Genomic DNA, 121,896 nt, shown 5'->3' with positions numbered 1-121,896 from the left:
GAGTGAATGTGCAGCAGCAGTGAAGTGAAATGATGTTTCCTGAGCTGTGGTTCAATCGACCTGTTTCCCGCAAGTAGCCAACGCGTCGCATTTCAGCAGGCCGAGAAGAGGAAGGGCTGGGGGCGCTGATAACCGCTTAAATGTTCCGATGCATCTGCAAGCTGCTTTTACAAGAAGTATATCAAAACAGGAGAGCGTCTTTTACCTGGAACTTGTTTTTTTCTGACCTACTCTAAAAACAACAACCTTAAAATGTGACTTTGAAAAGGTGGGGTTAGCTTTGGTTTTTTATTTCCGACAGACATTTATTCCGGACCTCTCACTCAGTTGCACAGACTGTCAGCAGTAGAGGACGCAGCTCTTTTAACCGTACAGTCTACGCTTTTAACCCATATACTATTTTAACCAGTGTTTCACTGAGGGACCTTCAACAAATTACCCACTGAATGTCAAAAAACATATAATAACTCTGTATAACATGACCATTTTTTATTGACAATTATGCCTAATAAAGTAGCCTACAATGTATTTTTATTTCGGGCGACACCTTTATTAATCACTGATTTATGAATTGATATTACAAAAATGTGCAATGGAAGATTATTTCAGTGATATTTAAATAGCTTTACGTAAGGCACTCTCAAACCATACCAGATATTATTTCTACAATGGACAGAAAAGACAAACCTCTTTTTTATGTCAGTAGGCTATACTTGTTTTAAATGAACGTTTCTTACGGAAATGTTGCTGTGGCACATTTATTTTCAATGTAATTTGGCCCAAGGACTTGAGATCAACGGGCCTAACAAAAATAAATAAAAAGGACACATCTCTTGTATTGGATATTGGTCCACCTTCTATTTTCAATTAATATTTTTTGAAGAAAAATCTGCAGTTTATCTTAGGTCTTAGGTATCTTAGGTTTTGATGCAACAAAACTTTTAACCCTTAAACCCTTAAACATAGATGTGTCCTACTTGGCCAATGTAGAAATACAATGCTGCATTGATTTGGAGACACTGGGACATGCAACAATTAACCCTCTTGTCTTCCGGTCAAATCTGGCCGATTTACTACTTTCATCAATTTGCATCGATTCGATTGCATTAAGGCTTTATGATATCCTTCACAGACATTTGAACATAATAGCTGATCACCACTTTCATTACATTTTGGATGATTTAGTCAACTTTGTAACACCCATGGTGTTCCCGGTCAAAAATGACCGCCATAAAGAAAAGGAATTAGTAACCATCCGGACCAGATAAAACACACACACAAACACCCACCCACCCACCCACCCACACACACACACACACACACACACACACACACACACACACACACACACACACACACACACACACACACACACACACACACACACACACACACACACACACACACACACACACACACACACACACACACACACACACACACACACACACACACACACACACACACACACACACACACACACACACACACACACACACACACACACACACACACACACATACTCTAGATGTTTCCCCCCCCCCCTTATGTGCCCAATCCCCCCTTATGTGAATCACACTTGACACACACACACACACACACACACACACACACACACACACACACACACACACACACACACACACACACACACACACACACACACACACACACACACACACACACACACACACACACACACACACACACACACACACACACACACTTGGACACATTTTCCGCTCTTATGTGCCCACATGGATCACACCTGGCACACGCAATACATGTTCAGTGTCTATTCTTTGTATATTTACTGCAGTTGTTCATGTATATCAGTCTGATACAATATTTACAGTTTGAAAGGGTGTTAAATGAAATGTGGTGATGATTAATGTAATAGCAGTTAAAACAGGACCTGTCAAATTTGACCACGAACACCAAAGTAAGGGGGGGGGGGGGGGGGGCGAAGACAATAGGAGGGTTAATAGATTCAAGACTTTTTTTCAAATGTTCCCAATAATATTCAAATAAGACAGAAGAAATACCAAACTCCAATTAAAGAGTTGTGTCTTACTGAATGTGTCCAGTTTAATAATATTTGGTATATGTTTTGAATCACTTGTCACATGACATGGAAGTGGTAGCATACTCTGTAGACACATTTTCCCTTCATGCAAGTTTGCACAGGTGTATTGAAAATAACATTGGTTTTGTGTGTTTTTAAGAGTAATTTATTGATGGTCCCTAAGTAAAACCCTGTGGCCAAGGGAGAGGACTTGGAAATACGCTACCCTTCTTCTGACTCACAGACTGAAACTGAGGAAGAAGACGGGAGAGAATGTCTGTTGATTATCCAACTCAAAACCTTCTTTACCATGGTGGTGCGGTCTCACGGAACTTCACTCTGAAAAAGCACATTATTTTGTTTATCAGAAAGTTGTACTTTTTGCTTTTCGTATTTGTGGCGGTATACAGAATAGACCAATTTGCAGCTACCTGGCATAAGGCAAACTCACATCCGTTTTCAAAATAATTTTCGTATTGAAGAATGACTTGACCCTACGAGTGGATAGATATATGGATGGATGGAAAGACAGAAAAAGATATAGATCGATAGAAAGATAGATAGATAGCTACTACTGCTGGATTAATATTTGGTGCACACAGTGATTACGCACTCCGACGCGCAGGCATGCGCATGCATCACCGTTTTCTCCTGTGGATTAAAATAACATATTTGGATATTTAAATAACGCCAATCAAAGAAAAACGATGCAAGACGTCACATCACAGGACAGAAGTGGATCTTCTGACGAGGTAAATCCTAAGGACATTGCACCACACATGTTATGTTAAAGGTCAGTAATTCCAGACCACAGAAAGTAGTCAGATTATCATACAGATCATCTGCAATAACCAAAGCTGAAGCTGATTTAGCAGTCTTTAAAGAACGCATGGCTGCATTGAAGAGGAAGCATGCATTGGAAGCCCAAGAGGAGGAGCTTAGAAAAGAAAAGACAAAACTTGCTTTTGACCTAAAACTGACTGCACTCAATGCCAAAATTGACATACTGAAAATCCACTCGAGGCGTGGATCGAAAGGATCTGTGGAAAATGGTAACAAACAGAAATCTGAAAAGATAAAGTTTCCTTCTGCCCCAAACTACAACTTTTTCTCTCCAACACAACCATCACTCACAGGATACACAAGCTTCAATATGAAAATAGAAAATGAGGAAACAAATTCCATAAAGATGGATGGATCTAGTTTTGTTTGCCCTGCTGGTCACATAAGCAAAGACTGTTGGAGATATTTGAAGTGCAGTGTGTGTCACCAGAAGCAACTGTCAGCCCTTCACATTGAAGATGAGGACACGGGCACATCCTTCAACAAAGCACATGTTTCATCTGGACAGTCAGAGACAAGTGTTCATACTGGGGCCGGTGGACAGGACAATGGATTCAGCTCTGGCTGCCCTGTTGTAGTAACCTCCCAGCTTGCAGTGGAACAACAAGAGAAGATGCTCATCAAACTTCACATTCATCATGATTCAAAAGAAAAAACGTCAGCAGTGCAATGGGAAAAGCACTGCTTTCCTGCTGAACAGAGTGAGGAGCAGGGAAGAAACCACAAAGAAGAGACCAGCTCCAAGACATCAGAGAGTCAACAAAGTCATAAACATCAGACCGAAACACAGGTTGAAGAAATGCTTTCCAACCTCAAGATAGATTGTGTGAACAGTGATGGAGACACAGAGGAGCCTCCTTATGAAGAGGATTTGGATGACAGAGTGAACAGAAAAGGCTCAGAAAATAATTTCCAACGGGAGATATGTTCTTCATTGCAAATACAAGTGGACCCTGGATGAAGAGAAGGACGGACGGAAAAGGATTGGTCAGCTCTGTGAGCCCCAAATGAAGACCAGTGTCATGGAGAGACCTGTTTAAGGATCCGCCTGCTCCTGGATGCAGCAGCGTAGCATCATGAACATTTATTCTTTCTGTTTCTTTAGACTATTTTTCTTTCTCTCCATTTCTTTTCCAGGAAGCTGTTGCCTGAAGACCATAGACGATTATTTGTATGGTTAGGATAAAGATAGAGTATAGCTCCATTTATTTATATATATATATATATATATATGTAAGTAATTGTGTGTTTACACTGGCCACAATTAGGGGCCGGAATGTTGGAGCTATGTATCTCTTTATATTATTTAATAGTTTAACATTTATTTTCTTGCTGTTTTATAGTGTTTATTGTAAATGTATTCTTAGTTAGTCTCATAAATTAAAGTAGTTTCTATGCTTTTATTTTGAAGGCATGTTTTGGGCACTGGGTGATTAGAGCACCTGGTGTAATTGTATATATTGGAGACAGGTGGAGGTGGGAGCCAAAGCACTAGTAGGCAAACTGTTTTTTTTACCAGGGTGTTTCAAGCCACACAAAGGAAAGCCATAGGAAAGGGATAAGGAAAGGGATAAGGAAAGGGATAAGGAAAGGGATATAGGAAACCTGTCCGTTGTACTTTGTTATCGGAATAAACTGCACAAATGGAGAATCTTGTCTGGACCTGGATCATTGCCCTGCGTAAGATCTGCTAACTAGTGCCTCAGCGGCTGTATTATCTTATGTTAATTATCTGTTTTATTTCTATATGATTTTGGCCGCTATACTTTATTTTCAAAGTAAAGAAAGACATTTCATGTGCACATGATAAAGCTCATCAATCTTCATTTTAGCTTCCTATCAACTTTAAGGAGGGCCTTGAAATAATGCTAGAATTAGCTAAACATATTTTGTTTGAATAAATAGTTATAAAAGTATTATTAAAATACATCAAGTAAATCTAAAACAAGGCATGCAGTTTAATGATTGTAGACGCAGTTGTTTAAAATCTATAGAAATCTAGTCTAATTGAGTGTTCAGTGTTACCAGCTTATACATGTTTAGACTATATAAGAATCAAAAGAATATTCAACAGGGATATCTCCAGTGTATTTTAATTTTCTCGTAGTGATATATTGCACACCCTTATTTTGGAGACCAGGATCCTATGTGTTCCGGTGCTGTTCTTAGCTTGACTATCAGCATGATAGGAGGGGACGATCCTGACCGAGCTCATTTCTGCCCTCGCGTTCCTTGCCGGAGAGAGTGACCGCTGGTTCCAATGAAAGAACTCAAACGTAACTCGGGGTGCATTTCTTAACCCGGACAAACCATCCCACCACATGCTCTGACACGTCTCCAGATATTACACACATCCCGTCGGAGGGAACGTTTACTGGGCTGGTTTGACACATTGTGAATACATTCAAGAGACGCGCGGAGGGGGAAGATGTTGCTGAAGGAGTACAGGATATGCATGCCCCTCACTGTGGAGGAGGTGAGTTTTTTTGTAGTCTTTTTTTAATGTCTATGTGAACTTGTTTGTGTCATTTTTTACCTCTGACTGCTTTTTTCAGACCACTCAGACAGCTAAACCGTTGTGTTTGCTGTCCCAGACATGTGGCAGGATGTCTGAGAATTGCATTGAAAAGGCTACAAGATAAACTTGAAGTACTTATTTGAGTATCAGTTCCTCACGTTCTGCCTTTCTTTTTCTCTGACAATATTCCGTCTAACATGTGTGTGTGGTGCCTTTTTAAAAGCCCGCGGCGCTAACCCCAGATTGACGTCTAGTGCTAATCACTACTTTTAGTTTGATTACGCGGAAAATAACTTAAATCATCCCTTTTTTAAAGCTTATTTAAAAAACTTAATAACAGCCAGGGCTGTACACTTCAAGCTCTCTATTAAATACTTTTATCTAAAACAAATATATTCTAAAGTGGACAGATCTAATACAATTGCAGATTATCATTATTATTAGAATACCTCGTTGATCAGCACCATAGAACTCCCTTGTAAATTATGCATTTATTTCATTTTACCCTATTGGTTGCAGATGATTAGACTAACGCAATGCAGAGCTATGGTTTCAGCATTTAGGGTTGTTTTATACCACTAGCAGTTGCACTTCTGCAGCATTGCTTGATGATACAAAGAAAGAGCCATTGTCTGTGTTAAGCATTTGTGTTTATTTGGTCTCAAAACTCTAGTCTAAAATTAGAAAGATGGAAATGGTGGGGGTGAAAGTGATTGCTTTCTTGTCCTTGCATGTATGCCATACAGGACAACAGCACTTGTCTTTTAAATTAACAACACCCATGTGTTGTTGTGATCCGTTGGGGGTTCTTGTCTGGTTCTATTCTAGCTGAGGGCTAGTAGTCAGGTGGAACAATGGTCTGGTTGCAGAGCACTGTGACCACTGGCATCTAGTCAATCCAGAGACTATGATGTAAACCCCAATTAGATTGGTTAACCTCGAGAGAAGAATCACATATAACAAGCAGCTCCTTGACCAAATAATTAGGGCATTTCAAAAATAAGTAATTTTTAGCAAGCAAAGCTAGAGATGAAAAAGACAAAATACTTTCTTGCTAATCTTTTCAGCTTCCGTCACTTCAATATCTTGCTATTCGGTCCACCAACTCAATGTAATATTTTTTGTAAGACTTTTCAAAAGTATTGTAGAATTAAGGAGATCACTGAAATGCATCTCTCTTTTGTGTTAAAGGCTAACAATATGATTGCACATACAGAGGTAACTCTTGTCAAATTAAAGAAAAAACGTCCTCTTGCTGCCACTAGTGCTCCAAGCTGTGATACAGGCGTTCCACCACTGACTCATGCAGAAAGCTGTGGTCAAAAAGGAAATGTCACCTTCTAATATAAGGGTGTAATTATAGAAATGCGCATGCAGATCTTCTTGCTTGGCGCCTTAAATACCTTTGCAATGTGTGTGTGTGACTCATGTATGTGCATCAGGTGTGTTTGCATTCACACATACGTTTTTCGTTCAGTAATTCAACCTTGAGCCTTCACCATGTGTGTATTTCAAGCCCTGGGGAGTAGTGAGAGCTTGTTTGTCATGTCCGTTGATCTTGTGAACAGATGGATGTCATGAGAAGCAAGAACTGTGTAATTAAAGGCTCAATCTGTGATCACACTTGAACAAATGTGTTATCTCACCACCAAAATTCAAAACACAGCATTGAATACCCTATTGATGTCTGTTAATGCAGGGATTAACTTCAGTTAATTCATGATTCATCTTTCTGTCTTTATTTTTTTCTTTCCACTTGCAGGATGTATGCAACTTCCTGTCACTTACAGTAGAATCGCTACAGAAAAGAAAATTCTTCCTTCACAATGCAGGCCGAACTTTAATACCTGATATACGTGTCTAGTTTATGGTTTAGAAAACCGTTAAATCTGCTTAAAATTAAATTAACTGTGTAGTCATTGTCACCTTTAAAAAGTAAAATGGATGCATAAGATCATATTCTAGCTGTTATCTGTTACCACATAATGCCCTATTTGGATAAATCCCAGGAAACAGGGCGTCATTGTTTGTTGACAGTCCTCACTTAGAAATAAGCCTCCTTATTGGTCAGGGGAAGACAAATAGAGGAGCTCGTTTTGTTTCTCTTTTTTTCTTATCATGGATGCACACATTGCGCTGAGTGTCATCCCTCGTCTCCTCAAAGTCAAAATGTCCTGTCCATCCTGTGGGAGAGACAAAAGAGAAATAAGAATAGAATGACAACTAAGATTAAACAACTTGGTAACTGCTGATAGATTCCGGAGATGGAGACAGAAGTATGGCAGAGAGGATGGATGGAGGACTGATAGTATAGCTGGAAGTTCTTGGAATTTTTTCGTCTTTGAAATTCCCCAGTGTCATGCTCTTATGCAATGTTTTGTGTGCTTAGATTTGGAGTCATGGGGATGTGCGAGGTCACGTCTCTCTGTGTATATTCTCTGGGAAGGGATTACTGTCAGCTGTGTTGACTCATCACAGCCGTACGACTGGAAATGTTAGACTGGCTATCCCTTGTTTCTACAAGTTTAAAAAAACTCCATACACGCAGAAGAAATCATAAAGCAATACCGGAGAGTATGAGCTGTTCTGTGAGCCTCCTTTCTCTGTCCTCTTAATCCCCCCTGCCTGTCTGGGTGTGTGCCTGTCATGTTACTGCTGCCTTTGCTCTCCATTAACTCGTTCGTCATTCATACTTCAAACAAAAACTTAAAAGTAATGACTCAACAGAGTAAAAATTCCACATACCAACATCTATAAAACACGTCATATCTTGTTTATTCCTCACAAACACAAAATGGTGAAAATCACAATTTCTGTTTCTACTGGGGGTTATTGTCATCTGGAGTATATCATGAGGTAACCTGGCAAACATTGGAGATATTTGGAAGTCACTGCTCAGGGCCAGAAAATCCTGGAAAGTACCAGGCTAGCTTTCTCCCTCTGTGCTATAATAAGATAACTGGCTGATGGCTGTAGCTTTGTATGTAATAGGGTTATTGATTTTGTCATCTATCATAGACTAGAAAGTGAATAGGAATGTTTACATAGTCTGAAACTATTTCTGTAAAGGAAACTCAGGCTTCCCTCAGACTACATTGCTGATTGTTGTGAGGTTGCCAAAGGGTTGCATGTATACATGTTTTACCAAGAACAATACTATTCTCCCTGCAATTATGGAAAATGGGCTATATATCTTCTAGGATTTTAAATTGAACTTGGAAACACTACTGAACAATGAAAACATTGGGTAATAAGATGGGCCACGATGTCTCACAATAACCAAATCAAAGAATTCAGGTGCATAAAGTCTGTGACTTTAAAGAAGTTCAATCAGTCTAGTTCAGTTAATTGGTTTAAAGATCTACCTCAGCCAAGATTAGTTTTAACACTGACCAGAACCATTTAGCAAAGAAATAATGTATTCCCTCTTTCAGTCCATTTGGGAAAAATCTGCTCCGTTCTTCTCGTGTAAGCAGCTCATTCAGCAACCACTACCCCTATGTTCTCCCTGGGAGGGATAGAGAGGTGATGCATTATGGGAGACACAGATGGATGCGTTTCTTCTCCCCATTCTCTGTGTCCTCTGACCATTATGTCTTTCTCTTCTGCAGTAGCTCTCACTTGCACCTCCCTTTCTTTGGCTGACATGCAGCTTTTCCAGCTCACAAAAATCAGCTGACATCGCCCAAGCTGCGGCTGACCTGAGTCACTGTCATTTACTATACAGCATGCCCGCTTTCAAAACCTGTATTCACCTTTAACATGGCCTTGGTTGATAAATCTGAAGTTTTTATTTCAACTTTGACTTCAGATTAACAGCTTGGTCAGTGCAGTGAAAAGAGCATAGGAGAACGCTTTGAATCGCGCTAGCACTCGGAGGTTATCAACTAAATGAGGTTTTCACAGGGAAAAAACTAAACTAAAGCAGGTCTTCTTGAAGAAGGTTACACTTATTCCATTAACCATATGACTCGGAGCATAATGACATTCAGTGAAAGCCAATAATAAGATTCTCATTGAAAGCTAAGTTAACATCCATGTGTTTTGAATCTTCGAAGTAGTTAATAGACTGTCCTACTTTTTGCCATACGGATGTTTGACTGGGTGTTAGCTCTGGCAGTAACCGCTCTGAGAAACGTGTTGGGGAACATTGGCTGTCAAATGTACAAAATAATTTACAATTGTTTACAAACCCTGATTAGTCATCACAGAATTACTTGATCCCATGTGGGTTTATTCAGCAGACCTTGACTAGTTGGTTCAATCTAAGAATTAAAGAAAGACATTTGTTTTGGCTTTGCCTGTTTAACCAAGGGAAGTTGCTTGTTCTGTTGGCAGGCTGAAGGGATGGATTGACTTTGGGATGGATGGCTGTATAAATGGCAGGATGTGGGGACAGGCGACTCAAATGAATGGCCGGATGAATGGCTGGAAGGACACCTGGGTTGCAGGCTCACACTGGCATTTTTAAAGGCCAAGGCATCTCAAGAGAATTCATATCTTACAATGTATTGTGCCCCACGCCAAACACTCTTAGAGTTTGTACACATTACCTAAGCCTCATTTGGAATCACACTGTATGCTGGAAGACAGGTGAAAACACATATACCACAGAGAATCATTTGTGCTGGTATTGCATTTTAGTGGACCTATAAAGTATTGTAAGGATTAGAACTGCTGTGTCATATTTGCGCTTTCTGCCAGGAGGGATTATATGTCATAGATGTAAAAGGAAGTGTTCATGTTGGACAGATATCGTTTCAGCTGTCAAGCATGACTTTGAGAATTTAAACCATTTCAAGCAACACTACTCTCCATGGCTTAAATGGATAAAACAGTTTTTCAGCGTTGGCAGAAGTGTCTATACTTCATTCATGTTATAGAAAAAATAGTATGTTAGTCCTTTTTATTAAGGGCTCTTCGACAAAATTGGTTGCCTTTGTCAAATCTCAGAGCATGTTTCCATGACGCCAGCAGTTCAATTCATATCCACAGGCTGGGAAAGCTGAAAAGCAGTGAGAACAAATGTGCTATAGTTCGATGAGGACTCTCTCTAGACAAATTAAACGGTTTCTTTAAGGCAAGGTAATTAAAGAGGTCACTCTCCTAGGAGGACTGGGTGTTCCTGCATGTATAATACATGATGTAATGAAATATGATCTAAAGTTGTGTAAAGTGAGACTTTACCTACCTAGTAGGGAAATTCTCTTGTACCCGTTTATAGTATTATTCATAAACCCTTCTACCCCATCCATTCACTACCAAGCTTTCTATTTTTATGTATAGACGCCTCCCATCTACTCCAGGGTTTGTTTACAAAATGGGTTCTGTAAAAGCCGTTTATTGCTTTGGTGTCATGTAAAAGTGCAAGGCCTTTTTTGCCATCTGGTATTCATGACAATGCTGTGATTCAATCAACATCCCGTTTACTTCCATTTACTCCATCATGGGTTGTGATGGACCATTATCCACGAATGAGGCCTATTCTCATTTCCTAGATGGATGTGTGTGTGTGTGTCTGCATGCATGTTTGTGTATGTGCATGTATGTGTGTTAGTGCATGTGCGTCCACTGACTCAAAGGCTGTTTTTATAAAGAGTTACATGAGACTGTCACGCCTTTCAGGAGAAGAGATTGATTTATCCATTTTAAATGTGTCTCTCTCTTGAACGCACTTTGAGCAGAAGCGTGCTTGCTTCTATTATTTGAAAGTAAAATGCATACATACACCATACAGAAAACATCTTCATTGTCTCTAATAGGGGTTAAAGTACGTATTTTGTAAATATGCTGTAGGATGTCCTTTTTTTCTGTTATGTTTATATTAGGGATGCACGATATTGGTTTTTTGATACCGATAACGTCCTGCTTCTCAAGACCGATACTGATAACCGATAATAATATATATATATATATATATATATATATATATATATTAGGGCTGTCAGTCGATTAAAATATTTAATCGCGATTAATCTCATGATTGTCCATAGTTAATCGCGATTAATCGCACATTTTTGATCTGTTCTAAATGTACCTTAGAGGAATATTTTTCAAGTTTTTAATACTCTTATCAACATATGAGTGGACAAATATGCTTTATGCTAATGTTTATTATCATTTGAACAATGACAAATATTCTCATGAATATTAAACACAACAACCTGGAACCTCTCTCATACAATACAAAGTGTGTGTGTGTTGGTTCGTTGGAGCTATGTGCAACTCAAGGCATATGCTCGAACGGGAGCTGCCTGGACGCTGCGATCATGTTGCGCGCATTAACACTAGCTGAGTGTGCTGACTTCTCCTACAATGTCCCACTGTCTGCTTCCTGCATAAAGTCAAGTCCTCGGCGCAGTTGTGGCGAAATGTCGCTCCTCTGTTTTCATTTAAACAGCTCTTATATCCGTTAGCGCAGCTAGCTAGCACCAGATGCTAACAACAGCAATGCACGTAAGGTCTCTCTCTCGCCTCACTCGGGCCACACAAACACACACCCTCCCGGTCCTCCCGATGGCCAGTCGGTGCCTGCCGGTGAGCGTGGAAGTGTGGTCTGCTGCAAGCGGGCAGCAGGAGCGGGGCTGTCAGCATCAGCTTGTAGATGGTATTTTAAACTCGATGCGCTCTGAAACTACGGGGCGGCCAAGGAAAAAAATACACATGCGTTAATCGCGTTCAAATAATTAGTGGCGTTAATTTTTTTTTGCGTTAACCTGTTATTAACGCGTTAACTTGACAGCCCTAATATATATATATATATATATATATATATATATATATATATATATAGTTTTTGCACACCTGGTGGTAAAAAAAAGACTAGTAGTGAGCAAATGACATGAGCATTACTACTATGAACAAAACAAAGCCAAGAACAGTTTTGACTCTTCAAAGTGACCATTGTGGTGCCACGTGATGGGACATAATTCACCTCTGGTTATTGTGTTGTAACACGGACCCGTTAGAGAGGGCACCGGAAGCTAGGTTCATTCATGCTAGCTTCACAACAAGTAATAAACTAATGTCTTAACCTGTCTGAATGTTCTTTGATAATAAAGTGTGGAGTTCCATACTGAACACACCGCCTCCGACTCCCATTCATCGGCTCTACACCATATTTATTTTCCCAAACAAATCTGGCAAACTTCTTGCCTTTTTCAAAAGCCTCGTCGTCGATAGGTAAAAGCCCCGGTGCCTTTACAGCTGGCTTTGGATTTGCCGCTAGTTTAGCAGCGCAGGCGTCTTCGTACGCTTTTAACACGCCATCGTAGCGATGGCGATGTTTCAGGTGACTAATCGGGTTGGAAGTATTGTAGCTCGTTGCCTTTTTCCCTCCTCGTGGAACTTCTGCATTGCATTTGTTACAAATAGCAAGCGAACTATATAACTCTGAAACTTTGAAATAGTCCATACTACTAGTTTGTTTACTGTCCTGGCTTCACGGCCGCACACCATTTACGTCACAGCCAGGCATGAGTTAGGGAGCGCTGGATTTGTGAAAAACTCCCCTCTTCCTAAACCACTAATACCACAGTACTGGCAAAACGGGAGGAGCCGAGTGAAAAACAAGCGCCCCTCATCCCAATACACCCACACCGCAGTATGTTTTTCTTTTTTTTGTACCCAAAAAAGATATTGTATATCATCGGGGCTATTAATACTTTTATCGGGTTTATCGGGATGACGTCATAATTCCTATTATCGGGCCGATAATTATCGTGCACCACTAGTTTATATGTATTCATGTGGAACCTACTTGCAGCAGGTCACCCTTGAAAAAGAGATCAAGAGCCGCGTTCACACTGCGGTACTTTTCCCACAAAGGTTCATGCGAACTTAGTTCATGCGAACTCTTTAGTTCGCATGAACTAAGTACAGATCGCGTTCACACCAGAAAAAGTCCCTGGGGGTGGATTAGGCAAATGAAGCCGCTGACGTCACTTCTTCTGCTTCTGCTTTGGGTTTACTGGCAGGCCGCAAACCACTTCACGGCGTATACTGCCGCCCAAAGTCCCCGGCCGGAAGACCCCGGAGTTGGGGACTGGCTTCCGTAGAAGCTGCTGGGAGTCCCAGCGGCTTCTACTGAAGCCTTCCGAGTAAATTGCCAGAACGCCGACACCTCCTCATCTCCACCGCTCCCATGTTTTATTTTGTGTTGCCATAAGTTAGTCTCTCTGCGTTTCTGCGCTATGCTAATGCTAATAATGCTAATGCGAGGATAATAAAATGGCGGCTTCACAAAACTTTTTGGGAGTTTTACGGGGCGTGGTTTCAATTCGCCCAGCCAATCAGGAATATAGCTCTTTTCTCAAAAAAGAGCCGCTCGAAAGTCCCTGCTCTCTAGCAGGGACTTTCGAGGGGGTAAAAACGTTCGCATGAACTACTTTTAGTACCGGCTCTTTTTGGTGTGAACGCGATCATGAACTAAGTTCGCATGAACCTTTGTGGGAAAAGTACCGCAGTGTGAACGCGGCTAATGATCTCAATGGGATTCACCTGCATAAATAAAGGTTTGAAATTAGGGATGCACGATAATTATCGGCCCGATAATTATCAGTCCGATATTAGGAATTATGACGTCATCCCGATAAACCCGATACCAGTATCAATAGCCCCGATAATATACAATATATTTTTTGGGTAAAAAAAAAGAAAAAATACTGCGGTGTGGGTGGATTGGGATGAGGGGCGCTTGTTTTTCACTCGGCTCCTCCCGTTTTGCCAGTAATGTGGTATTAGTGGTTTAGGAAGAGGGGAGTTCTTCACAAATCCAGCGCTCCCTAATACTTCGAACCTGATCAGTCATCTGAAACATCGCCGTCGCTACGATGGTGTGTTAAAAGCGTACGAAGACAATAATACAAAGTGTGTGTCTGCGCGCGCGTTGGAGCTATGTGCAAATCAAGGCATATGCTCGAATCAGAGCTGCCTGGACGCTGCAATCATGTTGCTGAGTGTGCTGACTTTTCGTACAATGTCCCACTGTCTGGCTTCCTGCATAAAGTCAAGTGCTCGGCGCAGTTGTGGCGAAATGTCGCTCCTCTGTTTTCATTTAAACAGCTCCTTATATCCGTTAGCGCAGCTAGCTAGCACCAGATGCTAACAACAACAATGCACGTAAGGTCTCTCTCACTCGCTCGGACCACACACACCCTCCCGGTCCTCCCGATGGCCAGTCGGTGCCTGCCGGTGAGCGTGGAAGTGTGGTCTGCCACAAGCGGGCGGCAGGAGCGGGGCTGTCAGCATCAGCTTGTAGATGGTATTTTAAACTTGATGCGCTCTGAATCTACGGGGCGGCCAAGGTAAAAAAAATACACATGCGTTAATCGCGTTAAAATAATTAGTGGCGTAATTTTTTTTGTATTATCGGTTTCGGTCTTGAGAAGCAGGAAGTTATCGGTATCGGTTTCAAAAAACCAATATCGTGCATCCCTATTTGAAATTAAATAAAAGTTCAACGTCCTCCATCTTAACAACAGCATCCACCGCTCCGGCCATGAGATGCTCAGGATGCTTGTGAAGAGTAAATCTGTTACATATTATACTAAAAGAGAGAAAAAGCTTGATTTTTACTTTTGGAAAATAACCATAAAGCTTTAGCTGGCAGTGTCTGACTTTGTAAGTGAGTTTCCTTAATAAAACACCAATCTGCTGTAACTGTCTTATCATAATAATTAATAACTTAATGACTACCCTGGTTTATCCACTATGGAAAATAGCAACATGTATTGCAGTTAATTATTCAAGGATGCAACTGCCTTGTGTCACTAGAACAAAAAGAGTATTTCTTCCACCATCTCTCCGCTCGCTGCAACAGCAAATCACAGGAGGAATAAAAGCAGTTTTATAGCTGCCACAGTCTGAAGGCGGCTGCTAAATACGTATGTGGCTGAAAATAGAGACAAAGCAGCTAATTCTTAAAGCTACTTCTTTTCGTGCTGTTTTCAATGTAGACATGATCTTCACTATAACGATTTACTGTTGCTACTGTGTGTTTGCATTCTTACACTGTTTCTTAGGAATGGCTGCATAAGATTCACAATGGAATGTTTTGCTTTCACTTGTTGTACAAGAACATCTAAAGGATTTTGTCTTATATTTAGTCTTTAGTTTAATTGAAAATTGACCTTTTGTATAAAATGGATGTCACCCAAATATGTACAAATATGGTAAAAGCCTGAGAGGCAGAACATGAGTGTGAGTTAATGGAATTATGTGAGAGATGAAGCTTCACAGCCTCTTTATAGCACTTGACATTCAGAAATTCATTTGCCGCACTGATCCAAGCACCTACTACAAGTGGACGAGCACACTTTTCTTTGTTGTTTATCAGAAGAGATTTTACAGGCTTTGGTTGAGCAGCTCTGACAGGAAACATGAAGCAGTTTATTCTTTGCCTGGAAGTGTGTTTTCACCTTTAGTTGTGACGCGTGGAAAGTCAGTGAATGGCATCAAGATGGTACTTGGGCTCCTATAAGTCATACTGCATACAAATATTAGTAGTGAAATGATTATCATGTTTGACATTTTTCATACACTGTGGAGCCCTGGGGGGAAAACAGTCATGGGTATTATATGTGGTATAATGGCGCTATAACAGCAGACCTGTTTGAGGGTAAACTTTAAAGCATGTTGATAATGGGTGTTATAAAGGCACATTTCTGCTCTGCTCAAAGTACTTTTTGTCAATGTCTGAGTCTGTGTCGGACAAGTTGGTAAGATTTTATTATGATTTCACTATTGAATTTAAGGTTATTTTCAAAAATCAATGAATGCTCATTACTTTCTTGGCTAATGTTAGAAAATAGAGAACATTTCCATTACAGTGTAACATAGGCATTGCCTGCATATGACGCAAATTCTGAAACAGTTCACCTTAGCAAAGCTAGAGATAAGCAATGTCTGGTATTATTTTTCTTTGAACAGACTAATGTATTGCTTGAACAATCACTTCCGCCCCGCAGCATTCTAGCTTAATCCAATTACATGTTAGCATGTCAATTATAGCGCAATTCTTGACTTGGATGTTAACATGCTAGTAGTAGCAAAGTTTAACCTATCTAGGCTACAGCTGAGCCTGAAAACATAATGTTTAGATTGATAGGTTGATCTAATTTTAACATGTATAGCTTTGCCCACAAAAGTACTATACAGTTGTGTGCCACCCTCAGGTCAAACTGGATATTTGACTGTACATTTGTCCCGCCACAACCATATTTACACAATCCCTGAATTATTGAACAGATTCCTGATAAAAGCAATTGTACTGTTAACCTCTGGTCAGCCCTGAATGCGAACCTCTTTGGTACAGACTCAGAAGAAACATTATCACAAGTTCGAAATAAACAAATCATTGTGCTAAAAGTAGCTAAAATGACTGTCTCCATTCATTCACCAAATGTATCTCTTGAGCCTGAAAATGACTTTAAAGTTGCCTTGTATTTGTTTTTTTACGCTATCAGAGGCCAGCCATGTTTGTGCCCTGACTCTCATTGTTCACTGTTGCCTTTATTTATAGACTCGATTTTACCACTGGGGGATATGAAGCGTGAGTTGTCATCTGATCAAATTTAATTTCATGTGCTGGTGGTCCCCTCATACTCTGTGGTTTCCGTTGTGTGGAGTGTGTTTTGTGTATGCGTACATGTTGGAAGGTACAGCGCTGTTGTTTTTTGACAACTGGTCCGTCTGGCGTAAATGCTAGTCACTCCTTTAACTCTACAGAGAATCTCAAAAAGGGTACAAGTGCAGCAGAAAAGGAGGGAGAGCTGGGACATTGGTGGCTTTTTCTCCCTTCTTTTCTGAATAAGTCTGTAGACATTCAAATGAAAGATTTACCAAGAAGGGATAAGTGCAGACAGATGGAGCTTGTGATGGAAGTTTGGCAGAAGTTACTTTCTGTAAAATACATGCAAGCAGGAAAGAAAATGTAAGATGTAGAAAGGCTGATATACTTTAGTGGTCACATGAAATATAAAAAAGGTGGGAAGTGTTGAAATGGAAGTCATCTATGATTTAATGCTGCCAGTGTTTTTTTAAGCAGCTTTTTAATATTAGCGTTAAGAAAGATGATACTGGGCTGCACTGTAATTCCAAAAGCTTTAAAATAGAGTTAATGTTTATATGCAGGTTTTGTGTGTTTGTTTTAAAAAGCTCTTTTAATAACTGAAAGGCTTAAGTTGTTAGGTTTGTCAATACTTGCACAAAATACATTGTACTATTTAACATAATGTATCATTTTACATACTTTTTACAGTCTTTTTTAGATTGTTTCGAACACTGTGCTTCCTCTGTGAGTTGCGGAAGATACTTTTACACTCGGGATAAGAATACACTCATGCACATTGGTCATCGTTCTGCTATGCCTTCCGCCCACACACAGGTGTAATGCATCTTTAGAAGGACTATCAGCTCAGCCCACACACCCATACACACAAATTAGACCGTCTATAGATAGCTATATGCTGACGCATTTCATTATCATCACTTGTTTCTATGGTAACCATTACCATCCATCCCTACCATTACCCACATAGATGGTGGATTATAGTGATTATAGTGTCGGACCATCCCTAGGATAACTGTCAAATAATGAGGCAGGTGATGGAATCTCACCATCCCCCAAACCCGGGATTTAGCACTGAGCATTTCCTTCCTAGCTATGTGTGTTTAGATACAATAACATAAAGGTAAATAAGCTGTGCTGATAATCCAGGTAAACACAATTCTGATTCTGTTGCTTAGAGAGACACATTTTGCTCAGAGTTGAATTTCAGGGGCCTATTTATTGACATTAGATTTAAAAACAAAGCAAATGCATTCTGACCAAATTCAACAAATCACAATCACTCAACACAACAATGCTAACGAGCTGATGTCGAGCAGGTACATTGTTTACCGCAGCTCAGATTAGCTTGTTAGCATGCTCAGGTTAATGGGAAACAGAATAGTTATCCTAATTTTGAGGGAACATAGATAACAATTTCAAATTTCACAACACTTCCACACATTTTTAACGACATATTTTACTCCTTAACACAAATATCCACCTCATGTTGGCGCTAGAGGAGAAATCGGATGCCACAAAAGTCATCAGGATTTGTCACGTGGGTCTACAAACCAGCTTGATAAATGGTCTAGGCTTTATAAATGTATCTGCTAAATTTCATGCCAATGAAGCCAATAGCTGTTTAAAATATGGACCAATGCGGTGGACAGACAGAGATCGACATTTCCACATACAGCCATGCCAGTCAAATTTAAAATGTAGACATAAAGTAACCTTTAACTCAACAACTTCAGCTACTCTAGCTATATTAAAACTTACATAAGGTAATATTTTTCACAAGATTCTTACTGAGACGCAAGGAAACATTATTTTTCTTAAATCCCTAAATGGCTTATCTTTTCAGTTTCTATTGTCATGTGTTTCTCAGCTTTCATATTGACTTGACATGATGACTTCATGGAATGCACGTTTAACATTTGGTGAGATTCATCCTGTGGCTGCTAAAGATAGATACCTTTTTTTGGGTAGATCTATCTATCAGAGAAAATAATTACTTAAAACCCCCATGACGGCCATTTGAGGCCAATTGCACGGATTCAGAACTGTGCTGGTGACACCCTGAAATTGAACCAATTTGTGTCAGTTCCCAGTATGTTGATCTTTTTTTAGGAACACAGTTTTGAAGGGACAGTGGTGCTATACAAGCCCGGAGAAAGATGTGGGATCAACATTTAGTCACTTTTACACAAGGGAATTGTGATAAAGGAACACAGAGATCATCAAATCACTGATTGCTGGCTGAAATGAAGCTATTAAACTCCACGTCTTATCTTAATGGCTTCTGTGTGTGTGTGTGTGTGTGTGTGTGTGTGTGTGTGTGGAATTATTGCCCCTCACATGACTGTAAAGTAAACGTAGGTCACGTTTTCAACTCTTTCCTGAAAACAAGAGTATGGATTGATGTTCCTACTCGCTGTACGTGTGTCTTAGCCTAGATGTGTGTGTATGTTTATTTTCCCCTATTTTAGTGTCCTCTTCAACTGAGTCAGCCCTGCTCATGGCTGATTTGTAGTGTGATTTAGAGGATTAGGGAGCGAAAATGCCTGCTAAGATGTATTGACTGGCAGAAGTGTGTGTATATGTGTGTACGTTCAGGGAAATATAAGAGACGAGGATAATAATGTCTGGTGGAACAAGAAGAAATATGTTATCTATTCATTCAGATACTAGGGGCAATAATTACAATGCAGGTTCTAGGCAGTACGTTAATCTAAAAGCATTAAATTCAAATCCATGTTTGTTTCATCAGACAAATCACACTACAAATCAGCCATGAGCAGGGCTGACTCAGTTGAAGAGGACACTAAAATAGGGGGAAATAAACACACACACACACACACACACACACACACACACACACACACACACACACACACACACACACACACACACACACACACACACACACACACACACACACACACACACACACACACACACACACACACACACACACACACACACACACACACACATCTAGGCTAAGACACACACATCTAGGCTAAGACACACGTACAGCGAGTAGGAACATCAATCCATACTCTTGTTTTCAGGAAAGGGTTGAGAACGTGACCTACGTTTACTTTACAGTCATGTGAGGGGCAATAATTCTGTCCTGACAGAATTCCCCTCACACACGCACACGCACACACAGTTTAACTCTTGACCTCTGGAAACCAGTGTCTGCTTGAGAAATATTGCAGGGCATTTGAGTTGCAATTATCAAAGCATGGAGTGTCTTCAGGATTTTTTGCCAACAAATTAAAGTTTGCAAGCAAAACAGCTTATCTTAGACTGACGCTGCTAGGCAACAATAATCGTCACTACAAAAATAAGTGCTCTGTTGACGAGAAACTACAGAGGAGTTAGTGATATAGCTGATGGGTTTATGTATTCATGTCTGTCCCTCATTTAAAGATCAGAAATGGAGAATATTTCACATGTTATGAAATAGATAAGTCATTGCAAAGAAGACTTGTATATATTTTGTGGAAATGTTAGGTTTTCTCTTTCTCTTCTTCAAAATAAAGCATCACCTTCGGTTGGTGAAGACGAGTGTGCTGCGTGGAAGTCGACCCATGTTGTGCTATAGAAGATTTCAGAAGAAGTATCAAAGTCCTCAGATTTCAAACGGATGCTATTTGGAGCGCCTGACATGTGAAAATTGCATAATCCAGTTTACTGTGCGTGCTTCAGTTTAATAGATTTTCCATAACAACAGTGTTATGTTTCTTGACAGCCATGTTAAGTGAACCGGCTAGTGAAAATAAACTCAAGAACGTTAATTTGTGTATATACTAGACCCATTCTGTTCATTCAAAGTCTGCGGAGCAAACAATCTAAGTGTGTATCTCATAAAGACTATCCCCCCTCCCTCATCACGGTTCACCATCCTTTCACTTTCCAGGTTTTACAGCCCTGGAAAGGCAAACAGGGGGCAGATGTGCCGGCTCTTTAAATAGACCTAAAGAGGTCTTAACAAGAAGCCTGCTCAGTTCTGAGTCCGACTGCCCCTCACAGCCCCTCAGAAAATTCCAGGAATCGCATATAATTACTGAGATGTATTCTCAGTTTATTTGATTTGACCTTTTCATGGGTAACATGTGTTATTCGTCAACTGTAGATATACTACTGCCAGTACTAAATACATGTTTTTTTCACAAGCGTGGTGCAGGATTTAAAATATTTAAAACTTTCAAAAACCAACATATTTATGTAATACTTGCACAATCACAGGGCATAAGCCGTAGCAGCTGTCTATTTTTGCACAGCCCCTATTTTTGTTGATCCAAGTCTCTTTGATTTGGAGCCTTTTCTCAGGCCACATGGACTAAGTGACATGATTTATCCCATATTGATCGCTGTGCGCTTATTTTTGTACTCCTATCTTTTGCTTTCTGACCAAAAACTGTACTGTTTGTTTGGTGTGCACACAGCAATGATCACATCCCACACATTTCTTATCTTGGCGTACATGCTTTCGGGTTTTTTTGTGCGTATGAAACACTTTCATCCCAGATCCTTTTTTTCTGTCCTGAGGGCGACCCTTTTTTAAAGCCTACTCTGGGTTTTGACTCTCCATTTGTTATTCAAAAAGGCTCATCAATAAGCAATACACAGTTAACTACATGTTGGACGACTGACAGATAGGTGGCCTCAGTGGCTGAATATAGATGAGAGCAAAACAGATAACATAAATATGTGGCTGAGCTTGGTTTTAGTGTGAGGACAAACAAATATAGTTCTTTTTAGGTACACGTAATTAACCTTAAAATAGGTTACTTACGTTCATCCATACTTAAATCAAAGGATACCACTACACAATGAAAAGGCTGTTTATTTCATTCTTAATCTGACCTCCTTGACCCCAATGTAGTTTGTAACATACCATTTATAAGCTGCTACTCTTCAATGTATTTGACTAGGATAGTGATGGTGGGAAATTCATGTGCTGAATGTAATCGGAAAACATGTAAGTGGTACTTCTATCTCTTTCACAGAGAAATGGAAAGAAGAAAAAGACAATAGTCAAACTGAGCCAAGCCAGAACTGAACCTCTGAGGAAGGAAGGTTTTGCTGGGTCATCAATTAGATATGGCTCTGTCTTATGTCTGTCTAACTCCAAACATATTTCCTTCCAACTTCCTTCCCTTCTGCAACCCTAGTGATGTCATCACAGAGACGCACACGCACACACACGCACTTACACACACGCACTTACACACACGCACTTACACACACGCACTTACACACACACACACACACACATCCTGGTCTACACGCTCACACAAGCTGGCCTGGAATCAACGGTGCAGATATTTTGGAAAAAGCTGGGTGATTTCCTTGAAATAAAGGTGGGAAGTGAGGCATTGCTGCTGCAGTAATTTGGCCTTAATAGGGCTTTGACGTCATTGGGAGGCTAAACTAGACTGTGGTGCATACTTCGGAAAGCTTTATTCGGGAGGCCCTAAGAGAGGACCTTTTGAATTATGTTACCGTGAAGTTGATCACACTTGGCAGTGCATCTGGGCTCCCATAGGGTTGTGAAACTTGTGCTTGACAAATATTCTTATCAATCCATAATGCAGTTAACCCAAGGAGTAAAAACGTTTAATCAAAACATTTGCAGTATTCATTTGCTGTTCTTTATCATATATATAATCACATAAATCATAAGAAAAACCTCACTTTTATGGTCTACTTTAATGTCAGTTGAAATGATTTATGTTGGACTCTTGTTGGGCAGTGTTTTCTGACCAATTTACATGCATACCTAACGTGTATGTTCGCTAGATCAATTAGTTTTAACCTTGTGGCTGTCATTGTGCATAAATTAAATATATCTGCCTCTGGGATTGATCCTAGTCATGGGTGTGTGTGTGTGAAAAGCACTTTTGCAGTATGTTTGCAGATGGATGACGTCAGGGAAGTGGGAACCAGGCCAGAGGGCTGAAATGTGTGCTGAGGCTGAACGTCAAGTTCCCCTCTGTTTGTTTACCTTCACTCTTCCTTCACTGGGAAGGAAAGAAAATAGGAGGAGGGGACGAAGGAAGGAATCTGAGAGAAGAAAGAAAGATGGAGTGGCGTAAAAATGGAGATGAAAAAAAAAAAGAAGAGTTACAGCTGTTCTGACAACGTTGACAGCTGGGAGGAAGTCATTTGTTGAAAGCAGAGGTGGTGCCAAAAAGAAATTTGGCCTCAAATACATAATATGTGGAGAGCATTTCTACCCTTGAATGTTGGTCTGTATCGCTGAAAAGGGACTTGTGTTGTGGGTTTTGATTAAGTGCTGCTTGGAAGTTTAGAGCGATAAATCCAACTGTATTAAAAAAGTTTGGTTAAAGGTCTTCTAAAAGGAGGTTTTTATGTACATCAGTATCTTGCCCTAAAAAGATCTGAAGAATATAACTCGTCCCTTTTAGCAATGATAATTTGTGTAAATCCAAAACAAAGACTAAGAGGCTTTGATGCCCTGTTTAATTTGATGAAGCCACAAATTGGTTCAGCGTCATGGAACATTAGTTATGGAACACATGGGGTTGTGTGACAGAGGGAGGTTGTTACGAACTCAGACACTTAGGAGGTAGGACCATACTTGCAAACCCTGAGACCTCAGAAATCGGGAGCATTTCCAAAACCACCGCGGGGGGGGGTGCGCTAGTGGATCGCCGGAGCTGTATTAGATTAACATTAACATGCTTATTGTAGCTGTAAGCGCACTGCCTTGCGGCCTGTAGCACCATCCTTGATGGAGCATATGTGTGGGCTGGACCTGTATTCAGGAAAGGAGAGAGCCGAGGGTGGAGTTGTCGATTTTTGTTCTGTTTTCTATAACTATCTTCCTCACCCTCGCTGACTTTCAGTTGCGCGCGCTACTAAAGAGACGCGCAACCATGGAAACCAAACAATGGTGTAGCTGTATTAAAGTCCGAGTGGAAACAGTCCTGAGTAAATCTGATTTTGTCAGAAATGCGGGAGAAATATGACCCCGGGAGGAAACCGGGAGAGGGCAATGAAATCGGGAGTCTCCCGCGAAAATCGGGAGGGTTGGCAAGTATGGGTAGGACCCAATTGCACGACCCGGGAGACAGAGGTAAAGTATTTGTAAGATACTTTATTTTTTCAAGAACAGCAAAAATGAGCAATACAAAATGGTCTCTACAAAAATGGAGAACAACATGAAAACACTCACGTAGTGAGGATCAAAACTTTCACAAGAGCACTTAGAGAGCATAGACCTGACTGTGGCAAAAGACAAGAGCAAAGATCTGACCATGGCAAGAGACAAGACGCATAGACCTGAACATGACAAAAACGAACTGACACTGAACACTGGGAGACAGGGGAATTTAAACACATGACAATAAGACACAGGTGGGAACAATCAGGGGCGGGACTGACGCTGATGAGCACAGGCGACACATAAGGGATGACTGGTGAAAACATTCAGGAAATTAGACACACCAGGGAAACTAACGACAGACAGGAAAACACGGGGAGAAAGACCAGACAATACACAGGGAGGAACACATGACAAGGAGAACAGAAAAACACCCACTACCAGACACACAGAACTAAAAACGTGACTCAACACAAGAATCGTGACAGAGGTAGCACCATTCGGTTTTAATGAATTCACTACAAACATTTGGACACATACTAATTGGATTAATGTGACAGACTTTCAATTCAAATGTGGAGCAACGGTTTAATCTTATTAAGAGCTGGGCTATAACTCAATATGATTATTTATTGTCCTTCAATGGAATCTTTAAATCATTTAAATATATACAAGCACATACTAACTCAAGTTTCTCTGAACATTGGATGTGAAATATTTTAAAGGAGTGTCCTTTGAAGATGTGTTTCTTTGCTCTTGTTATTATTTATTGAGTTGGCAAAATGGTATTTGATTGTAGACCTAACCCCACAAAATACTCCATTGTGGCACGCATTGCTATATTTAGGCTTATTCAAAACCTTATAACAAAATGCTTGCATATCCTGAAACAAACCCATTGCCCCATCCCCAGGAAATCTAACTCTAAAAAATTAGGGATGCACGATATTGGTTTTTTGAAACCTATACCGATAACTTCCTGCTTCTCAAAACCGATACCGATACCCGATAATAATATAATATATATATTAAATGTACCTGTAGTTTTTGCACACCTGGTGGACTAGTAGTGAGCAAATGACATGAGCATTACTACTATGAACAAAACAAAGCCAAGAACAGTTTTGACTCTTCAAAGTGACCATATTTATTTTCCCAAATAAAGTTCTTGCCTTTTTCAAAAGCCTCGTCGATGGGTAAAAGCCCCGGTGCCTTTGCAGCTGGCTTTGGATTCGCCGCTAGTTTAGCAGCGCAGGCGTCTTCGTGCGCTTTTAACACGCCATCGTAGCGATGGCGATGTTTCAGGTGACTGATCAGGTTGGAAGTATTATAGCTCGTTGTCTTTTTTCCCTCCTCGTGGAACTTCTGCATTGCATTTGTTAATACAAATAGCAAGCGAACTATATAACTCTGAAACTTTGAAATAGTCCCATACTACTGACGACATGTTTGTTTACTGTCCTGGCTTCACGGCCGCACACCATTTATGTCACAGACAGGCACGAGTTAGGGAGCGCTGGATTTGTGAAAAACTCCCCTCTTCCTAAACCACTAATACCACAGTACTGGCAAAACGGGAGGAGCCGAGTGAAAACAAGCGCCCCTCATCCCAATCCACCCACACCGCAGTATGTTTTTGTTTTTTACCCAAAAAATATATTGTATATTATCGGGGCTATTAATACTTTTATCGGGTTTATCGGGATGACGTCATAATTCCTAATATCGGACCGATAATTACCGGGCCGATAATTATCGTGCACCACTATAAAAAATGCATGTATACACAGTAGAGTCTTGTTGTCTGTCATTGTGTTTACTGTCTGAAAAAGTCTGGGCAAAATGAGGGAAAATGCATTTGGTGTTTGTGATATAAATTATTTCCTTTTACATCACTGCCTGTTGTTTTAGCTGAAACAGAGGCGGCAAGCCAAGCCCATATTTTGCAGGGCTTTAGAGGACAAATATTGGTTTGCGTGTGAGTAGCCTTCATCATCTCCAGGTGTTTTGACAACAGAATATTCAGTCTGTCCCATCTTGTTTTAATGTTGTTTGGTCTACTTAACTGTCGGTTCCTCATGCACCCTCTTCCTGCTGTGTGTTTGGCCTCGGATCAATGGTCCCTGTTAGCAACATTGTTATGGAAACACGGTAAAGTTTCCTTTAGCTACAAAACACAATCAGACAGAAAGACAAGGACATCCAAGCAGAAGCCTTTCTAGACAATTAGCATATTGTACCAGCGGCTGTTGATTTGACATTTTGGCTGCTGTAGATAGTCAGCTGCTTAATGCTTGTTGCCCAAACAAAGGAGAGACACCTGCCTCAAGTATGTGATGCAGGTTTGAAGGTACTTTATTTATTTATTGTTTCCACCAATGTCATTGCTTATGAAGGACAAATATATCCAAAAAGCAGTCAGTAGCTGAGGTGTTTTCAGATCTGAAAATCCTACAAGCCTGGACACCACAAATCAATTGATCTGCCTTTCTCCCTTTCTTTCAGGTATAGTCGAGTTATAAACAATGTTGTATGATGTAGTGTTGAAACTACCCTGACTTTGAATGTCCTCCCTGTCCATTCTCATCTCTTGCCACTTAACTAACTTCCGGCTGTCACACTTGTGACGTTAAAAGTAAACCCAGGGTAGTCTTTGCCCTATGGGAAATGGTGTTGGGTAAAGGCTTCTAAATATAGAAATGTCAAATGAACAATATTTATTTTTGAATATATCCGCAAATGCACACTGTTGAACAAGGTTGCGTTTTATGCCTGTACTTTTTTATTTTACTAATGCTTGTGGGTTTTTAAAGGATTTATTAGTTCTGATACTTAAACCGGACTGTTACGCTTTGACATTGGCTTTCTATTACAACATATCTTTTCAAAACTTGCTATTTTGTGTGAGTTGTGTCACATTGTTGACAGCAATGCAGCATGAATAGTATTGTATTGGATAGTATTTGTATGGATGAATGGCTCTCACTGGGTTCATAATATGCACTTATTTTGTTTGGTCATAAAAAGATCCCCACATCTTCTGGAATATATATTTATTTTTGATGAAATAAAAGCTTTTTTTCAACCTGAGCCAAACCACTGTTTCCTTTTGTAGAAGTGATCCCAGGCTACCACTGAGCCAGCCATTAAGTAATAGATGTCTCTTCAGTGATTTACAAGGACTGAAGTGTCTTGTCTTGGCTGCCTTTTTGGCCACACCACCTTGAGCCTCCACCTCTCTCCGCTGCCTCCTCTGTAACTCTCTCTCTTTCTGACGCACACAAACGGTTCACATGCACAATCTTCCCCTCACTTAGAATAAAAAAAAGACATTTGTAATGCATTTCTCTTTTGCTGCATACGTCTGTTGCAGTCCATTTGAATCCCTTTATTGCTGTATCTGTCTGCTCTGTGGCAGTGCCCCTTTTCTTTCTCTCTTCCTCTGTTCGTCAGCCTATATGTAAAGTTCATCACAAAGCAGGGCTGTCAGTTCTTCATACTAATGGATGATATGCCTCACTTTGTAGTGATTTACATTACAGCCGAACTATGCCCTCAGGGTGAGAGTTCAAAGAGGTTTATATTAGCAAAACATCAGCACAAGCCGACAGATACACTGCCATAATCTTACTACCCAGTTATTATGGCTCATACAAATAGCAAACGTTGCCTATTTTTAGACAAAATTAACATATTTGTATTTCAGGCCACTTTAAGAATGACAGTCCAATATGTACTGTCCCTTTTTAACTCTGTTTAACACCTCTTAAAGGCATCATTTGGTCTTCTTCTTCTTCTTCTTCTTCTTCTTCTTCTTCTTCTGCGTCTGCGTCTGCGTCTGCGTCTCTTTGTTTTGATTTATCTTTGTTTGGCAGTCGCTTAACTCTGTCTTTGTTTGATGTTATCTTCATTTTGTCTGCATGCTGTTTGGTGCTGGAAGGTATAGCTTACAGTTGGTGTATTTTTGTGCCTTCTTTGCCTATAAGGATTTATGAAGCCAAAGCAAAAAAATCATTAAAACAAAGTTTAAAAGATGCAAAAAGTTCTGACAAACTGAGCAGTTTGATGGTTATTCACAAGGACATATTTCATATTACACAGCAGAGATCTGATTGTAGTATTTATTAATATAGTTCTTAAGGATGCTTTTTAAAGGTGTTTTCTCCAATCTGAAAGCTGCCTTATGTTTGGAGATGTTTGGAAAGTCTTAATGTAATGTTCAGTGGATGAAAGCAGACTGAGGATGCTTTTTGTTACTCAGCAGTATGTCTGAGGGTTTCTACACGCAGCTATGTCCTGCTGAGCCTTGACAGAAATATCTGAGATTCAGTTTTCACTCCCAAGACAGCTGAGAGAAATGTGTACAAAACATCTAAATCACACACACACACACACACACACACACACACACACACACACACACACACACACACACACACACACACACACACACACACACACACACACACACACACACACACACACACACACACACACACACACACACACACACACACACACACACACACACACACACACACACACACACACACACACACACACACACACACACACACTCAAATGCACACAAAGACTCTCTGTCCTATTCTCCCTCACACATGTTTGCAGTCAACCCCCCTCAGGGAGTCTCTGCAATGGACACTCATTAAAGAGAGCTCTATTGATCTACCTGCAGGTGGCGAGGTAAAGAAGAGCCGATTACTGCTTTAATAACACACTTCCCTCTGTCTGCCCGTCCTGACATTGAAACTGCTGTCTAACTCAACTCACAGACTAGTACCCATCTGCCGGTACTGTAGTAACATGTTAGCCTAAAAAAAGTTGTAGTTATGTCATTCGAACTTCTTTTTATTTTCTTTCCTCAATTTTCGGATACATTTGCCTGCTTAAAGGTTTCAATTGGTTCAATTGTCTTGGCTGCTAAAGACTACGTTTGACAACATTCTGCATTATGTCAATGTAACCCATGTTTTGAAAGATTACTTTGAATGAAAGTCCTTTGTGTTATTGTCTAGCCGTGAAATGTTAAAATGCAAATAGCTGCCACAATAAAGATCAAAATGCCAAACCTTTCAAATGCTAAAAGCTTTTTGTGTGCTTGTTGCGTTTGACATTCACAAAACCCTATTGCCAATGACATACACATATCACACATATCACATTTCTGTTGGGTAATTAAAATACTTGTTATTACTGTGAATGGAAACAACAACAACAACAAGCAACCATGCTCCACTAAAGGCTTCTCTAATGCTAACGGCTGACCAGAAAGAAAAAGGAAATAAACTGGCATGTTCAATCATTTTCTATTTTCTATGAGCTTATCTGATTTGTGATTTTACGCATTATCTTTAACTCTTGGAGTGAACTAATACTCTCGGAGCCATGGTCTCTGCTGTGTTCAAAATATCCTGAGTCTGTAACATTTGATGGATATGGCAAATCCCAGATTAGAACACTGCACGATTTGTGCATAATAGGGATCATGGGATGTATGTTGTTTAACCCAAAACATACAGACAAACACTCATGCATAAGAGGCTTCTAACAATGAGCTCAGTCAGAAACCTGAAAGAGAGTGGAGTGTGCAAACATGAGACAATGATGGTATTGCTCCATATTCCTGACATACTGTAGCCCTGCTGACTTTGTGAAAGGCCTTTGTGTGTCCTTGATATATTGTGCATACATTTATTCCCAGTTATTTTTCTTTCAGATTATTAAGGTAATGATCTGAGAAAATGTTAAACGTCGGTTTCACATTTTTCTGCATCCTCACTTTGCTGTATAAACAATGCTTTGCAATATATCTCCTTACTTCTGACATTTACCCAGAATTACCATGGTAATCGCCATCAGCCCTACAATTAGCCAGTTCCTGGTAAATCAAGTCCATTCTTTGCTTCCCGGAAAGATCTGAGGCGTTCCAAAAGAAAGAATGAGGGGCGATTTGTAAAACCTTTGGTTCCCATTTTGATACAGAGCCAGCTGAGCTCATTTCTATGTATGTGTGGCCCTGTTGCCCAGGCAGTGGTTCACGGGGTATGAAGATGCTCAAAACCCTGTAATGGGTCCATTTGGCCGCCTGTTAAAGGGTAGGCATTGGAAACTAAACTTGACTTGGATCATTCTCTGCTCCTTTGTTTCTCTGCTTCTTTCAGAGTGGTCTGATTCTACAGAAAGATAGGCAATAATTGAAGAATAGAAATAAGCAGGAGAGTCAATGGAGGCATCAGTTTTGAGAATGTTTCCTTTCCAGATGAAAACACCTTGTAGTAATTTGAATAGGCTGTTTCTCTTGGTAAATATAATATCGTTGGCGTAAGTATTTTAAGAATGCAGTGCAGGGATGAGATTGCATGTAAAGTAAAGTTTTTTTCTTCCATCCAATCCATTCAAAACTCATCACAGTTAAGAGATGATTAGGAAAACCTCGGTCTTGAATAGAAAACACCTGCAGTACCCTTTAAATAATGTATGTATGTCGAGCATCTGTTTATACTGCGCTGCTGTGTGTTCTTCAGTGTGTTACTGTTCGTTTGAACTTTACCTCTATTTGACCCGCAGCCTGCCTGAGAGTCCACCTGTCCCATTTTTTTTTTTCAAAGACCCTATTAGTCCTCTCAAAGCAAACGACTTCTGACAGTTTGCTGTTAAATTCCATAACGGACCTCAAAGCGTTCAAGCTTGTAAAAAATGAAGAATGAGGGTCTGTGTTATGGTACATACAGACCTACATTAAAAAAACCTCCTGTTCTTTACACTCAAAGCAGACTCATTGCCCACAACAGAGATGCAGGCATGGAAGTCTGTTTTTGTTTATTGGATCACAGAGAAAATATATTGTGATATCACTGAGAAGCCCTATCACTTTAAGATATCACCAATCTGTACTGTTCAGGGTATTCAGGGACTTGGTTTGATGATAAAGGTTTGAATGTTCTCCATGTTTATTTGCATAGATTACATCTCATATATATTTGTGTACTTTCTTAGTAATGCAATGCTTAGTCAAACAAATATTTTCATCACCCTCTTATTGTTCACAGGAAGGTCTTTTTACAAGTTAGGTGAGAACAGCATTACTCTTCTGGCTACAGTGCATTCTGCTCTCAACAGGATAGTGAAAATCGATACATTTAATGGGTAATATAAAATATCCATTTATGCATTCTCATTTTCTAGTTTACAATCCATTTACACATGTAATCTGTTATTCTAACTGCACTTCCCCCGGCATATGTGCAACCAGTTTGCTTCCAGAGGATTTACGTTTTCCTTTTTTTTCTGGCGGCAGCTGTTTCACTGCACTCTGTGCCCATCAGGAGGCTGTCAGGCTTGAGTCCAATTTAAACGGGATTACATTCACAGTGACTGGCTCTGTAATTCTAATTATTATCAATCCATCCACGACTGTAATCCACGATGTAGCTGCCATGTCAACTCGAGAGCAAATTACCTCCTGGTTTACAGTGAACTCTGAGGTCATGTGATAATAGCGGTGCAATCAAACTGACATTTCTCTAATGCAGAAATGTGTCTGTATTTCGAGTGGGGAGCTTATTTGCTCCACAAGCAAGTGTGTATACATGAAAGTGTAGTGTGTAATGTTTTGGGATATCAAATCAAATCAAATCAAATTTTATTTCTATAGCACATTTAAAAACGATTTTCGGTCGAGCCAAAGTGCTGCACATGCAGATAATAAATAACACATTACTACCGATGTAAACGGAAGACAATAAATTACAACAGCAAATATAAAAATCAAACACAGGGAAGTACATTACATACAGTACATTGTATACATTGAGATACAGAAGATGTACCTCATGTAAGTAACGTTTGTTAAGGTCCAGGTTTGAACTGTTAATCTTAAACACACATAGCATTAAAGATAAAAACAAATGGGTTTAAAGAATGCGGACTAATCGGACATCATAGGTTATTAATGACTGCACCCACTTTCCCGCTATGATGACACTGTAGCTGTCCAAGGTACTGAAGTGTGTTTACAGCCCAAGTGGTTGGACCTGACACACGCACACGCACCCACACACTTTCATGTAGGAAATGCTGACATCAACATTCCAATGTGCCTGCAGTTAACCAATGACCGGTGTCATGTGAAGTACGTCATTCCCCCTTTTCTTCCAGATTTGTTTTCAGTAAAGCTGTGTGTGTGTGTGTGTGTGTGACGTGCCAAGTCCGACCACTTGGGCTGTAAACACACGTCAGTTCCTTGGACAGCTACAGTGTCATCAGAGAGGTGTGTGTGTGTGTGTGTGTGTGTGTATGCTCACATTATTTTAAACAAGCAAAATAAGTCATGTTCCTTTCAAATCATGATGGTTAACCTTTATGATCTGTTTTGGCAACATGTAGACTGTTAATCTTTGTGTGTCAGTGATGCAACGTTGACACGGTGTTTTAGTGATGTTGGAGATGAGAATCTCACTTTGGCAGCGTCACCTTTTCTGCTTCTTCATTGTCTCCAGTGGATTTATAGTTGGACATTTCCTCAGCTTCAGATTAGTGATTTCTAATTAGACAATTTATGAGGTTGAGTGAAAAGTATTCCTGACCACAATGTACGTCCTGCCGCAAAACAGTTATGTATATTATGTGTATATTATGTTTGTCTTTTTAAAGGCCAAGTCACTGTACCGAGGCAGAAGGCAGGGATTTGCAATTAATAAAACATGAAGGATCACTTGGATTCTTTGCAACAGCGCTATTATATATGTAATCATTGCTTGCAGCTTCTTTGCTATCCTTTTCTCCCTGGATAGCTTCACACTACAAACCACTGAGCAGTATGATTGTTAGCCCTGCAGCACCCAAGAGAATGCGTGTGTGAATTCAGCAACAGACGCGCCATTATTGAACATTTTATTAAGAGTACTGTTTGTTCCGTCAGTTAGAAGGTTTCATCTGCATTGTACTGTTTATCCTCCAGCACATTTTGAAACTGTCTTCCTTACACACTGAAATCTGCACGATGTACATGTTTTTGAAAGCAATGCCCTCATAGTTATTTTCTAGTGGTTTTGTGAGAAAGAGGGTTACACACTCTAATTTCACTATACTTAAATACACTTAAAATGTCAAATAAATAGCATTTAACTGAAGTGGGATAGCATTTGCTTTTGGCCTCGAGCAAGTGCCACTCGACCATTCTAATGAATATTTGATAGTCCTGTAAACTGTCTTCAAATACATTAAAAGCACAAAGAAAGAAAAATACATATCAAGTTGTATGACACCTCTGTTGTTAAAATCCTAAACATTAAGACACATTTTCCCAGAGAAAACCCGCATCAAATGTTTATAATAGGTCCATGTCTTTGTACAAGTTTGATTATTGTATTATTAAGGACGAACATCTCTTAACATATATCACCACATAATCCTGTCATTGACTGCATTGTGATGGTTGATGCCACCACTGTGAGTTGCTCCTTGTGTTAAAAGTAAATTCTGTCACTATTCAAAAATGATTAATTGCAAGTCCTCATATTTTATCTTTCTATCTATAACGTGCTTCATAGAGCAAAAGCAATCTTTGGATGTCTGTGTGTTATCTTGTTCCCCAAAGCGTGGTGCTCTGGGAGGAACTGGTGTCCTGGTTGAGTGCAAATAATATATATAACACTTGTCCCTGTTGTGCCCTTGTCATGATGGAAACAGATGTCGGTAAATCAAGCTTGTTAAGAGAAAAAAGACCTACAGCGAGGCATGCTTTTAGTCCTTTCCATTCATTAAAATCTCCCTCAATACACACACACACACACACACACACACACACACACACACACACACACACACACACACACACACACACACACACACACACACACACACACACACACACACACACACACACACACACACACACACACACACACACACACACACACACACACACACACACACACACACACACACACACACACACACACACACACACACACACACACACGGACTTGGATTCATTGGCAGTTCATTGGAGATTAATTATCCGGCTGCTCTGTGTGTTTGTCCATGCCAGTGTGCCTGAGTATGCGTTTGCACCAGAGTCTATAGCTATAACTATTATTAGCTCTTGTGTTTTTGTTGCCTTGGTAGCGTCACAAAGTCCTTATGATTGTGCCTGTTAGTGTGAATGGGATTTTGTGAGTGCATTTTCCAAGTGCGCAATGGCATTTTCTTCCTGATCGGCCAACTGCATAGCAGCATAGATTGGGCATCAGGGACACATTTAGACAAAGTTACACAAGCACAAAGGGGCTGCTTTCAGATCAGCGCACATTGCTCATTCAAACAACAGCAGAAGCATAACATTAGGTTGAATAGATCTAAAGAGAATTGTCCCCAGCAGTTGTTTCCAAGAGCTAAATTAGCAATGTGTTCACACCAGTAATCTTTGTAGCCAGCTCAGGTGCAGTTAGAGCTTTAGTTCAGTGGGAACAGTGCCATCTAGACGCAGGTGGCCTTTCATTGCAAAATGGCACATCAAATGTTTTAACTCCTAGTCCTAATCCAAGAAAACCGCAATGCGTTCATCAAAGCCAATCCAAAATGCAGGGTTTAAGGAGTCATAAGACTCATGTTGAAGCAGGAGCAACAGCCAGCAGTTCCTAAGCATAATAAGTACCTTAGTGGCATCATGTGCACCTTTGCTGGGGCTGCAAACAAGATCAAAACAACAGGAAATGTGCATTTCAAAGTCAGGAACATATAAACATCAGTTTCGTGTTGCTCTAGTCTTTACTGCTATGAAAATAGAGCCGATAGTTCTATTCATCGCCCAATAGCCTGACTGGAACATTTGGGAATTAGATGACTATCCCAAGACAAATGAGTTACTGAGGTTTCGTCTCAATCATCTTACCATTTGTGACGCAGCTTTGGTACACCTGCGCCCATCAAACGCTGTCCTGTTTATAGAGCTCTGAAGAAAACGACTGATGGGGGACAGCTGAATTCATTTAGGCGAAGCTGCAACTGCTGCTTGCTGTGATAAGGATGCATTATCTGCCGAGTGATGTTTATGACCATAGAGATTAGTGGTTGTGACTCCTACATGTTATTGTCTGTAGATTTATATTCATCCTCTGCTTTGAGCTTTGGTGGGAAAAAAACCCACAATGTTTCCACAAAGACTCGCATGCTTCATGGTCACCTAGCCATGGGTTTACGTTCTTTTTTGTTTCTGTTTTGCCTTTAAGGGTTTTAGTCAAAGTATATATTTTTACTTTTACAACGACCTTCTGGTCATTTCAAGATATCTGAATGATAGGATAGATAATGAGTGTAATTATTAATCTGTGAATCAATCTGTGAATCAATATTAAACCGAGGCCACACACTTATCTTTCCCTTCTCCCCCACTGCCAGAGCTGTTATTTAGTGATCCCTTTGGAGGTTTAGGCAAAAATGTGAATAGTTAAAGGTCACATGTCATGGCCATTTCCACTGATCATAATTCCATTGTTGAGGTCTACTAGAATAGATTTATACTGTGCAATTTTCCAAACTCACATTGGTTTCGCATACAGCATCTCTGTAAAGTACGTGTATTTACTCTCTCCACTAAACGGCTCGTTGCAGCTCTTGCCCCTCCTCCCTGTGAGCCCAGTGTGCTCCGATTGGTCGGGACCAGTCGGGACGTTGTGAATCGCGCTAAGCTCCGTGGAGGTGTGATTTCCTTGTTTAGCGAAACACAGCCAAACTCACCCTGAGCACACACAAAGTCACAGCCGAAGTAAAAACAATAAGTGTGGCTTGATATCGAGTAAGAAAAAGGTTGATAAACGCAGTGAGAATGGGTCTGCAGAGAGAATTTCGCCGCGATCCCAACTGTCTGTTATCAGCCTGCAGCCAGGGAGGAGAAATCAGCAGAGCTGCATGCACTGAGTGTGTGAGGAAGTCGTGGATTGGTCAATTTGGACCAATCAGCGGGGGCTTAACCTAACGGCTCCGCGGACGTAACTCAACGGCTCCACGGATTGGTCCAGAATCAAATGGAAAGTGACGTATCTCCAACGAGGCGTTTTGGGGAGGTATTTTCTGTTTTAGAATTTTACTCCCAACATGGTGTACTTTGAGGGTTTTGACTCTGCAGACCGTTTACATGCATAAAAACCTTCATAACACACAAGGGGACGGGCAATAACCGGAAAAGCATGACATGTCACCTTTAACATTTATTATGTTTCCCAAGCTTAGTATCCATTAAGCCCTTGCAGTCCCAATAATAAACTATTGATTTTTCTCAGTTTGATAAACCTTTTGTTGTAAACAAGCCTGTTTCTCATCAGGGTTCATAAAGTTCACCACCTCAAATTAAGCTCTTATGCATTATTGGATATCAATACAGCATTACGTCAGTGCTCTTACAATGTTTTGAGGTGTTCTTAAGAACTTCATCACCATTGCTAAAATAATGTGCCTAATTCCTGAGGAGCAATTGTGAACACGGCAGATTAGTGATCGACCTCAGACCTACATTGAGAATCATTAGTGCATATAGAATTACACGGCTGGGGACACTAACACTATTGGATCTGTCATTATGCAAAAGTATGCCTATCAAAACTACATTGCATCAGTATTGCACAGGTCATCAGAAAGTGGCATGGATATCAATGGGTGATAAAAGTAAGAGTGAGATGGAGGGAGTAAAATGGTAACGGATAACATTTGTGTTTATTATATTTCACAAGGGTCAGAGGCAAGTTGAAATAGGATTAAGCAGATGGAGGACGAGCTTTCTTTCTATACTTCTGTGAAATCCCAAAGATGATGCTGTGTTCACATATGGAATTTGCGTGACCTTTAAATACCGTTCATCCAAGTCATCAAATATTTTAGTGGGAAGCTATACATGATCTGTCCTTCCTTGCGCTAGATACTAAAAGATAAGACGCTAGATTTGTATTTATGCCAGTTTGTTATATTCAAATTAGTTTTTACCTCACACTGACAAACCTCCCTGCTATCCAACTGAAGCTGAACAGCTTACTCTAGATTCAATTAGTAAAATACACATTATGAGTAAAACTAAAAATGTGAACAAAGGCAGTGGGAAACTTTCTCATCACCACCTTCTATCCAACAGGACACAAATGCAATAGTTTTGAAAGAGTTTCATGGTCTGTTTTGCACTTCACTGGGCCTGAAAGAGAGACAGTGATGTCCAACTGAATCTCAAAATAACCCTGTTCTGCAGCTGTTTTCACAGCTGGTCCAATTACAAACTGCCCAGGGTGTGTCACAAACTGGACCCGGTTGGGCAGAAAGCACCTAACTGCTATACCTTTATTTGGATTTTGGCTGATAACATTTTGGAAGCTGATTAGCCCTGTTGTGCATTTCAAAGGTGGGATTTATCATAAAAACCTCATTACATATTGATGATGGTTATGTAGTAATTTAAAAAAAGAGAAGCCTTTCTCAGAGGTTTCATAGCAAAAACAACCAGATTCAGAGACGGCTTCATCCCGCAGGCAATAAGACTGTTAAACAACTGAACTGCTGAAACAATTTCATAACATTTGCTACTTAGTAATTATTTATCTATTATCTAATATATCATTCCAATAACTTGTATATAGACTCGTATTGCACTATTCCACTTTTTTAAAACTATTTTTCTTTTTGTATTACTTTTAATATAGTATATTTTAATATTGTCTGCTTATCTGTATTATTGTGTTGCATTGTTGGAGAAGCCTGTGACCTAAGATCTTCAACGACATAATTACTCTTTAGCTATGTTAGTTTGACAATAAAGAACCTTGAACCTTGAATGAACAGACAGCTGTTGTTAATTAAATGAATTATTGGCAAAAATGGTGCCCGTTAAAAATGCAATCAATTTTACAATTTTCACCCTGCCATAACAATTGAGATTCAATTGAGAAAACATGGGAAAATACACGGTATTTGCAAAAGGCGCATCCCTGCTATGGTATTGTGTGCTGCCTCATTGACATTGCTCACTGGCACACCTAAATGGAAAGATCCTTGCCTCTTCCTCTGCGACACAACTCATCTGCTCTATGTAAATAAAGCCATTGATTCGCATTATTTCATTCTTAAATATGAACTAGAGTAGTTTCATCAGGTTTAGTTGGTAATGACTACATACACAAAAATAGTAAAATCCTTGAGCCTCTTATGATGTGGTTTCCTGACCGTCAACAGCAACTGGCAGCGGAGAGGAAATGGAAAGAGATTGTTCAAAGAGCACAAGGACATGAGGACACACAGGGAGCAGAGGAAGACAAAGAGGAAGGAAAGAGGAGGAGACAGGGAAATTGACTGTCCTTAGTCCGCGATGATGAAGTCAAACTTGAACCAGCGCTGCTAGAAATAGTATAGTAGTGGCCCTGCTGCTCGCACACACGCACGCACACACGCACACACACAATCCTAGTTTGATGGATTCCCATCAAAGCTGCCATCACCCAAACTGACCTTTTCATTTAAAGGGGACCTATCATGCAAAATGCACTTTTGTACGTCTTTTATACATGAATATGTGTCCCCGGTGTGTCAGGGAACTCACCAAGTGTCAGAAAACACAACCCTCTCTCTTTTCCTCCACACCCAAATCTCTAAAACCGGGGCTACAACGGAGCTGATTATTATATGAATTTTTCTGACGTCAGAAAAGGGGTGCTCCGCCTATATGGGCAACTCTCCACCTATCAGGGGAATGAGAGACCACTCGAAAGCACATATGCCAGGCCTGTAAGTGGCGCTGTAGTCTGCCACAAAAGCAATCAGCCCTTGCAAAAACAGGGCTGGAAAAGAGCAAATAGAGCAAAATGAGGCGTGGCTAAAATGCATGATCTGTTTGGTATTTTGAAAAAAAAAACACAGACATGCTCTATATAGGAATGGCCCTACAATATATGTTTCAAATATAGCATGATAGGTCCACTTTAAGTTATGTTCCCTCACTCTGTCCTTCCAACATTCACAACCTCCCTTTGCGGTTTCACCATTTCACCTGCACTCCTACACTTAACCATTACACACACACACACACACACACACACACACACACACACACACACACACACACACACACACACACACACACACACACACACACACACACACACACACACACACACACACACACACACACACACACACACACACACACACACACACACACACACACACACACACACACACACACACACACACACACACACACACACACACACACACACACACACACAATTATCACTCAGACATTGCTGTTCTTTGTCGATAATATGTGAATCATGCAAATGATATCTTTATCCTAATGACAAGATCCATGTCATTGATCTCAAATGGTACCACGTAGACAATAGATACATAGTAAGCTTTAACGTTTTTGACAAACTTGAGGTGTATGACAGCATTTTCAAATGAGATGTTATGATATTTTGTTTATAGGCCTTATAAATATTCCAGTCATGTTAGAAAATCAGTCACATATTGATGCATTGGAATTGGTGTATATGTCACCCTTTACACAACCAGAACTTCCAGTAAGATATATTTGCTTAAAATTGATCACAACAATAATTATGTCGGTCAAAAAATACATTACTAGTATTTAACATGATTACTCATTGATTTTGGAATTATAAGTTAATTCATTAATCTGGTGCACTTTAACAATTAGATCATAAACAGTGTAACCTTTTAGCTTTCAAACTGTAAATACATTTTCAGACCTTGTCTATTAAGGTTAATCATAGAAAATGGAAAAATCCCAAGTAGTAAATAACTAGGGGACTCAATTGGAAAGATTTTAGGAGAGTCAAGCAGGGAAACTATGTGCTCAGTGTGTGTGCTGCAGATTGACGGGCATACCCTGTGTTCAGAGCCGGTGGCCCAGCGTGTTCCAGAACAAATTGTGAGTCCATTACTCGAGAAGTGGATGGACACGAGAGGGTTTTATAATATGTCTCTGTCCCATTTACAAAAAGGGCATAGTAGCAGTGAGGGGGAGGTGAATGTATTCAGAGCGCTGTCCTTGGTGTGTGTGTGTGTGTGTGTGTGTGTGTGTGTGTGTGGGGGGGGGGGGGGGGTGTGTATGTGTGTGTGTGTGTGTGTGGGTGGGTGTGTGGTGGTTTTCCCTCTGGTAGTACTGGCTAATGCTTTGTTTACATCCTCTCAAGTTTCGTGGGGATTTACAGTCCCTGTGTCACCCAGGAAGGACAAGGAGGCAGGATCTTCTTAGTCAGGATCATCTTACTCCTTCTTGGTTTTGTTCATTTTTGGCACATTGTGTTTCATGCTTAATTTAGTCTCCCTCTCACTCTTTCTCACTCCTTGTCTTAACTACATCTTTTGCTGCCTCCCCTCTTTGTCACTCTTTTACTCTCTCTACAAAATACTTCCTTTGCCACCTTACTGTGGAGTACTTCTCGCCATATTCAACCTGTCTCCTCTTTATCTCGTATCCATTTCTATTTTAAATGTTCTCTAGGCTTAACTCCCGCTTCAGTTTTCCTTGACGTGTCTTTATGATATAAAAATAAATGCCGGTCACAAGTTGGTTTAATCAAAGCTCTACTTAAAAATGTCCTTGAGTCATAATTCAAACTCATCTGAGCCTAAATCTAGCAGGTATTATCATCGTTACCCCATGAATCTTTTTTTATAAAATTATTGTATTTTGTAGAGCTTTTCTTATGATATGTTATCCAATAACAAGCTCTGAGTATGCGCCATCCCACAGCCAAGAAAATTATGTAAAAAATTAAAGTGATAGTATAGAACTGTTATTCAAGCGATATTACATAGAAGACACTAGGGGTTGTGTTCTCTTGTGTAAACCGATGTCTTCACTCCTTCACATTGTATCAATGTTTTGTAGTCATAATACAAACAATGTATTAATATTCATTCAATGTCCAGGTCTGTGAATTAATGACATTTCACTAGACAGCTGACATTTTGCTTTGTACTTCAGATCCAATATATGAACAGTAAAAATGTTGCATTCATGTGTATACTTTTTGTTTTTTAATGTAGCTCAGATAAGCAATTTTCAGAATTAGAAAAATTGAAACTATTAGGAAGCGTATTTTACCTCTCAATATTCTGTAATAATCCTTTTTCATTTTGGCAATGAAATCCAAACCCACATGCAATTGGATAGCAGCGGGATAATAATAAGGCTGCTTATACCGACCGCTTACCTCCATTGATGTTTCTCCCAAAGGTTTTTTCACGGCTTTTTTTTTTTTATAAATGTGGGTTGGCATTAATTGTTCTGGATTCACACTCTGTGATCAGTAAATTAATGCAGTCAATTAGATACTCACTCAAACTGTGAAAAGGGCCAGAAATGTGCTATATTAAATCATTAAAGACTGTTAAGACAAAAAAAGGGAAAAGGAAGATTTCTAGGATACGAAATTGTGGAGGTGTGTGAGGAAAAATGTGTTATATATGTGTAATATATGATTTGACTAATGATAGAACCAACACAGGTGGTATAGTAACAGTGCTGTCCACTTTGAAAAGACAAAGCCAATGACACACACACACACACACACACACACACACACACACACACACACACACACACACACACACACACACACACACACACACACACACACACACACACACACACACACACACACACACACACACACACACACACACACACACACACACACACACACACACACACACACACACACACACACACACACACACACACACACACACACACACACACACGCAGGCAGGCATGTTGCAGAGTGCTCTTCACACCACTCTCTTGTGACACACACAGGCTGGGGCAGCTGTGGGCGCCGATCTGCAATTCATAGCACACTACCATGACCTTCACCTCAATGCCAACAGCTAACTGGGTTTCAGCCCAGCTCCGTACAGGCCGGGGGAATTCACACGTTTTTTTGCCGCTGCCACGAGCGTTGTTCCGTCCTGACAAGTGTATCATTATTTTGACAAGCTCGACATTTGAATTTGCTGTAGAGCGAATTTTTTTATGTGGAAATATCAGCCAAAAAGTCTGGCACGTCATCCTATGCTCCTGGATGGGCAGGTTGTGAGTAATTGAGTACCTTTTGTTCCAAGTAAGCTAGATCTGCCAACCTGCATCCACATGCCTGTGCATACCAATTTAGGGTCATTATGTGGATGCTGAGTCAGAGCAGCGCAGTTCTATGAAAATAACCCAATTATTGGCCAATCATAATCAAGTTTTCCATGACAATCTTTTAGTCTTCTTATTCACACAGTTGAATATATATCAATTGATATGTACAGTGGGGCAACAAAGTATTTAGTCAGCCACCAATTGTGCAAGTTCTCCCGCTTAAAAAGATGAGAGGCCTGTAATTTTCATCCTAGGTATACCTCAACTATGAGAGACAAAATGAGAGAAAAAAATCCAAAGAATCACATTGTCTGATTTTTAAAGAATTTATTTGCAAATGATGGTGGAAAATAAGTATTTGGTCAATAACAAAAGTTCATCTTAATACTTTGTTATATACCCTTTGTTGGCAATGACAGAGGTCAAACGTCTTCACAAGGTTTGCACACACTGTTGCTGGTATTTTGGCTCATTCCTCCATGCAGATCTCCTCTAGAGCAGTGATGTTTTGGGGCTGTCGCTGGGCAACACGGACTTTCAACTCCCTCCAAAGATTTTCTATGGGTTGAGATCTCGAGACTGGCTAGGCCACTCCAGGACCTTGAAATGCTTCTTACGAAGCCACTCCTTCGTTGCCCGGTCGGTGTGTTTGGGATCATTGTCATGCTGAAAGACCCAGCCACGTTTCATCTTCAATGCCCTTGCTGATGGAAGGAGGTTGTCACTCAAAATCTCACGATACATGGCCCCATTCATTATTTCCTTTACACAGATCAGTCGTCCTGGTCCCTTTGCAGAAAAACAGCCCCAAAGCATGATGTTTCCACCCCCATGTTTCACAGTAGGTATGGTGTTCTTTGGATGCAACTCAGCATTATTTCTCCTTCAAACACGTCTAGTTGAGTTTTTACCAAAAAGTTCTATTTTGGTTTCATCTGACCATATGACATTCTCCCAATCCTCTTCTGGATCATCTAAATGCTCTCTAGCAAACTTCAGACGGGCCTGGACATGTACTGGTTTAAGCAGGGGGACACGTCTGGCACTGCAGGATTTGAGTCCCTGGCGGCGTAGTGTGTTACTGATGGTAGCCTTTGTTACTTTGGTCCCAGCTCTCTGCAGGTCATTGACTAGGTCCCCCCGTGTGGTTCTGGGATTTTTGCTCACCGTTCTTGTGATCATTTTGACCCCACGGGGTGAGATCTTGCGTGGAGCCCCAGATTGAGGGAGATTATCAGTGGTCTTGTATGTCTTCCATTTTCTAATAATTGCTCCCACAGTTGATTTCTTCACACCAAGCTGCTTACCTATTGCAGATTCAGTCTTCCCAGCCTGGTGCAGGTCTACAATTTTGTTTCTGGTGTCGTTTGACAGCTCTTTGGTCTTGGCCATAGTGGAGTTTGGAGTGTGACTGTTTGAGGTTGTGGACAGGTGTCTTTTATACTGATAACGAGTTCAAACAAGTGCCATTAATACAGTTAACGAGTGGAGGACAGAGGAGGCTCTTAAAGAAGAAGTTACAGGTCTGTGAGAGCCATAAATCTTGTTTGTTTGTAGGTGACCAAATACTTATTTTACCGAGGAATTTACCAATTAATTAATTAAAAATCCTACAATGTGATTTCCTGGATTCTTTCCCCCCATTCTGTCTCTCATAGTTGAAGTGTACCTAGGATGAAAATGACAGGCCTCTCATCTTTTTAAGTGGGAGAACTTGCACAATTGGTGGCTGACTAAATACTTTTTTGCCCCATTGTATATACATGTTAAGTTTGTTCACTTGATTTTGTATTTACACTTGTAATGTACCCGGTAAAATCATTGATGAAATACAAACTTATCTAAATCAAGGTTCTTCTTATTGAAGTGTTTTTCTTTTACACATGTTGTCATGACCGACATCTTAGTCCCAGGAAAGCATCCATATAACTGTCTCTTGCATTGGATTTGTATGCATAAATGTGATATGTGCATCATCTGTGTGTGCGCAGGCCTGTCTGCATGAGTGACGATATGATGAATATTAATAGTTATTCCGGGTGTTTGCCTCAGCTGGTCGGCACTTTATCCCACATTAGCAGGAACATGAAGCTGACAGGTATCAGGTTGAGACCCAGGTGGGCACTTCAACACAGTTTGTTTCACTTAAAGGGAAAGGGATCAACCAATATATAACAATGGAAATCAGGTTGCGATATATATTTATATATATATCACTATATAGATATTAATAATATATATATGCCTGAAACGCCTCCATTAAAGAAATGTTTTTCTTCTGAGACATAGGGACATCACTACGTAATACTCACATTTCTATTGGCAGGACATCTCTAAGTGGTTGACCAATCACAACATAGCCGATCAGCTAACCAATCTCTTGCTCTGGTTAAAGACTGAGGGTGAGAAGAGGTTCTGAAGCACAGGCAGTATGAGGAAAATAAAGCACTTATTGAACATAAAAGCATGTAAACATGTGACAGTAGAGGCACAAAATACAAATATGAGCCTGAAAAGGAGCATAATAAGGACTCTTTAAGGTTCTTGTTGAGGATGGGAAAGCAAATTAATTGCAGTTGTGTCCCTGTCCTCCTGCATGCTGCTTTCGTGTTAGTGGAATGCTCAGATTGTATGGACTGGGCATTACAAATTACCTTTTTTTGTTTTGTTCTCTTACTCCCTCAATTACTATCTTTACTATCTTCTATCTTTACCCTCTCGGTCTACTCTCTCTTGCCTTCATCCTCACATCCACTAATTAAACACCTGGTCTATTACTGTCAGGCCTACTGCTGAAGAATAATCTTATCTGGAGAGTGCAGCACAGCGCACTGAACCCTCCCCAACAGTTGATTAAATGTGCACAGAATAAGGGATGAAGAGTGTGTGTGTGCGCGAGTGTGTGCATGTCTTTGCCATCATAGCTAATGAAACTGCAAAGTGATGGGCCCTTTGCTGTGCCAGCAGTATGGGATTGTGCATGTATGCAATTATTGTGTGTGTGATATTGAATTTTTCAGTTAAACTTAATGATGCTTGACCAGTTGGGAGAATTCTACAGAAACTTAAAAATAATGTATTTAACATCACATTCAATTATCTTAAATGTGTACAGCATTAGTGCTGAATTGTATAGGAATCATTGTTTCCTGATATTGGTCTGCATTGTCTAATATTGCATTCCTGTCCACTTTCCAAACACTGTCCTTTGATGCTCTATCGGCCTGCTAATGTGGCCATCCATCGGTTTGAAGGGCTGGGTGGTTCGGGGGTGAGAGGGTGGAGGGGGTTGATTAGTTGAGAGAAGTAATAAAGCACTAGGTTTTTTTCCTATTGTGTGATGATCACTGATGTTCAAGATATCTCCAGAATTTGACTGATTATTTTTTCTTAATGGGTTCCTCAACCTGCCAATGAATCAATGCTGTGCTCCTGATATCTTTAGGAGACAGATCGGATCTTACTAATTTGATGTGGCAATATTGGATCTTCAGGTGGAAAAGGGAAGAGATGCACTATAAATAAAACATTACATTAGATTGACGGTCCTTCTTACATACAGATAAAGAATTAAGGCAGGCATTGTTACAATTTTACTCAAATCAGTACTGCTTGGTACTTATGGAAAATATATACAGTATTATAGCTAGTAATTCATGGAGGTATTTTAGCTATATTGCTATTGCAGTAAACAAAATATCACCTTTTACATTGATCTAGACTGGCCTTTTTATTTATTTATTTTATTTTTACTAAGGGTCCAACATTCTTCTGGTGTGGGCTATCTTCTAAAACAATAAATCCTTTCAGGTGATGTTTATTTAAATTGCTCTGAATAAAAGAAGGCCCATCTTTCTGCTTGCAATACCGCAGGTCCTCAGTGTGTGATCATTATAGCACTATGTACATACCTTCCCACACTGACTCATTCACTGGGTAATCAGGGAAAGCACAGTGTGCTCATTTACTGTATACAGGCTGTGAGCAGAGGATTGTTGTTATGCTTTCACAGTCTATTACACTTTTTGAGGTGTAATATGAGCAAGTAAAATCACATGAGCTTTAGGGCAAAAACATTTTCTCTTCCCCTGCAAACGTTGGTCTTATAAGTTGTCAGTCTTTAATTTCCAAGCACAAAATGGTCTCCGTTTGGTTTCCCGGGTCTCCTAGAAGGCATGTGGCCCTTTTACAAGGCAAACACAGTGATTGAAAGAGCCATTATTGTAGCTTTGACTTCACAGTGGCATTCAGATAGAGAGGTGACCTTGCTAATGTAGTGCTTTTTGATTGTAGGTACATTCTCATCACTTACCTTTGTTGTTGTCTGTGAGTGTGTCAGTGATGTCAAAAAACTCGATGCCTCCGTATCTTTAGCGATGGATTTTGTTGGACAGAATAATAAGAGTCATCATCTCAATGGACATCAAATTATTATAGTCTGTCCTCTATCCATCCTCACTTGTATTGGTTTATTGCTCCCCTTCTTATGACTCCCACTTCCCATCCTTTGTACACTGAGGCCTGGAATTGTAGTGATATACTGTACAGCAATGTGTGTTCTGCTAATCATAACTCCCCCTTTTCGTCTTCCTCCTCTTGTCTCCATCTGCTGATTCAGCATTTCTATATATTACTCTATTTTATCCACTTACTATTAAGTGGTATGATATTTTCTCTTTTTCTCAATTTTCTCCATTCTCATCCCCCTCCGCTGACCATCAAATGATGCCACATTTTTTTCTTTGCCCCCTATTCCACTTTCTTGATGATGGTGCTGTGGCATTATCGACTGCACAGAAATGCTGAGGCAGTCTGGATACACCACATATTGATTGATGCAGCTTAATTCTGCCATGTTGTTTATTCACATATGTCTGGTTATCTGATAACTAGTCTAGACCTTTTTAAGCTGTAAGAAGTGTGAGCAGTTCAATTTCCTGTTCTTTTCCTTTTTACCCTTTAATGACCGTTTGTGCTTGAGGGCGTGTTGAGTTTGCAGTGAATTCATCACAATCTCCTGGTTGGCTAAGGTCTTTGCTGTTACAAAGAAACACTTCAGGTCGACAGAAATAAATGACTTCAGAATTAACTGAATCGAACAACTGAAGTGTGAATAATTCAATAATGTCAAACGAAACTGAGTGAGAGCATTGTTATATTTTTCTAAAGGTGAGTCTCAGATATGCTGGCTTTCAAAAGAACAGTTTTCAATCAAATACAAATGAATGTCACTGAGATAATGATATGATATTGGGAGGGTAAAGAGTTACTGCACATTTGTTTTAACCCAGACATTTTTGTCATTGTGTTTATCTGTGGGTTGTGTATTTGGAATTTGGAGCAATGCTTTATTCAATGACTTGTGCACAAACTGAATTGTTCTTAACCTGTTAAACCCCGAGCCTGTTTTTAAGGTCTCAGGCTCGAAAATGACATTCCCAGAACAAATGACAATATCTTCACTTCTAAAAGAGGTAAATTAATCATCTTTTTTCTCAAAGCAATGATAAACCTATGAGTTGTGTGTAGAAAAGTCCGGGGCGCATTCAACGATTTAGGAGAATTACCTGCATTAACAATGTCTCTAGTCCATTGCATTAAAAAGTCCTATAGCCAAATAATTTTTTTCAAAATGTCTCAGTGAAATAAACTCAATACATAGTTAGACAGGGGAGAAAGGGGGTATGACATGCAATACAGATTTAGGCTTCTGTAGAAAGAGGAAAACACCCATCTGAAAAAACTGTACGGGGAAAAGTACTCCGGTGTGAACGCGCCTATTGATTAATGAGCAACAACAAACCATGGGCCATGTCATCAGTTAAATCAAATAAAGACGAGGCAAGTACCGGCCTCTTTGTGCCGGCTGCGTCATGTAGCTTATTGATCGATCACGCTGTGAAGATTTCAGAAAATAGACATAAGCCGCGTTCACACCGAGTACTTAGTGCCGCGGCACTTAATACCCCAGGGGACTAAGTACAGATTGCGTTCACACCGGAATAAGTTCTCTGAGGGAAGATTATGCAAATGAGCCGCTGATGTCACTTCTTCTTCTTCTGCTTTGGGTTTACTGGCAGGCCGCAAACCACTTCACGGCGTATACTGCCACCCGAAGTCCCCGGCCGGAAGTCCCCGGAGTTGGGGACTGGCTTCAGTTGAAGCTGCTGGGAGTCCCAGCAGCTTCTACTGAAGCCTTCCGAGTAAATCACCAGAACGCCGACACCTCCTCATCTCCACCGCTCCCATGTTTTCTTTTGTGTTGCCATAAGTTAGTCTCTCTGCGTTTCTGCGCTGGGCTAATGCTAATGCTAATAATGCTAATGCGAGGATAATAAAATGGCGGCTCTACAAAACATGTCAGAGTTTTACGGGGCGTGGTTTGCAATCGCCCAGCCAATCAGAACTGTGGTACTTTTTCCCCCTAAAAATGGGGTGAAAAGTTCCTGGCACTTAGTTATTTTTTTGGTGTGAACGCGACATCAGGGGTACTAACGGAACTAAATGCGAAAAGTGCGGGTGAAAAGTACTCGGTGTGAACGCGGCTATAGTGTACTTCAAGAATACTTCAGCTCTGCAGTGTTCTCTGAAGTGATTGCCTGTTTTGCTTCAATGGGAGGGAAATAACAACGTTATTCAACTAGTTTGTATAAGCTCTCCTAATATGCCACGGTCTACTTTGGCCTGATGACAATCAGGCACATTCATTATGGTGTCCTCGAACTTTCTTTAAATGATTGCACCGACACTCATAGAAGGCTGTGATTATTTATGCACGCCCCTTGATATTTTTAATAGATGATGTCCGCTACAGCTCATATATGACTCAGCAAAAGGAAAAGGACATCTCTGGTCTTAGCTGACATTAAATCAGACGGATGTCCCACTTTGCTGACTCTGTAACTCTCTATGCTTTTATATCTGTCCGTCTCGACCGCCCTCAACTTTGTCCTCACGCATTAGCAAAGGATTCACAAAAACATCCCTCTGCTGTCTTTCTTTTTAGCTCCATTTGTAGCTTGTCCTCCGAGTCTTTTTAATTAGGGCTCTACCAAACATTTGGAAGCTTCAAAGAACTTAATTTAAACGTTGACATTAAAATCATAGAAGTAAACATTTGAATGCAGTTTTTGTTTTTAATGTCATTGTGGAAAAGTCAACATTTTAGACAGTTGTGGTGAAAGATTGGGCTTTACTATTACAAGTTTTGTAATATTTGTAGTATTCGATTCCAGTGGGGGCTGTGAATATTTTTTTTCTGATTTGTGTGGAACATAACTTGAGGTTGTTTATAGTCCATAAGTCCAGCTTTATGGAAAAAAAAGATGAGCATTAGCAAATTCACAACATTTTGAGAAACGTTCACTGCACTCTGCTGCTTGCTAGGAGCAAAAAGGGATGCATGCAGCAAAGGGGTAACTTCATAACAGTTTATTTAGTAAAGGGGGCATTTAATTAGAGGACTTTTCAAAACATCTTTGGGGGGTGATGTCATATAATTAAATGAAAGTCACCTTAATGCAAAAGCATCAATATGAGCTTTAAATGTAAAAGCACACAGCCCTACTTTAAATGTACTCCACTCGCCCCTCATTCTGTATGTGGCATGGAGAAGAGGGATGGAGAGCCATCTGCATTATTTACAATAGCTCTTAACCTGGCAGGCTTGGGTTCACCACAGCGCAGAGCTGTTTTCAGAAACGCTGCATTTGCTTTCGAGCCTTCAATGAGAAAGGTGAACTTTTCTCAATGGAGCTGATGTGGCTGCAATTGAGTAGAGAAGAGACTAAAAGAAGATGTTATGCAATTTGTTCTGGCTGTTGCACTATACTCGGTAAGGGATAAGAGTGGTAATGTAATAACTGTGGCTCATATGTGCGGCTGCATTAATAAATGAACACACAAATGGGCAGAAAGCTTTTTTTATTTTTTAAACACTGAATTACATAAGCTTTTCTAATAAAGCTCTACCATGTTTGGATTCGTACATATTTGAAGCGTGTACATATTCAGAGCTAATCTTCTTGATATTCTCTGTAATTTATCTATTCAGAATGACTCTGAGCTGTATGAGGGAACACTTTACAGGCAGACTGTATTAAACTTGTATTAGAGTAAACCAAGTCTCATTAAACACTAGCAGGCTATCCCTGTATGAGTATAAGTTAACACAAAGATTGGTCAATAAATGCAGAACTTTGGTAGTCCTGCAGGGTGTCCGCGGGGGGCTTACAAAGTATTAAAAGTTGATAAATCAATTTAGTGACAATTAAGGCTATTGAAAAGTATTAAACGGCATTTTCCAAGGTATTACATTTTGTAGCTTGTTTTCAATAAGTATATCAATTGTCCAAAGAGGCCGTATTCTACAGTCTGCCTAAATGTAATCATTGCGTAGGTGTGTAGTGTGATTCTGTGTAGTTTATTTATGGCATTCCGTTGGGTTTGACGTCATCTGAACAGGACATCGCACGCTCACTGCTTGATAGCACGCGAAGGTCCGTTTACGCCGGTTGTTAAACAACATCGTTATGGGGAAATGCAAGTTTGCGTCCAAATAGTTGGAAGATAAGGAGGAAGGACAATCAATACTGCATATAGTCAATGTGAGGTAAAGTGTGTCGCCAATGTAACCGGTTAGAACTCAAAGTGGCTATGAGGTCTTAAAATGTATGGAAAGGGTCTTAAAAAAGGTCTTAAAAGGTATTGCATTTGACTTCAGGATTCCTGCATATACCCTGTCCTGGGTATCAGAGCCCTACACTGTTTGCAGGGCTGATCCTGCCAACATTCAAATTGTCCTTTTGGTGCACTGTGAGTGTTGAACATGTCCCTTTTCTTGCAACATGACAGCCCTGAACTTCACTGCCCCTACTAACTATTGCACTTTTGAGCAGCTGCTTGGTTCTGCTTCACTGCTGCTCAAGTTGATTTGGGATATTTCAAGCACAAGTTATAAAATATATACAACTGTAAATAATATAAGTGTTAAGTGTTGTAATTAAATTGAATGACACAAATACTTGTATGGCTTGTACTCAGCACACCGCCTACTAAACTAATGCCATCTTTCCACAAAAAAAATCATCTAAAACCTCATGTGCGCTTTCTGGCGGCGAACACACGACAAAGTTTAGCAACTGAATGTATTACAATAGTGGAACATTTAGCAGCTGAAGACTAAGAGACAGATATTTATCTCAAGAGTTGGTTGAGACCAACAACTCAGCTAAAAGAACAAAGAGTGAATATTGGACTTACATTTATCAGGTTCACCCTACTTTCTGGTTTTCTAGAGAATGCAAGCACAAGAGTGGTATCGGAGAATTTCTAAACTATTGTTCAAGAAATAATTTTTTGCTCTGGGTGAAAGCTGAAAAAACCGTTCAGGTTTGTTCTTGTACTGTGTCTCTTTATAGCTGTGACTGTGTAAACAATGTACAGCCTGAAACACAAGCAAACAAGTTTTTCTCAGATATTAACCTGCTGCTGTATCTCGCTTTCGAGTCAGGTTCTTTTTCTCAGGCAATCTTCTTTAGTCCAAGTATTCTGTTTGTGTGTTTGTATATGTGTGTGTATTTGTGTGTGTCCTTTTCTGACACCACAATCATACATGTATATCAGAGCTATACCAGAGCTGAAGCAAACAGATACACAGGAAGTGAGTCATTGCGCTTCTGCCCTTTCAAAGTGTTGCAGTGAAACTAATCTACAAAACCTCAAAGGATACAGGGCCGAGGTATTGCCGCTGTGTTTGTGACCTTTTAATGCAAAGATTGTGTAGATAATAAGGCAGGCATTTTGTGATGTATTGCTGCAGAATGTTTGTGTAGGAAACCCAAAGAAAACCAAAGTTTGTGGTTGACACAAACACAAACTTTAATGAAATAATAATGCTTGTTGATCACAGCACTAAATTGCATTGATGCAAGGTTAGTTTTTGTGTGGACACCTGTGTCTATGTATTGTTGGTTTGACTCCCTGTGATCTGAATCAGGTTTGAATTTACACTCTGTTTTAAAGATGTTTGCAAGCTGTTTAATGGAATTTAATGGTAGTTAATAAATGGCCAAATTTAAACCATAAAAAGCAACTATATAAAATACAAAATAAATGGGGATTGTAATTATCTGCACCTACAATTAATCCAAAATAATCTAAAGCTATTTTAGTTGATCACTTTTGGCGTTCTGTTGCTTCTTTGCGCCGGTGGTTGGAGTCTCCATTGTTCAGATGATTACACTCAGTTGGCCACTGTAAGCTCTATTAACTATGATCATCACTGCATCAGAAAAACACTAAGGCTCATTTTAAGCAGGGAATATATTTCGGTGGTACATTTAGGAAAGATGATTGAGAAAACATTTTAAACAAGAGCTATCAGTTATTTTGGAAAATGCGTTTTTGGCAAACATTTGCATTCCATTAAAAGCACAATTGATCCTCATGCATCCACTTTGAGATGGACAGTATTTACAATCTGAATTAATTGTCATATTTTAGATCAAATATGTTGATGGTGCAGCAATTCCTTTTTAATGTGGACACATGTTTTTTATCAGATACATTCGACTGTAATAAAAATAAAAATAGCTATAAAGAGCTTATTTTCAAACGTTTAGTTTCTTTATGTTGAATTGGTTTTAAATTATTCCAATAGGCTCCACTCTTGTACTGGCTTGCAGGGCTTTACATAATTGTACATTTATTTTAGAAAATATCTGTCAAATCTGTGTATTCATCAGATATTTGTACCAGCTATATGCTGACACTATTCTAGTCCCTCCCATGTGAGCTATTTTAGCTGAGCACCTTACTTTTTCCCCTTGACATCGTTTTATAGCTCAGCCAACAGCCGTGACAGGTAAAGGTCAAGGAAAGACGAAATGTATAATCGAAGGGAATAGGGTTGATTTCTCTTTCCTTCATTACCTGTGCCCTTTACTCTCACTTCTGAGATTTCTCTCTCAACTCAAGAACATGTGCAGAGAAGAGGACCATATGAAATAGCCGGTAACAGATAAAAGCATCACCTGCCTTCATCAAACTATCTTTTTCTTGACTCTTTGATTCTTACTCTCTTTCTTACAAAGATGTGCTGTACTGTCTCTTTTCTGTGTCTTTTATTTCATTTCAGCCCCTCCTCATTACAACTCTCCAACTCCATATCAGTCAGCTCCTATTTATCCCTCTTTGAAATCCTTCATTTGCTTCTATATCTTTCCTACCTCTTTCTGCGTCTTTTGTCACCTACAGAAGCTTCTGATTTAGAATAAGAAGATAATAAACACACAAAAAGGGCTGCCTTTTATTGTTTGAACATAAACTGAACATGCCACAGGGCAACTCAAACTCTAAGCTGTTATTGCAGAGTATTTAATGAACTGAACAAGGTTCAATGTGTACAAATGCCACTGAGACATGGTTATTAAAACAGAAGCAGCTCAGCTGGAAAGCCAATGCTAGTCTGGCTTTTCATTGAAGAAGCATTACTGCGGCAGTAGCTGACATGACTTTGTTTTCAGCTAAGTCTGGAAAATAAGACAAATAAACAATGAGTGTTGACTCAGGGCCAAACAGTACATGGACAAACATTTACTCTATATCCTGTTGAATGGTTGCTCCGTTTTTCAAGGTATGTTTGTTCAATGTTTTAGTTTGTATCATTATTTGTTAAATATAAACTGATATTCTACACTTCGTAGAGGAAAGAAACATGCTGAAAAGGAAATTCTAACATGTTGTGATGGTGTTCACATCAGCTTTGGGTTTATTTTGATGGTGTGTTATTTACAGAAGAGGCCCTTAAACATTTTCTGATTATAAGTCCTTGATCATTATAGGTATTTATTTTGATATTCATGCACTGTTCTCATGTTCTTGTTATAATTGTTGATTGATCAAAAGTGAATTGTAAAAAGAAAATAGTAACTTTTGATCTAACTACAGAAAGAAGACTGTTGCATTGCTTTTCCTGTGTGTATTATTCTTGTATTTCAGTCTTTCTTTGTAGCATTGCATGTGATTTGGATGTGTGTGTGCACTGTTTTTAGACGGCTCTAATATACTGTAGAATGTGCATTCTGTTACTGTTAGACTAAAGCAGTTGCCTTTATTCAAAATATACCTCTATTTAGATGCCATAGTTACATGGCACCTTTTTAGATGTATTATGGGCTGTGGTTATTCAATACTTTGAGTAATAATCAATGCCTCACATTCAAAATGTAGGTTGAATAGTTCATTCTTGACTTTGGCAACATCAGTTAAGAAAACACTTTCTGCAGTATGTCCCAAGCCTGTTACACTATTTACTCATGTTTTATGGGTAAGCTGCAAGTTTCTTGAAGGGATTGTTTTCAGGCAATAGTATGTCATTTTTCTCTCTGTGTTTTCTCTTCCAGTACCGGATTGGGCAGCTGTACATGATCAGTAAACACAGTCACGAGCAGAGTGACAGAGGGGAGGGAGTGGAGGTCGTCCAGAACGAACCGTATGAAGACCCGGAGCACGGCCAAGGACAGTTCACAGAGAAACGAGTCTACCTCAACAGGTCAGTGAGGTAGACCTGTATATTGTCAAACCTGCAATCATTTAAAGTGTATTCAATTTTTCGTACCTTTTACTTTTAGTCTATTTTTATAGATTAAATCATTAAGCCGTAGCTTGTTCATTATTTGTTTTCTATATTTTACATATTATTTGGGCAGAATCCTTTGGTTCAAAGAACATATTTAGTTCCTTTCTGAAAAAAAGAAGGTGGGCAGAACAACTTGGGCCACCTGCTGAAACTTTGTCAACAGTAAATTCAAGTAATAGGGTACCACAAAACCACAGTATAGCATTATATATATATATATATATACACACGTAGATAACACTATAGCAATGAGCTTGGTAACAACTTGTGCTTTAAATGATACGTTTTTTTAAAGTTTTTTTAGCGCATTGTCTTAAAGGCTTGCTCGCCTTCTAGATCTCATGTCTCTGAACTCTATCACTCAAACAATTTAATCTTTTTCCCTGCCTTGACCCAACGCTAGAAACACCTGAATTCAATGTGTAATAAACAGTATGTTTGCATATGAACTGTCTGAGATTACATTGAGCCATTGCATAAGGCTGCAAAGGTTGCAAAAACGTCACTGCTGCTCACTACATGTTGTTAGTAGCAGGTTTTCCTGAGTCACGTATGCATCACACTTACATCACCACATACTGATGCATCTCATTGTGTCCCATGCAGCTGCACGTGTAACTCTTCCACACGCAGTTTTGACCCACGTGAACTAAACAAAGATGACAGTGAAAAGGGTGGAGGAATATGTGTGGAAAATATAAAGATAAAATACAACAAAAGTCTGAGAGAAAGGAAAAAATAAGAACAAGAGAGGGAGAAAAGAGAGGGGGGAGGGGGACAGAGATGCTGGCCATTTGTTTAAGCATAAATACCTGTGTCAGCGTACGCTATGCCAGGGAACTCATTATGCTGAGTCAGCACAGCTCTGCTCTTCAGAGGAGAGAAGAGGGAGAAAGAAGGGGGGAGAAAACACATTTAAGTTGGGCAACTATTTAGGTATATGCAAGTGCTATGTATGCAAGTGCAAGTGCTATGTATGTAATCAAATATTTAAGAATCCAAATTAAAAACAAGTTCCACAATTTCACATTTAACCTTTTGGGTAGTTAAATATATGATGGTTGGAACAACAGAGGAACTATAGGTTACTTACGTAACATGAAGTGAGATGTCTCACTATGGGATGCGCCTCAACGCGTATGCAAACAGAAGCATCAATCTCCTTACGCCAATCCTGATTGGCTGGTGATCTTGACGTCAAAGTCAGTGAATCCACCCACCCTTTAAGTAGCTTGCGCTACGACGCAGCGTCATTCAAAAATAAGCACCTCTTCTCGCTTCACCATAGCAAGGAGGGCCGTCTGGTGAGACATCTAACTTCATGTTACTCTGATAACTGGGGTTACGTAAGTAACCTATAGTTCTCATTCATAAGACTCCGTTCGATGTCTCACTATGGGATATTGTAGCTCCCGTATTGCTAGACATGCTTATCTCGAAAATCACCAAAACAACCAGAACTTAACAGGCAGAACTTTGTCTCAACACGGGACCCAGCACTGCGCGGGCCACACTTGGAGCAGAGACATCTAGCCTGTAAAAGCGGACAAAAGTGAGTGGTGAGGACCAGCTCGCTGCTGCACAAATGTCTTGGATGGAAACACCCTTGAACAAAGCCCAGGATGTAGCCAGTCCACCAGTAGAATGAGCATGCAGGCCCGTTGGTGCCTGCAAACCCTGACTCGTATAAGCCAGAGCAATCGCTTCCACAATCCAGTGGGAGAGCCGTTGCCTGGTAACGGGCTTGCCCTTCTGAGGGTTAGCCCAGGATACAAAGAGTTGGTCATTACAACGAAACTCTTTTGACCTGTCCATATAGATGCGTAAAGCACAAACTGGACACAGCAAATTCGGCCGCTGTTCCTCAGAGGAACACAGCGGCGGAGGAAATGCCACAATGTCAATGGGGGTACATGAGCCAACCACCTTAGGTATAAAGGCAGGGTTGGGCTTCAGCAACACTCTCGTTTGCCCCGGGGCGAACTGAGTGCATGAAGGATGTACAGAGAGCGCATGAATGTCACTGACTCGCTTGGCAGATGCCAGAGCCAGTAACAGCACGGTCTTCAGTGACAGGTGTTTCATGTCAGCTTCTTCCAGGGGTTCAAATGGAGGTCTAGTGAGCCCATCTAAAACCACTGCCAAGTCCCATAAGGGCACCAGTGACCTGGAAACCGGGAGGAGCCTGCGAGCCCCTTTCATAAAACGGCAGACCAAAGGATGTTGGCTAGCCGTCTTTCCCTCAAAGCCCACATGGCATGCAGCAATAGCAGCCAGGTACACTTTGATCGTAGAGAAAGCTCTGTGTTTAACAATTAAGTCCTGTAGAAATGATAAAATCACCCGACAGGACATTGAAAAGAGATGTGTCCTTTTTGAAGGCACCACTCCTCAAACACCCTCCACTTACAGTCATAGAGAGACCTGGTGGAGGAAGCTCTTGCACTCTGAATAGTGGTTATCACCTTCTGAGGGAGTCCCACTGTATTCAGATTGTACCACTCACGGGCCAGGCCCATAGTGCCAAGCGCTCTGGGTATGGTTGAAAGATCGCCCCCCCCGCCTGAGACAGTATGTCCCTGCGTAGCGGGAGCTGACACGGCTGCCCGCACAGCAGCTGATATATCTCCGCCAGCCAGTACATTGCAGGCCAGTGCGGAGCTATCAGGATAAGTGTGTGGCGTTGTTCTCTCACTCTGGCCAGAGTTGGGGGTATCAGAGCCAGGGGTGGGAACGCGTACAGAAGGACCGGAGGCCAAACGTGCGCGAGTGCGTCCACGCCTAACGGTGCGTTTAAATCGCGCATTGAAAAGAACAGCTGACATTGAACATTTTCTTTTGATGTGAACAGATCTACCGCGGCTCAGGTCGAGCAGGTGTTTTACGAGGACATTCGTCTGCGTAATAGCCTCTTGCTCCGACTGTGCGAGAAGGAGCCAATCGTCCAGATAAGTTGCCAGGTGAATACCCTGTTGTCTCAACGGGGCTATCGCGGCTTCCGTACACCGTACAAACACTCGCGGGCTGAGAGACAGACCGAAGGGAAGTACTCTGTACTCGTAACAGACACCCTGAAAGGCGAACCTCAGATATTTCCTGTGTGGGTAATATACTGGGATGTGGAAATACGCATCTTTCAGGTCGACTGATGTGAACCAGTCGTTTTGGCGCACGAGACGCAACAGAGATGTGTGAGTGAGCATTCTGAATTTGTATCTTTTGAGATATTTGTTCAGAGCTCTCAAATCTAGTATAGGCCGAATTCCGTTCCCTCCCCGTTTGGGAACGAGGAAATACTTGGAATAAAAGCCGCTCTGACTCTGTTCGGCGGGTATTATCGATATAGCCCTCTTTTCTAGCAGCGAGAAAATCTCTTGCTCTAGAATATGGGCCGACTCTCCCCGGGCCTGTGAATACAGAATGCCCGAGAAGTGAGGGGGGGTGACAGCGAATTGGAGCCTGTAGCCCCGTGTTACTGTCTTGAAAACCCAAGCAGAATCCGTGAGCATCCTCCACTTGTTGCTTCTCAAAGCGAGCGGAGATGTCACAGCTCTGTCGTCTGCCCTCAGTGTCTCTATTTGTTGTGTTACGGAGTCCTCTAGTGTCTGAACACGGTGGTACCCCAGGTTGACAACCCCGGCCGACACTGCGCATGCGCGTGGCGGTGGTGCCTTCACAATCCCGTCTATTGTCCGCCTTTTGAGAGAGGCCGTAACCGCTCTCAAAAGAGGGGCAGACGACAGACGACTGTTTATTGTTTTTATTGTTTTTCTTTTCATTTTTATTGACTGCGCCCTTGGCTTCAAGCCTGGAAACGACAGTGGAAAATGATTTATTTTGAAACAACAATGATGACATGTGTTTGTGTGACTTAAACAGGCAGCTGAACTTGCTGTCTTTGATGTTAAGTCCATTTCCCTGATGGCGCGAACTTGAGGATGACGTTTTGGCATCACTCGAGGCGGCAGGAAGATGGGGGCATGGCGGCACCCCGAAAACACATGAGCATCCAACACTGGAACGTGCTCTGGAGCTGGGGAACAGGGAACTTCCAGCTCCTTCATCGAGGAGAGGAGAGGAGGCTGTCAGGCCGCCCGCTTCTTCTTCCTCGCCTGGTGGCTGAAAACCTGGGTCGGCTGCGCCTGAGCGGCCGCTGCCGGGACCGGAGATTTTCTTGGCCAGCTCCCTCTTACCTCGTGCCTGGGGACCCGGGACGGGCTGCGGTCTCTGCTGCTTCGGTATTTTGAACCGAGCAGGACGTGAGACAGCTTGGGTGAAGGCCTGCCGCGGGACCATTGGAGGTGGCGGCTGGACCCTTCGGGGGAGACAGAGCTGGAGAGCCTCGTCTCCCTTCCTTTTTGACTCGCACCTCAGCTGCATTGAAGCTAGAGCGGAGCCAAATATGCCCTCGGGAACAATAGGCATGTCCAGAACATCCTCTTTTTCCCGGTCTGGAAGGTTGGTCAGGTTGAGCCACCTGGCTCTCTCCTGTACCACCATCATTCCCAGTGCTTTGCCCGTGGCTTGGACTGCACAGCGCTGCACACGGAGGCAAATGTCCATGATTGCTGCGATCTCGTCCCACACGGCAGGCTCAGGTCTGCTCGACATGTCCTCGCAAAGCTCCGCCTGGTAGGCGGTCAGCAGCGAGGAGATGTTGAGTGCCCTGGCGGACAAAGCTGCGGCTTTATAGGCCCGTTCGGTCATCGCTGACTGGAACCGGTCTGCCTTTGTCGGTAGCATGGGGTTCCTGCTCGGTGTCGAAGCCAGCCTCGGTTGGAGGTGGGCTGCCACTAGCGGTTCCATGGGCGGCATGCAGAGCAGGCCGAGCCTCTCCATACCGTCACAGTCCAGGGAGGAGGCACCCTGGATTGGGGCCTTGTTGCTGAAGGGACGGTCTCTCCACGAGACCGACACCTCGTCCAGCATCTCCGGAAAGACTGGAAGGAGCTGCCTCTTCGTCCTCGCTGCTTGGGGCAAGTTCTTCCCCTCGTAGCGAGATCTGGAGGTCTCCTTGGCCGCTTCAGGCCATGGGATGTCCAGCCTGGACGCAGCGCGGTGACACGCGGCCTGCAAGTCCATGCTTAGGACGGACGAAGCTGGTGTGCTCTCGCCCGGGGGAGCGGACATCACTCCCGGCTTAGCAACCTGAGCCGATGAAACGAAGATGTCATCCCCATCTGAGTCAGACAGGAGGAACTCAGAGGTATCCTCTTCGTCCTCCATGTAGTCCAACTCCAGGACATCCTCCTCGGGTGGAACCATGGTGAGGTCCAATTGGGAGCCCCAGCTTGACACAGCACGGGGCTCCGCTCTCGCGGCTCTTGCCGTTACCGGGTCCCAGCCTGAAACGGCTTGGGGCTCCGGTTCAGCGGCTGTCGCTGTTGTTGAGCCCCAGTCTGACACAGCGCGGGGCTCAATCTCTGCGGCGGACGCCACCATGTCTTCATTGCCGGACGGCGAATCAGCGGACATGAGGGGGTCCTGTCCCGACAAGCTAGCTTGGCGTGCTAACCGTCGGCGGAGGCTCTTCATGGTGAAGCGGGTACAATGCCCGCATGAGCCGGGGTTATCGATAGCCTCCCGGGTGTGTTCCAGCCCGAGGCAGGACGAGCAGACCTGGTGTGAGTCTGTGCCTGACATTTTAAACCCGCAGCCGCATAGCCGAGTCTCCGAGTCCCTGACTCCTCTGGTGTGAGGGAGAGAAGGGTCCATCTTCGATCGCCGGGGTGTCGGCGTGGAGTGGACACGCTAGTAACAGGTACGTTACTGAGAAAAAATCTAACCTTGCCGTTAGTCCGAAAGGAAAAAAGGCGACGGTGTAGATTTTATTCTTTAAAGAATATTAACTGGTGTGTTAATACCTTTTTTATCTCTGTCTCCTCTGGTGTGAGAGAGAAAAGAGAACGTCCTCTTTACCGTGGTGTCGGTGTGGAGGGAAGAACAAACTAGCAACAGGTATGTTACTAGCTTGAAGAAAAAAATCAAACCTTACCGTTATTTCGATAGAAAGAACGGCGAGGCAGATTCCAATATTAACTGGTGTGTTAATATTGCTAAATCTTCTTGCAAAGCAAAAAAGTAACCGGCAAGCGCCCGTCGACCGAATGTTAGCTTTGGGTTCAGTCTGTGGACTGTTAAGCTAGCCCGGTTACTGATAAAACGAGATGTGCTCTGAAGCGAGAAGAGGTGTTTGAATGACGCTGCGACGTAGCGCAAGCTACTTAAAGGGTGGGTGGATTCCCTGACGTTGACGTCAAGATCACCAGCCAATCAGGATTGGCGTAATGAGATTGATGCTTCTGTTTGCATACGCGTTGAGGCGCATCCCATAGTGAGACATCGAACGGAGTGTTATGAATGAGAACGGAAGTTGTTATATGGACGTTTTCGATGTCAACATGCAAGAAACACTACATCAATGTCACCTTCTGTTCTATGTTTAACTCATGGCCTGTTCTATATTTTACAAAACATCTTTGTTTTTACATTTCTTCTCATAATGAGAACTCAAAAGTTTACTTACAGCTCCCTTTACCAATAGAAGACATTTTAATAGAAATATCATGAAGAAATAATCCAATCATACTGCAGTTTAAATGTAAAAAGACAAAACACTGATCTTTTCAGAGTAGCTGACATTTTGTTAAAGTCAATTTTTCATTTCTCTGGTTACACTCGAGATGAGCCTAACACAGCCTGGTTCCTCTCACACACCCTTTTAAAGAAAATGAAGTTGGATCTTGTTAATTGGACATTATTTATCTAAACCATGTACATTCAACTAGCCATCTGGTTCTGCAAATAACTGAACATTTAGCTCTGATTCACCAGCACACAAGTCAATCTGGACTTGTTCTGTCTCACAGACCCCATATTGGCCCTCACAATCTGCCTTGAGCTGTACCTCATTATTTGGATTCAACCCGTCCGACCTTAGCATGAATTCCATGTCGGTTTTGTTCATTACCTCCATTCATAAGAGCGGTGAGGGGATAGTTGATTCATTGAACATAATAAGGTGTTACCTTTCCTTGGTATGTGTTTAACTAAAAGGGTGTTTTTTCTATTCATTTAAATAAAAACAAATGCCAGCTTTGGCATGATAAACTCAGAGCAGCCACCCACCACTCGCACGCCTGGCAAGTTCAACGTGGGCCCCGTCACAGCAGCTATTGGCAAAGATCTTTTGAAGAACAGGGAAGGAGTGGGAGAAATCAACAGATGGAGGTGTAGGAGGAGTGCCAGTTTCTTTTGTTGGGAGGGAGAAAGATGGAGAGAGCGTGTGAGTGAGCCTGCCAACACACACACACACACAATGTGATGGTCGATGGCTGTTTTTATTCACAGCCGTCATGTGCAGTGGGCGCCATTTGTATCCTCCTCAAGGAATTGTTTTCCATGTCAATCAAAGGGAGTGGAGATGGAGGCATGGTACAGGAAAGCTTGTGCACTTCTGTGTTCGACATGTCTCATAAATAAGTTCTCAAAGCAGCCTCAGTTAGAGTTCAATAGTGCAGGGTGCACACATTGGCAGTATATTGAACCTCTATGAACACTTGGAAATAATTGTAATGGTAAATGTGCTTATTTGTGTTTTTGCCGAGAGTCTAATAACATTAATACGACTCTCATTTCTTTATGGTACATTTGAAACTGCTGCCTGCACCCGGTGAATTTAGCATAAAGACAAAGGACAAGGAGAAAAGGCTACCCTGGCTCCGACCGAAGGTGATAAAACGTGCCTCTAAAACTCTCTAATGAACACATTATATCTTGTTTTGCTTGGTGCAGCCTGTAGTCTTATCCAGCATAAAAGTGACTGCACTAAACACGAAATAGCACATAAGATCCCCACCCAACCACCCTTATAATAATAATAATAATAATAACTGAGATTTCTATAGCGCCTTTCAAGGGACCCAAGGTCGCTTTACAGGAATAGGGCAAGCACAAACAAAACAAAACAAAACAAAGGTCAGACAGACAAAACAACAGATCGATTTAAGGGCCGAAAGCCTTGATGAACAGATGGGACTTGAGGGCCCTTTTGAAGGCGTCCAGTGTGGGGATGTTGCGAATCTCCGCAGGGAGAGCGTTCCAGAGGGTGGGGGCTGCCACACTGAAGGCTCTGTCCCCGAAGGTTCTCAGTTTGGTGCGGGGGGTGGTAAGCAGGCCAGAGTCTGAAGACCGCAGGTTCCGGGGTGGGGCATGTGGGTGAAGGATGTCCGATAGGTACTGGGGGGCAAGGGCATGGAGGGACTTGTAGGTCAGGAGGAGGACTTTATAAGTTATGCAGAACTTGACCGGCAACCAGTGGAGGTGGATGAGGGTGGGAATGATGTGCTGCCACGGCTTTGTGTGTGTGAGGACCCGAGCTGCACAGTTTTGGACATACTGGAGCCTGTCCAGGGTTTTGTTGGGAACCCCGAACAGGACACCATTGCAGTAGTCCAAGCGGGTGGTGACAAATGCATGCACCAGGGTCTCGGCAACCGACTCCGAGAGTGACGGTCGGAGTCTGGAAATGTTCCGCAGGTGGTAGAAAGCCGATTTGGTCACAGACTTGACGTGGGAATGGTAGGAAAGGGTGGAGTCGAGGATCACACCCAGGTTGCGGGCTTCAGGAGATGGGGAGATGGAGCAGCCGTCGACCTCAAGGACGAAGTCACCAACCTTCTGGAGCAGTGCCTTGGGTGCCACAACCATGAGCTCTGTTTTACCGCTGTTCAGCTTCAGATAGTTTGAGGACATCCATGTCTTGATGTCATGCAGGCAGTTGATGAGAGACTGAGGGGGGAGCTGGGAGGATGGAGTGGTGCTGAGATAACCCTTGGTCCCTTACATTGTGTTTTGATCTTCAGTTAAGTAGGTTAGCCCTTAAAAGTGTTAAGGTACCATGGAGATAACCTGCTGTGCAGAGAAATGGCCTATGCGTTTGATCTCCTGAGCAAATCCCCTGAACCTGAAAGTTACTTACTTAAGTCCGGCAGTGGCTCAGTCAGTAGGCGCTTGGACTGTGAGCCGCTAGTGTCGCGGAGTGTATGTGAGGAGGAAGAGCGGAGGAATGTTTGGTGCGTGGTGCCGTGTATTTTGGATTTGGAGGCTTTGTTTGGATTACATTTTTGATACTTTGAGTGGTTGATATTCTCCCACTGGATGAAAAGGCAATAAGGCACGGAATGAAAGACGTGCTTTCAGGAATGCAGACAGCTGACACGAAGAATGCGGAAGTGGAGGAGGAGGAAAGATTAACGGCGGAGAAAGAGGAGAAAACCGTACGAATGGAGGTGGGAAACGATAAGAGGAAGGAGAAGGTGATAAAGAAAACAGTGGAGGAGGGAGAGGACGAAAGAGAAGGATTGGGAGTTTTTAAAACCGGAAAGAAGTTGACGGCCCCCGCTGTAGCTGCGACAGCAGCATTAGCTGGCAGCGTCAAAGCGGGTGAGGGGAAGGAGAAAGCGATCGAGAAGGGAGAACAAATTGTGTTTTCTCTGAAGAAAAGACTGGAAGAGAGACAACAAAAGAGAGAAGAGGAGGACAAGCAGAGTCCTGGGGAAGGGACGTCTGGGTGGAAGGAGAAAGCTGACGGAGCGAACCCGGAAATGGGCAGCGGCGGTGAGGAGGCAGACGGGAAAAGACGAGAGAATGCGGGGAAGAGAAGGGAAAACGAAAAAATTGAAGGGGGAATCAATGCAGGATCGAGCAAGGAGAAGGAAAGGAATGAAAGAGAGGAGAAAACGGGTGAAAAAGGAAAGGAGAAAGATGCGGAGGATGTGGACTATCTGGCGGAGCTCACCCTGAAAGTTTCCGTGAAAGGTGGAGTAAACAAATTAACAGTGGGGGAATTATTAGTGGGGATACAGGAGATGTGTGGGAGAGTTCTCATTCATAACACTCCGATGTCTCACTATGGATGTGCCTCATCGCGGAGCAAACGGAAGCATCAATCTCATTACGCCAATCCTGATTGGCTGGTGATCTTGACGTCAACGTCAGGGAATCACCCCCTATAATAGCCTGCGCCACGAAGCATGCGTCATTCAAAATAAGCACCTCTTCTCGCTTCACCATAGCAAGGAGGGCCGTCTGGTGAGACATCTCACTTCATGTTACTCTGAGGCCTGGGGTTACGTAAGTAACCTATAGTTCTCATTCATAACACTCCGTTCGATGTCTCACTATGGGATATTGTAGCTCCCGTATTGCCAGATGAGCTTATCTCGAAGATCACCGATCAACCAGAATTTAACAGGTGGAGTCCCGACTCAACAAGGTGCCCAGCACTGCTCGGGCCACGCTTGGAGCGGAGACGTCTAGCCTGTAAAAGCGGACAAAAGTGAGCGGCGAAGACCAGCTTGCCGCTGCACAGATGTCTTGGATGGAAACACCCTTGAACAAAGCCCAGGATGTAGCCAGGCCCCGAGTCGAGTGAGCCCGCAGACCCGAAGGTGCTTGCAGATTCTGACTCGTATAGGCCAAAGCTCTCGTGGGAGAGCCGTTGCGTCAACGTCAGGGGAAATCACCCCCTATAAGTAGCCTGCGCCACGAAGCATGCGTCATTCAAACACCTCTTCTCGCTTCAGAGCACATCTCTAATGGTAGCCGGGCTAGCTTAACAGTCCACAGACTGAACCAAAAGCTAATTTTCGGTCGACGGCGTTAGCCGGCTACCCTATTCTGCCTCGCAGAAGAGTATAGTACTAACACACCAGTTAGTATTATAATCAACCTCGCCGTTCTTCCTCTGGAATTAAGGTAAGGTTTTGATTCTCAAGCTAGCAACACACCCGTTGCCAGCTTGTGTTTTTTCCCACACTGCCGACACCACGGTAGCGAGGACGTTTTTTCTTTTCTCTTCTCACGGAGGAGAAAAGGATTAAAAGAATATTACCACACCAGGTAATATTCTTTGAGAAAAAAGACCCACACTGTCCTTTTTTCTCCGGATTAAAGACAGATTGGTAACACCTTTTTTTCTCGACGTACCTGTTAAGAGCGGGTCCTCTACACGCCTCGTGGCGAACGAGATGGACGCCTCTCTCCCTCACACCAGAGGAGTCAGGAACTCGGAGGCTCGGCTCTGCGGCTGCGGGTTGAAAGTGTCAGGCACAGACTCACACCAGATCTGTTCGTCCTGCCTCAGGCTGGAACACGCCCAGGAGGCCATTGACAACCCCGGCTCGTGCGGGCATTGTGCCCGCTTCACTATGAAGAGCCTCCGCCGAAGGTTAGCACAACAAGCTAGCCTGTCGGGACAGGACCCCCTCATGTCCAATGGTTCGCCGCAGAGATGGAGCCCCTCACTGGGTCGGTCTGGGGCTCATCGACAGCGGCAGCCGCAGAACCGGAATCCCACGCCATATCAGGCCGAGACCCGGTGGCGGCAAGAGACGCGGGAACGGGGCCCCAAGCTATACCAAGCTGGGGCTCCCGGCTGGACCTCACCATGGTTTCACCCGCGGAGGATGTCCTAGAGTTAGACTACATGGAGGACGAAGAGGATACCTCTGAGTTCCTCCTGTCTGACTCGGATGAACAGTCCTCTGCTCAAGCTGCCTCGAACTCTGCTCGGTTTAAAACACCGAAGACGCAGAGGTCGCAGCCCACCCCGAGTCCCCAGCCCAGGCTGGAGACAAGGGCAAGTTGGCCGAGAAAATCTCCGGTTCCGGCTGCAGCTCAGGCTCAGCCAACCCAGAATTTCGGCCAGCAGTCGAGGAAGAAGAAGCGAGCGGCGTGACAACCCCTCCTTCTCCCCTCCGTGAATGTGTTCCCGCCGCCTCGAGAGATGCCTAAACACCATCCTCAAGTCCGCACAAACACATTTCACAAGTTGATAGATTCCTCTGTCATAAAACATTTTCCGCTGACGCATCCAGGCTTCAGGCCGAGGGCGCAGCTCAAAAAAAAAGAAAAAAAAATCAATAAAACCAATACGCAGCCCGCCAATGTTCTCCCCTTTTGAGAGCAGCTACGGCATCTCTCAAAAGGCGGATTATTGACGGGTCTGTGAAGGCACCACCGCTATGCGCAGTGCCGGCTGGAGCTGTAAAGGCACCACCGTCACACGCATGCGCAGTGCCGGCTGGAGCCGTAAGCGTGACATCTCAGCTGGCTCTAAGGAGCATGCAGCAGGAGATAATCACGACACCCAAGCTGCCTCGAACTCTGCTCGGTTTAAAACACCGAAGACGCAGAGGTCGCAGCCCACCCCGAGTCCCCAGCCCAGGCTGGAGACAAGGGAAAGTTGGCCGAGAAAATCTCCGGTTCCGGCTGCAGCTCAGGCTCAGCCAACCCAGAATTTCGGCCAGCAGTCGAGGAAGAAGAAGCGAGCGGCCTGACAGCCCCTCCTTCTCCCCTCTGTGACAGAGCTGGAAGTTCTTTCCCCGGTTCTAAACGTGTCCCCGCTGCCTCGAGAGATGCCTCAACGTCATCCTCAAGTCCGCATAAAACACATGTCACATCTTTGTTGTTTAAATAAACCATTTTCCGCTGACGCATCCAGGCTTCGGCCAAGGGCGCAGCTCAAAAAAATGAAAAGAAAAACAATAAACAGTCCGTTAACTATAAATCCCCTTCTGAGAGCAGCTACGGCCTCTCTCAAAAGGTGGATAATAAACGGGTCTGTGAAGGCACCACCGCCACGCGCATGCGCAGTGCCGGTTGGGGCTTTAAGGACACTACCGTCATGCGCAGTGCCGGCTGGGGTCATGAAGGCTCCACCGTCACGCGCATGCACAGTGCCGGCTAGAGCTGTAAAGGACAGCACGCCAATTCTTCCCCTTTTGAGAGCAGCTACGGCATCTGTCAAGAGGCGGATTATTGACGGGTCCGTGAAGCCACCGCCACGCGCAGCGCAGTGCTGGCTGGGGCTTTAAGGGCACCACCGCCACGCATATGCGCAGTGCCGGCTGGGGTCGTGAAGGCTCCACCGTCTCGCGCATGCGCAGTGCCGGCCGGAGCCGTAAGTGTGACCTCTCAGCTGGCTCGAAGGAGCATACAGCAGGAGATACTCACGACATCTGCCTGGGCTTCTCAAAACAGTTATACTTTATCTGTTTTCACAAACCCAGAGAGAGTCAACCCATATTCTGGAGAGAGAGGTTCTCTCTCTCCTAGAAAGAAGGGTTTTATCTATAATGCCCACCGAGCGGAGTCAGATTACGGGGGGAAATGTCCTCGTAAAGCACCCGCTCAACATGGGCCTCATAATAAAACTAAACCCCCGCCACGGCGTGCGGAGAGTTTTGGTTATTATGTAATGCGTAGTGGCACTACACCCGACTTTTCTAGTGCGGGACGCGCCTACGGGTGCTGTCCTTTCACAGAAGGTGGTCACCACGGACGCAGGTCAGACAGGCTGATAGGGAATTTACGAAGGTCACCCGGTGAGAGGTCCCTAGAGCAGAGACCTCCAGCGGGCACACGTAAACTACCCGGAGCTTTTAGCGGTGTTCCCCACCCTAAAACACTTCCTGCCTTCTCTCAGAGGACACCATGTCCTCGTGAGGACAGACAACACGATATTGTGTATGAACCGCCAGGGGAGGTTGCGTTGTCTCCAGTCACACACACTGGCACACAAACCGATCCCTTGGAGCGGCAGACGTCTCCTCTCTCTGAGAGCGACACAGGTACCGGGAGTTATGCACCTCGGGACAGAACTACTGTCCAGAGGTGCACCACTCTATGCAGACTGGACTCCACATCCAAGGATCGGGAGTCCGCTGTGGGTGCATTACGGCGGAGCCGCGTTAAGTCTGTTCGCAAAAGGAGAAAATGCTCAATGACAGCTGTTCTCTTTAATGCACGATTTAAACGCACTGTTAGGCGGGGACACACTCGTAGACGATTGACCTCCGGGTCCTCTGTACACGTTCCCACCCCTGGTTCTGTTACCCCCAACTCTGGCCAGAGTGAAGGAGCAACGCCACACACTTACTCTGATGTTTCCGCCCTAGCCCGTAATGTACGGGCTGGCGGAGATATATCAGCTGTTGTGCGGGCAGCCATGGCAGCCCCCACCACGCAGGGACAGATTGTCTCAGGCAGGGGGGGGGCGATCCTTCACCCACGCCCAGAGTGCGGGGCACTATGGGCCTGACCCGTGAGTGGTACAATCTGAATACAGTGGGACTCCCTCAGAAGGTGATAAATACTATTCAGAGTGCGAGAGCTTCCTCCACCAGGTCTCTTTACGACTGTAAGTGGAGGGTGTTTGAGGAGTGGTGCCTTCAAGAAGGGCACATCTCTTTTCAATGTCCTGTCGGGGTGATTTTATCATTCCTACAGGACTTGATCGAAAAACACAGAGCTTTCTCCACGATCAAGGTGTACCTGGCTGCTATTGCTGCATGCCATGTGGGCTTTGAGGGTAAGACGGCTAGCCAACATCCTTTGGTTTGCCGTTTTATGAAGGGAACTCGCAGGCTCCTCCCTGTCTCCAGGTCGCTGGTGCCCTTATGGGACCTGGCAGTGGTTTTAAATGGGCTCAAAATGACCCCATTTGAACCCCTGGAAGGAGCTGACATGAAACATCTGTCACTCAAGACAGTGCTGTTACTGGCCCTGGCATCCGCCAAGCGGGTCAGCGATATCCATGCACTGTCTGTACATCCCTCATGCACTCAGTTCGCCCCAGGGCAAACGAGAGTGTTGTTGAAGCCCAACCCTGCCTTTACACCAAAGGTGGTTGGTTCGTGTACCCCGATTGACATTGAGGCATTTCCTCCGCAGCTGGTTTCCTCCGGGGAGCAGCAGCAGGATCTATTGTGTCCAGTCCGGGCTTTGCACACATATATGGACAGATCAAAAGAGCTTCGTCTTAATGACCAACTCTTCGTGTCCTGGGCTAAACCTCACAAGGGTAAGCCTGTTACTAAGCAACGGCTCTCCCACTGGATCGTGGAGGCGATTGCTTTGGCCTATACGAGTCAGAATCTGCAAGCACCTTCGGTTCTGCGGGCTCACTCGACTCGGGGCCTGGCTACATCCTGGGCTTTGTTCAAGGGTGTTTCCATCCAAGACATCTGTGCAGCGGCAAGCTGGTCTTCGCCGCTCACTTTTGTCCGCTTTTACAGGCTAGACGTCTCCGCTCCAAGCGTGGCCCGAGCAATGCTGGGCACCTTGTTGAGTCGGGACTCCACCTGTTAAATTCTGGTTGATCGGTGATCTTCGAGATAAGCTCGTCTGGCAATACGGGAGCTACAATATCCCATAGTGAGACATCGAACGGAGTGTTATGAATGAGAACTATAGGTTACTTACGTAACCCCAGGCCTCAGAGTAACATGAAGTGAGATGTCTCACCAGACGGCCCTCCTTGCTATGGTGAAGCGAGAAGAGGTGCTTATTTTGAATGACGCATGCGTCGTGGCGCAGGCTACTTATAGGGGGTGATTTCCCCTGACGTTGACGTCAAGATCACCAGCCAATCAGGATTGGCGTAATGAGATTGATGCTTCTGTTTGCTCCGCGATGAGGCGCATCCATAGTGAGACATCTCACTTCATGTTACTCTTAGGCCTGGGGTTACGTAAGTAACCTATAGTTTTGGAGTGCAGGGCGAAAGGGGAAAGGGAGTATGAAGTGACAATGAACACAAGAGAGGGGAAGGAAATGCTGTTGGAGGGGCTGAGGGTGAAGGGGGTGATGGTGGAAGCACGGGAACTGGTGAAAAAGGACACAATTGTGTCTTTCATGTATTTACCGATATATTTAAGGGATGAAGCGATATTGATGAAACTGTTAGAGTGGGGGGTGAAACCTGTGTCAAAGGTGATAAGGAGGTTTATGCCGGGGACAAAGATAGCAGATGGCATCAGATATCTAAGGGTGGAGTTTGGGAGTGAGATAAGATCCCTCCCCTATTCAACCAAGTTTGAAGGGGTGGGGGGAGCAGAGTATTATAATGTTAGGCATGATGGGCAGAGCCAGGTCTGCAGGAACTGCCTCAGACCTGGGCATATTTTTAGAGAGTGCCCAGCCTTAACATGCTATAGAATGCAAAGGGGAGGGGCATTTAGCTAGGAACTGTGGGAAGGGGAAAGAGAGGAGGGAAGAGGGAGGGCAAGGTCCCCACAAGAGAGCGGAGGGTGAGGGAGAGGAGGGGTCTTTCCCCCCCCCCAGAGGGCCCTGCTTCTCAACCCCCCCGAGACGAATGAGAGGAGGATGGATGGCGAGGAGAATGTGGGCGGGGAAGGGGAAGCAGGGGGAAACAGACCACGAGAGGGTGGGAGTGAGGATGATGAGGGAAAGGAGGTGGCGACAAATGGGGGGGGGGGGAAGGAGTGGAGAGTGTGGAGTGTGCTGTTGAGAGGAAGGATAAAAAGAGGATGGAGGGGAGTGAGAAGGAGGGAGAGGAAGCGATAACTGAGACGCGGAAAGATGTAGAAAGTGGAACATGGGATGAAAAGTAATTGATGGGTATGACAGTATGACAAAAGTGTGTGAAGGTGGAGGTGGAAAGCATTAATTAATGTGTGTACTAGAGAGATGGTGATGTGTATGCAGGAATAATATCTATGAAAACTGAGATTGAGATGCAACTAAATTGGAAGGAAGCCTTGCGGTCCTTTTTTTTTTGGGGATCGGTAAAGTGGATTATAATGTGTGCAAAATGTAACTATGTTTTGATATAATAAAAGATAAAGAAAAAAAAAAAAAAGTAGGGGCTTAGACTGTGAGCCGTGGGGTCGCCGGTTCAAGTCCCCGAACAGATCTCAAAATGCAGTGTGGACTTCTACTTGGAGAGGTCCCAGTTCACCTCCTGCCCTGCCGTGGTGCCCTTGAGCAAGGCACCGGACAACCCCCTTCCCCCCTCACTCCCATTGCTCCCTACTCCTGGTACTAGGATGGGTTAAAAGCAGAGAACACATTTCACTGTGTATGCTGTGTGCTCTGCATGTATGACCATTAAAGAGGGTTTCATCCCTCCCAATATTATTATTATTATTATTATTATTATTATTATTATTATTATTATGTCGAATGATCCTTTACTGTGAGCAGATTTATTTTCTAGTAGAACAAGTTTCTCATGATTGCTGCGATAGCGGAAGCAATTTCACTCCCATCTTCGCTGCTACATTAGATAGAGTTTTATTGTCTCCCTTAGGAGAAATTTGTCTTGGGCATCGAGATAATACACATAAAAAACATTCAGGTCAATCAGTCATAGATACAGAACAGAGATCACATATATCACATGGCAAAGAAACAACGAGAAACATACAGGTACCGAAATTTCCCTATTGCACATACATAATCAAATTGCACTTTCCCTATTGCATTCATACTGTACATAATCAAATATTGCACTTTTCCCTATTGTATTTATACATAAATCAAATATTGCACTTTCCCCTATTGTATTCATACACAAATCAATATTGCACTTTCCCTATTTCACCTATGCATAGTGTCCGTCAAATTGCACATATCCCTATTGTGTCCATATTTACACACAATGCTCACAGTCTCTCTCCTCCCCTGTTGCTGTCTGTCTCAATGTCTCTCTGCAGTAAATTACCCAGCTGGGCTCGAGCAGTCGTTCCTAAAATCTTCTATGTGACGGAGAAAGCATGGAACTACTACCCTTACACCATAACAGGTGAGCATACCGAGTAAATGTGTTAGTTGGAGCTATCAATCTTTTCTAGCTTTTGTTCAAGGGTCAATACCAAACATATTCCTTGCACACTCAAAACTCACAGTTAGCCAGGTTAGGTGCTGTAACAATAAGAGATACTGACATGTCTACCTCTTATGTAGAAATATCGTCTATAATAGCTCTGGTTGAAAGTTTAGTACTGCAATCGCATGCTGCATAACACTCCTTCAGTTTACCATCTTCTTTCAGTTGGCCAGAAGTTGTTTTTCAGTCGAATCACAGTCAACAGTCAGCACTCCGCTTGGTACAAACACCACTGGATTTGTTTAGGGAGTTGGAGAAGCTTGTGAAAAGACTTTTCTGTACTCGGGGAGAAGAGCCATTTGTACCACATGGTCCAAGATCGCGAATCACCACTGCATTTTTTAACACATTTTTAAAAGGAAGGAAAGAGCTTTTCAACCAAAGTCCCTGAGCAGCTTCAGACATCTGCTATTTAATTCAGGAAGCTCAGAAGCTCTCTTAGCAGCTACTCAATATGTAAATTATCCAGGATATGTGAGGGTTTAACATGGAGCTTTATCAGGATGCAGCGAAACTGGAAATATGCAGTTTTATAGCAGTCTATGCAAAATGTAAATTAAATGTGACCCCGCCTGAAGACAAAGGATCAGAAGGATTTTGTAGCATGGATCAATAAAGTGTATTCTTTTTATCTTAAAGGTTATAATATTGTCATCGAGAACAGCTCTTGATAAAAAACAACACAGTGTAGATTTCACAAAGGCCTTTTATGCTTACACACTCAACTGACTGTCAATAGCTTCAGATAATTATAGAAGTGTGAAAAGGATAAACATGTTATTGACATGAAAACATGTTAAAGCTGACATCAATGAACGTGTTTACAGCGTCGATGTGAAGCAAATGGTTTCTATTCCTGGGATTTCTGTGATGCTCAAATGATCCTGATCTGAAGGAGAAGTGTAAGGACCACAGATAAAAGGGAATGTTCTTTTTGATGAGAGCAAATTACAGAAAAGTAGATGAGAAATTCACAAAGGAGGGGATGATGTGAAGTATCAGTTCATGTTTGTCCTATATATTGTTTAAATATTGCAGCCTTCTCATTTCCTTTTTCATGTGTTCTGTCTCTGCTCTGACCTGATGTCCTACGCCTTGGTCTGCAGAATATACAGTAAGTATCCTTTATGTAAGGCACCAGAGTAACACTGATTATTTTTCACAAGTGTATTATAGTGTAACATAACATGTTGAATTTACTGTAATAATGTTTAGCCACTTAATCAGAATATTGGCAATTATAACCTTTAAAATGTGTAATGGTGCTTTCACCGCATCACCAATCTGCTGAACCTGAAGACACAGAGCAACATTAGCATTCATAAGTAAATGTAAGTCATTTTAGCTCTTTTCTGGTCTACCAACAACGCCTGAGAAGAATATCTGGTGCTTTATCTGTCAAATCCTCCACTAAATGTATCTAGATGCTAACTTTCTATTAGGGCATGACCAAATAGTATACAATGTCTTTTATGAGTGCTATTTGCTGAAAACACACACACACACACACACACACACACACACACACACACACACACACACACACACACACACACACACACACACACACACACACACACACACACACACACACACACACACACACACACACACACACACACACACACACACACACACACACACACACACACACACACACGATACGATATACTTTATTGTCCCCGTAAGGACATTTGTTCTGGACTCCGTCCTGCAGTTCCGCATACATGTACATATACAAACATAGACATTAAGAGACACACACACACACACGCACGCGCACGCGCACGCACACGCACACGCACACACACACACACACACACACACACACACACACACACACACACACACACACACACACACACACACACACACACACACACACACACACACACACACACACACACACACACACACACACCAGAGGGCATGTCTTAGATAATAGGTCTGATCTGTGATTGACCCTGAAAACAAATGAAGGTTTAGCAGATCAAGCGGACACATTTTTAAGAAACATGTGCATATGATTTAGCTTGGCTACAGGGCTTCTGTAGTTCATTGTGAGGAATGTCAACAGCATTAGTCACGCCACTTTAGGCTGCAGGGAGAAAAGGGGAAGACAATAATGCTGTATGAATCAGTGAAGACTCATTCGAAGATTAGTTTTGAAGCAAAATACTCAAAAGACTTGTCTTGGCCTTTGTCAATTTTGACAGGGAGACAGCAAATAACCAGCAATTGACATATCACGGCCTGAAGTTGAGTTTTGCACAAGACAATGAGGAATAACATAGAAAGAGAGAGAACGTTCCTACAGTAACTCTGAGTGTTTAACACTTATTTATTTACTATTTAAATGTTTTGTAATGCAGTCAATCACACAGCCACTGCCATGTCATAGGATATGTTTTTGTGGTTAAACATCTTTGTCTCTCTTGACCCACAGTGCTCATTCCTGCCCAAGTTCTCCATCCACATAGAGACAAAATACGAGGACAACAAAGGATGCAATGACAATGTGAGTACATGTGTGTATTTTCTGAAAGAAGCTTTGAGTAGTTGTTTGGGGGGATTCGGGTCTGTTTCATAATGGTTCACTCTGAAAGGGAGTGTGATAGGAGTCATTTGTACATACAAGTGCATATTGTGTGCGTCCAGACAATGGATACTAATAGTTCTGCATTAAACTTTTATCAGCCCATAGCCCAGTCAATAAACCAGTCTGGCTCTAACTCCCATATCAATCTCTCAGCTTAATATGCATCTGCATTATGTCTGCTGTCCCACTTATACAGAAATATGTACATCAAAATAGGCCAATTTGAAACATTAAATGTCTCATAGCAGACATTGAAAACAAGACCTCTGCGGAGGCTAGATGAGTAAAACCGTTTCAGCAGATTCGGCGAATCGCAGACCCTCATTTATAATCCCTTCGCGTCATAATGCCAACGATACCATGTGCCTTGAGAGTCTGCCAGAAACTGCTCCACTTGTTGGACAGCTAATTAATTTAAGCTGTTAGCCTCCTCACTTTCTTTCCCTCTGTATTTTACTCCACTCTCCAGTTTATAGGAGCATTAGTCATCAAATGAAAGGCTGCCATTGCCTGGACAGTGAGGAAGAGAAATGGAAGGGGAGTGTGCAACAGACAAATTGCTTGAAATATATCATGGTGGTCTGCCAGCAGGTTAATGTGACCAAGTCTTTATATTTGGCTTCCAAATGTCAGGGATTTTAGTGATTGTATAGGGGAAGAATGTCTTCCAACTTCACTCAAATGTCCCCGAGTAGTTTACGCATGTAGGGACAGAAATGGACGAATGTCAGGGTGTCCATGTAGCGATGCTTGGATTCACACGACAGAGCGGCACATTAAAACAATTTGATTAAATCTAAAACACATTGCTTACAGTAAATACACTGAATAAGTGAAAACTGAGACAAAAATCACAGCTCTGATTCATAAACATCTGTTTTTGTGTGTGTATGTTTTAGATACCAGACAATTTAAAGACATGTGCGTCATCCAAGCTGATATAACAGGGTCACATTGATGTTATTGTACAACACGCACTCACTAAAATCATTGATTTAATCATACAGCTGCATGACTTCTTGTAACATCTCCAGAACAAGGCGCCTTGCATGTGTTATGACATTGTATAACCATGAGCGTGTGAGAACACTTCCTACAAATGATGCTGTGAAATAATATGTGTGCAGCTGTGTTTTACATAACACTGTTTCTGTGGATTTTGATGGCATACCATACATCTGTCCACTCCGGGTGGCGTGACTCTGACAAGCCTCAAGTAAAAACAACTGAAAAACAAGCACTCACTAAGTGCAAAGGATTCAGAGATGGAGGAATGAAAAGGAAGGAATGGTGCAAGTCAGGGAGGAAGATTGGGGATTTGTGAACAGGAAATGAGTGGGCGTGTGAGAGTGGACATCATGCAACGTTTGAAGGGGTCCGGACTAAAAGTACATGACATGCAAAATTCCACAGTACTATCCAGTGTCAGACACACATGTGTATGTGCCCACCCTCATACCCCAGTCACACTCACACATTAAGCTTCAACATGTGTCCTCAGGCCTCTCTCCGAGGACTCCTGACCTACACAGCAGGCAGGATAAAAAAAAACATGTATTTGTTCTCCCTTTTCTTTCGCCTATTCTACTTGTTCAACCTTCGACACACTTTATGTTTGCACTATAAGTCATGCAGACTCAACGCCAAGCCCAAAATAGAGACAGTAATGAGATATTATTACAAAAGGGACTCATGTAAAAGCCTTAAACATTCATGTGTGCCTCTGCAGTGAAACACACTGAGATCCAATATATTCCTCAGATCGCCTCGAGAGGAGTCATGTGTTTGGAATTTTCATGAAGCCACTCAAAAAAATCACAACCTCCAAAATGAAAATAGCTTACTCAACAGAACACGTCATTCACCGCTTTCCTTCTGTTGGGCAGAACATCCATTTCGCAGTAAACTTATGATTCTGGAAAAATATTATTATATAAATCTTTCTTATTTCATTCTCTTACAGATAAGAGACAAATGTAGATGTCCCCTCTGTGGGATGAATAAAGGTATTCTGACAAGATTGGCCTGTTTTGTGTATTTTCCCTTTAGAGGATAATGGAATGCAGTTAGATCCATGTTTTTATGAGACAGTGATTACTATCAGACTTCAGTAGATTCCCTGCTTTGGAATGAAAGGACCATCTATTTTTTTATTGATATACTTTATTAATCCCCGTGGGGAAATTGTTTCTCTGCATTTGACCCATCCTAGTGTTAGGAGCAGTGGGCAGCCATTTTTGAACAGCGCCCGGGGAGCAGTGTAGGGAACGGTGCCTTGCTCAGGGACACCTCGGTAGCACTTGGTCTTGCCGGGACTTGAACTGGTGACCTTCCAACAGGCAATCTACTGCCTGTTTTTTGTCTTTGCTGCGTATTTTCACTGGAAAACTGATGAAGTTAAGTTTGTTAAGAAATGCTGGCCTTCTTACTGCATAGTTTCAGCATTGAGTTGCAGCTCAGAACATCTATACTTGGATTGATCTTTAGGAGTGATATTTGTAAGATTTGTTTTATGAAGTAGGAGCAGAAATGTAGTTGGTGACGGGCACATGGGAGTGTTTTGTTTAGTTTATTTTGTTCTGGCATATTCAAAATGATCCTGAATGGCCTTAAGGATCTACATCCACAGGTCAAACCAAGGTTATGTGTTACTGATCGGCACTGGGGAACTGTTATCGTTCGTGTGTTGTCTTTTTATTCCTTGTCTTTTTATTCCTTATCTGCCAACAACTTTCTCTCAATATGGCCTCACATATGGGTGGTTAAGAAAATATAAACCATTTCTAAAAAGAGAATGTAGGCTAAAGATTTGCAGGTAAAGCCTTTTATGTATACCTCTAAAGGTTTACATAAAAACTAAAGTGATGCGAACATGATAATTGTATCTTTTTAACTTTATTTTCAATCCCCCATGTTTCTTATTTCATTTTATAACCTTTCCTCCTTCCTTTTTCTTGCCAGTATTCATTTCATTTTATTCACTGTGTTCCCCTATTTTCATCTTCTCCATTTTCCCATCATGTCCTTTCCTCTTATTACACACCATTTTTGGTCATGCCTTCCTTTCCCACCACCACATCTATTTTTTCATTGTTTACCTTCTCCCTCTCTCCTCTCTTCCACCTCTCCCTCTCTCCCTATCCCTCTCTTCCTCCCGGGCTCCATTCATGTCACTTGGCTGCACTCATGCATGCTGACATATCAACCTTATTGTGCCAGCAGTGCGCCTATACACTGTAAATGACAGAATGCACCCTTGGTGGGGAGGAAATAAAGAAAGGAGTGATAGAGAAATAGAGAAACACAGGGGGAAACTGGGAAGGTAAAGGTCTGAGGTGTATCTACGGAGAGAGTGTACATTCAGACAATGGCAAAACTCAAACAGAATGGAAAGTTATGGAAAGACAAAGTAACATGAGCTGCATTAGCTTTGATACAAAGTTAAATACATAGATTCCTTGAATTCTTGTACATAAGATATAATGAGGATGATTTTTGGGTACCTTTATCTGTTTCTCATATATGTCATTATGAGCGGGTGTATTAGTATATACATGGTCTGCGTGACAAGGGCTGCATTGATGAATGAACACATTTAAATAAATGCATTGACGTTAAAGTATGTACATTCATTCTTGATTCACAGTAGTAAAAGGTCCATATAATCAACAGCACGATAACGAATAATAAAGAATCTTAAAAGCAAATAAGAGTGTGGCACACTTGTTTTATCAACATATGACACACTAATTGGAACCAGTACTGTGTCATCTGGCACAATAACAACAATGATATTGGCTCAAAGCACCACCTAATGGTTCTTTAAGCAAGTACAACACATGTTCCGACTGTTTGGCTGATGTGAAAGAGTGATAAGATGCATGATCAGTGCAGGTTAGTAACATTTCAAATCATTTCCATCTTTTGGGTCAAGCAGAGAGGCAGTTTTTCCAGCCACATAATGTAGGACGTAACCTTGAAAAGCCACATTTCTGCAATGTATATTTATTCGTAAGAAGTCTACTCTCAGGCAGAGACTTCAATAAGCTGAATGATCTGTTTTCTGCTTTCAGATCTTTGACACCGAGTTGAAGGACCAGGAGAGGGAGGTGTGTTTTGTCGACATTGCCTACGATGAAATTCCCGAGCGCTACTATAAAGATTCTGAGGTGAGAGTGTGGAGGTGTGAGTGGGTACATCTCATTGTAGTTGAGAGATAACACTACTGGAGAGGTGTAAGTGTAGTGTTGATTCTGGTAATGCTCTAAGAAAATGTGATCTCGATACAACAGTATAAACTCTGTCATATTGTGATCTTACCCAGATCTAAATATTTTTATATCCAATCATTTGGAGTGAGAAAGCTCCTATTAAGGAAGATTTTCACAGAAAAGATTATAGTAAACTTGATATTATTATTTACTGTTAAATGTGATATTCAGGCCCAAACTTTGGAGACCTCAATCCGTCTGAAGGCTGCATTTGATGCTTTATACTGTATGCCTATCCCATTTCACAAAGCATTCATCTGAAATCAAAGCCTTTCATACTTCAGATTCTGTGAAGTGTGAGAGCTGGTAATTGTCTTCGGAGCTGTTTGATAACAGACTGCCTCAGCTCTAATGAGTAGAGATTCTCAAAGGACCAGAGGGGTAAATGCAAATTGTATTTAATACTGGCATTCAGTCGTGCATGTAATATCAGGTTCTCCCTTACGCCTCTTAACTGGGATGCAGAAACAAAATGCCTTAAGGTTTAGGTTAATTATTGTAATAACCAATCTCTTAATTTTCCCATAAATGACAGGACTTGCGATATTTCAAGTCCGATAAGACATCCCGGGGGATTCTGCAGGAAGGCTGGAGGGACACCCAGGAACCCGTCATGTGCTCGTACAAGCTGGTCACCGTCAAGTTTGAGGTGTGGGGACTGCAGACTCGTGTGGAGCAGTACGTACACAAGGTGAGAGTTCGCCTACAAGTTAAATGCTAGATCTTGCATTGTTTTCAACCTTGGCTGTAAGTTGCAGAAATATACCTTTACATCTGTACTTCTTTGCTTGGCTAAATTAATTTAATTTGGTCCGATCCCCCAACCCAGGTTTTTCTAATCTTAAAACCCCAAGACTACATGGTTTTTAAGAACACTATGAAGCATTTGTCACTATTGGCTGAGCGTCACTGTGTTGTGTTGCAGGTGGTTCGGGATGTGCTGCTGCTGGGACACAGGCAGGCTTTTGCCTGGGTGGATGAGTGGATCGGTAGGTCTATCAGCCTTCATCCAGCTAATTTACTGCAACATCACATATTTCACTCTTATAGTCATTAACTATTTGTTATACCAAGTTACCAAGAGACATTGCAAACACAATGTCATTAACGTTTCCCATATAAACAACATATTTTTACATATTTGTTACTTATTTGGACCTTAAAGAAATACATACATGATTCATAAGACCAATACACTTTCCATGCCTTTATACTTTAAAACATTTCTTTATTGTTGTTATTACTTTTCTTTGAAATGTAAGCGCTGTTAGCTAATTAGATTTTATAAATCACCATTAATACATTTTTATTTACAAGTATGCATGGAAAATCACTCCACCTGCATCTAATTTATCCCTGCTGGCCGTGCTCATTCTTCTACAGCATCTTCCTCTTGGTACCGCGACTAATCCCAGAATGAAAAACTCTTTTCAGGGTTTGTTTTACATGAAACATGCATCATAAAGTATCACTCTTAACCACACTATTTCATGTTTGAGAAATTAGTATCATTTGATGAAAATTATTTTACGTCAGTTTAGTACAAGTCAAGAGAGTCTCAGTGATATATGTTTAATATTGGTTTTTTTTGTAATCATTTTAGCTATATTTAATTTTAAAGCTGAATATAAATTATAAAAAAAACTTCAGGGTGTAAACTTTAAACAAAATTGTGGCAATTTATTCAGAAATAATTTGAAGAATGATGCACTTTGAAAACATGAAAGCTTACTGTGTATGGGTCCCTGAGAGTCTGGTTACACAAGAGGTAGCCATAAGTGGCTGCAACACATTAACCCACTTAGCTGTTGAGCTTTTTCCATAGCTCTAGGGCAAAAGGATAACAAGCCCTTTACCTTTGCAATACCCTGCCCAGAATTTTGAAGTTGTTGAGGAGGGGGGAGCATAAAGCAGACTCTTCACGCTAATGAAGGATTACTTCTTCTTCAGGGCAGCGAAGGCTAAGCAGTACGTAGGCTACTGTCCCACAGCTGCTGCCTCTCTGTTAGACTCCGGTACTGCACATTACTCACGAGACGTGAAAAATTGCTTCAAGTGAAACATTCGGGGCTTTTCAGAAAACATCCGGGGCTTGAGCCCAAGTAGCCACCCCCTAGCACTGCCACTGCTCCTCGCCTCTCCTGCCTTCAGTCACTAACCTTTACCACAACTCCCAACAACCAGGATGCTTGAAATACTCTCTTCTTCTCTTCTTGCCCAGATACAATAAAAGTCTTACTTTTATGTTTTTTGGGCATTTTATACTTTCCTTAACCTTGAAACATCCTTGACCTTCCTTTCTCCCTCCTTCCTGGCTTGGATGTAGCTATCTCATCTACACTCTCTGGTTCATGGGAAACTAACGCTTTGACCTCTAAAGCTTAAACTTCAAAAAGCTTTAATCACCTACTTAACTCCTTTACTGATGCATGCACACGGAATGCACCTTTGCCACCTACACCCTCCTTACCCACGTGTACGTAAACTGGATTGCCATTATTGAGGAGTAAGCAACATTTCGATCCTTGTTCCATCCCTCCTACCTTTTTCAGATATGTCTTTGGATGACGTGCGGAATTATGAGAGAAAAATGCATGAGAAAACCAACATTAAAGTTTGGCTTGAGCAGCAAGAGCATTCCACAACAAACCCATCTTCCCTGGATGACATAGAGATCCATGACAAAGCAAGCGTATGTGTATTTTTTCAATATTTTTCACTCCATTGCCCCTACTTTATCTGATACTTTACCCGTTGGTGAATGAAGATGTTACAATTGCAAAAACGTTTCATCCTTTCTTACAATCGAGCGACCTATTCATTAATTGACTGCTGAATATGTAAAGAATACAATATTAAGTCTGCGTGGTTCTCTAAAGGTTTTAAAAGGTATCAAGGAAAATAAATTCAACACCAATAGACACTACCAACATTTTGGTAGTTAAAATAACTATATGGAAGCTTTTAAAAAATATTGCTTTTTTTATTATGTTTTTTTTTCAGCATTGTCAGACTGTGATGTGTATTTTTCTGGGTGTGCCTCTGGCTCTAATAATGAAAGAGTTATGAAACAAATCCTTCCTCTTATTGGCCTCTTGTTGATCTTATTTTACATTCCAGACATGACAATGGATGAGGTGAGAGAGTTTGAGCGCACCATCCAGGAGGCTACCAACCAGAAGATCGGGATTTTTCCACCATCCATCTCCATCAGCGAAACGCCCCTGTCCTCCTGTTCCCTTACCGGCGCCGCCAGTGCCCCAACCACCCCCATGTGCACCGATGCGCCTGAGTCCCTCTCTGTCACCAAGGACAGACCCCGCAAAAAGTCTGCTCCGGAAACCCTGACCCTTACCGACCCTGCCCCAAGTGGCGCACCCCAGGGCTCTAACTTGAGCCCACTAGCCGATTCAAACCACCTGGAACCATCCACGCCACCCTCCTCCAGCTCTGATGTTGCTGAGACAGACGAGCAGTAGAGGGACCTTGGGATGTCTTCCCCTACACCCAGCTTCATATACCCCCAACCCCATTGTGTTAGTAAACCAATGGGACTCTCCTAACCTACAAACACCAGTGGCCAGATATTCAAGTTCTCTAGCCTTATCCAATTATTTGATCTTGGACACACAAAAGTCATTATCACAATTGTCCACAACAGTGTCACTGGCAGCTGTAGCCGTCCTCATGTGACTGATTTCCTCTTCCTGTGAGTCAAGCCAGCCACATGTCTCATCTATTGTAACCAATCTAATCAAAAAAAAATGCATCACTAATTTGTTTTGTTAAGATAATTAATACATAATTGTTAGTGTTTCCTGAATATAGCTTTCTTCAATCAGTCGCGGTCTGATTTTAAGCTGTTAAACTAAGAAGTAGTTGCCTTAGCACCACAGAGGCAGTGGCATTCATTATTTTTGGTGATGCCTGACAAACTGTCCTTTTTCATTCTATAAAATTACCATATGTATTAAGTTCGAAATAAAATCACAAACCAGAGAAGGAGAGTAGACCTAATATGTCAGAGTAACACATGCAAGTAACCTCATAACAGAAAGCAACTGTTTCCTGAGCCATCCAAACTGGCCTGCGGATAAGATTGCACCCATCCATCCCATCCCAAACTTCAATTATACAACAGATGCAAGATCAGTACAATCATGGAGAGCTTACACCTCAGGTATCCCTTACTACCTGGCTCAAACTCAAAAAGCAGGGATATTACTTGACCTTTCTCTCCCTGCTTATTGCCAAACGTTTTATACCTCCACAGATATTAAAATACAACTATTGTATGTACTCTACCAGTCTACTTAACCCTTGGAATGTTTACACATCAGAAACCTTGGAGCATTTGAATATTAGCGGTAACGTTGTTCCTTAAGCTGTTATATCTGCACTTGCGGTTCTAGCATGACAGTACAATGATTCTAAGATTTAATTTGTTGACGTTTATTACTGCATATATGTTAGTCAAGTTGACTGAGAGGTCAGCAAATATATATATATATATACATATATATATTAAAAGAAAACAAGTTAAGTAAAAAAAAAAGTTTAATGCTGCCTGAAATGAATGCTGGATATCTCATGTGACATAAACGTGATCCAATTTTATCAAATCACTTTATCGTCATGTGAAGGAACAAGGCCATTTTGGGGAGTTTTTAAGCATCGACAGATCTTTGTGCACAGTAGATGTAAGGAGAACTCAAAACTGGATTTGAGGAGAATGGCATATGCAACAAGCTGACATGAGTATGTCCTTAGTTAGCCGCATAGCATTTGTGGAAGTTCTGATCCTTTTAACTTTGCCAGTGCTGGTTGGTCATACTCAGCTGGTGATTTAGTGGGCGCTTTGAAATGGGAACACCCTATGCAGAGCCCTTGTATTTCTGCTGGGCTTATACTGCTAGTTACTATCTGAAAAAGGAAAAAAGGACAACAAGTTATCTTTTAAACCCTATTTTTTTTCCGCACAATGAAATCACTCAAAGGAAGGGTCTTTACATGCTGCATGGAATGCTCACAACAACATATATACATATTATGTGAAGTATATGTATATGCTGTAAAATAATGGGTTGGTACAGTGTATTTGGTCATGCAACCGTATGGGGAAAAAAGTGAATGCCAACTCTGGAAGCTCTGTATTAATTTTGTATAATAGAACAAGCTGATATGAGTGAGATGTAAGCATGACCAGAGAATATAGGCAGACAAACTCTTTCAATTTAGTGCCTCTGCATGCAACTATTGAATCATCACCAACATGTGAATAAACCAAAACCTCATATATTTCATCTATAGAAACACAACATTTTAATGCATTTCTTTGCCTGTTTTCTATCTCAAATTAGTTAGATTTGAGCAAGAAAATAAATCAGCTGCAGCCCTATAATACAGTAGCTGACCTATAATCAGATCCAACCACTCATATCAGACTACATCACCAGACTCACAAGTATCAGGGCTAACTTCTTAGTATATTTTAAGAAATACCTTTTTCCCCCAATATTCTTACACATTTCTTTAAGCTCTACAGCGCAAATGCATTTTGCACTTTCCAGTCTTTTGACACCTTATTTGACAATGAAGAAATGTGTTGCATATTAGTCTAGTTGAGTTTGTTGGACCAAAGTCCTTTAATACAGCATAGTGACTTCGAAGAGAGCAGTACAAGGAGAGAGTCCTCAGTGGTCTTGCCATAAAATATTGTTAATATTATGTACAGTTTCTCACTTGCTTTTGTTAAAAACTAAACAACCGTAGCTATTTATCTGTCTCTGTAGCTTTTGTCTTTGCCTTTTGAGGAAACAAATGTCATACACATTGTTGGCCCTATTGTTCTATAATGTATAGAGTATACTTACTTGCAACTCTGGTATTGATCATCACTCTTGTCAGGAACACAGAGATCCAGGGATATGTTTGATCTACCATGGGCTATTAAAAATAATGCACGCTAATATCCAACTGTTAAACTGTGCTCTGTTTAAAAGAGCTACATATTAGGTATTGTAAATACTGTTGTTGATTACTGATATAGTAGGTTTCTTACATTGAATCTGTTCCAAGTTGCATTACTGATGTGACATGAATGTGCTCATAGATTAGACAGAGAAGGATATTCTTTAGTGTTTGTGTTTTAAGGCTGTGTTTTTAATCTAGGAGTAATATGTTTCTTTAACTATGAAGTATTGTAATCTATTGAGAATACTGACCTCTGTCAAGTCTCGTTTTCTCAACAGAGTATCACAATTCCTCATTGTAGTGGTGCACTTTTGACTCTCCAGATGCAGTGCAAAAATGTTTTGTCCAAGTTTAAATCAAAATGAAGCTTTTATTTTTATTTTTTTTATTGTGTGGCTGCTTTGACGTTTACTTGCCATGGTAATTGCGAGGTGAATTTGTGGTTGCTGTATTGTTTGAAGGAAAATCTAAAATAGTTTCTAATTTTGCCTTTGGACCAAGCTTTTTGCTACTTGTCCCCTCCCTTTGATACCCATTGCATTTGACCAGGCTGTTTTGCTGTTACCTGATAACTGGGACCTGTCTCATCAACCAGGATCACTGAGTTAGCTGTACTGCTCTGAGGGAAACCAGGAACAGCTCAGTGTACTTCTCGTGGTGTTTGAGATGAGCTGTGATTCTGGTTAATGCAGCTTTCTTCATTAATCCTGCTTTGTTAAATATGCCCCAGGTGTGCCATTCATGTTGAGCTGCTGGAAGTCGCTCTTAATTCTTCCATTTTAACTATTTTCTGATTTGATATATTATTTCTCCTTTTGAGGTTCAGTTGGTTCTTTGTTGTAATTATTGTTTAACTTTTTCTGGAATAGACCAATAAACTTTACTAGCTATTGCAAATTGTTACTTTTTCTTTATATTCAGCATGCATGTTTCACACAACCCCTTGTGTACATTTATTTGCACCTTGCAAGTTAACAGTATCTTAAAACTGCATGGAGGCTGGTGACGCCTTATATTTGCTTTCTTTACCAACAGTGATATTTAATCAACATGATCAAACCATTTAAAGGAACACTTTTTACACTCACACTATTTAAACAAGAAATCCACCAGTGATGTCTTTTTTTTTGTCCTATATTTGTTTCCAGGTGTATTTTTATTATTTCTGTGGATTTGTGATTTTAATTAAATGCTAGCCAAAGTAGAGTTTATTTTAAGTGTTTTAAATCATTGTATGGATTGTTTATAAAATCTAAATCTGCAACGTAACTAGTAACTAGATAATGTATTAAAGTAAAAAGTGTTTTTGTTTCATATATGTTTAGAAGTACCATAACATAGCAATTCCAAAATAAAGTCTAATGACATCAAAATGAATGCGTAGACTTGGACACATGCAGGGCAGCTAAATTACATTTGTTATATTTGTTTTAATCAAGAAATAAATACAACTTCAATAAACACAAAGGCAATATGATTTATTTCTAAATGGAAGAAAACTTCCTTTTTACCCAAGCAATAGTAATTCAAACACACCTGATGGAAATAAATCCAAGCAATACTTTGAGGGGACGCTTAAATCATGTGATTCCCTTCATAATCCATTGGACATCATTGATCTATAATTACAGTGTACTGTTGTATTCATCTCTTTTACTTCCATAGGAGAGAAACCACAACACTGATCCAGAGACAGTGTGATATGCTCGAGGTGTGCCCTCCAGTGGATGTTGTGTTCACTGCAGCTGTGATAGCTGTAAGTGTAGTGGCAACCGTCGTTTGTCTAGCCTGTCCTGCACATTTCCCCACATTTCCTACTTTGTCCACGGCAGCCAGCTCTACATTCTGTGAACAGCAGGAGGCGCTGTATGTAGCAACTGTAACGTTGGCCCCTCCAGCCCCAGCCACTGTGCTGGTATTGAGGGTACCGTTCCCTTTGCGGATGGTGATGCTCTCAATACCGGTTCCATTGATGCCATCCGTGAGATTTGCAATGAATGTCCACTGTGAGGAAGCACACAGTGATGAAGAGGATGGACAATTGGAGGAAGAACTGACTGTCTGGCACACTGGACGGGTAATATCTGTCACCTGGGAAACAAATAGTGGGAGAGATGGAAAAATAATGCAACAAAACTGGCATTTTATAAACCATTAAGAAAATCAAAACACAATTTTAACATCAGAAATTGTTATGGCAATCCTAACAAATTAACTTTTCTTTTTTAACCAAAACTAACACCATCAAATCTATGAATCAAAGAAAATGAATGAACAATGGAGTAAAGTCAACACATACATGTACAATGGCTACCAGGCATCATGCCTTTTATAATATTTTGGCACACAGCAAACTTAATGTAGTTGACCATCAACAATTATTGAGCATATATATATATATTCAGGATGGAAAATGTAACATAGTCTGGTCAGTACTGCTTGCCACCAAACCACCACCTTATCCTGCTTTCTTTTTCCTCCTACCTTGGCCACCACAGAAAACCTGAGGACAGCGTAGTTGATGTCAGTGGCAGCTGCATTTTCGGCCTCAATGGTAAGGGTCACGTCTGTTCCGGATGCAGCACTGGCCGGTGCCGTTAAGGTCACGGTGCCGTTGGCTGTGCCTCCATCACCTGACGCTATGGTGATGGAGCTTGGTGAGGTTGAAGTATAGCTGCGGTCATTGTTGGCTCGCACTGTGAACATCCCTGTTGCAGAGTCGTTGACAACTCCGTTGGTGGTTGTGGAGACTGTGAAAGGAACGGAGATGGTAGAGCCTGGTTCTATGTTGGTGATGCTGGCTTGGGCCTGAAAACGTGAGGAGGCAGTAGAAAGGAGGGAAGAGGGGAATGCAGTCACACATTATTTGTATTGTTACTATAGCATTATCTGTTGAGGGGTGTTTGTCTGTATGTTTGGTAGCCATACATGGATAGAATAACAGAAAACATGACAGAAACAATAATATTTAACATAATCTCCCCTTGTGACCCCCTGAAAACTGAGCTTACAGTAACAGAGATGCTGGAGGTCTTGATCTGAGTGGAGGCCTGCCTCTGGAAGCTGGTTGCTGTGGACCTGGAGGTGGAGCTGCCATCCTCTCCCTTCATGCGAACCACAAACTCGCCTGCTGGGACTCCACTGAATGTCACCAGGAAGTTGCCACTCCCTACAGACTGTGGAGGACAGAACGGTAAAGTAAGAGTATGAGACGCTACTGTTTACTTCCAGCTGCAAATTCTGAATCTGTTTGCTTGTGATATGGTTTATTTGTATCAAATATTGTTATAGTATACAAAGCATGCCTAGTGGAACTTGTATCTGCTGCAGCTTTGCTCTATAGATCAAAACGATCTAACAAGTTTTTGTACACAATTAAGGATATTATGGTATTCAAGATGTCAGCTTTTGGAGAGCGTTGTGACCTCTACTACAACCTTAAAAGGCAAAGTAATTTTTTGGTAGAAAAATGGTAAGTCAAAAAGTTAAGTATATAGCTACTGAGTATGGTCATCAAGTGTAATGCATGACCTGCCTGCAATGATCCGTTGACCTCTGTTGGCCCGGAGCTGTCAAACAGAGTGACCTCTGTGACCTTTACTTTGTCACTTCCTGTCACAGATATCATGAGGCTAGCATTACCACCTGAAAGTCATGACAAGAGAGAAAGGGAAAATGGGTGAGTAATTATGTGACAGCTCCTTAGGTATGCACTGTACTGTATGCACATTATAACAGAATATGTTAAGGTGCTGGAAGAGGCAGAATAGTTGTGAGGGTTGAACTCTTTACATTTTTGGGGAGTGTAATCAAATATTTTCAAGTCAGATAATCAGTCACCAGTCAAGGATATTTACGGAAAAGGAGAAGGAATTGTTCAAACTGTAAAAAAAACAAAATGTACAATTATTATGAAAGCGGTCTGACCTGAAAGAGGACGTCCATCCTTTAGGCTGAAATCCCCATGGGCTCCCTCATGAGCTTCCAGAAGGTTATAAATGAAGTTCACTGAGCTTTGACCTGATGAATAAACGCACAAAACAGATCAGATTGACAAAAGAGATGGATGATTAAAACACATTTTCAAATTTCCTTTCATTGAATTCCCACTGTCTTTGGTGATACTGACTTGTGACCTTAACAGAGTAAGGATTTTTAGAGTTAACACTGATTTCCCATGATCCTGTTTGATTGTCAGTGTTAAGGCTTAAACGACGTAGGTTTCCGGCTGTGGTTATGGTTGCCAAAGGACCGCTGGACTGACTGGAACTCTGAGATACACCTAGGGGAGAAAGAAATATGTTAAAAAAATGCTTTCTATAAGGCGATCAAAAAAAGGCTTTATTTGAAGGGAATTTAACTAAACCTGTGGGGCTTGTGAGATCAAAAGTGAGAGATGAGGCTCCTGTGATGTAGGCAGTCAGGTTCCTAAGTGATCCATCAACAATAAACGTAAAGTTATCAGACCTTCCAGGATTCCTCACTACCTGAAAAACTGTCACCTGAAAGAAGAGGGAACAAAACATGACATTATAATACAGACTGTACAGTACCGTCTTCTTTGAGTTAGGTAGGATTTTTCTTGTTCAATGTCTTACCACAGCATTGGCTAATGAATCCTCTATTACAGTTGTAGCCAGAGTGAGGTCTGACTTGGTCACCTCAATGGCCTGACCTCCAGAGGCACGGGCAAGGTCACGGTACAGCTGGGCATCTAATTGGGTCATTTTACGAGGAGACACCCGCTGAGTGTTTCTGCGGCGCCGTCGACTCGCCAGGACATCGGTTAACATAAAAGTTACCTATAAGGATAAAATAAAAATGCTTATCTTAGACCTGGAAACATGTCCTTGAATGTTAATGCTTTTGTGTACATCGGTATGTAATGAATAGGCATTACAAATGAATGGAAAGGAAAAAGTCAATACTTACCACTGACTTGGTGCTCTCTATAATAGCAGTGATGGTGCTTTTCAGATGAGCATCCTTAGCTGGAGCGTCAGTGAAGACAAAGATCTCAGATGAGGGTGGAGCAGCAGTCAGGGCAAGCTGCCAATTGTACATGGAATAGGAAAAATACTTTGATTTAAATTAGAAGTTAATTTTACATCTGTTTATTTAACACTAAGAATGACTGGAAAATGATTTTATTTTATCATTTAGCGACTGACATGATATCGCTTTGTTGCTTTACAAAATTGTGTTTTCTAAATGAAGAAATATGGAATGATTGCATAACAGTGGGAAACACTTCACCTGCAGTCCAGACAAGCATAACTCTGGGATGTCTCCTCCTCCACTTGCAGACAGTTTGTTGATGCTGTCTTTGAAGAAATCTGCATTGGCTGTCATTGTCACAGGTCCAAACCCTAGGTATGGAAAATGAACATTACCACTTAATCATAAATTCAACACAGTTTTCAGTTTTACAGGACATCTTGTTGACGCTTTTAGTAAGACACTAAGAGGCAGATTATTCTGCCTCTATATATTTTTATAATCGTCTCTCATAAAAATAAAAACATGTTTGCACCTGGGTCATTGAAAGGCACCAGTATGTAAGCGGAGGGCTCCTGCTGGGTTCCCCTCTTACTGTCAATGATGGCGAAGGAAACCCTCTTAGCTTCAGCTATGTCATCGCTCATACTGCCTGTGGTGTCAATGACAAAACACAGCACTGAGGACTGGGAGAGGCCCATTAATCTGCAGGAACAGAAGGGAAAGAAAAAAAGTACAGTTGATCACTGGTAATTTATCTGTTAGTCATTAATGATTACCATTTGAGAATATAAGTATTTAGGGACAGCCCAGTAAGTGTCAATGTAATGCTTTGCAGGACAAAAGACATCTATCAGTTCTGGTAAAAGCTGAGCTATATTTGTTTTAAATATGCAAGCTTTCCAGGTGTCTAAGGTACATAAATCTGCTGTGTCAACACTTTATCAGTGACTTTATTTCATTGAAAACATTATTATAATATAACTTCCAAGTGATTAAGGTGTTGGTGGCCCATACCGCAGGAAGTTCTTGTCTCCCACTGCTACTCTGACGTCCTCTAGTAGCTCCATAGTGGCATTCACAGCCAAATCAGCTGCTTTTGGGTGAAGTGAGCCATGACTGGACCCAAGGTCGTCCTTACTGATGCCCCCCACTGGGTCTTTTCTGCTTGTCCGGTCAAATGATCCACCGTGGCTGCATTTGCCTTGATCAGATAAATTATGTTTGGGATGATACTTATGTTCCTAAAATACTTGACTACAAAAGTTAAATTGTTTCTTAAATTCACCTGCAGGTTTTGCTGCAGAGAAGATGTTGAAGTAGCCTGAGGTGAGAAGCCCTTGCTGCAGCAGGTCAGGAAGAAGGTTGTTCTCACATTTTCCTCCAGTACAGTTTCTACAGGTGGGAACACTTAGGCCTGCAGAAAATGTAACAAAAATAAATAATACAAACTGGTCAGGTTCTTTTTCTAATTTATTTGTTTTACACATAAATTATTTGACACATTGCACTACCTTAAATCGGAGAGAAATGTATATTTGTGTGTTGATAATGTAGAAGTTCCCCTTAAATGATTACTAATGTTCTTGGTTTGAGAAGTTAAAAATGAATGTAATGTAACAAGGTGTGATTTCTCAGTGAAGTATAAAACCAAATATATGAAAGTAGGTTACCTGCCAGGTTTTCAAGAGGTTGGTCTGGGCTGATCAGAGTGCTGTAAGGACTTGTGTTCCCCAGCTCCACCCAGTTACTGTGGCTGTAAAAGTCCTACAATATGACATGAATCATATTAAACACCACTATTGCTTTGTGTTTAAGATCATATCTTTCACCAAAAGACAACAACTACCCCCACAACAATCTGAACAATGATCATCATTGTAACCTGTAGGGTGTGACAGACTTGTCCAAGATTCCTCCTCCCTGCGACGAAGCTCTCCAGCTTCACACTGGCCTTCACAGCAGCCACACCTTGGCAACATAATAGAAAGATAGTTACTCAGTCAAAGAAACACATCTCCCTTCACTCAACATTCGCTTTTCATGGAACTCAGTCGAGGATGTAAATTCCTATTGATGATTCAAAAGTGTTGAAACCTCATTGTTCAAACCTTTCATCACCTCTCCGACCAAACAGTTTGGTGCAGATGTTTCGCTGTTTATATGGTGTATACTTTCCTAGTCCCCTGCACTGAACTTGATTTTCCATTCGTAGAAAAGTACTCAGAAGTCATGGAACTGTGAAGGGCATGGCTGCCTATTTATGTTAACCAACAGTAAAAGTTAATTGATTTAAGATTAGTGTGCCTTAATGTGAAAAATGGTTTTCTTTCAAAAATAATTTCTTTAACTAACAAGCTGGTATATCTACATTAATGAGACCACTGCATTTAAAGCTCCATAAATACAGTATAGCATCTTTGGAAAACAATGTTCCTCACAAATAATATTGAATGCTTTTTTGTTTCATGAATGTTCTGAGTAGGAAAGCATTGTTGATGTGTACCTGCTGTGATGACATCCCGTCCACCTTGAAAAGTCTCATCATCAAAATGATGCTTCTCACTCAGCGCAAAAGCCACGTCCACTTTTGCATTGCTGAAGTACATATTGGCGATGGATGTTTCGAAAAGGACAGTTGAGAGGAGAGAGGTGGAGGTACCTGTCGTAGAACAGGCCCTTTGCACCTTATCAGTTGACAGGCTGTCATCAATCTGGAGACAAACACATAACAAAAGACTGACTGCATGTTTTAAAATCTACGGTTAAAAATAATACTCATACGTGCCTTCCTCATGCAGTTTTGCACTGAATAACTCTTAAGTTCATCAGTGGTAGAAATGTGTACCTTCATCTTCCTTTAGCAGCAGTACATATTTGAAAAGCATTCCGAAAACAATAAATAGAATACCAAATACCTCCAGGAATGTCTGTCATACTATTGTCAGTTTCTCCAAGTGCTAAAACTGATACAATGTCACACTTAGTTATGAATGAATCTACTTATTTACAATTTTCCATTGTAATGTCCAAAGGGCTAACCCTAACCACAAAAGTATAAGAGGACAAATTGTCTTAATGTCACACTATAATAATAATAATTTTTAAAAATCATATAATACGATTTTAATATGATAAATATATTTAATATGATGATATAATATGATTTTTGAACCACAGTTGTCACATTTTCTCTTTTAGCGCAGCTTTTCAACTCACAGTCAGGCGGAAGTCCCGTCCCTCCGAAGCAGCCATGTCTCGGCAGACCTCAGCTGTCTTTCTGAGGACCGCCCTCAGTGTGATGTCACGGTGAGTGGTTGAATTACCATCAGGTGAGAAGAGGGGTTGGAAGCTATGAATGAAGTCTGACAGGGAGATCACCACTGCCACGAGGAACACGACTGTTTGTCTGCTGGCCATGTTGGAGGACAAGGATGATGAAGTCTGATGATGAAGAAATCTGGATGGTTACGTCCTCTTCACCTTTTCACCTCTCCAAACTCTCCTATTTTCCTGTTTTATTTTTTTTCCACTTCTTTCCCCACACCAAAACACAACTGAACACAATAAGGTGATGTCTCTCCCACTGTGTTTAGTTTTTGATCTATGGGTTGTCACAACAATTAAAATAATGTGGCCAACCACAGAGAGGTGACTGGCAGTGAATCAGGTGTATTTAGGCAATAAATGGCAAGCGAAAAAACCTGAGGAAGAAAGAGGAAGTGAAATCAGTACAAAAAGAAAAGGATAAAATGTTAAGAATATACCAATCTTTACTTGTATTGAAGCAAACATTTTTATTGTATGCTTTCTAAATCGTTGTACAATGCTTGTTAAGTTTTCGGGTGGCATGGAGAATGCTATTTAGTAAAATAGGATAACTTGTTTCTCCTACATTTCAAAAAGGATCCTCACCAATAAAAGGATAGCATAATCTCATATGCCTCCCTTTACATTTGAAATCAATAATTCACATAATCTGAAAATATGTAACCTCTTAGTTTGAATAGAGAAATCTAATAAGAAAACAAAAACAGCAATTATACATTTAAAAAAATGAAAACAATTCAATATATATGGATCAATATTAATTAACACAGTGTAAATAATACAAAAGATGAATATACAATTTAAGGTCTTACCTGTGTGCTTTTTAGCACTCGTCGTATTCAGTCCCACTATGTCAGCATCTCAGATTTATGTGTTTCCTATGTTATCTTGAAACTGTAAGTATGTCGATGTGTGTGTGGGTGTGTGCTGAGAGGCGTGCGAGAATGATGAGTGTGTGTCCTCATTCCCTCCCCTTAATGATAAATCACCCCAAAGTTGGCCAGTATGGAAAGTGTAGTTAGAGCAAGTCAAGAGAAAAAATATTGTCTTGTGTTGCCTCTCCCTTGATACAAATGTATCAAAGGAATAATCTCACACACACATACAAAACCTACGTCTGTGTTGCATTGTGGATCGTTGCAACAGGCATGATCATTTTATTGATGTGATATTTTGTTGATGATGCATCCAGTTTCTAATGTTTTTATCTTCAGTTCTGGGTTTATCTGATTGGGATGGTATGTAATTCAAATCAGATAAACTAGAGACATTTTAGAAATGTACATGCACAATGGCCCATTGAGTTGATTGCAGGTAAGACTCCTGTCACACATTCAGTAACCCTGCTTAACCTGTTAAACCCCGAGCCTGTTTTTCAGGTTTCAGGCTCGAAAATGACATTCCCAGAACAAATGACTGTAACTTCACTTCTAAAAGGTTTATATGAATACATTTTGTTATCAAAGCAAGGTTACATCTGTGAGTTGGATGTAGAAGTGTCAGAATCAATATAGATGTTTCTGTGTCAGAGTAAATTCAGATGGAACATAGCAAAAAAATGTAAATTCCTGTCTCCGCCTAAAGAAAACCCATTACTTATAGTGAAGACCAACCTTGAATGATGGGTTAGTAGCCTAAAAGCTTTAGGAATCCAAATTATAACATATAATAAGTACCCTGTATCAAGATTGAGGCAAAACAAGTGACATTTGACCTTTTTAGAGAGGTTTATGAAAATAAAGTCCAGGCGGAATAAGCTTTGGGCACATTTGGTTCCATCAGTGCCATTTGACCTTTTTCAGATACCAGACTATAAAAATCATTGTATTACATTGAATAATCACTATAGGTATTCATTCCATTAAAAAAAATAGACCTTCGGGCTTAACAGGTTAACAAGACGTTGCCTGTCATTCGTTTATCTCACTGTACATAAACTGAAACAACAAGTCAAAACCCTATTTCTCATCATGGGCAGGGCTCGGATGCAGCTGACATATTTTCACCTCTTCACTAGCTCAATAGGGTTATTGAAATGTTAAAGGAGCCTTGTCCTACTATGACAACAAGAGATTGTGAAATATCAGAGAACATGTATTTATTCATGAGTGTAACAGAGAATGGTTGTCAAAAAACATTCCTCAATTATGAATACAAAGTAAAGGTGACCAACGTTGGGTAATCTTTCTGAAAAAAAAACAATCCTCATGGTGTTTTACGGGAATCGGGTTGTGTAATTGGTGCTCTTAATCTATTTAAACTGTGAACTGAGGAACAAATGAACAAATACACGTATTGTAATAAAAAAAGGAATGAAAACCCAGTATTAGAAATAGGAGGATTTTTTACTTAATTTGAACATGTTTTCTGTCAAGTCCGACCATTTTTACACACTTATCTAAAGCATGGACAAACCCGCTGTCACAGAGAGACGCTGTGATTCCCTCTGCACTATGTGAGCTACACAGGGCATTATTGTATGGTATAATTCAAATTGTGACGACCCTCTGTATAATGTGCCTACCTATTAGCAAAAAAGCGCAGGTTTAATCAAATGTATCATTCCTGATTTTAGTTTCAGGGTCCTGATATTGTTCATTGCCTTATTAGATGTTCCGTCAAATAATCTGGGTATTCATATGGGGATTTATGTTCTGATTCTTATGTCAAAAGATTGATAAAATACGATTTATGGATAGACAATATTGACAAAAGGTTGGCAGTCCAAGTGATTTCTTATTTCTTAGCACAAACATCCTAAACTAAAGACAATAAACTATACTCAAAAATAAAACAATTCAATTTACACTGCTCTGTTGACTATTTTGCTACAAATGAAACTACAAATGTGTTTTGATTTGTCCAATTATTTGTTATGACCTGATTGTATTTCCCAGGCTTACTCACAACATTTCCTAGTTCGAAACCCGCTCCCGCCCCCACTGCGTCAGGCCGTTGTGTCCTTGGGCAAGACACTTCACCCGGATTTGCTCCTGTGGGTAATGTCCACAGTACATGTATGATACTAATGTGTACTTGTAAAAGCGCCTCGATTACTTCGAGGCGTGAAGATGGACGGTGTGGCGCAGTGCGCTGTGCAATGATCATCAGATCAAGGGGTGAAACCCGCCGCTGCTGCGTCTGCAAAGCCGTTGTGTCCTTGGGCAAGACACTTCACCTGAACTTGCTCCTGTGGGTATTGTCCACAGTGACCATTGCATGTATATAAAATATGTGTAATGTGTATTTGTAAAGCGCTTTGAGCACTGGAAAAGCGCTATAATAAATGTAAGGTATTATTATTATTTATTATTATTAGTGAGTTGCAAAGGCTTGTAACTTGGAAGTCATTGATTGAGTAACAGAGCACTTTATTACAATTTGGCAAGTCAAATTTGTGAATATTATGTCACGAAAAGAAAAGTTAAAAAGATGTATGCATTCCAAGAATAAGCTAACACTATTTACTTTTACATTAAGTTTTAAACACGGACATTTTGGTGTATGAATATCTGTAAAGGTATTAGAATCAGCTGAAATGAAACCTTGCCTGTCAGATGACAACTCCAGCCGCATAGTAAGAGTTGTTATGTAGAGATGGAGCACTGTATACTGCTTTTTTCTTATGATTTTCTAACACCTTCACAATGACAAAGGGTAGCAAAAGAGATACAATAATTACACAGGCAATGACAAAGATTAGCCAAAACCCATGTGCAGGTAACGCAGATATAGGATGCAACGTATTGCTCTCTATATCATAAACACAGTTTAGGTTGCTCTTCAGTCTGTATAAGACTTTACACCTCTGTGTGTCCATGTCTGTGACTCTGAAAACCTCATAGGGAGGAATGAGCACCTGGCTGTTTAGCTGTAATGCTGAGTAATGTGTTATGTCAGCACCGAAACACGTGTATACTTCAAAACATGAAGCGTTCCTGGTAAAATTCCACCCGTCAGTGCCTAATATGAAGGTGCTGAACCGAATCAGTTTGTTAGAGATGTTCAGATTCAAAAGTGTCTCTGTTTGGTAATTCGTCCAGAGACATGTCACCTGGCTGTGCTTCAGAATCTGAATGGCTTTGCTTAAGGAAGAATAAAGGGAGTGTGGCTCAAATGTCTTGTTTAGTTTTCCAGTAATTACTTTAGTATCAAGGTTTGACTTGAAAGGTTGCATCATAACTTTTGTGTAAACGTAAATGGCTGTTGAAAGACGTTTCTCCATATACTTGTGTGCTGGCTCTCTAGCTCTTTGCTCTGTGTTGCTCCAGGTTGTAATGAAGTTTCTGCTGGTGTTCCATTTCTGCATTATAGCTTTATCCGTCACAACCGTAGCTTTGGTCTGGCAGTCGTCATACATGTCTTCATTCAGATCATAGGTCACATCCTGCATGATATGCTAAAATGAGGAAAAACATGTTGTTCAATAGTCATCCAGTAGATGGAGATATACACTAAGTGGAACCTTGAACCTCTTCTGCCAATCCTTAACAAAACAATTACAGACCATGTATGTTGGATACCTGTACTAGTGCAAAATTAAAAACATTTAAAACATGTGTATTTGTCACAACACTATTTGTTATCAGAGTATCACAATTTGTATTTATTATTCAAGTCCTGTCAATGTCAAATATGTAATTAAGTAAATAATATGTTTTAAATACCTCCTTAACAATGTCCTGCCAGCTGAGAGTCAGATATATGGTGACAAACATGAGCAGTCCCACCAAAAGAACAAGGGAACAAATGGCAGAAGCAGATACAGTTTGTCTCTGACATTCTTGGTTATCCGAGGAAGGCATAGTGCATCTGAAACAGAGGGAACATCTCATGTAAACCAGAAGAACTCAGATCTGAGTGACTGAGCAAAGTCCTACAGTGGAACGGAGCACTGTACTGTAGCGTATATCATTCATCCAGATGTATCATACTATATTATAAAGGGTCAATCTACTCCCATTTTAATTCATCAAATTATATACATCTCTGCTTTAAAAATATTACATCTACATAGTAATTGAGATGTGTGACTGCATATTAAAGTTATTTGCAATTTACTTTTCACTGCAATCTTTCTCTTTTAATCCAAGTTTTAAATAATGTGAGATGTTTTGAAATAACTCACCACATCCTGAGCAACACTCCTGTGCAGATTAGTCTTTTATGAAAAATGGGGCTGTCATCAGTCTTTTTCAGAATAAAAAGTGTACTTTATTTTTGTCAACGAAATACAAGACCTTTGTTTGTTTGAACAAGCTACCGAACAGGTTTTATGAGTGTTGGCATATATGGAACCTCCCTCTTGCAATAATAGCAGTGAACTGACGGAGCCAGTGTGGGGCAAGGTTTTTATTTTTTCATTTGACAAATACACATTTACACATAACTTAAGAATATAATGCAAACTAGCAAAGGGGTAAATCAGTTTCTTTCTACTAAATGCTTTTTAAAATAGCATCAAAAGTGTAAAACTACATTTCGCTGTATAGTGATACATGTAAATCCTGTTAGGTGGAACTAACAGGATTGGCGACAAACAGCAATGGCTCCACCCTTTTTCTAAAGAATATCATGCTGCTGTGGAAAGCCCTCGGCAGGAGAAAAGTAAGTCAAAAACAATCTGGTGTTATATTGTTGGTGGAGAATATAATGGTATTATGATGGTCTAGGACTCATCATATTGGTCCTGGTTATGGTTTATTGTGTATCTCTTTCATGTCAGCTAAGTTTGTACTTTAACTTGCAGATTTAAGCAAACAAACTGGATCAATGTGAATTCAAACAATGTTGAAGAATTAGAAAACACTTTTTTTCTTTGGTATTAAGAGCAATTTTTCAGGAAGTAAGAGGTTGTGTTTTTCATTTAGATATGACGTTTGGCAGCCGTGGACCAGTGTGCAAGCTGAGGTCACACAAACACTTGGCAACCCTTTGTTTGCTTTTGGCGGTGGCACTTCTATTAATCTATGACCCATTTCTACTCATCTGGTGGCCTCAGAATCCTGCTGAGGTGGGAGGACAGTTCTTTATTTTACATGCAGCAATACATTAACATTTTACCTGTCTCTTGTGTCAGAAGATGTACACTATATATTCTAAAGCCTTCTGTAAGTGTTGCTCACTGTGGCTTTTCTTCTCTGTCACTGCAGAAAAGTGTTGCTTTGCCTCTGGATATGGCTACGGATTCCATTGATGACATGTATGAGGGTTGCCGGTCTCAAACAGCCTCAGTGATCGACCTGTTTGGCGTGTTTGAGTGGCACTACAACAGAAACTTCAGCATTGCCTGGGCTTTAGTTGAAAGCAGTGCAAAGAAACCTGTCCACACACAGCTGAAAGAAGACCATGCTATAGTACTTTACATGTACACAAAGCTGAAATATATACAACACGTCTTCAACCAAGCAGTGAAAACAGGGAAACACAAGTACAGCACATATACATTTAGGTTCCACTATTTCTACTTCTTCCTCACTGATGCAATTCAAGTTCTGCGTGAAAACCAGACATTGTGCAGAACCACATATCACAGGACATGGGAACTGTTTGACCACAATGTCATCAACACTAACATGCGTTTTGGTGCTTTTACCTGGGCAGTTTCAAGCAAGCAGTCTTTTGACTTTAATGGCAATGTTTCTTGTTTTGAGATATACTCATGCTTTGGTGCTGATATAACACATTACTCTGCTACAAAACAAAAGGGACAGGTGCTCATTCCTCCTTATGAGGTCTTCAAAGTCATTGATGTCCTGACAAGCGACCCATGGTGCAGTGTGGTCTACAAGCTACAGAGCACCAAAGCGCCAAGAAGGGATTTGAATTGTATATTGAATCAAAAGCAATTAAAAAGATATGTTGAAGTTTATTTGAGATACTTGTATATACATATTTCTTGGATGATGTTAGCATACATATTGCTGTTAATAATAATCTCTGTAGTCCTTGTACAACGCAGGCAGAAGCGTTTTGTGGCTGTAGTGCTGGGAGCTCTTCTGGTAATGATAGTTATTCTGGTGATATGGAGAGTTGCTATTTGATAAAAGACGGTATAGATGGTGTGTATCTGGGGTACTTTTTCATGTGTTGTTGGTCACTGAGAGAATTTACAATGTATGTTTGAAAGTAATAAGGAAATACAAATGTTATGTCACTGAAACTAAACAAATACAAGAAATAAAAAATACTAAGAAACTCTAAAATCGTTTCTGTTAATTGTTGATATAAACACTAATAATTCCGCTGGAAACTATTTATAGAAAGAGTACATACAGTAGAGACCATACCAAAAAGTTTTTTTTAACAATCTTTGCTTATGTTTAACTAAAATACTCCTTGGGTGTTTAGCTTTTCTTTTCTTGGGCTTAGAGTGTGATTGCCAGATGTACAGAACCATTTTACCCATTACATTTTAACAGGAAGTGAGTTTACCGGGTGCTTCTCAATGTCGAGTACGCTTGCTTGGTAGCACATGTCTTCCGAAGCCTCATCCCAATACCCCTCCTCGACTCCTCTCTTCCCCTCCTCCGGGACTTGACCCGGAAATCGATCAAGACACGCCATACGGAGGAGTCGAGGGCTGCAGTTGGATAGTTTAAAAATCAGCTCCTAAGTTCTAACCCTATCGTCTATTCCTTGACCTCTGAGTGAAACGTCACGGGGTTAAGGGATAGTGGATAGGAGAATTTAAAAGGACTTAGGAGAAGAGACTGCGGTACTTTAGAGAATCCGAATGCACTTTCACTATCCGACGTGTTTATGATGCGCCAGCGGACGTCATTGTGTGCGTCTGCTGCTGTGGGGAAACTATGGAAACCACAATTTTCTATACAGCGGACGACAACATGGATGTTTAATAAGAACGAGGGACTACTGTAAACTCATCTAGAGACTCTGCACCGTGCTCTGATGCTGCTGCTTTGCTTTATGAACGTGGACAACAGAGAAACATATTCTTCAGGACCAAAGTTGGAATTGAAATAAAAAAGGAAAGTGAAACTGCTCGTCACCCTCTCCCTCCGGTCCACATTAATACAAATGATCCCAATACGTATGATTGTATGAACTAAAGATCTTAAAATCAATACAGATGTATTTATTATAAACGTTAGTCCTTAACATCTATCACTGTGTATATCACCATTCAAACATCTTTTAAAAGTTGAACAAACCCCACACAGCTCAGTGAAGACTGAAATGTTGACTTTATTTGATCATTTCAGTAAAAACTAAGGTTCATATTTCTCTCTTTGATTATAATACTGATGAACGTTCAAAACAAAGCACTTTGGCAACCTACCACCTACCACCTATGTTTTAAAAAGCTTAATAAGCACCGTAACTTTCATGATATAATTTCTCCGTCATAATCGTTTTTTTCCGTGAACGGCCGACTGTTGAGTGACGGCAAATGCTGCGGCTGCAAGGCATTGTGGGGCAGCATTTTCGCTTCTCCTGCCGGTTAGGGAAGTCCAGTGGTTCCTAAGCTAAAGGAGGTTATAAAGGAAGTTTGAAACCTCCTTTCCTATCTATCAATCAATCAATCAATCAATCAATGTTTATTTATATAGCCCAATATCACAAATGTTACATTTGTCTCAGTGGTCTTCACAGTGTGTACAGAATATCAGTATGACAATACGACACCCTCTGTCCTTAGACCCTCACATCGTACAAGGAAAAACTTCCAAAGAAAACCCAGTTTAAAGGGAAAAATGGGAGAAACCTCAGGGAGAGCAACAGAGGAGGGATCCCTCTCCCAGGACGGACAGACGCGCAACAGATGCCGCGTGTAAACCGAAAAGACAACACATTTGCAACATAGGTAGTCCAAATGTTTGGAAATGCATGTGTGTATAATAGGAAGATGAATCCACGAGGATATCCATCCAGGACCTATGATCCAGGACCACAGCCACGACTCAAGATCCAGCGCTCGCGATCCAGGACACAGGACCGCAGGATCATCCATGACTCCGGATCCCAGCGTATATAGACACCAAAAAGAAAGACATTTGGGGAAGCTGGGTTAATCGGAACATGAGAGTACACAGGTACAGACAGAGAGAAGGAAGAAGTAAGATGTCCCCCGACAAACTAAGCCTATATCAGCAAAACTAGGGGCTGAATCTAATCAGCCCTAACTATAAGCTTTATCAAAAAGGAAGGTCTTAAGCGCACTCTTAAAAACGGATAGGGTGTCTGCCGCCCGAACACAAACTGGAAGCTGATTCCACAAATGTGGAGCTTGATAAGAAAAGGCTCTGGCTCCCATTGTACTTTTAAAGATTCTAGGAACAACCAACAACCCTGCATTCTTGGAACGCAATGCCCTAGTAGGACAGTAGGGTATAATGAGTTCTTTAAGGTAAGATGGCGCCTGCCCATTAAGGGCTTTGTAGGCGAGAAGAAGAATTTTAAATTCTATCCTGTGTTCTATAGGGAGCCAGTGTAAGGCAGCCAGAACAGGAGTAATGTGGTCCCTTTTCCTAACTCTGGTTAGTACACGAGCCGCAGCATTTTGAATCAGCTGAAGCGACTTGATTGACTTCTTGGTACTCCCTGATAATAAAGAGTTACAATAATCCAGCCTAGAAGTAACAAATGCATGGACTAGTTTCTCTGCATCGTTTTGAGGCAAGATATGCCTGATTTTTGCAATGTTACGTAGATGGAAGTAGGCGGTCCTTGAAATTGATTTTATGTGGGCGTTAAAGGATAAATCCTGATCAAATATAACACCAAGATTCCTTACAGTCTCACTGGAGGCCAAATTAATGCCATCCATAGTTAGTATGTCTTTAGATAATTTGTTTCGTAGATTCTTCGGGCCAAGTACAATAACTTCAGTTTTGGTCGTGTTTAACATCAAAAAGTTTAAGGTCATCCACGTTTTTAAGTCCTTAAGGCAGTCTTGAATTTTATTTAGATGATTAATTTCATCAGGCTTGATTGATAAATATAGTTGAGTATCATCCGCATAACAATGAAAGTTTACAGAATGATTCCTTATAATATTGCCTAACGGAAGCATATATAATGTGAACAAAATAGGTCCGAGCACTGAGCCCTGTGGCACTCCATGGCTAACTTTGGTTTGCGTGGAAGATTCATCGTTAACACGTACAAACTGAGAGCGTTCAGATAGATAGGACCTAAACCAGCCTAAAGCAGTTCCCTGTATGCCAACTAAGTGCTCTAGTCTTTGCAATAGGATATCATGGTCGATAGTATCAAATGCAGCACTAAGATCGAGCAAAACAAGAATAGAGACAAGTCCCTTGTCTGAGGCTATTAGAATATCATTTGTGACTTTGACCAGAGCTGTCTCTGTGCTATGATGTGTTCTAAAGCCAGACTGAAAATCTTCAAATAAATCATTGTTTTTTAAGTAATCACACAACTGTTTTGCGACCGCTTTCTCAAGAATTTTTGAGAGGAACGGAAGATTAGAAATAGGTCTATAGTTGGCTAAAACCTCTGGATCGAGGTTGTGCTTTTTAAGAAGCGGTTTTATCACTGCTACTTTGAATGATTGTGGAACATAGCCTGATAATAAAGACATATTCATAATATTTAATAAAGAAGTGCTAATTAATGGAAAAACTTCCTTCAACAGCTTAGTTGGAATTGGGTCTAACATGCACGTTCTATCATTCTCATCATTCTAGAGTATTCGAACGGCACTTATCATGGCTGCCACTGAGGGACTTCCGGGTCATTTCACTCCTTTAGGAAGGTTCCTAAGCTAAATGGACTATTCGACTTCAGCCGAGGAGGGGTGAGAGAGGAGACGAAAGGGAGGATACACGAGAGCAGACTACGCAGGAAGTGTTTTCACTACTCGCGTATAAAAGCCCCGCCCCCACCTTCACAGCTGGTCGATTTCAACACAGGAAAACGGAGAACTAGAAGAATGAGTGGAAAAGCGTCACATAAATGTATAAGTGCTGACTGTGACCCCTGCTGTTGTTCATTGATAAGCCTGAAACATGCACTTGTCAAGGGTCAGAGGCAAATTTTGCAAATATGGCAGTAGCCATCGATCATCTTAAGATAAGATAAGATGAGATATACTTTATTGATCCTAAGTTGGAAACATTTGCATTACATCAGCATGTGTAACAGTTGTAAATATGCAGTGGTGTTTATTTGTAAATAATTTAGTATAATCACACAAATTCTGTGTTTTATATTTAATAATGCTGTGTTCTTTATTTATTGAATGTTCAATACCTGACAATGCCGGAGATGAAAAACTTGGGTCGCAGGTTCCTCAACAGTGTATTAGACATCTATCAATATGTGTGTACCTCCACCTCCAACTGTCGTATTCTGCACATTTCTTATACTATCTACATACATCTTATAAGAGTATAATACATATGTATAATATCAGTAAAAATAAGTGCTTAAACATACAGTAACTTTAACATTGCAGGAAAGCAATATATTAGTACTTTGTCAGGCTTAACATTTATACCCCCAAAGCTTTTTTCTTATTCAAAATAAGACCTTAACCTAAAGTATTCTTTAAAGGTAGGGTAGGTAATTTTGGAGAAACCATGGGGTTGCGTTCCAATAGTCCATTTAGCTTAGGAACCTTCCTAACGGAGTGAAATGACCCGGAAGTACGTCACTGGCAGCCATGATAACACTTTCAAACTTCCTTTATAACCTCCTTTAGCTTAGGAACCACTGGACCTCCCTTACCGAAAGGAGAGGAGAAAATGCTGCCCCACAATGCACAATGTTCACGGAAACAACCGATTATGACTGAGAAATTATATCATGAAAGTTACGGTGCTTATTAAGCATTTTAAAACGTATGTGGTAAGTTGCCAAAGTGCTTTATTTTAAACATTCATCAGTATTATAATCAAAAAGAGAAATATGAACGTTAGTTTTTACTGAAATTATCAAATAAAGTCAACATTTCACAGTCTTTACTGAGCTGTGTGGGGTTAGACTTTTAAAAGATGTTTGAATGGTGATATACACAGTGATAGATGTTAAGGACTAACGTTTATAATAAATACATTTGTATTGATTTTAAGATATTTTCATACAGTAGTTCATACAATCATACGTATTGCGGTCATTTGTATTAATGTGGACCAGAGGGAGAGGGTGACGAGCATAAGTTTCAGTTTCCTTTTTTATTTCAATTCAAACTTTGGTCATGAAGAATATGTTTCTCTGTTGTCCACGTTCATAAAGCAAAACAACAGCATCAGAGCACGGTGCAGAGTCTAGATGAGTTTACAGTAGTACCTCATTCTTATTAAACATCCATGTTGTAGTCCGCTATAGAAAACTGTAGTTTCCATAGTTCCCCCACAGCAGCAGACGCACATTTATGACGTCCTCTGGCGCATCATAAACACGTCGGATAGTGAAAGTGCATTCGGATTCTCTAAAGTACCGCAGTCTCTTCTCCTAAATCCTTTTGAATTCTCCTATCCACTATCCCTTAACCCTGTGACGTTTCACTCAGAGGTCAAGGAATAGACGATAGGGTTAGAATTTAGGAGCTGATCTTTGGATTATCGGAACGCAACCCAGCTCGAGTGCGCTAGAATTTGAAAATACACAGCCGGAAGAAATCTGCTACTTCCTTACAGAGCCCCTCCTCCAACACACACGAACGCCCACATGACCAATGAGGGCACGAGATAAGTTTGTGCACAGATGGAAGGCTGACAGGCAGGTAGGCCATCCAGTTATTTTAGCCGGGCCGGCTAAAATTATTGGTTGTACTTTTTACAGTACTACGGCTTCCACAGATGAAATTTTTTTATGGATTTTTTGTCAAAGCACTTAAGATATTCATTGCTATCGGGATGTTAAGAGCATTCCATGGAATATAACAAAAAGTGTATCTCGAGCCGGTTTCTCAAACTTACCTACCCCACCTTTAATGTTTAAATAAAGCCTTATTAGTTTGACTTTATTGACTTTATTAATAATACAAATAATACATTTCAATAACGTGACACCAGGTGTCCCTTTCTATCAACTGTGCGCTGTTATGGTGTAAATATACCAATATACCGATTGGATCAAATATAAAAGTCAGCCAAATTAGTATTGATACTGCAAGGAGACTTATATTGTGAAGAGAAATTGAAGATTTTGTTTAATTGCTGATATATGTATGATCTATGTCACATTATTCAGTTTCGGCGGCAGTTGTTCCCGATTGTCCAGAAGTCTTCTCATCAGGGCTCTATAAATAGCGAACTACGGCAGATATATAATATTTAATGCAGCCGAACTGTGTATTACAATGCCTTTATGTGATGACCTCCTAAGAGAAAAGCAAGCAAACTCGGAATAAAGTATTATTTTATTTAAAAAAAATGTTTTCATATTTCACATCAACAGGAAATCCGGTTAACTAAAATGTCCGTGCGGAACAATACCCATAGATCCGTGGGTGAATAATGTCAATCACCACATTACACACATCCCTTCACATTTACATTTTAATTTACATTAAAGTATTTCGTGGAGCCTTCTAAAATGTTTTAAAATATAATTAGGGTTGTAGTTGAAGAGTTTGTAAATTATTGCGTTGCCTGGCAACGCAATCGCACAACGGCACGTCCATTAATACAGATACAGATAGGCCTACAGATTCCAGTATTCTGAGCCCCTACTCTCCCCATAACTGATGGCAACAAAAGTCCTACATTATTCAATTAAAATAAAGAAGTAAAAACAATAAGTGTGGCTTGATATTGAGTAAGAAAAAGGTTGATAAACGCTGTGAGAATGGATCTGCGGATAGCATTAGCTCACGATCTCAAGTCGTCTACAACATACGTTTAGGGAGCTATATAGAAGCTTATGGACATCCCGGAAAGTTGAAAATGTACGCTATGGCCCCCCCCCCCTTGCGTTGGAAAAAGCTGACACGGCCGCCCGCCTCTTGCGTTTGAAAATGCCGACACAGGGGACCTTGACATAACGTCAACATAGGCCGACCTGGTAGTGAGGATGTGTTGAAATAACACATTGCAGTTGTTTTCAATTGCTTACACGTCTTTTTGAAAACATGCCTAATTTTCTCAAAACACGTAACAAAATTAACAAAACCACAAAGTGCAAAACACCTCATATATCCTGCAGAATGACTTACTGCACTGAATTTAGACGGAACCTGGCCATTAGCAGGCAGAGAGATTAGGATATATGGCAGAATTGCAGTATTAATGACAGGTGACTTGACACAGAGAGCGCAGAATGCTGTGACGTTGTTTTTTCTGTATTGAACGCTACCTTGCAGTTGTAGGCCTACACCCTGTGCTGTACCTCAGGGATAAACTCATGAGGTACAGGATGAGCCTTTGTTGTGCAATCTGGCTGGAAAACATCCTGCTTGGTGTAGTCGAAATGTTCTTTTGCAGTGAACGTCCGGATTCACTGGGCATGTATGCAAGCTCTTATTTTGCGGCCTTTACGGTCAACTCTTTCTGCTGCTTGTCAGTTCTCAGGGCTCTGAAACAGCCATCTCCAGGGGAAGGAGAGAGGCAGAGATCCAACTTAGTCAAGAAAAGAGCTTTTATTGTCTTGATCTTCCAGTTGACTACCTACGGCCTTGTGCCCCTGGTCACTATGTTCTTCATGGTGAGGGAAATGGAGTGGCAGCCCTTGGCATATGCTGTAATGGTTTGACTCTGGGCTATCTATCCACTTCTCTGCAAAGAGCTGGAAAACACCTTGTAAAAAATTATTTATGTGTAAATTGTTTTTGATGGTAACTACACTGAATGTGCTGTTACTGTCATTCAGCATACCTTTGTTTTCTTTTTTCAGTGCTATTCTGTAACGAATAATGCAACTAATAACACCACAAGTAGGCTTCCAGATCTGCTTTATTCTTTACTGAGAGGCCTTCCATTAGAAGTTTTGAGAGTTTTTTTGACACGGTATTTAAAATGAAATAGTGGGCAAACAAGAGCCCAACAATTCTGAATAGCACAACAACTAGCTATGCTAATACTTGTATCTCATGAAAAATACATAGTAGCCATTTGTTTTGTTAGTAATTATTTGGTATCAGATTAGCTAAAGTATATGCCTTGTACTTAGTTTTGAAATAAAGTGCAATGGTCTTTTTTTCTCCACATGACATGACTTGTGTTTAAAGTAAATCACATGACTGTTTGTATTTAAATGCTTTAAAACTGCATCAACTTTGCATGTATAATTAAATCTGTGAAAATTAAACATTGTCTTGAAATGTATGATACGACAGCAAAGGTGATTGACACATAGGCCTACACACTATGGGGATTTTTATTTAGTAGGGTCTGTATCTGTCTGTGACACTAAAGCGTAATTATGTGACAACCAATTATAATATTACTAAAATACACCGGATTCACTACATGAAATGTAAGACAAGACATTTCTGTTTATCTCAGGATACTGACAATATTGGAACACAAATGAAGCTTAGCGCAAGTTCAATTAGGAAGACCAATACCCCCTGGTGTTACACATCATTTCAATACCCTCTCCTCTCCCAATAAGTGATCAGGGGCGTTACTCCCCAGCTAGCCAATCATCGCACCCGCGAACCCCTTTAAATCTGCTCTTCCCTCTCTGTCAGTTGTCATTTCAGGTGTCAACGCACAAGTATACGCGTCACTGTGTTCATGGTTAAGGCAAGCAGCAGCAGGGCTTCGTCCCAGCTCCAGGCATATATTCATCAGCTCCGCAGTGTTGCGGATTAAGCTACAGGCGGCGTTCCCCAGTCGGCTAGCGGTTCCAGCTGGCCGCCCCGCAATCCGGGACGCTTGAGGAAAAGACAAGGAAATCGGCTCCACGGAAGTTCCTCCGGCTTAATGGCAATGGCCTATTTCACGCAAACGATTGACGCACGCCTTCAGTCTCTCGAGAGGGCATTACTGGCATCAGGGCCGCTCAAATGCGGCGCTTCCGGCTTCACGCGGAACAGGCCCTCATCGCATGCGAAGCTTACCCATCTCTGGCTTCAACCACAACCCCTCCTGCAGGCAGGCAGGGCTTAAGCTACATCCCATTGAAGCTACTTCTCCTCCCGGCTCAGTAGTTACTCCTGGACATGGCGGCTAGCAGGTTCATTACACAGCCAGGGTCTCGCCTCTCTTTCCTGCGCCTCACCTCTAAAACAGGCGTCAGGGTAGCGCGGGCAAGAGGCAGTTGCAACAAATTCACGAGATGTTCGTTATATCGTTATGACATTAGGGTCATGCAGAGTGAGATCGCTACCCCTTTAAGAGAGGGGTGTGGCGCGTGCATGTGTGCGCGGGTATAGTAGAGCGAGTGAGTGAGCGGGATATATGTTTCTAGCCATCTCGCGAAACAGAAGAGCTAAATAAATGCAACGACCTCCCAAGTAGAGCTCGCCTCTCTCCAGTCATTCCGATAATGGGGTTATTGAACCCGAAGCGTGTTGCTTCTGCCCTGGGAGACTACAGAGAGTCATTCCCCCCTGTTTTCTCGACTACGGTCGGGAGCCGACAGGAAAAGTTCAACAATATGCATTGCTACCTTTAGTTCAGGGTTAAGGTGAGTTCCAGGCAGTGTTGGGCGTAACGTGTTACAGTATGGAGCTTCAGTAACGTATTACTTGCGTACGAAGTAATGTAACGCATTACTAATGCAGTCCGGGTCATTACTACCCGTTACAATGCTCAGTAAGTAACGCAGTTTCAAGCTTCAACACAGTATTACCTGAAATGGACGGTGTTTCGTAGGGCTTCTTTTCCTCAATGACCAAGTCGCTGCACATTATCCCGTTTATGACACGACCATACTAAATAAATTAGGAATTGACTCAATTAATTGAATGATTTATTGACTGAATAAGTCAATAAATCATCATGACGTAACTGTTTACGTCACCGTTTTTCTCCCAATACCGCTGTCAAACAAACATCAATAGAGGATTGTGTCGGGTAGTTTTTAATTATACGAAGCAGATTCAATCAGAACTACTTCTTCAAACTATACTTTTTCTAGAATGCCGTGACTTATCGGTCATCATGTGGTTCAGCGGCATTAACGCCGCTGCAGGCGTGTGCACCGGAGCTTATTCCATCGTTAACTCACACGCCAGCGGTTGCCGTTAAGCACTCACTGTCCGACTGTCATATAAACAGCCGATAATTATTTCCCATCTCTTAGCAACGTGGTTCAGTATGAGTTTACGCCGTCGGCATCACAACACCGTCATTAAAGTTCTCTGGCATGATCCTACAGGTGACGTTGCTTAGCAACCGAGCTAATCAGTCATCTTGACTACTGTCAATATCATTGCGGCATTAAACCGTTTCCTACACAATAACAGAATCTCAATACTGGTTAGTGCTGCCGAAACTAAGCGTTTCAAGGTGCAGTCACGTTCTATTCAATCGTTCAAGTGCTACTGCTCGTCACAACTCTATTCGCTTTAGCGTAGGCTACTAGCATGACTGGTATTGCTCAGGGCAATCTCGATGACAACGGTCAATGTTCCCGCTTTCTACGCACGGAGATAATGTAATCTTAATAGTGCGCAGGCCAAGGCTGGCTCTTCAAAGCAGATATTAAAAACGCGCTTTAAAGTTCCCATCATCCGTTCAGCAGAACTCTTTCAGCCTCAAGCGGGAGTCAAGTAAGGAGAAACTACGCGTGCACCGGCTATTTGGGTAAATAATGTTAATAGTTGTTTCTCCCCAGTGCATCACCCACTGCTCAGGGAGATCCCCTCATGCGTTGCCTTTACGCCATCTAGTGTTCAAATACAACACTACTAACCTTAACTCCGCTCAACTGGGAAAGAGAAGAAGAAAGAAGAAGAGACTCCTCTAGGAGTAGGCTTACAGCGTTCTTAATCACGATGAACTATAGGCCCAGTCACACACCCGGAGTTCACATGCATCACATCAAGCTCATGGTATTAACGTTCCTCTAACCCAGGGGTGTCAAACTCAACTTCATCGTGGGCCACATTAGCATTATGTTTGCACTCAAAGGGCCGGTTGTAACTTTAACACTATATAAATATACATATATAAATATATAATATATATAAAATAATGTATTATATTACATTATTGGCTCTGCATTGTATAATTAGCAGTTCTGGTAATAACTTCATGAATCATGTCTGTAAGTCTAGGGCAAGTAATTGAGCGCAAATATTGAACAATTACACATATTGTATATTATATTCTTTGGTAGCTCTTGCGGGCCACGTAAAATGAGGTCACGGGCCGGTTTTGGCCCGCGGGCCTTGAGTTTGACACCCCTGCTCTAACCAAACTGCGTGCATCCACATAAACGTCTTCAACGACAGTTGCTCTTCCTCACTGGGCAACCGTACTTCGCATGCGGATAATCTTCGGCACGCCATCATCTCCCGTTTCTGGACGTGGCATCCGCCGGCCTCACGAGGACCGCGTTTTTCCCCCGACTCTTAAAGAGCCTGTGACAGCATCCCAACAACTGTTGTGCAATGAAATATTGGGCTACTGGTAATCTCGAACCGTCAGTTTAAAAAAGAAAAAGCGATACCGTTCCGTTAAATATCAATAATTTCGAACATCGCGGGGAAATTCCATCGACTCATTTTGAAGTTTTGGGGGAAGCCGGAAGTGACGTCAATGCGGGAACGCTTCGAGAGCCAAACACGGACAAAGTGTGTTGTCATGCGTAGAAATGGTGAATTACTGAGATTAGGCACGTTAATAACGTTTTAATGAAGTTGACTACAGTATATTCATATTTGTCAGTGATTTCATGTCAATTCGGCGAACATAAACATAAATGATCGTGGTGAAGATGATGATTACATTAGGATTACAAATCGGGAGTGAGAGCTGCTGAATTTCCTCCCGTCGGATGTGATATAAAAACAAATCGATTATTTTCGTAGTTGTAAACTCAAGTGGATGAAACTACATTTATTAATGCTTTCATGTCAATTCGGCGAACATATGATACATTAAATGATCGTGAGGATGATGATTAAAATCGTTTGTTTGAGCCGGTCTGCATTTCCTGATGAGAAAACAAACCGATGCTTTTTGTAGTTGTAGTACACCAACAACATGGCTTAAACGTGTGTTTCTTTTACCACAATGTTGGGGAAATTAATGGATAAAATGCACGGATTATTATTATTATTCCCACTCCGATCGGGACACTAGGTCCACCGTTTCCCCGCAGCGAGGCTCCCCCCGTTGACAGTTTACGTGGGCTGGGTGCAGTGGCGGACTGGCCATCGGGACGAATCCCGATGGGCCGGTACCGAAGTGGGCCGGTCGGATAAGTAACTAGCACATCCCCCATAGGCGGCGCGTGAGGCTCAGGTTTGAGAAGGCTAAATAACTTCTTTTACCTGACGCTGCCCGCCTCCGGCGTCTATAGAAAAGAGATCAACTCAGTGTGCGGAGTTTAAATCTCTCACGTCATATTACAGGATAAAGGAAATACAGTTTAATGCAGAGAAGACGCCGACGTGTCGCACTTATCATTCATATTACATCATCAATCAGATCATCGATCATATAATATCATAATATATCATATATTTCCTTATCTGAGTCAGCTTCTCCAGCCTCATCTGGCCGTGCAACACTCACAGTGTCAGACTGTATGCAGAAGTATTATTTTAAGCAACACATTATGTTGACGAAACACTCGAGAAAAATGTAATTAAAGTCAGATCCACTCGTGTCTTAGACGTGAACGCGCTCTCAGCTGGAGAGAGAAACCCTGGCTTGATTTACCGAGTTGATAACCAGCGTCGTAGGACCGCTTAGCGAGATCTCGTTTGTTAGTTTGTTGTTGTTAGTTTGTTTGTTACTCAAACATATCCAGGGTCTGTTGAACTGGCTTCGTAGTACAGGGCACAGGTGGCTAGCAGCGCTAAGGTCAAAGACACAGACATTATACATTATATTTGTATTTTACCAGGATGCAGTGACACAAATATTTACATATTTACATTTACTATCTACAGCATCCTGACATCCCCCACTCCCCCCGTTGACAATTTACTAGCGGTACAGAAGTGGGCCGGTCGAGAGTCCCGGGATGATTTTTAGTCCCATTCCACCACTGGCTACATGACCATATGATCGCCCATATTGACGCACCTCATTCCTAAACTTCTAACAGATACAACATAAACCGATCCTTCAGCCTCATATGAGCTCTCAGACACGTTCAACATTAACCTGTCATCGCTGTCTGAGCTTGCTGCTGTGTGCACCATCGTGCGTTTACATCTGACTGTATATATATAAAGGTTTACATGCAGATGCTAGGATCCTGAACGGTGCAGCTGGAGCGCTGTGCCCGCAATGACGTCACCCATCATTTGGCGGGACTTGAAGAATCCGCGAGAAGATCCAGAAAATTGTCAACATTGAAGGGCAGATTAATGGTTATCAAAGTACAAATATCCAAAATCAGTTCAGTAACGGTTTTCAAGGGGACAATATTTACTCAAATTGATGGGTTTGGATGATGGGGGAAAACCGTGTCACAGGCTCTTTAAGGACGTGCACTGCACATCCTCCGTTTTGGGGGGAATATCTGCATGAGATCATCCGCCACAGCGGCACGCTCAGATTCTCTATCGCTTACACATTTATCATCACAACCGCTGGATCTAACACTTGCATCCCTTCATCATTCTCATTTCAGATGATAGAAGACAGTCTTAATCACTCAATCAGCTCATCAGCATCTATGACTCATCCCGGTGCACTTAACTGCTAATTAAGCTATACTATATCATGGGTCATGTCTCAGTATTTAACTAAGTGTACGTCTTTTTCTGCGTGCATCCTGCACTTTATTCATATTCTCGGGTTCATGCTCACCTGGCTCGTGTTAAGCCAGGTTATGATATTCATGCATCACTGTACTCAAGCTAACAGCTCTCGGGCATTATATCGTCTACATCTCCCTCTTCGCCCGGACATCGGCTTGTGCTGCCAATCCAAGATCTCTTCAGTTTACCTATGGTAAATATGCATATAACTGGTGGTGGTGTCTTAATAGGATATCAGGGCTTTCGTTCAGACAGGTGCAGCCATTCAAGGCATATCTCCCTCATCCCTGCAACTCGGACGGTGGTCCTCCTCCGCCTTCATATCCCACATTCGCCCGGACAGTGCGTGGCGGCTATCCAAGGTCTCAAACACTAAACTTGGTAATTATGCATATAACTGGTGGCGGTTTCATAGCACGTCAGCATGTATACGCAGTGCTGGAATTGGGCCGGTACTCACCGGTACGCAGTACCGGCACTTCTGGTTCTGACCCATGGAGTACCGGCACTTCTTGCTCAGTACCGGCATGCTGGCGGTACTCCGGTACTCATGCACCGTGCCAGTACTCAACACTCTCCCGCCGTTCTTATTATACATCCATATATATATATATACAGCCGCCCGGTACTCAGTAGATGCGTCATGAGGTGCCGAACGGACATTCTCATCGCTCTAACCGCTGGAGTTTCACAGCGGCTGTCAGCTGTTTACTCCTGTCATTCAAACAGAACGTGCTGGAGAGGGGGCGGGGCTTATCTTCTCCATGTAAATACTGTGGTGGAAACGACTATGTCAAAATTAACCTATTTGACCGTGATTTAATAGTAATACACGTTTCAAAATAATAATAATAATAATAATAATAATGCCGAAGTAACAACATACTGAAAACTGTTAGTAAAACCATGTTTTAATGCTTTACAATTTACATACCTAGATGCACGTGTGTTGTGTTTATGCAGTGCAACTCCCACCCAGTGGGTGGCTATGTAGAGTGATAGAACAGAGAGGCACGCCCCCGAGAGAAGGAAAGCAAGTCACGTCACATATTAGCATTTCTAAAATGTTAGCGTGGATTAATAAAAGTGCAAAAAGACAGCGGTTGTCGCCGGAAGAAACTTCAAATACAGAGAATGCTGTGCCTGTGTTGGAAATTGTGTCTGATGGGGAGCTTTCTTTGGTTGATCCTCCTGCTCCAAGTTCTAGTGCATTAGCATTAGCACTAGCTCCGCCGCCTCCTCCAGAGCCTCTAAGGTTAGCTGCTGCTGGCGCAACTGCCACCACCAACACCGGGCAAAGCATGCACCTGACTGCTGGACAACGGACCAGGTGCAATATTTTTGCAAGACCAATGCATGGCTCCTTCTTAAAGATAAGAAGCTAGGATGTCGGATATGCAGAGATGTCAAATCTTTGGGAATACACACTGGACAAGGACTGAAACTGTCAACTGAATGGGGTGAGTGTGCAGTGTCTCATTTCGGTGTTGACAAGGGCAAACAACAAACTAGCCTGAGAAAAAAAATCAACAAACATAAAGAATCACAAGCCCATGTAAAAGCTGCTGACATCCTTACATCTGCTTCACGTGAAACTATTCAACATCAAGTGCAGTCTATGCATAAATCTGAATTAGACACCACTATCAGAGTTTTTCGAACGGCATATCAAATTGGCAAACATAGCCGGCCATTCACAGACATGCCAATTGATTTGAATGTACAGAAACTGAATGGGCTGAACGTGGGCAGGGTTTTGCACTCCAATAAAACCTGTGACGAAATCATCGACCACATAGCTCATGAGCTGAAGAAAAAAATGGCAAAAGACATTACAGAAAACCAAAGAAAACTCTGTGTTTTGGTCGATGAATCTACCACTATTAGTGGTAAAACGGTGCTTGTTGTGTGTCTACGCTCAGCATTAGCTGATGCTGAGCCCGAAACGTTTTTTTGGGAGCTGATCGAGTTGGATGGAACAACGGCTGATGACATCACAAAGGCGTTAATGGAGTGTCTTGGAAGAGATTTTAACGAGGACTTTTTAGGTCAGTGTTTCGTTTCTTTTGCATGTGATGGGGCTTCAGTCATGCTAGGGAAGAGAACAGGCGTTGCTACCCAGTTGTGTAGTAAATTCCCAAGCCTGTTTGTGTGGCACTGCTCCAATCATCGTCTAGAGCTGGCAGTTGGGGATGTGGTCAAGGAGGTCTCAGGGCTCAATCATTTCCAGATCTTTTTTGACAAACTCTATTCCTTGTTCCATGCCTCCCCCAAAAATCAGAGGCAGTTAGCGCAGTGTGCGCAAGCAGTCGGACAGCGTCTCCTGGTGATAGGGCGTGTTTTGTCCATCCGCTGGGTGGCTTCAAGTGAAAGGAGCGTCAGAGCAGTCTGGGAAAACTACCGAGTGCTTCATGATCACTTCACAAATGCTGCAAACAACACGAGCAGGGATTCCAGCGACAGAGCAAAGTACAAGGGCCTGGATGATGTGCTCACATCTGCAACGTTTGTCAGCAATCTGGGACTGATGTACGATGCGCTCACAGAGCTCAACGACCTCTCTCGGCAACTCCAAAAAAGAGAGATGACACTGCCTACAGCAGATAAGCTTTTAACTCGAGAAATACGAGTTTTTGAATCCATGGTCACCATGCCTGGCCCACACATGACTACAGTTCATACAGCTCTAGCTGAGAAGTCCTTCAAGGGTGTTGCCCTGCCCCTGCGTGAGAATGGCAGGCTTGTACAGATTCATGCAGGTCAGTTTTTCCGCAGTATGGTAGAGAATCTGAGACACAGAATGACTTCCACAACCTCCTCTCATGTCAGCACAAGAGAAATCCCATTACATGGTCGGGAGGCCCGGGACAATCAGCTAATCCAGGACATGAAAGTTATCCATCCTGGAAGTTGGCCTGAAGAGGAGTTAGACGTACAGTATGGGGACGTAGAGGTGCTACGTTTGTGCGAAGTGCTGAAAGTGGACAGAAGAGAGACTGTTCAGGGCTTTTGCGAATACAAGGAAACCAGGGCATCCCGTACACCTGCTGCCATGGAGCCTCTACTGAAAGCAGTCCGAACCATCGCTGTCTCCACTAGTGAGTGTGAGCGGGCATTCAGCTGCATGAACGATATCCTTACTGCAAAAAGGAATGCTCTCTCTGTCAGCCGACTGTCCAGCCTGGTTTTCATTCAATGTAATGGACCATCACTAGGACAGTTCAATCCGGAACAGTATGTGAGGTCCTGGCTGGCAAAGGGAAGGAGAAGTGCTGATGAAAGAGCCTGTCCAGCTCCAGCCCCTGATACTGATGTCCCCAAGGCCTTCTGGAGCCTTTTCTAACAATGTGAAGTATATTGCAAAGCAGCTCACCCAGTGAGAAGACTTTTGGCATAATGTGCCGATTTGTACAGATCCTGGAGATAGAAGGACTTCAGACCAACCAGGGAGTTATCTGATCAGCTTGGTGTTCAATGTAACTCTTTACCATGTCTCAGACTTTGTTACTTGCAGTTACATTTTCTCATTTTAGATTGTGCAAATTTTGCATTTGTTTTTACATGTTCTTTGTTCATGCTCTTTATCATTTTTCTGAGTTGGAAAGTTAGATTGCATCATAGTTTACTTTATACATATTTGTATTCTTCAGTGGTGAAGTATATTGCAAAGCAGCTCAGCCATGTGAGAAGACTTTTGGCACTTTTTCGTTTTTCGTTTTCTGAGTTGGAAAGTTAGATTGCATTCAAAATGTACAGAAATACTTAATTTTGTTAAAGCTTTTTATAAAAAATGCTTCTGACCAGAGCTTTGTTTCCTTGTCATTAATGTTGAACACCACCAGAGGGGCTCTCACCTGAAAGGTCTCTGCTTCATGTGTCTTCAGCAGAAGATCTAGACTTTGATTGCTATATTTTCAGTTAATATTGACCTTACTGAGCTTTAGCCATATCCGCTGCCTATCATAAAAAATGTTAAGTACAGTGAACCTTTCTAAAATATACAGTAGTAAAGAGACAAACCCACCAGCATTATAGTAGCCACATTCTTGTTTGTGGGCTGTATATATAAAAATTGACTTGAAAAGTTGCTGATTTTAGAGTACTGGCACCTTTTTCATTCCAATTCAAGCACTGTGTATACGTGTCACTGCGTTCACGTCTAACCGCATGTCAGGGCGTGACCTCCGGGTCCGTGTTCACGTGTAACCCTGCACGTCAGGGCGTGACCTCCGGGTCCGTGTTCACGTTTAACCCTGCGAGTGCAGGTTGCGGCCAGCGGGTCTGCGTCATGTTTAACCCTGCGAGTGCAGGTTGCGGCCAGCGGGTCTGCGTCATGTTTAACCCTGCGAGTGCAGGTTGCGGCCAGTGGGTCAGCGTCATGTTTAACCCTGCAAGTGCAGGTTGCGGCCAGTGGGTCAGCGTCATGTCTAACCCTGCAAGTGCAGGTTGCGGCCAGCGGGTCTGCGTCATGTTTAACCCTGCGAGTGCAGGTTGCGGCCAGTGGGTCTGCGTCATGTTTAACCCTGCGTGTGCAGGTTGCGGCCAGTGGGTCAGCGTCATGTCTAACCCTGCAAGTGCAGGTTGCGGCCAGTGGGTCAGCGTTACGTTTAACCCTGCGTGTGCAGGTTGCGGCCAGTGGGTCAGCGTTCGTTTAACCCCCCTACGCCAGGCGTTAACCCATGGTCGGCGTTCACGTATACCCGGCAGTGATTTCGGCATTCTCATCATGTCCCTGTGCTATCTCTCATTTCATCCACAGATCCCCGCAATCAGCCAGTAAGGTAAGAAATGCTTCACATCTCAGTACTTCATACTTCACTTCTTCTGGGGGTTCATCGGAGCGGTTGTCTCCTCCCGAATGATCATCGTGCAAACCGGGGCCTAATCGCCAAACATCAGTTCATTAATTTTTGTAATCTGTCAATCACCATTCTCTTATATCATGTGTCCCGGTAATAAACATGTATTTCATACATCATGTCTCTCCTGATTGAAATGTAATTTTTGTAATGAAAAGATATTAAAAAGAACTCTTGGGTCCAAATGCGGCCTGCGGACCATTTTGAATCGGCCCTCACTCAGCAAATTAAAAAAGTATAATGACTTAAGTATAATACACTTCTGCTTGTCTTACTTCTTAAATATATATATGTTCAAATATATTACAAGTATATTCATGTGTTAACAAGCCCAATTTTCAAATAAATTCAGTCAATTGAAGTTGAAAACATGTTCTAACAAATCGAAATTGATAAGAAAAAAGCCCAATATCAAATGTACATAACAACCTTGAAATATAGGCTACCCTTCATATTTCCTCTTTTTATAAGCAATCTGAAGCTTCTGTTTTAGGGATGAACATAAATGAAACCCTCTGGAGAGCTGTGATGTAGGCAGTTTCAAGATCAAGAATAATTTACCTACATTGGATTGACTTTTCCAACTTATAACCGAACTTACTGTATGAGGCAAAATACCTCTAGTGGTCCAGCCCTTCGTATATCTTTCTGTGTGTGGCCCTAGATGAAAAAAGTTTGGACCCCCCTGGCTTAAACTAACAAAGAGGGAAACAGTGCCATCCAGTGGGGAATAACACAAATTCATCTGAACTGAAACAAGTGTCCAAGACAGTTAGTAACCTTTATTTATGAACGCTAAATCACCAACATCCCACCTTTTCCCTCTTTTATCATTTTTTTTAATTCATAATTCGAATAATCACGATCATTACTAATGATAAGTGTTTTACGAAACAAAGTAAACTGAATGCAATTTGAACCTACCTTTTGATCTAGAAAACACCACACTTTCCAGGAAATCAGTTGTTCGAACAATGTGTAATGGCAGTTATTTTATTTGGAACCATTATACAGTACAACCATTATATATGTGTAATTAACCACTACATGTGAAAACAAGAACGCTTGTAAAAATTGAGTGTAGCCTACATGAAGTTCATTGCATAAAAGAAAATACATTTTAAAAAAGATTTATATAAAGTCTTTCTACCCAACTGACTTATATCTCATTTTAAGATTACAATAATTTTTCTTTCACACACAGTTGGGACTTTGGTGACCTTATTATAAATCACTTTTCATTCATTCCTAATATAGGTGAAAAATACACATTATTTAAAACATTTAAAAAAAGTAATCTATACTATTTTCACAATAATGAAAAATCACATGACTGAAAAAAAGATGCCACCACAAGACTCAAGAACAATAAGGTACACGGAGACTTCCGTTTACAATATTGATCTTACATGTTTTTACACAGTAGACATTCAAAGTGATCATTAGAGTCCCCTGCAACAAAGAAGTTTTCCAGCCCTGTGGAGGTAGAGGAGAGGTTGTATAAACCCGGTCATTAAACCCAAAAAGGTGCTTATTGTTAAAGCATCTACAAAGTCCCCAATATTCAAGCTAAGTTGCATTGGAATTACAGCCATGTAAAAAAAAATTGATGCCTAAGGAAATCATGATAAACAAAATAATTGTAAAGGCCCTCCTCTTCATTCTATTGCTCTTCTTCTACTCTGTGATTTTTTCTCCTGGCCCGGGCCGCTTCAGGGCCCTGAGAACTGAGCAGCAGCAGAAAATAACTATTGAGTAGATGAGAATAAATTGGATGAAAATTGCAAAAAGATATAAAGGATCTGTAAAGTACAACAAGTAGAAGCAGTAAACCAAGGTAATAAGCCAGATAACACAACAACAGCCCACTCTGTACCTCAGGGGTTTAAACCGGAGAAACAACACGGGGTGGACGACCCCTACATAGAACTCAACACAGATGCAACATAAGAAGAGAGGTTGGGCTGTATAGAAAAGGCCTCGTGAAAACAAATAGGCTTTTAAAGACCAGAATACATTTAACTTTACAAAAACAAAAAACCAGATAGATGATAAAGCAAAAAAGATCTGAGACATGGCCACGTTGAGAAAAAAGAAGTCTGAGGCCAAAGTCTCTCTGGTCCCCGCCATTATCAGCCACAGGACAAACACATTCAAAGGTAGACCCACGATGTTGTTAAAGGCAGCTGCACCTATGTCTAGTATCTCAACGTTTGGGCTGGTTGATGTGTCATGGTTGCTGGTTGTCGTGTTCATTTTATGTCTGTTCAATCAGGAGAGACGTGATGTATGAGTACATGTTTATTTATCGGGACACATGATATGCGGGAATAGTGATTGACGTATTACAACAAGTAACTGTAATGATGTTTTGGCGACTAGGCCCCGGGTTTGCAGGATGATCATTCAGGAGGGAAAGA

General features: G+C 41.6%; 4 protein-coding genes across 6 annotated transcripts; 2 read left to right on the top strand and 2 right to left on the bottom strand.

The window, feature by feature from the left end:
- Positions 1-5,115: 5,115 nt before the first annotated feature.
- On the top strand, positions 5,116-86,365 carry LOC117441153 (cytoplasmic phosphatidylinositol transfer protein 1-like). Its single transcript, XM_034077387.1, has 9 exons — positions 5,116-5,384; positions 54,695-54,843; positions 72,453-72,541; positions 73,732-73,739; positions 75,072-75,143; positions 79,298-79,393; positions 80,031-80,186; positions 80,421-80,484; positions 82,616-86,365. The coding sequence occupies exons 1-9, from the start codon at positions 5,337-5,339 to the stop codon at positions 82,972-82,974; spliced, it is 1,041 nt and encodes a 346-aa protein (XP_033933278.1). The 5' UTR covers positions 5,116-5,336; the 3' UTR covers positions 82,975-86,365.
- A 756-nt stretch (positions 86,366-87,121) lies between these two features.
- vwa10.2 (von Willebrand factor A domain containing 10, tandem duplicate 2) lies at positions 87,122-93,886 on the bottom strand. Its single transcript, XM_034082616.1, has 17 exons — positions 93,686-93,886; positions 92,973-93,180; positions 92,352-92,437; positions 92,140-92,233; positions 91,755-91,883; positions 91,484-91,670; positions 91,002-91,171; positions 90,725-90,837; positions 90,401-90,517; positions 90,067-90,270; positions 89,835-89,970; positions 89,598-89,750; positions 89,396-89,488; positions 89,004-89,113; positions 88,480-88,644; positions 87,953-88,276; positions 87,122-87,559 (listed from the first exon to the last, which is right to left on the bottom strand). Exons 1-17 carry the CDS (start codon positions 93,884-93,886, stop codon positions 87,122-87,124), a joined length of 2,928 nt encoding a protein of 975 aa, XP_033938507.1.
- A 3,330-nt stretch (positions 93,887-97,216) lies between these two features.
- On the bottom strand, positions 97,217-99,019 carry LOC117455150 (ecto-ADP-ribosyltransferase 4-like). Its single transcript, XM_034094542.1, has 3 exons — positions 98,925-99,019; positions 98,464-98,608; positions 97,217-98,195 (listed from the first exon to the last, which is right to left on the bottom strand). The coding sequence occupies exons 2-3, from the start codon at positions 98,599-98,601 to the stop codon at positions 97,350-97,352; spliced, it is 984 nt and encodes a 327-aa protein (XP_033950433.1). The 5' UTR covers positions 98,602-98,608; positions 98,925-99,019; the 3' UTR covers positions 97,217-97,349.
- Positions 99,020-99,110: 91 nt separating this feature from the next.
- LOC117454449 (ecto-ADP-ribosyltransferase 4-like) lies at positions 99,111-100,982 on the top strand. Of its 3 annotated transcripts, none has more exons than XM_034093705.2 (4): positions 99,111-99,144; positions 99,311-99,403; positions 99,667-99,809; positions 99,949-100,982. In XM_034093705.2, exons 3-4 carry the CDS (start codon positions 99,669-99,671, stop codon positions 100,837-100,839), a joined length of 1,032 nt encoding a protein of 343 aa, XP_033949596.1. In that variant the 5' UTR covers positions 99,111-99,144; positions 99,311-99,403; positions 99,667-99,668; the 3' UTR covers positions 100,840-100,982. The 3 variants fall into 3 exon arrangements, with proteins under 3 accessions (XP_033949596.1, XP_033949590.1, XP_033949580.1); XM_034093689.2 differs by having other exon boundaries at positions 99,134-99,215; XM_034093699.2 differs by having other exon boundaries at positions 99,125-99,403.
- Positions 100,983-121,896: the final 20,914 nt, after the last annotated feature.

Source organism: Pseudochaenichthys georgianus, chromosome 1 (genome assembly GCF_902827115.2).
Source record: "Pseudochaenichthys georgianus chromosome 1, fPseGeo1.2, whole genome shotgun sequence".
Lineage (NCBI taxonomy): Eukaryota > Metazoa > Chordata > Actinopteri > Perciformes > Channichthyidae > Pseudochaenichthys > Pseudochaenichthys georgianus.
This window is presented reverse-complemented; position numbering and strand designations above follow the sequence as displayed.

Coding starts and splice junctions, on each gene's coding strand:
- vwa10.2 (XM_034082616.1), bottom strand. CDS start 93,886: ATGGCCAGCAGACAAACAGTCGTGTTCCTCGTGGCAGTGGTGATCTCC. Junction 92,438..92,972: donor ACGGGATGTCATCACAGCAG/GTACACATCAAC, acceptor TATGTTGCCAAG/GTGTGGCTGCTGTGAAGGCC. Junction 89,489..89,597: donor TTACTCTGTTAAGGTCACAA/GTCAGTATCACC, acceptor TTTATTCATCAG/GTCAAAGCTCAGTGAACTTC.
- LOC117454449 (XM_034093705.2), top strand. CDS start 99,669: ATGACGTTTGGCAGCCGTGGACCAGTGTGCAAGCTGAGGTCACACAAA. Junction 99,810..99,948: donor GGCCTCAGAATCCTGCTGAG/GTGGGAGGACAG, acceptor CTGTCACTGCAG/AAAAGTGTTGCTTTGCCTCT.
- LOC117441153 (XM_034077387.1), top strand. CDS start 5,337: ATGTTGCTGAAGGAGTACAGGATATGCATGCCCCTCACTGTGGAGGAG. Junction 54,844..72,452: donor AAACGAGTCTACCTCAACAG/GTCAGTGAGGTA, acceptor GTCTCTCTGCAG/TAAATTACCCAGCTGGGCTC. Junction 79,394..80,030: donor GCTACTATAAAGATTCTGAG/GTGAGAGTGTGG, acceptor CATAAATGACAG/GACTTGCGATATTTCAAGTC.
- LOC117455150 (XM_034094542.1), bottom strand. CDS start 98,601: ATGCCTTCCTCGGATAACCAAGAATGTCAGAGACAAACTGTATCTGCT. Junction 98,196..98,463: donor GGCAGGACATTGTTAAGGAG/GTATTTAAAACA, acceptor TCCTCATTTTAG/CATATCATGCAGGATGTGAC.